This window comes from Apium graveolens, chromosome 4 (genome assembly GCF_009905375.1).
Source record: "Apium graveolens cultivar Ventura chromosome 4, ASM990537v1, whole genome shotgun sequence".
In the NCBI taxonomy this organism is placed as follows: Eukaryota; Viridiplantae; Streptophyta; class Magnoliopsida; order Apiales; family Apiaceae; genus Apium; species Apium graveolens.
The window spans coordinates 39,583,664-39,727,842 of NC_133650.1; the positions used below are offsets into that span (position 1 = coordinate 39,583,664).

The window sequence follows — 144,179 nt, forward strand, 5'->3', positions numbered from 1 at the left end:
TTCGAATTTATTTTATTAAAAATATGAATTTTTGTTCGGATGATTGTTTGTATGATTTGATGATTGCATGTTGTAGAGCTTGTTTTCCTGATGATTTTCATATGTCATATGTCTGATTTGGAGTTCAATAACATGTTCAAATTTGAGTTTGATTTTCGAATTTTAAAATTAGGGTTTATAACCCGTATGAATGTTCTTAATTGAAATTTGGGGGTTTCTTATTCTGTGATAGATTGATGTTGTGTTATAGTGGGTTGTGTTCTCTGTGAAATTTGCAATCTAGTCGTATAAGTTTCATGAACCAACGAGGTCTATAAAGAAGGAAGTTGTGTTTTGAAGTTTTCCGATGTTCGCCGGAAACTGGAAAATTTCACGGCCAAATTCCGGCCAACTCAGGGATGATTAGAATGATTTGTTGGTATGGTTGAGTTCCTGGTAACCTGTAGATGTGATCTGGAGGTGTTGATGGGATGAGGACGCCGGGAACGTGTTCTCCGGCCACCTTTGTGTTTTCCGGCGACTGGGTGTAAAATTGCAGTTTGGTTCCTGGACTTTTGGGGACGATGCAGTTTGGTCCCTGTAGTTTCCAGACTTTGCAAATTTAGGATTCATGTTTATAAAATGTTTAAAAATCATATTTCCTATTTATTTTTATTATAAAACTTCATTTTTAATTTCTGAAAATTCTAAAAATTATTATTTTAATTCTGAAAATTATTTTTAATTCACAAATAAATCTAAATTAATTAGTTAATTAATTTCAGTTAATTTCTAATTGATTAATTGGTCAATTAATTCAAAAATTAATTGATTAATTAATTTAATTAATTATTAATTGATTTTAGTTAATTATTTAATTAGATTTAATTATTTAAAAATGATTTAAAAATTCTGAAAAATAGTTTCGAGCTTTAAAATATTATTTTAAATTATTTCCAAGGCTCGATAATTATTCTAAAATTATTTCGGAGCCAGAATTGGCCAACCGAACCCTGTTTATTAACCCGAAATTGATCCAACGACCCGTTTTAATTCCAAAAAATATTTTAAAAATCATTTTTAATTACCAGAAAGCCTACTTATGACCCGAGACTTCTTTATAAATAATATATCATAGATTACGTGATGTATTATGTGCTATATGTGACTTGTTAATTGACTATCGGACTATATATTCAGTGTTTACTTGATTATTGCATAACTTTCAATCTGTTAATCGATTTGGGTAAAACGAAGGGTAGATAGAAGTATGTGTTGAATAGAATTCCATGAGTAAATTATTGATAGATGTTTATGATATGTGAGCAGAAGAGGCAAGACGTAGGAAAGGGAAACAGATAGTTGAAGAGTAAGACGCTTGTGATTGGAAACGAGTGCAGTGTAATAAGCTAATATCAGGCAAGTGTTCTGAACTTTCTCGAGATATTGTAGTATTTGATAGTCAGATTGATATTGCAAGTGCTTTGAAGCACTGAAACCTAAACTCTGATTCCAGTTATTGTTCTTGAGCCATAAACCTTATTCTTTCTAGACCATTGATTGTTGTATACCCAAACACGAACCTCAAGTATACGATACTATTCCACAAATACATGCAAACAAAATCCAAAACACTGAACTGAATTACGTGTACATTCAATCATTGTATCCTATGCATTAAAAGCCCAAATCTTTGAAACCCTGAAATGTTGATTCCTTTGTTATCCAATTCTTTCATTACCCAACATCCAAGCTTTTAAATTGCCTTATTGATCCTTACAAGGATTGAAACCCTTTCATTGTTAAACATTTATTGTTGCTAATGATTTCGGTTATTGTTTATTATTGTATATTCTGTTATTATGTTAGAATTGGATTGTTTTTATAAAATTATGGACCAGATTCGTGGTCAGACCATATAATGGTCAAGTTAGGCCAATGTGTGCCTTGGATACAGTTGTTAGAGGAATGCTGTGTGCCTTGCTTGGGGTTAGTGCGTGACTGATCAGCAGCCTAACCTTGGTTTTTAAATTAAAAGTATAATATCCAATTCTATATCATAACCCATTGTTCACTTGATATCATAATCATGTTCACTTGATGATCATTATTCTCAGTTTTATCATTGTGACTTGCTGAGCTAGTTAGCTCATTTGTGCGATGTTGTTTATATTCTTTCCAGTTAAAAAGGAACCAGTTGGTAAAGAGGATCCCCAGGCCAGCGCGACAGCTAGGGGTTCAGGTTGAGAAAGCTGAGCTAGTAGGCTTCTTTTGGGATAATTTAAGTTTGTAAAAGTTTGTAATAATGTTTAATACTCAGTTTGAGTTTGAAATAGTTGGGATTTGAACGGTTTGTAATATATTAGTGTGTTTGGCTTGTGTGCATACTTTAACCTGTTGCGGTCCATGGTGGTTGGTAAGTAGGGTCACTGCATATATTATTATTATCTTATTATTGTTATAAGCAGGTTATAATTAAGGTGTGTGTGTGGACCCCAAACTTCTGACCCGGGTTTGGAGGGCGCCACAAAACACACACACCCACTTTGCATGCAAGCATAAACACACACATGCACAAGAATTGAAGCTCATATATGGAACAAGGATGAAGATTCATGGAGGATTTTAAAGAAATAAAGAGAGAGAGAGAGAGAGAGAGAGAATATACCGAGAGAAAAAAGAGAGAGAGACTTCGAGAGAGATAGAGAGTAAAGAGATGAGAGAAAGCAAATGAGAGAGAGAAGAATCGGGTGAAGGAAAGAAAAAGAATGGGGGGAGTGGGTTTATATAATAAAAGGACAGGGGTACTCTAGTAATTTACAAATCATTCTTTCCTTTTATTCTCCTTTCTCTTTTATTCTAAACTCAAAAATAAATTTAAATAATGAATAACTCTCTCAGAAAAGATGGGAATGCAAAGAATAATAATTTTAGAACATAGATATCAAATTTAACTTTTCAGCCATATTTTCAAAATCATTTTTGAGCGAATGGTTGATTTATTACGGATTTTACAAGATTGCGCTCAAAATAGAATTATAACTCGATAAAATCATTTTAAAATACATCGATCATCAAATAAATCTCGATAGCGTGAAATCAGTGGGTCCCAGACCCAAACAATTATCGGTTTTCATATCTATCATTTTTGTAAAATCTCTAGGAATATTTTGAAGATAACCAAGCAAATTTCATACCTTGAACATAATCGGATAATTTTATAAAAACATTTAAAGGTTCAATAAATCTTATTTTAAATCAAATAAATCCCTTAAAATCATTTAAAAATCAACAAAGCACATAATCATGCATATTTTCAAGCAATGTCACATATTCACATATCACGACTCATATCATAACACATTCGATCATAAAAACTTTCCCCTCTTTAATTAATAACCTTTTTTTTCATGTAACGGGTCATGTCCTATTTGACGGCCCGACAATGAGCGTTTCAATTACGCTTCACAATCAATCATTTATACCAACTGACACGTCACTGGAATATAATATTCACTTAAATATTTCCATTTCACATAGCAACACATAGTTCACATTTAAATACTTTTAATCTCTTTTAAAATGGGCCTCGTTCTACCTGACGGCCCGACAACACTGCTTATCCCCTAAGCTGACTCATCAAACTGGAATGCGTCATTTTACGTTCCCGGTTACTAATATATAATAAGGAAAATTAACCAAAAATATCATTTATCCCTTTATTTAATCACATAATTTATAATTACACCACAAAATTATACTTTATTCACTTAATCACGTCACGAATTTCCCAGTCGCTACAGTAGTAATGACGAATAGCGGGATGTTTAAGTTCTAATGAAATGATATGCATGCCAAAAAAAAAATCACAAAGTCTTATAGGACTGCGTTTGATCTAGATCATGATCATACTTGTTTATTTGTTAAGATTTAATCACTTGGTTATATTTAGAATTTTGGTATTTTCGTAATGACAAAAGAATGCTAATTTTTTAAATTGGAGAAAAAATTAGATTTCATTGCAAGTTATGAATAAGGCTAGGCGTCAAATGGCTAGTAGTCGGCTCATATTTTTATGAGTAGTCTAGGGTTGAATGAGATGGAGTGAAACCCACTCATTCAGAAATTGTTGAAAAAAAGAGAAAAAAGTATGCGTTTATAAATAATGGATCAAGAGGGAGCTCTTTAAAACTCGAGTTATTAAGTTCTAGGGGACTTTGTGCCTAGTGACCTAAGGCTTTTATAGTCTGGGATCCGCTAACCTAACGCTCGCTACATGGGTATTATTGTATAAGTCTTTTGGGACCTCATTCATTGCACAGTCAAATAAGCATCTTTCTTATGTGTTCAATAATAGCATGAATCCTTGTATAACTCTAGTAGAAAGGAGGTGTTATGAGTCATTATGTGCTGATAGTCTATTCTGTTTATAAACTCGTGATTATTTTGATGATTAGATAAGTTATGGTTATTGATCTAGTATCAAGATTATATTTGTTAAGCATCCCACACACGCACGCTTCTGGTTTGTGATTTGGTTTGTGGGATTTATTCGAACTCTGTTAAAAGTTATTGCATTCTTAGAGGCTTTGGATTATTCATTTGGTTATGGTTATTCTGAGGGGATCGATTGCATTATCATTTAGTTGCATTCACGTAGTTGCATTCATGCATTAGTTTTATTTTGTAGTTCTTGAGTCTGTTTATGCTTGAGGACAATCATCAATTCAAATTTGGGGGTATGATAAGTGGATTTTATATCTACTTGAAACACTTCATTACAGGCTTAAGTTGGTGTTTTGGACTCAAGTTATTAGTATGTTTGATGTGTTTTTGTGTTTTTGCATTACAGGCATTAGTTGGATGAAGAAAGGGGCTTTTCAATGAAATATACTAAAAATAGGTCAGATTATGAAGTCAAGAACATTCTAATGTTGTATAGAATCTCGTTATCTTCGCGTGGATAGTTAAATCGCCTAATTCTGACGAGCAGAACTCAAGATACGACCAAAAGAAGAATTGTCAGAAAATCACCAGAAAGCAGGCGCGCCCGCGCCAGAACCGGCGCGCCCGTGCCCAAGAAATCAGTAAACCAGCGCGCTCGCACGGATTTTGGCGCGCCCGCGCGGCCCTTTTTGCCTCAGAATCCTGATTTTAGTAGAAATTGATGATTTTAAGAGTCCAGGTCCACTTGGGGCCTATATAAACAAATAAAAAGACGTTTTTAACAACAAGGAGTCAAGAGAGAGAAATACGAAGACCTAGAGAGTAAAAGACAGCTATGGAGAAGAAGAATTTTGTATTCTTCAATATAGTTGATACTTTGGATGCTTTTTTCGATTTGTCTTTAAATCCTAGTACTCTTATATTGTTTATTATCATGTTTTTATTGGAACCCATGGTGACGATGAGTTCGATTATGAACTAATCGTTATCATGGGGTTCTAACGGATTTATCTATGGATTTTAATAGTTAATTTTTTTACATTCCTTTGTGTGTGGTGATTTATGATTTCCTAGTTTGGTTGTGCTTATTCATCATTGATGCGTAGCAAACATCTAAGATCGTTTGTTAATCTCTATTGAAGCGACATTGAATATAGAGTTTTAGAACTTGCCATGCTAGCATAGGTTTATGTATGAATTAACATACATAATTCGTGGGTAATTTAACCATCTTATACACCCTATGTAATCACGATAGATAACTTGCTCTTAAACCATTATGTTTTCAATCTTTATAGACTTATAGGAACTAAGCATAATTGGTGTCTATTCAACTTTAATCTTAATTGTGGATGTTTGATAGTAGGGTAAATGTATAACGAAAGTTGGCATATACTAATTTCGTGTTATCTGATTAGTTGTCATCACCATCACATGCTAGGGTTAAAGAACATAACTTTGAATGAAGTATTTAATGAAGTTAGAATCCCATATTTATTCTCCTATAAGTAAATCACTTTTATTCTCTTAGTTAATGCATGTTAGTATACTTTCTTATTTAGTTAATCAACTTAATTTGTTACTTGTCTTAACATTGAACGATTACCAAACATTGTTGCATAAGTGCATAATCTGAACTTAACCTAAAACAGTCCCTGTGGTAAAGAAATTGACTTATGTCTTATACTACTTGTGATCGCGTATGCTTGCGTATTTTTTCGCGTTTGAATTACAACGAACAATTATTCAGTCCATCACGTTTCCAGAAGACTCGGGGTTAATTTCCGTGAATTTGAAGCCCGACTGTGTTGTTTTCAGTTGCCGGAAAGCAAGGCGGTCGCCGTTAATGGCGACCGGCCGGCGAACGGAGAAGATAGGGGGGACAAAATACAGTTTCACCCCCTGTATTTTGCAAACCTTATAAATTTCGGATTCCTGTTTCCAAAATTCTCAAAAATCATATTTCTTTTTTATTTTATTTTTAGAAAATTGTTTTTAATATTTAGAAATTCCAAAAATCACTATTTTAATTTCGAAAATAATTTTTAATTCAATAATAAATCTGAATTATTTTTTTAATTAATTTTAGTTAATAATTAATTATTTTATTGGTCAAATAATTTAAATATTAATTGATTAATTGATTTACTTAGTTATTAATTGATTTTAATTGATTATTTAATTAGATTTAATTATTTCTTTTGCCTTAAAAATTCCGGAAAGTAGTTTCGAGCTTTAAAATATTTTTCTAAATTATATTAAGATTCGATGATTACTATTAAATGATTTTAAAGTCAAATTTTAGTATTCGAACCTTATTATTTAATTATAAAATACTTGTTTTAATTCCGGAAAATGTCAAAAAATTCTTATTAAATACCAGAAAAATCATTTAACCCCGAATCTTCTTTAAAAAATTATATTAGTCGAATACCTTGCGTGCTATGTGTTATCTGATTGACGTGTTATATGTCTATGTGTTTATTTTAAGTGCTTTGAATCATTCAACCTTTAAGCCTGATCACATCATTTGATCTTTGAGCTATAAGCCTTATGTTTTGTAAACCATCGATTGTAAATTTCCCAGATATTAAGCACTGAATACGATACTACCCTAAATATATATATATATATATTTCATACACCAAACACTGAAACAGAATTGCCTTAATGTACAGAGACTTATACATTCTACAACTGTAACGACTGGGAAATTACGCTTGTATTATATCATAATAAAGATAAAATTATGTGTTTTATTATGCCATTAAGTGTATTTAGTCATAAAACCCTAGCTGTGATATGCTATGTGTGTTCTGTAATGTCAAGGTATTTTCCGTGTATTTATCGGGTATTTTTTTTCGTGTTAAAAGCTTTCGTATCAAAAGTTATGCGACCCGAACTTTATTTTAACAACTGATATTTCAAATAAAATAATTCGCCTTATTTTGCCTAGTATGGCTTGTACCATAGCGTTATTCTGAACATCCACTTATTTTATAAGTTTTCTCGTTTCGCGAAAAATGACTTTTTTGGGCGCCTTTGGTTGTCAAGAAACCCACAAAAATCATATTTTTATTTTTATTAAATTATGGGACTTTTAAATATTCCATTTCTTTGCATTCTTTAATTTTGAGGGTTTATGTTCGAATTAGGGGATTTTGATTCTAGGGTTATTTGATTGATTTGATAATTGATATAGATTTGTTTGAATGTTTACAGTCAATTTATGCTAGTTAATTCATCAAACGATTCCTGGATAGTGAAATTCGATTATTAGGGTTTATGCTTTAATTTTGATTTAATCGTTTATGAGTTTGAAAGATTTTTGGTTCATAAGATGTTAGGGCTTTGATTGTAGAGTTTATAAGCTTTGTTTTGGACTATTGATCTTCGAGTTTTATGTACAGATGAAGTAGATCGGTTTTTGGCCGGTGTTTGTTTAGTTTGGTCGGAGAATCAGATTCAGGGATGTTTTTGGTAAAACGATGGGGATTGATCGTGAGGGATGTGATGAATGAAAACCCCATAAAAATGACATCAAATAGTGCTATTTTGGCCCCAAATGGGAATCACCGGAGTCCGGTGAAGTCATCGGATTTTGGGTTTCATCCTAGATTCTGGTGTTCTTCACCGACCCGGATTGTGACCCGTTAATCTGTTCCTGAAACCCGGTTTTTATTCGTTTTGTCAGAAGTTCATTTTCTGACAAATGTTTCTGAGTTTTTATTTTTATTAATTATAAAAAATCAGTTTATTTATTTTATAAATTGATTAACTAAGTAATTTAATTAATTGATTTATTTTATAAATAAACCTGAAATATTTTCTAAAAATCAGAGTTTATTAGTTCTTCAATTACTTATTATTTATTTATTTATTAATTATTAAATATTTAAAAATGATTAATTATTTTGATAATTAATCAATTTATTTTCAATAAATCATAATAAATTCATTTTAATTCCAAAAATTATGAAAAAAATTATTTTTAATTCTAATTTTTCCTAAATAATTATTTAAAAATATTATTGAGGTTAAATTATTTTAAATAATTAATTATATTGAATAATAAATTGATTTACCTTTATTTATTGAATAATAATTGAACCATTTATCCTAATTCAACGAAATGAAAGCCTTTTAACTCGGAAAAATGATCTATTTTCGTTAAAAATAGTTTTAAATCCTAATTTCTTTTGGAACCGAGTCAGCTTTTGCTATTTATTTACTTATAAGACCCTATTACTTATAGAGACGAGTCCAATAAATTCTGAAAATTAGGAAACGAGCCAGAAGTTATACGATAATGTGAATAGTGATCCGATTTCAGTTCTAAAAATTATTTTTAAACTTAAAATGACTATGTGAATTATGTGATATGCCAATTATGTGGTTAATCAAGTCCAACTTGTTAGTACTTGATATATTAGACAGTTGTAAGCGTACGGGTAAACAATAAGGGCTACATGAAGTCGGTTTGAGACGCGATTGAGATACGTGTCGACTAAATAAGTATTTTTTCTTTGATAAAGACGAAGCCAACAAGGCGGACCAAGCCAGTATTAGAGAGCGGTGATATAATTGCAGTACATCACGTAACAGGCAAGTTGTTCCCTATTTTAAGTTCAGAATAGTCAATCGTTTTCTTCTATTTAGATTCTCAACTCGATAAGCACTGATAAGTCCTGTTTACATACACTAATACACAATTATTGTTCCTTTGTTTATATTTCATTTTAACTCCTGATTTACTAAATACTCTATTCATATTTCAATAGATTATATACATATATCCTGATATACTCTGATGTTGGGATACATCAAAGCATACTGATTATTCCGGTTGCTCATCTGTGGACTGGATGGTGATGATTAGGATCAAGTATATACTTGATCCTATGGACCGAGAATTAACCGGATCCTTGTTATGGGCCGTAGAGCCTGGGTACCCGACTGGGTCTATACATAGAGGTATAGATCTGTACTGACTGATCAGCAGCATATAGGTGTGAACTTGTGTCAAGTCTAGTTTGTTGATACTCGCCGATAGTGGCCTTCATTCTCTCTTGCAGAAATACATAGTTACAGATCCAATCAGGTTACCGGTTTATTTAGCTTTATTATAATGCTGTTTATATATTGTGGACTTGTTGAGCAAATTTTGGCTCACCCCCTTTGTCATTATTCACCTTGTTTGTTTTCAGTCATGAAAGAGAATGAAACCTATCCGGACCCGCGTGGTAAAGAAGCCTGTCAAACGGCAGGACCCTCTAATACCAAGAGTGTTACTCCCAATTCAGGAAGAGAGCTTTGAGCTACCAGATTAGGTGTAGTGTAGATAATTGTGGTGTGAGTTTGAATAAAATGAACTTAGTTTAAAACTTGTTTAGATAATGGTTTGTAACAAAGAGTGTTCTCTGAGATTTTATATTTGAAATTGTAATAAAGATAGTGTGTGGTTCTTGTTTTCATACCTTAACCTGAAAAGATCCTGGATAGTTGAAAAGGGGTTAGATATATGTTTGTATAATTATTATACAGGTTTGTATTATATTGGAGATTAGAAAGTAACCCCCGGATCTAAACCCCGAATTTGGAGGGCGTTACAACAACACCTCGTAACATCAAATAACTAAATCCTATATAACTATTGAACTATTGTTCATTTATTACATGATTCTTCTACGGGCTTGAAGCCATTCTTCATATATAACTTGGTATAACCTTGTGATACTTATGCATTGCATTACGCTTTTATACAAATGTTTTATTACTGTTGATTATGATCTTGTTTTATCGAATTATATTATTTAGCTTATTGAATTGTTACAGAATTGGATAGTTTTCTAAATAGAGACCCTATTCGTGGTAAGAACATATTCGTGGTCAAATTAGGCCAATGTGCACCTTGGATCCAGTTTATAGAGCATAGTCGTGTGCCTTGCTCGAGGTTAGTGCGTGACTGATCAGCAGCCTAACCTTGGTTTTAAAATTTAAAATGAATATCCAATTCTAATGACTATTTAAATAGAAACTTGATTCCTCTGAATCATCTCAATTGATCATTGTTTAACCTCAATTATTGTTATTATGACTTGGTGAGCTAGTTAGCTCACTCTTGTGAATCTTTTTATGTATTCTACAGTTAAAGAGGAAATGGATGATAGCGTGGTTTCCCAGTCCAGTGTGCGAGCTAGGATTTCAGGTTGAGTTGAAGCAAGCTAGCAGGAGCTTTATATTATAGTTGAGTTATGCAAATTGTGTTAGTCGCTAAACACGCTAATAATATACGCAAGTATACGAGTTCGCAAGTAGTATTAGATATAAATTAGATTCGATCCCACAGAGACTGTATTGGTTAACTATCTAAATTACGCACCTAAGCAACAATGTATGGTTATTATTCAATGCTAAGACTATAACAAATTGAGAATGTTTATAACTAAGAATTATGCTAACTATTATAACTACGAGAATAAGCTTGACTGAGTTAATATATATGACAGACATGGAATTCTAACTTCATTAAATACTTCATTCAATAGCCTTATTATTCTCAACCTTAGCATGCAATGGTGATGACACTAATCAAACAACACGAAACTGATAAACGCCAACTTTCGTTGCACGAGTACTATTCTACCAGACATCCACAAAAGAGATAGAAGCTGAATAGGCATCAATTATATTGAGACCCTATATTTCTATAGAATTTGACAACATAAAGGTTTAAGCACAAGTTATCTATCTTGATTACATAGGGCAAGTAAGATGGTTAAAATTACCTACGAATCATGCATAAGAATATATGAACCTGTGCTAGCATGGCAAGTTCTAAATCCTTAAATTCACTTTCGCTTCATTAAGAATTAACACGCTATCTTATAAGTTCGCGACGCTCACAAGACGAATGCGCACAACCAATACTAGGATATCAATCAATCACCACACACCAAGATATTGAACAAATTAACTAAAGAAATCCATAAATAAATCCGCTAGAACCCCACGATAACGATTAGCCCATAATCGAACTCATCACCAACGTGGGTTCTAATGAAAACATGATATAGCAAACGTAGTCTTTATACGAATAAATAAACCAAAGAACAATCACGAATATAGGTTCAAAAAAACAAGAAACAAGCATCCAAATTACAACTCAAAATAAAGATTCAAAAGAATAAACTAGATCGTCTTCGCCTTTGTCGAATTGTGCCAAAAGGTCTATTGTCGTCTTCTCCCTCCTTGATGTCTTGATACCACTGAATATATCCTAAAAAATGACCTAAATTATGTTTATATAGCAGTCCATACATCCCAGAATTCCAGCAATTTGAATTATAAAAGAATCAGGATTTTAATATCCCGACCCAGCGCGGCCGCGCGCTTCACCAACGTGGGCCCACTGCCTTTCTATACTCCCGGCGTGACCGCGCGCAACACCAGCGCGGGCGTGCCTGTCTTCTGCCAAAACTTTATTTTTTCTTCTTCTTTATTCCTTGCAGCTTCGAGCCAGTCTTTCAAGCTTTTATTCCAACACATCCTAAACACCATATTAGCATCAAAACAATGCTAATTCACCTAATTCACGAAGTGAAGCCTGAAATGCAAAAACACTTGAAAACACGTTAATACACAAATAACTTGAGTACAAATACACCAACTCAAAGCTTATTAGAGCATAAATAAGTGTCATAAATGCAACTTAACACACCCCCAAACTTGAATCGATGCTTGTCCTCAAACATAAACAGAGTCAAATAACAAGAAATAAAAATTAATGCATGAATGCAACTAATATGAATGCAACGATCCCCAAAGAATAACTAAACCACTAAACTAGCAACACCTCAGCAAATGCAACTATTCGTATAAAGATCCATCAAATCCCATAAATCAATCTATACACCAGAGACGTGCGTGTGTGCAAATGCTTACATATATACTATTACAACTAGATCGACAATCATAACTCACTACTTATCAAAACATTCACAAATTTATAAATAGAATAAAAGTTAGACTCAAAATAACTTATAACACTTCAATTCTTATATCGTAGTTAACATGGATTCACGCTTTTATTCACAACAAAACAACACAAATATGCTTATTTGATCGTGCAATGAGTGAGGTCAACAAAAGACTTATGCAATAGTACCCTTGTAGCGAGTGTTAGGTTAGCGGATCCCAGATTATAGAAGCCTTAGGTCACTAGGCATAAAGTCCCCTAAAAACTTAATAACTCGAGTACTAAAGCGCCCACTCGTGATCAATTATACATAACACTTATTCTTTTTTTTCTCAATTTCTGAATGAGTGTGTTTCGCTCCATCTCATTCAACCCTAGACTACTCATAAAAATATGAGCCGGCTACTAGCCATTTGACACCTAGCCACACAACTAGCAATGAAATCCAATTTTCCAATTTCTAAATATCCATGTATTTTATTATTAAGAGAATACCCTAAATTCTAAATATAAACAAGCGATTAAACCTCGATAAACCAATAAATCATGACTATGATCTAGCATTGTAGCAACCTATAAGACTTAGTAAAATACAAATGTCTATAGCATGCAAATCAATCCAATAAGACTCAACATTACTCAATACGACATCACAACATTAATATCAATATCACCAGTTAATCGTAAAATTATCTAAGGGAATCATAATATAATGCAAATGCATGAAACTACATGAACAAACTATCATAAAAACTACTAAAAATAAAATAAAAAAAACTACATGGCAAAATATATGCAACTATATGAAATAAAACTATCATGAACATGCAAACTATATGAGACTCACACAAACATATTCCTTCAACTACTACCCCGAAACTTAAAATATTCACTGTCCTCAGTGAAGGTAATAGTAAGGAATTAGGCATACCTACTCTGAATAAGAATCCTCACCCTCAAAGGGTGGAGTGTCAGGTGTGTCCGGAGGTGGATACACGGAATCCTCACCAAAAATTGGCCACTGAATGTCAATTCCGGTGGCTCTAAAATGACTGTGGATGTCGTGTATCGCATCCATCCTCCTCGCAAGATGCCTGTACTACATCAAACTCAAACCAGCTCCCATCTCTGCTCCTGCTGCCTCTCCCTACTGCTGCTGCTGCGATGGTCCGGCCTCTTCTCCATACTGAGCTCTCCAAGCTGCTCGGCTTGCCTGCTGCGTACCACCGGCATACATCTGATAGAGGGGCACACCTCCTGGTAGATGATCAAACGTGTAACCAAGCCCCTTAGGATCGGGCTTTCCTCCTCCCCACTCTTGCATGCTGTGCAATGTAGAACTATCGATAGGAGCACAGGGAATCTGAAGCTACTTATGTACGGGCCAGTGAACACCAACTTTCACGCATAACTTCGTCATAATGGACGTATACAGAATCGCCCCAGAAGTACCTCCTCTCAAAAACCTCAGGATACCCTGATATATCACCATCCCCAAATCAATGTAATCACCCTGCAGAATACCCCAAAAAAGACGAGCACGCTTCACCGTAATCTCATACACATGCGAAGATGTCATGATGTTAGCACAAATAAACGAGTTCCAAGCCCGTGCATACCTGTTCATGCATGAAGCAGGGAACGTGAAGTAATAAGTAGTGCCCCTCTTGAACTTCCAATAAGTCTCAGGTACACAGAGAGTAGCAACGATGAGATCCAAATCGAAGTCCTCAGGAGTCTTATCGTTCCAAGTGTCCTGGCCCACCTTCCTCACAGGCTACTCAATCACTTTCCTGATAGCCTCAGCACTGTGCTCAACAGTCCTCCCCCTCACCACCGTAAAACCATTCTTCTCCGCCTTGGTGTTGGCGTAGAACTCCCGCACAAGAGAGAAGCCTCGTGTACTCCTCATCAGCCTCAGGAGTAGAGAACCTGGGCCTCACACCACTCGCAGTAGAATAATCTGTAACGCTGCTTCCAACTTGAGTTCTTTGTCTTTTGGGTGCCATCGGATTGAAAAAGAGATAATAAAATCTTAAGTGTTTAAAGAGGATATGTTTTTGAGAGTTTGTGAGTTGGTGGAGAAGATGTATGTGTATGTATATATGGAAGGGTGTGAATTTGATAAGGAATAGAAGTGGGAATTGATTATGGGAATCGTGGGAATAATGGAATTGATTAGGAGAGGGAATTATGGGATGTGGAAGAGTAAAAATCGGGTTAGAATTGATTTTAGAAATAAAATCCCGATTTTCTCTAATAAAATTACTGTTTTTTTTCTGAATAGGGACTCGGCGCGGCCACGCGTTGGGACAACACAGGCGCTCTCACATTCTACAAAACTGGCGCGGCCGCGTGCTAGGACAGTGCAGGCGCACTCATATTCTTGAAAATTGGCGCGGGCGCGCTTGGCTACTGGAAAAATGGCGCGGGCGCGCGCTTGGACAGCGCGGGCGCGCCTAGCTTCTGTACTTGGCCAAGAATTTTTTCTTTTTTCTGATTTTTTTATGTTTTTCTCTTTTCTTCTTGCTTCATCTACCTACTAATGTACAACATACTTGGGTTGCCTCCCAAGAAGCGCTTCTTTTACGTCGCTAGCTCGACGTAAAATCTCGAGATCAAGTGGACAATAAAACGGCACTAACCACCTCGCAGTTTTCCGTATCACCATAATAATGCTTCAACTGTTGACCATTTACCTTGAATGCTTGGCCCGGATCATTCTCAAAAATTTCCACTGCTCCATGTGGAAACATAGTTTTGATTATGAAGGGCCCTGACCATCTTGACTTCAACTTCCCAAGAAAAAGACGTAGACGGGAGTTGAATAAAAGAACTTGTTGCACTGGCATAAATTTCTTGAGCACTAGACCCCGATCGTGCCACCTCTTGACTTTTTCCTTATAAATTTTGTTGTTCTCATAAGCTTGAAGTCGAAATTCATCAAGTTCGTTCAATTGAAGCATCCTTTTCTTTCCAGCTGCATCCAAGTCCAGATTCAATTTCTTCAAATTCCAATAAGCTTTATGCTCGAGCTCCACCGGCAAATGACACCCCTTACCATAAACCAACTGAAACGGCGACATTCCCAATGGAGTCTTATATGTTGTTCTATATGCCCAAACAACTTCATCAAGTTTTAAAGACCAATCCTTCCTTGATGGACATACCACTTTCTCTAAAATACGCTTTATCTCTCTGTTGGATACCTCAGCTGGACCATTTATCTGAGGATGATAAGCCGTAGCAATGCGATGATTCACATTATACCTCTTCATCATGGCAGTAAACTTGCGGTTGCAAAAATACGACCACTCATAACTGATTATGACTCTTCGAGTCCCAAACCTTGTGAGTATCTGCTTGTGAAGAAAATTAAGCACGACTTTCGCATCGTTCGTTGGCAATGCCTTAACTTCAACCCATTTTGACACGTAATCAACCGCCAACAAGATATACTGATTATTGCAGATGAGACAAATGGCCCCATGAAGTCAATTCCCTAAAATCCGAAGACCTCAACCTCGAGAAGCACAGTAAGAGGCATCTCATCCTTTTTAGACATATTACCCACACGTTGACATCGATCACATTTCAAAACGAACTGATGCGTATCTTTAAATAATGCTGGCCAAAAGAAACCTGCTTGAAGAATACGAGCTGTTGTCTTTTCTCCACCATAATGTCCTCCATAAGCCGCTGAGTGGCAATCTCGCAAGATCCCCCCATTTCGCTGTAAGGAATACATCTCCTGATGATTTGGTCAGCTCCCTGACAAAAAAGAAATGGCTCATTCCACATATACCACTTCACTTCATGTAGAAAGTTCTTCTTTTGAGCATAAGATAAGTCGGAAGGCATGATGTTACTCACAAGGTAGTTCATAATGTCTGCAAACCACGTCTCTTCTTCTTGCACTCCAAATAGCTACTCGTCGGGAAAAGACTCATTTATCAATGTCTTATCCAATGAAGTAGCATTAGGATTCTCTAAACGCGAGAGATGATCAGCAACTTGATTTTCAGTTCCTTTTCTCTCCTTGATCTTTAATTCAAATTCCTGGAGCAAAAGAACCCATCTAATCAATCTAGGCTTCGAGTCCTTCTTTGAGACGAGATATCGAATGGCGGCGTGATCAGTGAAAACTGTCACCTTAGTCCCAAGTAGATAAGATCGAAATTTCTCAAAACCATAGATAATAGCCAAAAGTTCTTTCTCCGTAATAGTGTAATTCAATTGAGCACCATTTAGAGTCTTACTTGCGTAGTAGACTACATGAAATATGTTGTTCTTCCTCTGCCCGAAACTGCTCCAACTGCATAATCACTTATATCGCACATTATCTCAAAAGGTTCATTCCAATCATGTGTAGTTATGACCGGTGCTGAGATTAGACTCTTCTTCAATATCTCAAAAGCCGCGAAGCACTCGTCATCAAACTTGAAAGGGATAACTTTCTCTAACAGACTGCACAAAGGCTTTGAAATTTTCGAGAAGTCTTTGATGAAACGCCTGTAGAAACCCGCGTGACCAAGAAAACTGTGAATTCCCTTGACAGAAATAGGTGGGGGAAGATTCTGAATGACCCCACCTTGGCCTTATCCACCTCAAGACCCTTATTAGAAACCTTGTGCCCGAGAATTATGCCTTGACGCACCATAAAGTGACATTTCTCCTAATTGAGAACCAAATTGGTCTCAACGCACCTCTTGAGAATGTGTCCAAGATTTTGCAAGCATTCATCAAAAGAATCGCCAAAGACTGAGAAGTCTTCCATGAACACTTCCACATTCTGGCCAATCATGTCAGAAAAGATGGCCATCAAAAATCGTTGAAATATGGTAGGTGCACCACGCAGACCAAAAGAAACTCGTCTAAAGGCGAATGGACCGAATGGACAAGTGCAGGTAGTTTTCTCTTGATCTTCTGGAGCGATACAAATCTGATTATAACCCGAATAACCATCCAGAAGATAATGGTACTCATGACCAACCAACCTATCAAGCATCTGATCAATGAAGGGCAGGGGAAAGTGATCCTTCCTAGTGGCCTTGTTTAGCTTCCTGTAGTCCATACAGACTCTCCACCCCAAGACTGTCCGTGTAGGAATAAGCTCATTCTTCTCATTTGCTACCACAGTAATCCCACATTTCTTTGGTACACATTGAACCGGGCTTACCCATAAACTGTCAGAGATAGGATAAATGATCCCTGCATCTAGCCACTTTAGAATTTCCTTCTTTACAACTTCCTTCATGATTGGATTAAGTCTTCTTTGCTGCTCGACTATAGGCTTGCTACCTTCTTCTAGCAGAATTTTATGCATGCAGTAAGAAAGGCTGATTCCCTTGATATCTGCAATAGTCCATCCAATTGCCGATTTGAACTCTCTCATAATTTTCAAAACCTTTTCCTCATCGCTACGTGAAAGGTTAGATGCAATAATAACAGGCAGAGTAGATGCATCACCTAAAAAAGCATACCTCAAATGTTCAGGTAAAGGCTTAAGCTCAAGAGTAGGAGCTTCCTCAATAGAAGGCTTCAGGCGTTTAGGAGCTTTGTTCAATTCTTCCATTCTAAGAGATTTAAAAGGCATATCTATCTTCCTCTTCCAGGGAGACGCATTCAAATATTGTAATTGCTCATCTCCTTCGTCATCTTCACTGTCTGAATTTCCCAACAAGGCTTTTTCTAAGGCATCAGACCTTAGCATTTGATCAAATTCCGATGTGACCACTGAATCAACCAACTCAACTTTTAAGCACTCCTCATTATAAACAGGAAATTTCATAGCATTGAACACATTGAAAGTCACATCCTGATCCAACACTCGCATTATAAGCTCACCCTTCTGCACATCAATCAAGGTTCATCCAGTTGTCAAGAAAGGCCTTCCCAAGATTATGGGAATCTTCTTATCCTCCTCGAAATCAAGAATGATAAAATCAGCAGGGAAGATGAGTTTATCCACCTTGACCAAGACATCCTCCACAATACCTCTCGGATATGTAATAGAATGGTCGGCCAACTGCACGGTCATGTAAGTTTGTTTAGGATCAGGTAAGTCCAATTGCTTGAAGATTGACAAAGGCATCAGATCGATGCTAGCTCCCAAGTCACATAAGCATCTGTCAAAAGACATCTTTCCAATAGTACATGGAATAGTGAAGCTTCATGGATCTTTAAGCTTTGGAGGTAACTTCTGCTGCAGCACAGTACTGCATTCCTCCGTGAGAGCGACAGTCTCTAAATCAGCTAGCTTCACCTTTCGAGATAGAATACCTTTCATAAATTTTGCATAACTAGGCATCTGCTCGAGAGCCTTCGTGAAAGGTATGTTGATATGAAGTTTCTTGAACACCTCCAGAAACTTCTTGAATTGCTTGTCCAGCTTTTTCTTCTGCAGCCTCTTAGGAAAAGGCAGTGGAGGATAGATATGTTTCTCCCCTGTATTACCCTCAGGCAGAGTGTGCTCAACAGTAGTCTTTCTTGGTTCCATTTTTTCATCCTGCTGCTTTTCTTCTTCCTTAACCCCAACTTCTTCAGTCAACTCTTGAGTTTGATCGGGATTTCCAACCTTCCCAGACTTCAAAATGATTGCCTTTACCTGCTTCTTAGCTTCCTTCTTTCCTGGCACTTCAGTATCACTAGGCAATGTACCAGGTTGACGATTTAGCAAGGCATTGGAAATTTTCCCAATTTAATTTTCCAAGGTCTTGATAGAAATAGCTTGACTCTTGCACATGAGCTTCAAATCCTCTAATTCAGATTTTTCACTAGCTTGTTGCAGCTGGAGTTGTTGTTTTGGTGCATACTACGGTTGCTGAAAACCAGGGGGGTTGTATGTCTTAGCTGGATACTGCTGATAAGGCTGTTGAACCGTATTTTGAGCGTTGCTCCAACTGAAATTAGGATGATTGCGGTTGTTAGGATGATAGGTGGCTGGCACAGGTTGCTGCGATCGCTGGAAGTTGCTCACGAACTGAGCTAATTCATCAGAAATTATGCACAGATTAGTCTTATGGGCACCAGCACAAAGCTCACAGACACTAGTGATTTGATTAACTCCATAATTAGCCATAGTTTTCACCTTCATTGTCAAAGCCCCAAGCTATAGCTGCATCCAACTCCAGAATTCCTGCTACTTTTCCCTGAGTCAGTCTCTGGGAAGGATTCTGGTACTCATTAGCATCCATCAGTTCAATAAGTTCATAAGCTTCATCGTAGCTTTTAGCCCACAAGGCTCTTCCTGATGCTGCATCGAGCATGGGCCTAGAAGTAGGACCCAATCCATTGTAAAAACAGTTGATAATCATCCAATTAGGCATGCCATGGTGTGGGCACTTCCTTAGCATCTCCTTATATCGATCTCAAGCCTCACACAGAGATTCTCCAGTTTGCTGCGTGAACTGGGTAAGAGCATTCCTGATTGCTGCAGTCTTTTCCATGGGAAAAAATTTAGTGAGAAACTTTTGAGCAAGATCTTCCCAAGTTGTGATAGACCCTACCGGTAGAGAGTGTAACCAGCACTTAGCTTTTTCCCTCAAAGAGAATGGGAAGAGTCGTAGCTTGATAGCATCTTCAGTCACACCATTGAACTTGAAAGTGTCGTAGATATCGATGAAATCCCTGATGTGCATGTTGGGGTCTTCGGTAGGAGAACCCCCAAATTGAACTAAATTCTGTATCATCTGGATCGTGCTTGACTTGATCTCAAAAGTGTTAGCCGCGATGGTTGGTCTAATGATGCTAGACTGAATGTCATTAATCTTAGGCGCAGAATAGTCCATCAAAGCCTTCAGATTTTCTGCTTGATCACCCATAGCTACCATAATTGGCTCTTCAATTTTCTCTTCTTCTTCTACCTTCTTTTCTTCCTCAAAAACTTCCCTACAAATTACCACAAGTTCTTCCTCGGCTTTATCCAGTGTTCTCTTACGAGTACACGAACGTGTATGCATACACCCTCGCTAGATCACCTGAAATAAAACAAGGAAACAAATAAATAACAGTGTCCGAGTCAATGAAATTTAACGACAATGTTAGTAATTAACACTGCAGTCCCCGGCAGCGGCGCCAAAAACTTGTTAGTCGCTCAACACACGTTAATAATACACGCAAGTATACGAGTTCGCAAGTAGTATAAGATTTAAATCAGATTCGATCCCACATAGACTATATTGGTTAACTATCTAAATTATGCACCTAAGCAACAATGTATGGTTATTATTCAATGCTAAGACTATAACAAATTGAGAATGTTTATAACTAAGAATTATGCTAACTACTATAACTACGAGAATAAGCTTGACTGAGTTAATATATATGACAGACATGGAATTTTAACTTCATTCAATATCCTTATTATTCTCAACCTTAGCATGCAATGGTGATGACACTAATCAGATAACATAAAACTGATAAACGCCAGCTTTCGTTGCACAAGTATCATTTTACCAGACATCCACAAAAGAGATAGAAGCAGAATAGGCACCAATTATATTGAGACCCTATATGTCTATAGAATTTGACAACATAAAGGTTTAAGCACAAGTTATCTATCTTGATTACATAGGGCAAGTAAGATGGTTAAAATTACCTATGAATCATGCATAACAATACATGAACCTATGCTAGCATGGCAAGTTCTAAATCATTAAATTCACTTTCACTTCATTAAGAATTAACACGCTATCTTATAAGTTCGCGATGCTCACAAGACGAATACGCACAACCAATAATAGGATATCAATCAATCACCACACACCAAGATATTCAACAAATTAACTAAAGAAATCCATAAATAAATCCGCTAGAACCCCATGATAACGATTAGCCCATAATCGAACTCATGGCCAATGTGGGTTCCAATGAAAACATGATATAGCAAATGTAGTCTTTATACGAATAAATAAACCAAAGAACAATCAAGAATATAGGTTCAGCAAAACAAGAAACGAGAATCCAAATTACAACTCAAAATAAAGATTCAAAAGAATAAACTAGATCGTCTTCGCCTTTGTCGAATTGTGCCAAAAGGTCTATTGCCGTCTTCTCCCTCCTTGATGTCTTGATATCACTGAATATATCCTGAAAAATGACCTAAGTTATGTTTATATAGCAGTCCATGCATCCAAGAAGTCCAGCAATTTGAATTATAAAAGAATTAGGATTTAAATATCCCGACCCCGCGCGGCCGCGCGCTTCACCAGCACGGGCGCGCTGCCTTTCTGTACTCCCGGTGCGACAGCGCGTAACACCAGCGCGGGCGCGCCTGCCTTCTGCCAAAACTTCATTTTTTCTTCTTCTTTATTCCTTGCAGATTCGAGCCAGTCTTTCAAGCTTTTATTCCAACACTTCTGAAACACCATATTAGCATCAAGATAATGCTAATTCACCTGATTCACGAAGTGAAGCCTGAAATGCAAAAACACTTGAAAACACATTAAAACATAAATAACTTGAGTACAAGTACAACAACTCAAAGCTTACTAGAGCATAAATAAGTGTCATAAATGCCACTTAACAGATTGTAAGAATAATTTCATTATCAGCTATAAGTTAAACTAGTTGGGATTTCATACGAAGTAATAAAAGTTAAGGTTGTGGCTTGTTTTCATACGTTAACCTGTTGCGATCTGTGGTTGTGTAAAGAAGGGTCATTGCTTGTAATATTTTACATACAGGTTTATATTGTATGTGAGTTGTGAAGCTTAAACTTCTGACCCGGGTTTGGAGGGCGTCACAGGTTTGCTATCAGAGCTACATGTTATAAGTCATGAAACAAGCCTAGATTGTCGGGATTGGGTAGAGGGTTAGGATTAAGAATAAGAAATAGAAAGATAGGATCGTGAGGTTGAGTGCGACTGTACAGTAGGTTTTCGGTACGATTCGTGTTGCGATTCGAGATTCTTATATTGAAATGTGATTTCCAGATAACGGCAATGGTAAATCCTATTTTCCCTGTATCACCTGATCATTCGGAGCCTTCTCTTCGAGGACCGTCATCTTTATCCATATTTAATCCACACCCTGTTCTTCCACCAATATTAACTGTATTACCTCCTGTTGTAACAGCTGCACCTCTTCATGTTATTCTACCACCAATGATGTGAGATCACCTATTCGAAGACCCCCACATGCCGATTCTGGTTCTACCGGGCATTCAGCTGTGAGTACATCTTTTTAGTTTACCCTACACCATGTTCTATACCATCAATTTAAGACGTGTCTTATAGAGCAACAACACCTACGAGGATGGATTTGAGAGCTACAGTATATGGTGAGTATATGAGATATTAAAAAAGGTGAGAATAAACCTAGAAAGGGGATTCGGGTGTTCCGGAGGATAGCTGCTACCAGGTTATATGGAGCCACTAGTGAGTGTGTCACCTATGATTATCTTGCGGAGTGGGCTATATGAGTTCTAAAGGAGTTTGAGAAGATTAGAGATCCAGAGTTTTTTTGGAGTGAGATGATGGTGTTATGACGAATGTGATATGTATAGTAGCGATGTGATGTGATATTAGTAGACTTTGTTCTATAGAATAGACTTGTTGACTATTGGATAGACCTGTTGTACTTAACAATAGCAAAAATGATGATGAGAGTATTACCACTATGGAAGCTTTGAAGTGAAGTTACGAATAAGATAATATGCAACGGTAATTGAAGTTTTCGCCGAATAATGAAGGCGGAATGGACCCAATAAAGGGATAGAGGATAAATTAAAGTGGATGGACCCTTATGTGATTGCTTCATTAACTTGATACTTTGTTATATTGAAGTGGGACAACAACCAACTCATATAGTAAGGACAACCAGATGTGCGATTTTCAAAATTTTAAATGAGTTTTCGAAAAAGATTTTCTTAACAATTTTTTTAAAAAAGTTCTTGAAACAAAATGAGTTTTAAAAATTGGTTATCAAGTTACTACTTGGGTTTCTTATTTGTTATAATACCCAGATTAATTAAAAAATATATGTGTTCTAGAAATTAGTATGGTTAAATCAGAGGGCCAAATGGACCCGCCATTACGTAGAAGTTTCGATTGTTTCTAACAGAAGAGTGCAAGTCTTGTTTGTAAAGGTTAACAACAGAATCAACGTACGGAGAAAATATTCATCCAATTTCTAAGACTATTAGAGTTTAAAGAATTAGTTGATTTAAAAGAAGCCTGAGTGCCCACGAAGTGTTGGTGCAGTGGTTGAGCTCTTGTACCCCCTTGCGGGAGGTCAGGAGTTCGATCCCTGGCGTGTGTGTGTGTTACCAATTAGAAAAAAAGAAGAAGCCTGAGCATGATCTAAGAATGTTGAGAAAATCTCCAGACTTTTCTAAGGGAAGAACATTATCAGCAAATGAGTCGATATGTTGAAGGATTATTGGTTATTCTAAGTCGCATATGTGAAATTTGAAGTTACGATTGTAAATACCGTATGAATGCAATTATGATCGAATTGTTAAAATATTACACGTGCAGGTATGACGCTAAAAACACAAGACTTAATAAGTAAGAATCTATTATAGTGCTTAATTTATAAAGGCATTTCAGCAGACTTTCTGAAGTTATTATATGACTCAAATGAGATTTATTGATCGAACAATGTAACACCCCCAAATCCGGGGTTGGGGATCCGTGTTGTCACGAGTTCCATTTCCCTTAATAACACTCAATCTTAATAAACAACCAACTACTGCGTATTGTGACCCCACAATATACGCACACACACACACCACAAGTTATAGTCTCATAGATGAATACCAAAAATAACACAAGTCATTTTATTCGACAATTATAAACCATTACACCTTAAAAGGGTTTCTGAATAATTTACATTTTCTTTGCCATTATTACAATTCATAAATATACATAAGTCTGGTACATCAATAGTTGAAAACCTAGCCTATTGGTAGTTCCTACCTCAGCTACAACATCATCAACGCCTACAGGAAACTGCAGAACGTTTCCTATCCGCTTGCGAATTGGAAGCTTGGTCATGTTCATCTTGTCTATCTGTTGTTGTGTGATGAAAGAAAAAAAGCAAGGGTGAGTAACAAGCCCACCGAAATAATATGTATAATAATTAACAATATATGAGCATTCTCATAGTACTCATGAAAGTCTTGGTCAAGAAGAAATGAACCAAGTTTGATATCATAACGCGACCAAGTCACAAAATAATCAGTATATATGTATATATACTTTTCAAAATCTTTGAAATCCTCTTCGATGCATAATATAAACAGAGTTCTAGTTTATAACTGTATAAAAATATTGTTGCAAGGTGATCTCATATATCTAACCTTGTCCCAACGTTTTTCTGAAAATCTTTGTCATGCATAAGATAATCATTAACTAGATATAAGTTGAAAAGATGAAGTTACAAGATACTCCAATATACTTATATCTTTTCCGAATACTGCTTGAACTACCACCGTTCAAGGTATAATCAATTTCAAAAGTTCATCATATATCGATGAAGTTGCACGGTAAGACTTGAATAGATTCAATCTTTGAAATATCATTTGAAAGAAATAAAATTACGAGATACTTCATTAACTTCATTAAGTCCCGATATATATATATATACACCTATATATATATCTCTCATACACTCCTTGAAAACCTCTGTTATAAAAATTATAAACAGAGTTTTAATATCCAATGAATTTGGAAAGAAGAAAGCTTTGGCATAAACCCGATATCTTGTTGATCAGGCAAATATACCAATTAAGTAACCTTTTCTACTATAGATGGATGAATTCCTCGCCGGTCATCACCTTGTCCGCATTAGGACCTCGCGCTAGACCGTTACCCGACCACTCAAGCGTGGATGGACTGTCACCCAGCCTCTTACACCTTCATAGACTGTACCCTGGCCTGTCGCTTATACCGACTCAATTAGATGGACTTACTTCCCGAATGTTGGGCAAGTAATCAAATTATTTTCTCAAAACAACAACCTCGTTGCGAATATAAAATGCACCACAGAGTCGGATCCCTCAGATTTTTGAGCGATTATTCAAGTCCCCTTCGAAAGGAAGATCTTAAATTTGAAAACGAGTTTGGGATCCCCTCTAGCCTTTAAAATCATTTTGAAGACTCGAAATTATTTTTGAATGCGTTTGGAATAAGGAATATTTTGATAGAATAAATCAATTCCAAGATAATCAAAGAATATTTGAATATTATGCTATAAATAATATTCAAATAACGAATAGCTTTTATCAAAGCAATTGAAGTAAAAGTTTTGAAAATAACTTTCTGAAAATATTTAAGGTAAGAATGATTGAAGATATCAATCATTTCTCAAATACTTGACGAATAATGAAATATTATTTTTAAGAAAATAAAGAATATTATTTAATAAAATAACAGAGTCAATAGCCTTCGAATGAATATTCAAACTAATATTCACTTATAAATTAAAACTATCGAATAAACATTATTCGATTAATAGTTTTGAAAACTATATATATATAATATACTTGGGAACATCGTCTCCCAGTTTAGAAAAATGTTAACCTTTGGGTCCTCTATACTAAGGGTATACACAAATAGTGTCTATCTCTAGCATAGGTATTATGCAGCTTATAACAATTGAATCAACAATGAGATATCAAGATTACGAAACAGTCATGCATATATATATATATCATATCAACATACTCCAATATATCGCAAGATTTGCTAATAACAATTATACACTTATCTCAAGATAATGTAACAATTTATTTACATCACAACAACAGTATAACGGGTAGAAAACTTGCCTGAGTGTTCCGGGGATAGAGTTAAGCTTAGAGTGGGTCCTGTAACCTACGAACAACAACATAAGCCGTAACTAAACCATGGTCTCTTAATAAACTAGAATTTATCCAATTAGACCCTAACGCTCGCTTTTGCACTTAACGATTTACATTAGTCGCTGAAGTACCCTCGGCTCCACCATTTTTATAAAATTAACCATTAAATGTTTTAAGGCAAATCTTTCATGAGTACTTTACCAACTTCCTAATACACCTTACATAATTGTTTCATGTTTCGATTAATCATTTAAGGGTCTCAATTATGGTCTCAAAGTTACTCGAGGTTTCGGGGTTCGCTCGCGAAACGCCGTTACTTAAAACAGTCATTTCTCATCGCTCGTAACTCAGATTTAGACGAATGACATATCAAAAATAATCTCGTAACATGAACTATCTAAACATGGCAAAGGTCAGAAGCTTACAGTGAGTTCATGGGTCCTAAAGTTAAGCACAGAAATAGTTAAGGAAAATCGGGCATTATGACGTCTAGAACTTAGCGATTTCCAATATTTTTACCACTCCAAATCAATCCCTTCCAACTACAATCCATCCACAACTTCAAAATTCAAACCTAGGCTACTGATCTTAGCCAAAACAAGCTTAATATCCTCAATCCAATTCAATATTATACCATCTCCATGATCAACTAATCTACTTAACAATCAAAGATCAATTCAATCTTAATCATTGAAACAACTAATCATCCATCAAAACCATCCCAAAATTCAAGCAAACAAACTTAGTACTTAAAGGTCCAGAAATTTTATACCTTTATTTGTGAGGGGAAAGTTTCTAGGAAGATTTAAAACCTTGATTAATCCTTATACAAGCTTGGATCTCACAAACAATCAAGAAAACACAAAGTTAGGTTTTGAAGTTTCTAAAAGTCTGATTGAAAGAACTGTACAAATGAGGGTCGTACCTTGCTTATTTTGGATGAGACTTGTGAACAAGAGTTGTAGGCCATCTCAATACCTTTGCAAAGAGCTATAGAATATAATATTTGAGTGAGTGTTGAAGGAGATATGGCAGTTTGAAGTTGCTGGTATTGTTTTGGCCGAGAGCAATATTGAAGAATTGAGAAATGAAAATGCTTCTTGTTTGTCTTTGATAAATTATGTGGTGGGTGTAAGCTTTGGTTAACTTTGTGTGGCTACAATTTAACCTAAGCAAAATATCTACTAATCTTGCTTACATCACCCTCCTTATGTCATCAATTTGCCACATGTCTTTATCTTGTGGTTTGATGATGTCATAATCCCTTGAATTATTGTACAAGCTTGATTCTTGGTTGCTTATTTGTTTTACGGTTCTCTTAACTCTCGTTCCGGTTAATAATTTGGGGGATCATATCCGAGATCTTATTACTTGGGATTCCCTAAACCTTCTTTAATATTTTATACTCCTTTAATGATCCTCTCTTATAATTCTTGAATCTAAATCCTTTTAATCATGTTACCTTATACTTAATTCTTTCGGTATCTAGTGGATTTTCGGGAAAAATCAAAGTGTCCGGATTCGAATTCTAACAACCTTTACATAAACTCATTTACTTATTGAATACTAATACGATCTCAGAATTTCCATAACAGTACTCCTATATAGTGTGGTCTGATAATTTCCCTTAATCTGCATAGTCAGCAAAAGTTACTATTCATCAGGGTTTCAAAAATTTCCAAAAATTGGGATTATTACAGTCTCCCCTCCTTAAAAGGATTCCGTCCCGGAATCAGATAGAAAACAATTGGGGATGCTTTTCTAGCATCACGCTTTGTAACTCTCAAGTCAATTTTCCCACATTATGGTTCTTCCATAAAACCATGACTAGCATGATAACCTTGTTCCCAAGCACGTGCTCCTTTCAATCCATAAACTTACTGGTTGCTCCATATAGGTCAAGTCTGGTTGCATGTCCATGCGCTCGTATTCTCCTATATGTCCGACATTCGGATTATGCTTCCTTAATATTGATACGTGGAACACGTTATAAATTTGCTATAGGCTCGGGGTAGGGCTAGTTTATTTGATAACTTCCCAATACGTCTTAATATATCCAAGCATCCAATAAATCGTGGACTTAGCTTTCCTTTCTTTCCAACCTCAACAATTCTTTCCAAGGGGATACCTTTAATAGCACTAGGTCCCCTAATCCATACTCTTTGTCCTTTCGAGTCAAATCAACATACTTCTTCTGTCCATCCCGTGGTTGCTACCAGCCGTCCTCTAATTAGATCCACTATGTCTTTGGTCCTTTGGACCACTTCGGGTCCGAGCATCTTGCGCTCTCCAACTTCATTCTGATACAAGGGAGATCGACATCTTTTTCTGTACAGAGCCTCGTACGGTGATATTCTGATACTGTCATATCATACATCTTCGTAAGAAAACTCAATCCGTGCTAAGTGATCATTCCAAATTTCTTTCAAGTCTATCGCACAAACTCTCATTATATCATCTAGATCTACAGCTTTCGCTTCTCAATACTCATTCATTTCTTGTTCGTAAGCATTACTATCTTTCGTTCATAATACTATTTAGTCTATAATTTTACTCGCTAAAATTTTATAACCTTTTAATAAACGCGTCAACCTGAGTATCACGAACGCGTTAGAATCGGAATACCACCGCACTGATACTACTTCATTTCTAGCTGCTTCCATCTTTGAAAGCTTGATTCATCGTATGGAAGTAAAAGAATTTATTGAGAGATCATTATGATCATGAGCACTTGTTACATCGCATAGTTAGTACAAAAGGTTGCCAGCCTTTAGTACTTGACCTGCAATTAAACAACATGTGGTATCCTACTAGGCTTCTATGACACAAATAGATAGTCATTCGGCAATACCTCCCCTTCTGGAAGGGTTGTTCTTCTCAGTTTACACGAAATGAAAAGGAGAGAAAAGAACAATTTAAGAGAATTATATCAAAATATATGATCATAAAATATGTGGCTTGGAATCCTATGAACTATAGAGGTTTATCACTGGAGAAGAAAAAAAACACATATACATGTATATATATCAATTTCAAGTATTATCGCATCGCAATTCACGTGCCTGAATATTTACTATTCAGTCCATCGTTCTATGAACCCATGCTCTTGCTCGAGCTTATAAACAATCACCTTTAAAACTCCCTCGATATTGAAAATCGAATATTGGATTTCATTCTAGACATCGTCGTTACTAGAATTCTATGATTGCACCACAACCTTCCACGTATAGTAATACGACTCTTTGTCGATAAGAAGGAATAAATATTTAATAGGTAGATAATCGACCTAGTTTTTCTATCAAAGATAACTTATACGTCAACACGACCCGATTAGTGGTACTCAATCTCAACATCCATACAATACAACTCTCCCGGTTGTTATCATCTCATTATTCGAAGAATCATTGCTGCATTACTATAGTCCACCGCGGACCTACGGTAGTCATTCGTTTTTCTTGGAATCTTAATAGCTAACCATACGGAGTCCAGACCCATCGTATCAAATTCTTCTAAGGAGGTAAGATAATCACCATTCATGATTCATGAAGCACACTCCCGATCCTGACGTACATACATGACATGAAGCAGATAAATTTGCAGAAGAGCTTCAATCAAAGCTACGATAGCAGGTTAATACCATTATTAACCATATGTCTTTATTAGGAGACATGAAGCTCAAAGGTTCATTTAGTCCTTTCATAACATGGTCCTGACTTATCTCAAGATAGGACCTTCGAAGATAGATAGCCCGCTCACGACAAATACATGAATTAAATCTTTACCAAACTACTATTATGGTCGAGTATCGCACAATCATCAGAAGGAATGTCAATCTTTCACACCATGATACAACCTTCATGGCCTTAACCATCATCACTGTATTCCTCTGGCACGAGCGCCTATAATTGTTCTCTTATACTTAGAGTGTCGGCCACCTCATTGGACTTTCATGATAGTAATAGTTCCTTATTATCAATATCTTTAGAATGATTTTCAACTAAATTTTCTACCTCATTTCCAGTCACTGCTTGTGTGAAAATGCTCTTCCTTAAGCTTTGGTGAGAAAAAAAAAATATCACCATTTTTCCATAAGTTATTGCCTCGGTCTTTAGATGTGAACATTGTCACGACTGACTCTCGATCATACTTAGGACGTCTCTTATCTTGGGTCCTTCTTGTTTTCACCAATCTCGACTCTCATTGGGTCAATCTATACTTTCTTATGGTTCAACACGTACCCCACCTGGCATTATTATAATTACGTCATATTTCCTTTATCAAAATTTCTATTCTTGAGAACTTTGAATATTACCTTTCTCCTTATAAGACCTCTAAGGTTATCCTTGAATCGTTCCTCCTGTATTCCCTAGATACAGGGCATATCAAAATACCATTTACTAATACTAGAACCATTGTCTATATACTTCTAAAAATCTCTCCACTTATCCTTAAAGGTTGTTGTTACCTTAATCCTTTCCAATTCATACTGTCAAAACTCATACTGTCCTTATTAATGGTGAAATGCTAACCTTTATGCATTCCCCTAGGATTCATCTCAAGTTATCGAGGTTCTATCCTTAATTCCACTTTTAAAAAGGTACTTGCATCCTTCCATGGATAAATTAAGTCATATATCCTTGATATATTATCTTATTCAATCATTCCCACCTCGATAGTTTATACCAAGTTTCACAATAGCATCTTTATTCAAGCTAAGGTCAATCCATACGGTCTCCAAAAGATAACAATGGTTATCCGCTTTTCTTTCCTGATTTGGTAATGATAACAGGTATGTTCTGGAAGATATTGGTCGTGTTCAATGTGAACTTTTTAGTTCTAACTATTCATTTATCTCCATTATTTTTCTCAACTTTCATCTCAATGTTGGGATATCTTTTATACCTGACATCTCCCTCTCTGGGTATCAAGTCACAGGTCTTACATCTTGATTGCAACCTCCCTGACTATCACATTCAGGGTTTGCCCTAAATCTTATTCCTAGAACTACAGCTTTCATCTAAGATCCCGTCCTTAAGCTCTTGAACGTTTGGAACCAAAATTCTGTAAGAATACCTCATTATTGCTTTATCATCTTTCTCGGTATTAATCTCTTCTCCAGTCATTGGCTCTACGCCTTCATTCATCACTTTTCTTGGCACAATATGATATTTTCCAATAATTCAGGCTGCATTGCAATCTCAAACAGCTTTTCTGTACTGGCTCCGGTTACCTTCACTTCTATTTCTATTTTCTCAAAATCTCTTATCAACTCTTCTGAATACTTTATCATCTTGAGTCTCTCCTTTCTACTAAGGGCATAATCCACCACATTGATTTTTCTGGATGATAAACAATCTCATAATCGTAATCCTTGATTAGCTCTAACCACCTCCCCTGGTGCATGTTGAGCTCTTTCTGCGTGAAAATATACTTGAGCTCTTATGGTTTGTGTAAACCTCGCACTTCTCTCCATACAAGTATTGCTTCCAATCTTTACGGCAAAACTATTGCCGTGAGCTCAAGATCCTGGGGGGAATATCGAATTTTATATTTCCTTAATTGTCTTGACACGTACATGATTACCCTTACCGTGTTTCATAAGTACGCACCCTAATCCCTTGTGCGAAGCATCACTATAAATCATAAAATCTCCTTTTTCCCTCCGACAACACCAACACAGGGGCCGTCACCAATCTTTTCTTCAGTTCTTGGAAGCTGTTCTCACATTCCTCTGTCCATTCGAACTTCTCAGTCTTACGAGTAAGCCGCATTGAACGGGCTGTGATCTTTGCAAAATTTTGAACGACCTACGGTAGTAACCGGCAATTCCTATCTCTTGTAGTCGCCCTGACTACGGTCATCAATTTCTAAGCGATCAAATTTTTACTCTTGTCAGGATCCTCCTCGGGATCCCCCGCAGCAAAAATCTCTTATGTGACAACTGTTAGTCCCTATGACAAGAATTACATAAGGGGGTTGAATGGAATTCTTGAAACTTTTTCTTGAAATAAAATGTTGTAACTCAAATATAAATATAAGTGTATTGATTAGCATAATGCGGAATAAAAACTTAAGTGAATAAAAACACAAGTAATTAAAAACAAGAGTCTTTAAAAAATTTCTGGTGGATTTGAATGATTCCACCAGAGATATATATTATATATCGAGAGAACCTTGTGTGCAGAAATGCTCACAGCTGCTTACAACAATTGAACTTCTAAGACTACAGAGAAATGCTAAAAATCCTGCTTACAAATGTTTCTCTGCTTTCTTGCTTAGATCGATTGTTTCTTAGTTGCTACTACTTGGTTTATATATCACCAAGATTACAAAGTAATAAGAGAAGATAATAAAACAAAAACTATCTAGTCTATTACAATGCTACTTCATTACTCTATTCCAGCATCTTTCAATATCTTCATAATAGTATGGAAATGGCAATGCTTCTTTGTTCTCGAAAACCCAGTTGAATAGGCTACCACATTCCATTTGCATCCACTCGACGCATGTGACTGTGTTATCACTGTCAACAGATATTTGAATTCTTTATCTGCCGGGTTCATGATCATCCGTCGGGTTATTGATCATCCGTCGGGTTTTCTATTTGATCATTCGTCGACTTCATTGTAGGTTATCCGTCGGGTAGCAAACTGGCACTTGACTCAAGACATCATCTATGTACAATTAATCATCCTATTCTACATATCTAGTTAAAGTCAACATGACTTGAATACTACTTACAGAATCTATACAATGGTGAATGCAGAAATGTGCTACAGACTTATTGTTACATAAGCTACTCACTCGATGGATAATAAGTCATCATCCATCGGGACTATAATGAGTCATCCGTCGGGACTATAAATCTTATCCGTCGAGTGCTACATTATTTCACTAAGTAAAATCTACTAAGGTGTTTTGTTCATGAAATCATCAAGTACACAACATATACACAACAATCTCCCCCAATTTATGTCTACTGGAATTGTAGCCATAAATTATGAGTTACTTGATGATAACAAAACACCCTAAAAATATAACTTTAAGAAAAAGTAGATATTACTGAAAAGTGCTTCAAATAACAAAAGTGTACAAAGTTTTGCTCACAGTCATTTTCAAGATGCTCCTCTATCCTGAGCAGATTTGTCTAGTTTCTTGAAGGTCTGGATATCTTTCCAAGCTTTCTGTTGTTTTTCTCAATCTGATTTTGGAGCTACCTGTGGAATTCCAATTCATCAGATTCTTTTAGATTTAACTTTCCTTGCATTTCCAAAAGAGTCTCATTGCTAGAGATACTCAATTGGTCTTCCAATCTGAAGAATCTTCTCACACCTTTGTCATCTGTGAACTCCATCATCCAGTAGGGCCTTAGATGCACTCTTCTCCTTGTGTAAGGGATGATTAGAGTCTTTGGGAGTGCATCTTTAGCTCTAACACTCCTTAGTTCTTCAATCTTCTTCAATACCAATCTTCTTGCAGTAATGTTGAACCCAGAGTTCTTCTTGAAGGATGAATAAACTTTAATCAGTACAGCTTGGCTTTCTTGAAGGATCCTGTGAAGAGGCCACTGAATCTCCTTTCCTACTTTGTACTTGAACACTAACCTTTCAGGTAGGTTTCTTTATGCATCAATTCCTCTCACTTCATCTAGTTCATCCAGATACAGGTTTAGATCAGAAAATTCTTTGATGTCACACAAGTACAGATAGTCTCCCTTACTGACTTTAGATTGAGCTTTGACTTGAGACTTAGATTTGAGAGGTGATAGCTTCACTTTCTTGACTGCTCTTGAATTTGTTCTTTTTGGCTTGCTAAGGATTGGTAGATTGAAATCAGGAATTGGTATGTTCTCCCATTCTATTGGCTCATCCTTGGGCACAATAGGTTCACCATGAATATTCCTGTAGGGATCCACCACCCTGATATCTTCAAATACCACAGAGGGCTTTGATGTTTGAGTTGTAGATGGTGTGGATTCCTTAGGAAATTGATCTTCCAATTCCTTGTCAACAATATCCAGTTTCCTTTTAGTTCTTTTAGCCAATTCCTTCTTTCTTGGAGATTTCTTCTGTTGTTCAACTTGCTTCTTTGATTCAATATCTTCAGATGGTTGAGAAGGAATTTGTTATGATGAATTTACAGCATGTAGCTTGGCCAAGATAGCAATCTGCTTTTTCTTTTGTTTAATCTTTTTAGCATCCAGAGCAGCTTACTTCTTTTCCTGCTTCAATCTAGCCTTTTCTTCACTTTTTGCTTGAGCAAATTGAGGATGTCCAGCCACCACACAAATTTCTTTCCCATTTTTGAAAATCTTGGCAATTCTCCTTTTGGAAGCTGAATCAGATGGATCTTTGTATAAAGCAATTGACCTTGACAGAAGCTTCTTCTCATCAGGCTTAGGTGTCTCATACACAGTGTCCAAAGGGTTCTTCAATAATAATTTTGAGTAGTTTACCCTTGGTTTAAGAATTAATTCAGCCTTTGGAGATTTAATGCAGGAAGACTGTCCTCTTTCCAGATAGTTCATGCTCATCTCATTCACACTAATTTGCTTGACTTGAGAGTGATCGATGGCTGACTTAACTGGCTCATTGACAAGTTCAAACTTCTTCTGTATTTCCTCATCAATCTTCTCCCAGTTGACTAAACTTAACTTTTCCTTATCAGCTGCTCTTAAGTTGGTTGCTGCTGCATTGATCAGATCTATACTATCTGTAACTGATGGCTTCGAGATAGTAATTGAAGGCACAATTACTTTACTGATTTGAATTTGAAGCCTCTCCCCCTCACTTGGTCCTTTCTCCCCCTTTTTGTTATCATCAAGTTGAGTAGAGGAGGGGGTTTGAGCAGCCACCAGTTTTTGAAGTAGATCAGTCTTTTGGGCTTGATGGAGATGAATGGCAGTTAAAGATGCTTCCTTGGCTGACATTCTTGTGTCCAAGGCATCTATCTTGGTTGACAGATCAGAATTTTTCCTTAATTGTCTCTTGATGTCAAGCATTGTAGCTTCTTGAAGTTTAGAATCTATCCTGTCTGAAATAGCCTTTTTTATCTCCTCAATATCATTCTTCATAGTATTCACATCTCTAGCATGCTGGAAGCCCTGGATTTGTTGAAGTTGCAGGGAGGCTAGATGTGCCTGAAGGAGCTTCTTGGTGCTAGCATTGGTAGTGGTTTGAAGGGCAGTATTTGTCTGATTGATTAACTGGATCAGGGTTGTCTTGAAGTAATGCTCATCACAGTGCTTTGAGATTACCCATGATGGCATACCTGACCTTGAACTTGAGCCTACTTCTCCCCCTATGTCCATTGCTTCATCTTCACTATCCCGACTCCCATCTCCAAAGAAATCAGCTGAACCACCAGTCTCATAGTCCACATCACCAGCTGTAGAAGGCAAGGCTGTGATGGCATCCTTAGCTCTCAGTATAGACTGTGTTGTATGCACCAAATTCAGCATCCTTTCTGCATTGTCATTGCCCTGTTCAGCTAGAAGTTGATAAGCTGTAATAGGATGAGGAAATGCCTCTGCATCAAGGGAAGTGGAATCTATAACAGCTTTAGGATGCTGAGATAGTCCTTCCCTGTCTGCATCCTGGACATTCATTGACTCACTAGCAATGACATCCATCCTTATTGCTCCAGTACCTGCATTTCTCTCATTTTCTCTCTTTTATTACATCAGGGTCTCACCCTGGCTCCCCACCCTCACACCCTCACCTTCACCTACTAAGGTGGGACTCCTCTCACTCTCTTTTTCCAATCCTGAAGAAATGGATTACAGATTTTCACTCATTTCCTCTCCTTTTTCCTGGGAGCAACCCAGACTCTCACTCAAAACACTATTCTCTCTCAATCCTAAGAGTGACTGTACAACCACTAAATCTTCTGCACTTCAAATAATTGAAGTTTGAAGCTGTGCAGAGATAATCAACGGATGAGTAATATCCATCGAGTGAGTGGTGTTGCTATCCGACGGATAACTACTGTTAGGCTTATCCGTCGGGATATAGTCACTACTCGACGGATGAGCAATATCCGTCGAGAGAGTAGAAATGAATGAGCTGGGAATAGAAACTATGGTTGACTCTATGCTGATTAAAGATATTTTAGACACAGATGACACAACAGTTCCTGAAAGAATTGGCAAGTGAGCCAACAAATCATCTAAAAGATGATGCTCACTTGCACTAGATTTTGGCTTCCCCAACTGAGTTAAAGAAGGGGAATCAGGAATTGATGTGTTTATCATATCCAGATCCAGAGAATTTGTTGGTGAGTTTGGTGTTTGAGGTGCTTCTATTACTAGAGATTTTGGCTGTGACTCCACATTTATTGGAGCCACATCAAACTGAATTTGTGAAGGTGCAGTGACTGTGTCTTTAGCACCAGTTTGCACAGTGTGTGTACCCTGTGCATCCCCAAAGGTTTTTGATTTCTTCTTTCTGGTATAAGTTTGAGGTGAGCTTGTGTCCCTAACCCTCTTGGCATGTGCTCTTGGTTGAGAGCTTTGTTCAATAGGTACATCCTTTTGGGAGGATGCAGCTAGAAATGAGCTTTTGTCCTTTTTAAGCACTGCAGTTTGTTAGGAAACTGCAGTGTGGCTAGGCTGGGATTCACTCAACTCTCCAACCTTATTCTTGGGGTTTCTTTTATGTTCACCTCTTCCCTCACCTAACTTACCCTCCTTCGCACTCCCCTCTTTGGCTTTAGTGGACTTTTCAACTGGCATCTTTTAGGAGATACCAGAGGGGGCTTTCTTTGATTTGGATTTTGAAATAATTGTAGGTTTGGCAGCTTTGGTAGGCAACTGTTTGGTCATTGACATAGTTGCCATAGCCACACTTGAACTCAAAGAAATTGTGGAGGTTGGAATAGTTGTAGGGATAGGTGAACTTACCTCACTTACCTGAGGTGCTTGCATTACAGGAAAATAGAACATTGGCACATCCTTGTGATGATTGGCCCTGTTCAAATCTGCAATGAGCCTTCTCTCTTGAACCCAACAATCTAGTTTGTTGTTAGGGTTCTGAAGCACAATCTCTTCACAGAGGTGGTTAGCTAATAACATAAGAAAGCTAGCATAATACACATTCTTACCTCTTTTATTTAACTCTCCTAATTTAAAACCTAATTCAAATAAGACAAGGTCACTGAAATTATAGAATTTATCTGTAACTAGCATGTAGAGCATGTTAAGCATGGAATTATTCACTGAATCAAAATTACTGATCCTTCCTGAGAAAACCTTTGTAACTACATCACACAAGAAACTCCACTCTTTCCTAAGACCCATTCTCCTAATATCACTCAGTTTAGAAGTAGGAAGTGCATAGTGCATGGAATTAAGCATATTGATTACATCAGTGTCAGTGTGTGGTGAAGTCACATTGTTATCAGGAATTTTAAAACATGCTTTTATCACATCACTATTGATACATAATTATTTACCTTTAATGGTTAGAGTGATGGTCTTATCTGTAGAGTTATAGGTAGCAGTGGTCCACATCTCTTCAACAACTTCACAGAAGATTGTGGGTGATTTCAGCATGGTATAGTTGAGCTTGCAACTCTTCACAAAGTCCATTATCTTGTGATAATCTCCATATTGCTGAATACCCTTGTTCACTAGTGCGGTGAAATTGTTCTTCTCATAAATGAATCCAGTTTGAGACATAATCTTTACAACAGGTGCCATTGTTAGAGAATAAGAGCTTGAAGAGAAAGAGAGTAAGTGCTTTGAGAGAGAATGAAATTAGAGCAGTTGAATTGAGAATGATAAAAGAAAAGTAATTGCAATGAAATAAGCTTTTATACTATCTCAAAAATAACTGATAAAAATAATAAAGTAAAATAAAGTAACCAATAGAAATTGCCTAAAATAGCCGTTTAAAAATAAACTGTAAAAATTCCACCCATTATCGGTCGTGTTATGCTTACAAACTGTAAGTATACTCGATGGATAATGTACAGGGAATTAACGGCTGAGATTAAGACAATTTGATGGATGAGGATAAACTGTTATCCGTCGAGACATAAAATATTCCAGAAACATAATTGATTATTGTTAGCAAATAATATATCGACGGTTGATCAAACTCGATGGATAAAGATCATCCGTCGAGATGTAAATTTTGAATTAGCCAAAATTTCATCCAAGACTGAAAAATCAATTAAGTTTCTGGCTGCATTTCAACTTGAAAATTAACTCAGATAGATTTAAGAGTAATTAAGCATACCTAACTCACTTACCAACCTTGAAAAGGTGGATTCATCCAGTGGCTTGGTAAAGATATCTGCAAGCTGCTTCTCACTTGGAACAAAATGTAGTTCCACAGTACCATTCATTACATGTTCCCTTATGAAATGGTACTTGATATCTATGTGCTTTGTCCTTGAATGTTGTACTGGATTTTCAGTGATGGCAATTGCACTTGTGTTATCACAGAAAATAGGAATCCTTTCAACTTGCAAACCATAGTCTAGCAATTGATTTTTCATCCATAATATCTGTGCACAGCAACTACCAGCAGCAATATATTCAGCTTCAGCTGTGGAAGTAGAAACTGAATTTTGCTTTTTACTGAACCAGGACACAAGCTTGTTTCCTAGAAATTGACAGGTTCTTGTTGTACTTTTTCTATCAATTCTACAACCTGCATAATCTGTATCTGAATAACCACTTAGATCAAAACCAGAATCTCTAAGGTACCAAATGCCAAGATTTGGTGTTCCCTTGAGATATCTGAAAATTCTCTTAATAGCTATTAAGTGAGATTCTCTAGGATCAGCCTGAAATTTAGCACATAAATATGTAGCAAACATTATATCTGGCCTACTAGCTGTTAAGTACAGAAGTGAACCAACCATGCCCCTATAACTTGAAATATCCACAGAATTTTCAGTAGTGTTTAATTCAAGCTTAGTTGCAGTGGCCATGGGAGTTTTTGCAAATGTGCAATCCATTAGATCAAACTTCTTTAAAAGATCAAAAATATATTTAGTTTGACTAACGAATATTCCATCACTAGCTTGCTTAACTTGTAAGCCAAGAAAGTAAGTTAGTTCTCCCATCATACTCATTTCATACTTACTTTACATCAATTTGGCAAACTTTTTGCAAAGTTTCTCATCTGTAGAACCAAAAATAATAAAGTTTTATCTACAGTACCTCTTGTGAAGTGATTTTCCAAAAGGAACTTTAATAAAGTGTCATACCAGGCTCTAGGTGCTTGCTTCAGTCCATAAAGTGCTTTCAAAAGATAATAGCCATGTTCTGGAAAATTTGGATCTTCAAAACCAGGAGGTTGACTGACATAGACTTCTTCCTCCAAATCTCCATTCAGAAAGGCACTTTTGACATCCATTTGACATCCATTTGATAGACCTTGAAATTGGCATGGGCTGCATAGGCTAAGAAGATTCTGATGGCTTCAAGTCTTGCAACAGGAGCAAATATTTCATCAAAATCAATTCCTTCTAGCTGACAATAGCCCTTATCAACCAATCTAGCTTTGTTCCTGACTACTATGCCATTTTCATCCATCTTGTTTCTGAATACCCATTTGGTATCTATTGGATTCTTTCCTTTAGGCTTGGGCACCAGCTTCCATACATTATTCCTTTTAAATTGGTTTAGCTCCTCCTGCATAGCTAAAATCCAATCAGGATCCAACAAAGCTTCTTCTACCTTCTTTGGTTCTTCCTTGGAAAGAAAGCTACTGTATAGACATTCTTCCTGAGTTGCTCTTCATATTTGAACTCTAGAAGAAACATCACCAATGATATGCTCAAAGGGGTGATCTTTTGTCCATTTCTTTTGTTGAGGTAGATTAGCTCTAGATGAAGAAACCTCATTGTTATCTTGATGTGTGATTAAGTTTTGATTGTTAGAAACTCCCCCTGAGTTTACGGATCTTTGATTTGAGAAAGGGGAACTTTCTATAGGTGATATATCTTGACTTCCTGCTCCTTTTGATAACCCGACGGATGGTGAATTTTGAGTACCGACGGATGAAGCTGGTTGTCTCCTGACAGATAACGCAGATTGCCTCCCGACGGATGAAGCATTATGCAACTCGACAGATATTGAGTTTTGTGCTTCATTGGTAGTAGATTTATCTGCATTATCCTTAGACACCATTTCTTGATCACTTTCATCATCACTGTCATCACTAACCATCTCCACATTGTCGAATTTGAAGCTCTCATGGTAATCTTCATCTTTCAGTCCTTCAATCTTTTTATCATCAAACACAACATGTATTGATTCCACAACAATGTTGGTTCTTAGATTGTAGACTCTATATGCTTTACCAACAGCATACCCAACAAAAATTCCTTCATCTGCTTTAACATCAAACTTCCCATTTTGATCAGTTTGATTTCTCAGAATATAGCACTTGCAGCCAAAGGCATGAAGAAAATTTAGAGTTGGCTTCTTGTTCTTGAACAATTGATAGGGAGTCATGCATCTAGCTTGATTAACCAGAGAAATATTCTGAGTGTAGCATGCGGTATTTACAGCTTCAGCCCAGAAATATGTTGGCAGTTTAGATTCTTCAAGCATTGTCCGTGCAGCTTCAATAAGTGATCTGTTCTTCCTTTCCACTACTCCATTCTGTTGTGGAGTCCTTGCTGTTGAAAACTCATGCATAATCCCATTTTCCTCACAAAATGCTCTCATGACAGAATTCTTGAACTCAGTTCCATTGTCACTCCTGATTCTTCTAACCTTGAAATCAGGATGATTATTGACTTTCCTTATGTGATTAATGGTGATTTCACTAGCCTCATCTTTAGACTTTAGGAAATATGTCCAAGAGAACTTTGAGAAATCATCTACAATTACTAGGCAAAATCTTTTCCTTGAGATGGACAATACATTGACTGGTCCAAACAAATCCATGTGAAGCAGTTGCAAAGGCTCTTCAATTGTTGAATCAAGTTTCTTCCTGAATGATGTTTTAATCTGCTTCCCCTTTTGGCAGGCATCACACAGTCCATCCTTAGAAAACTCCACTAGATGAATGCCTCTAACCAGTTCTTTCTTCACTAGCTCATTCATGGTCGTGAAGTTTAAATGGGATAGCTTCTTGTGCCATAGCCAACTTTCATCCTGACTTGCTTTACTGAGAAGACAAGTTACAGATTCTGCATTTGATGAGTTGAAATCAGCTAAGTACACATTTCCTTTTCTCACACCAGTGATAACCACTTTGTTGCTTCTTTTATTAGTCACAACACAGGCTTCTAAATTGAAGGTTATTGAGTTGCCTTTATCACAAAGCTGGCTGATACTCAACAAGTTGTGTTTGAGACCATCCACTAAGGCAACCTCCTCAATGATGACATTGTCCTTTGAAGTCAAGCCATATCCCACAGTATAACCCTTGCTGTCATCTCCAAAAGTAATATTTGGGCCAGCTCTCTCCTAAAACTCTGTGAGCAGGGTAGAATCACCAGTCATGTGTCTTGAACAACCACTATCCAAGTACCAAAGATTCTTTCTTTTTCCCTGCACACATCAAAATCAAATCAAGTTGATTTTGGTACCCAAGTTTCCTTGGGTCCTGCCTTGTTAGCTTTCTTTTTCTGTTTCTTAGGCTTTATCTCATTTGACTTAGGAATTTCAGATTCATCCTTAGTCATTTGAGTTGGGCCTTTGAAACCATTCATTGCAACAGAATTATCATGCATATTATGACTAACAGGAAATGGCATGCTATGTGTAAACATGTTATTCCAGTAAGGCATGCTAAATGGCATTTGTGGCATACTATATGCAGCATAATAAGGATTAGGTGCAAATGGCATATTAGCAAACTGTGCATTCATGTTCTGTGTAGACATAGCATTAACAGGCATGGGAGGCATGGAATTATGTTAGGAAATTAAGGTTACACAGACAAATGATTTACACTACCACACTTGACACAGATTTTTCTAGGAGCATATTTATCAGGTGTGTAGTAATTGTGTTTGTTAATCCCTACTTTACCATTCCTATTGTTTTTCTTTGTAGTCTCTGTTTTTACCTCAATCTTTTCAAGTCTGTCACTTAACTGTTTGATAGTCATGTGACCAACATTAGCCTTTTTCCCTTTCTTAACCTGACTTGATTCTCCTGAAACAAAGTTCTTGGAAACAGACTCATACTTCTCATTCAGCTTAACAAGTTTGGCTAAACTGATAGGCTTGCTTACAGCTGACGGATGAGGATTTTCATCATTCGACGGATAACACTTTTTGTTATCCGACGGATGATCTTCATCATCCGTCGAGTCTACATCTGTAAGCACTCCATCTACCAAATTTGGTTCCAGTTTCTCTTTGTTCTTTTTCCAGGCTGCATCACGGAAAGACTCAATTCCTTGAACTTAGGTGATTTGAGCATGGACATCCCTGGATGTTTTCCATGCCTTAATCACCTCTTGTTCACACTCGAGCTGCTTCTTCAAAATTTCTTCTTTCTTCAAAGACTCATTTAATTCCTCCTTGGCAATCTTACACTCAATTCTTAACTTCTCAAAATCAATAAACTGAGACTCAAGCACATTATTCCTCTCACTTAAAAACAAATTGTTTTCTTTGATTTTAGCATTTTCTTTAGTAAGAGACTTAAGTGTAACACGCAAATGATATAACTCTGTAGACATGTCATTTATGGCATCATTATACTCAGCTTTAGATAAATGTGCAAGGTTTGTAGTAATTACTTGATTACTTGAAGAACATCTTTCTGTTTCATCAGACTTGGCCATTAGGGCTAGATTGACATAGCTGACATCCTCATCTTCATCCAGACCATCTGATGCCCAGTCATTTTCTTGTGTTATGAAAGCCCTTTCTTTTTGTTTGAGCAGCTCAAAGTATTTTTGCTTATAATCCACTGGCTCAAACCTTGTCTTACTGGAATCTGACTTCCTACACTCACTGGCAAAATGCCCTGCCAAGCACATTTGAAACATTTGAATTTTGATTTATCCACCATGTTTCTATTTGGCTTGGCTACTCCAAAGTTCTTCTTAAACTTGAGCTTGGAAAATCTCCTGGAAAGAAATGCTAGGTGTTCATCAATGTCTTCCATATCATCTTGGCTCAAAGAATCTTCACTTTCTACTGCAAGCCCCTTGCCCTTGTTATCACAGACCTTTGAAGTTGATTCAACAGCTTCCATCTTCACTTCCTTCTCCTTTTCCAACTCAGCAACTACTGCAATGGATCCTCCTTTCTTCTTTCCTCTCTCCATCCTTTCATCCTGCTCTATTTCAAGCTCATAGGTTTTCAGAATGCCATACAGTCTCTCCAAAGTAAACTCCTTATAATCTTGTGAGTTTCTTAATGAGACTGCCATTGGTTTCCATTCCTTTGGAAGAGATCTAAGGAATTTCAGATTGGAGTCTTTTGTCTGATAGACCCTTCCATGCAACTTTAGAGAATTTAGTAGTTTCTGAAACCTACTAAAAATGTCAGTGAGAGACTCACTTTCTTCATTGTGAAAATGCTCATATTGCTGAATCAAGAGCTGCATCTTGTTTTCTCTAACTTGCTCAGTGCCATCACAGATTATTTGTATTGTATCCCAAACATTCTTGGAAGTTTTGCAGTTGATAATGTTGTCAAACATATCTCCATCAACTCCATTAAATAGGATGTTCATGGCCTTTTTATCCTTCCTGACTTGTTCAATGTCAGGATCAGACCATTCATGCCTTGGCTTGGGGACTGATGGCTCGTTTCCTGTTGTAGCTCTCATTGGAACATGAGGGCCTCTTTCTATGCAGTCAACATAGGCCTCATCTTGAGAAAGAAAATGAAGATGCATCTTTACCTTCCAATAATGGTAATTATCTTTATCCAGAAAAGGGATCTTGACTCCAACATCCTTCTTGTTCATCTTGTTGTATTGTTTTGATCTTTAAACTCTTTGTAAGTTAAGAGCTTGCTCTGATACCAATTGTTAATCCCTTAACAATATGACAAGAATTACAGAAGGGGGGTTGAATGGAATTCTTTAAAATTTTTCTTGAAATAAAATGTTCTAACTCAAATATAAATATAAGTGTATTGATTAGCACAATGCGGAATAAAAACTTTAGTGAATCAATACACAAGTAATTAAAAACAAGAGTCTTTAAAAACTTTCTGGTGGATTTGAATGATTCCACCAGAGATATATATTATATATCGAGAGAACCCTGTGTGCAGAAATGCTCACAACTGCTTACAACAATTGAACTTCTAAGACTACAGAGAAATGCTAAGAATCCTGCTTACAAATGTTTCTCTGCTTTCTTGCTTAGATCGATTGTTTCTTAGTTGCTACTACTTGGTTTATATATCACCAAGATTACAAAGTAATAAGACAAGATACTAAAACAAAAACTATCTAGTCTATTACAATGCTACTTCATTACTCTATTCCATCATCTTTGAATATCTTCATAATAGCATGGAAATGTCAATGCTTCTTTGTTCTCGAAAACCCAGTTGAATAGGCTACCACATTCTATTTGCATCCACTCGACGCATGTGACTGTGTTGTCACTGTCAACAGATATTTGAATTCTTTATCCGTCGGGTTCATGATCATCCGTCGAGTTATTGATCATCCATCAGGTTGTCTATTTGATCATCCGTCGACTTCATTGTAGGTTATCCGTCGGGTAGCAAACTGGCACTTGACTTCATTTCATTTATGCAGAATTACAAGACATCATCTATGTACAATTAATCATCCTATTCTGCATATCTAGTTAAGTCAACATGACTTGAATACTACTTACAGAATCTATACAATGGTGAATGCAGAAATGTGCTACAGACTTATTGTTACATAAGCTACTCACTCGATGGATAATAAGTCATCATCCAGGGTCGGGGATCCGGGTTGTCACGAGTTCCATTTCCCTTAATAACACTCAATCTTAATAAACAACCAATTACTGCGTACTGTGACCCCACAATACACACACAAACACACCACAAGTTATAGTCTCATAGATGAATACCAAAAATAACACAAGTCATTTTATTCCACAATTATAAACCATTACACCTTAAAAGGGTTTCTGAATAAATATACATTTTCTTTTCCATTATTACAATTCATAAATATACATAAGTCTGGTACATCAACAGTTTAAAACCTAGCCTATTGGTAGTTCCTACCTCAGCTACAGCAGCATCAACGCCTACAGGAAAATGCGAAATGTTTCCTATCCGCTTGCGAATTGGGAGCTTGGTCATGTTCATCTTGTCTATCTGTTGTTGTGTGATGAAAGAAGAAAGCAATGCATTTACCGTGTTATTTTCAGCAGTTCTAAACATGCTTAACAACTCAGTGAATGTTCTGTTTATCTCATTCATTTTGTTCTTAACAAACTAAGAATAGAAGTTGTTCAAAGATTGTTTGATCAAATCAAGCTGAGTCTCTAGACTATTTTTAAAACCCAAAATATCAAGGTACATATACCTATCATTTTTAGAACATGTGGTCCAACCGGATATCATTCTCCCATTAATGCAAAAATATGGTGCCTTATTATTGTCAAATCTTTCTCACGAGCCTATCCTTCAAACATCCTTTGAAGGTGCTCAATCATATCATAAGCATCATTATGTTCTTGTTGCTTCCAAAGCCCAGCACTCATAATTATAAGCATGAGACATGAAACATCAGTTGCATAATCAATTTACTTCTGATAAGCATTTTGTTCAACACATGTTTCATTCTCAGCTAGAAGAAATAAGGAAGGGGTTTGAGTGACATCCTTGAACCTGAGGACAATCCACAAGTTCCCATGTCAATTGAGGAAATTATTTCATGTCAGCTTGTCCTTCTCAAGGACTATTACATAGAGAAGTTATTTGTCTTATTTGTCATTTGATATCTACAATATTAAAGTGCATAAAATGACATAGTCTACAGATGATCATTAAATTATGTTCAAGTGATTATTCATTATATATTCACAATATATATCTCTCACTATTTTTATCAAATCAATAGCCCTAACTATTAATTCGGAAAAAATATCTTCTATATCATTTCTAGTGAGCCAAGATCCATATTTCACCATGCGTTAGGTCAGCTTTGGCTTTTCTCCTAAAACATGATTATTTAGGTAGACAACATTTGTCAATTATATCAATTATATAACTCTTGGATAGCTTGGTGGAACAACATTTGTTCATATTTATCTAATAAATCTCTCCAAACTCTATGCTTCTAAGTTCACAATCCTATTGTAATAACTTAGTTAAGTCAAACCCAATAGTCAAAAAGTAACAATATACTTTAACACATCTCCGACGATAGATAGGAGTACATTGCTTTGGCGAACCCGCTCCTGGTCGATCTAGGGGTTAACACATTGGACTCATTGGAAGGCATCTGATCAACTTAATATTAACTTTATGGTTTTGTTAAATTTTAAAATAATCATGATCCCATCATAAAGAGATTCCCAATTTTTCCTTGAATAAAATACTTTAAATCAATATTCGTCAATGGTTTGATTTCCAGGTAGAGAGGGAGTCACAACGGTCTCGCTTAAAACCCACAACCTTACAAGTTCAAAGAACTCGCTTTTGACAAAATTGCCTCATGTCAGAAATAAAGAAAATTTGTATTTTATTCTGTGTTTCATAAACACAAGAATCTCATAATCGTTTGTTCATTTTAAAATCTTGAATCGTTACAGATTTTATCTTTTTTAGCAAGCATGGCATGGGTGTCGTATCTAATACATACATCATTAATCTAATTAAGTATACATCTTTATAAACTACTCTACTCATACATTCATCATATGCGCATATATATGTAAAGTGCAATAAATAAACTTGGTTGGTTATGGCTTCATCCTATGTGATCTTTATCAAGCTAATGACAAAGATCTAGGTCAATCTAAGGTGGAAAATAAATACAGGCTAACTATTACATGTCTTCTTTCTTGTATTGTTTCCTTGGATGGCCTCCGTGTGGGATTACCCTTGATCTTCAAATCTTCATATCTTCATGTACATTACAAGAATGAAATATGAAAACTAATCTAATAAACTTACAAGAACTCGAGTTACATTCGAGATTTAATAATTACAAGATTAAACGACATACAAGCCGTATTTGAAAAACCAAAACCATTAACCTAAGGTCATAAGCCATAACCATCCACCATGCTCAATTAACACAAAATAACATGTTAAAACACATAATCTGATCTTAACATATCATACCTATCATGATCTAATCATAAAAACCAAATACTGAAAAATCAGAAAATTTGAAACTAAATCTGATTTACATTAAATCGTAGATTACACGGCCTAAACGACGTCAAACGCATTACAGATCGGTCGCTGATAGAAAAAGCTATCAGTTACGTTCAGACGCTCAATTCCATATGAAATAGCGTATTCGTTCGCCAAAATCGGACACCAGACCCAGATTTTAGCAAATCTGCTGCATCCGATTCAGAATTGTATCAAATACGACTCATATAATAAGAACAAACACAAAACATGTGTATATCAGTATATATACAGATTATATAATCATCATATGATTATACAACTCTCATGAATATCATATATTCAAAATATATACATATATACGCATATATTGTTGGGTATAATTCCAACTACACAGCAACAATGGGCAGTTATATATATACAATAACAAGAACAAGGCAAATAACCAAATAACCAACCAACGAAACAAAATATGAAGGTAATAACAAACTATAAAGACTGTAATTGACAAAGAAAGTAAAGAAAACTTATCTCTTATTGCTTTCCAAATTCTGATAAGAAAAAGAACACAACAGCTGAGTTGTCAAACCCTTCAAGGGGACTTGACTGTTCTTGAAGAGATTATTGCCCCCCACTTAAGCTGTGATGGAATGCAGCAATATCGCTTCCAGGATAAAACAACAACAAATCAATCTGGCCACAGAACCAACAATGATCAACGACAACCCGCACCTCAGTTTGCCCATAAAACCTATGCAACTCATATATGTTTGCGAGGTACGCACTGAGACTTGTGTCATATTTATCTCAAGTGTACATCTCAATATATAGGCATCTCAAGTTACTCTTCTTCTATTTTACTCGATGTGGTACACCAAGTAATAAAACAGAACAAGTAAATAAAATGGGTTGTCCTTATTATTTATATTATATCCTGATTAATTAATATTAATATTACAAAATATATTCAGAGTATATTAAAATAATCCTTACTCAATATATTTTATATTAATAATTAAATAATCAATATAAATAATTAAACTTGTAATAGAAAAGAAACATATAAGAGTTCCCACTAGCACTAGGCCACACAAGCATGCCACTTATGTTAGTAGTTGTAAACAACACTAACACAAGATGCTATATAAACTCAATATCTTTCTTTTACAATATCAATGTGGGAAAAAATCCCCATAACCCATTTCAAACAAGCAACTTTGTCGCAATATATTCATGGATTCCACTAAGAAAATGTCTTAGATCCAAATATGAAAGTTTAAGTCCTCATGTCAAGGAATAACATCCAAGTGTTAGCTTCCGGAAATCATATCAAAAACATATATAAATTATGCCTCAAACTTTCCATTTTCTAACAATCCCCCATAAATCCATAATCAAATTGCATACCAAATTTTATACATGACATGTTTTCAGAGTCGGTACCCTTCCGGGTTTGAACCCTCCTAAGTCTTCTACTTCGATGGCTACCGGATACAGATGGAATGTTTCACCTTGAATCTTTATCCGTTGGGTATAACCACACTCCATAGACGATGACAAGTCAAAGGCTATGGTGCCAATCTACGACTTTGAGACATTAATGGTCATGTCTCGATCCTGTTCGTCGAATGTTTCGAGGAATAACCCTTTTCTCTAATTGTGACCACACAATTACATTCACTTAGCCGGGCATCTCCATAGATATACTGCTATCATCTCGTCAAATGACTTGACCCCATTTAGAGTTCAAATAACTCTTGCTAACTAGCAGTTCAAGTACCTCTTCAGATTTATAGGGGATATACTCAGATATATAAGTTTCTAAATATATATGGTAGAGGTACTACCAATTCATCCTTACAACTTGTTATTACCACATTGAATACACTTCGAGGGATCTCCTCTCAGGTGTATTGGGTTCCCGCTGTTGATGAATTATGATGGGTTACCAGTCCCATCCCCAACCTCGACTTAATGACTATAGCATGCTCAAGCCCTTTAGTCAACGGATCAGCTATATTATCCCGAGTTCCTATGAACTCTATAGCAATAATCCTATCAGATGCAAGACCACTTATAGACTTTAGTCTAACTTGGATGTGTCTCTTTGTTGTAGCATTATACTTTACACTTCTGACTTTGTCGATAGTTGTACGACTATCACAATGAACAGAAATGGCAGGAAGTGGCTTGCTTACTACAGGTAACATACTCGTGAGTCCATGTAACCATTCAGCCTCCATCCCCGTGGCATCAAGTGCACACAACTCAGCCTCAAAAGTAGACCGAGTAATCAAAGTCTGTCTAGATGACTTCCAAGACACTGCTCCACCCGCAAGGGTAAACACATATCCAGTCACTCCATTGGAACCAGATTTTTTAGCTATCCAACTTGCATCACTGTACCCCTCGAGTACCCCCGGAAATCTACGGTAATGCAAGCCAAGGGAAATAGTTCCCTTCAGATATCTAAGAACTCTATCCAGTGCCTCTCAATGAGTCTTGTTTGGAAAGCTTGTATATCTAGCCAACTTAGACACATAATAAGAAATATATGGCCTAGTCACATTAGCAAGATATTACAAACTCTGAATAATCTGAGAATACCTTAACTGAGAAACAGGAAATCCTGAACTATTCTTGACTAAGGCAACTTTTGAATCATATGGTGTACTAGCGATTCTACAATTTGAATAACCGTACTTCTCAAGTATAGATTTATCTATATAATGAGACTGTGACAAAGTTATTCCATCAGTTGACTGAGTCAACTTGATCCCAAGAATCATACTAGCCTCACCCATATCCTTCATCTCAAAGTGCCTCTTCAAGAAACTCTTTATCTCGTTAATAATCTCAGTATTGGTTCCAAACAACAAGATGTCATCTACATACAAGCACACGATCACACAATCATTACCTCTAACCTTATAGTAGACACACTTGTCACTTTAATTAATTAAAAACTCGAAGTCTAAAACAGTTTTATTAAACTTTTTATGCCAGTCTATAGGTGCTTGTTTAAGGCCATAGATGGACTTGAATAGTCTACATACTTTCCTCTCATTACCAGAAGCAACAAATCCCTCAGGTTGATCCATATAAATCTCTTCTTCAAGGTCACCATGAAGAAAAGCTATCTTTATATCCATTTGATGGATTATAAGACCATGTAGGGAAGCCAATGTAATAAGCATTCTGATTGTTGTCATTTGGGAAACTGGAGAATATATATCAAAATAATCAATGCCTTCCCTTTGCCTAAAGCCCTTAACAACTAGCCTAGCCTTGTACTTATCTATTGAGCCATCAGGGTTTAGCTTCCTCTTGAAGATCCATTTACATCCAATAGTAGAACACCCAGGAGGGAGATCAACTAACTCACATATTCCGTTTGAAACAATTGAGTCAATTTCACTCTTTACAGCACCTTTCCAATGCCTTGACTCCGAAGAATCCTTGGCTTGACGGAAATTAAAGTCTCATCCTCGATATTGTAAGTGATAAAGTCACTTCCAAAGTCCTTGACTCCCTTTGCACGCTTACTCCTTCTAGGTTCCTCTACTTCATTAGGAGTGGAGCTATTACCAGGATCCACCCCCACATTTGTCATCTTTTCCACATGATCAGGAATAGAAGTCGATGTGTGAGTGAGATCATCCTTAGAACTACCCAAAGGTATACCAGTCTTCATAGGGAATACTTCCTCAAAGAAAGTTGCATCACGAAACTCAACTATCATATTCGCCACAATACCATCTATGTAAGATTTTAATACTAAAAATCTCATAGCAGTTTTGGTTTCAAGATAGCCCAAAAAGATACAATCAGCAGTTTTCGGACCCAGTTTCTTTTTCTTGTGTTCAGGGACAAGCACCTTAGCAAGGCACCCCCACACACGAAGATAACTCAAACTTGTCATACACTTTCTCCATAATTCATATGGTGTCTTGTCCATATGTTTCAGAGAGACTCTATTTAGAATATTGGAAGCCGTATTCAGAGCATCTCCCAACATGTACTTGGGCAACCGAGAATTAATTAGCATACTGTTAATCATGTCTTTAAAAGTCCTGTTCTTTTGTTCTGCCACCCCATTAGACTCATGTGTGTATGGTGGAGTAACCTCATGAACTATACCATTTCTTGCGCAAAATTCATTAAACGAGATACTCGTATACTCACCACCTCTATCAGACCTCAAACGTTTAAGTACTTTGCCAATTTGTGTTTCAGCTTCATTTTTATACATAATGAATTTATCTAGTGCTTCATCCTTATGTTTAAGAAAATAAACATAACAATATCTACTACAATCATCTATAAAGGTAATGAAATATCTATAGTGATCCTTACTCAACACACCACCAAATTCACATATGTCTGAGTGCACTAAATCTAACAAGTCTGAATCCCTAACAACATTATGAAAGGGTTTCCTTGTTTGTTTAGCAGTTACACACACTTGACACTTAGATTTCTTATCAATGGAGTACTTTGGAATCAACTCTAAATTCAACATATTCTTTAGAGCTCCAAAATTTAAATGACCAAGTCGTAAGTGCCACAAATCAGATGATTCTACACAATTAACAGAAGGTGCAACACTATCATTAATAAAACCACCCAAAACGGGTTCAACATTTATTTAAAAAAACCATCAGACAAGTAACCCTTGCCAAAGAATGTACCAGTATGAATAATAACTACTTTATTACACTTTAAAGAAAGTTCAAAGCCGTTTTTAACTAAATAACTTCCATTTATAATATTTCTACGAATAGAGGGAACATGATGCACTCTAGTGAGAGATAAAATACGCTCAGAAGCAAACTTTAGGTCCACGTTTCCTATTCCAAGTACTTGTGCAACAATAGCATTCCCCGTCATCACTGTAACTCCATGACTCTGTTGATAAGATACAAACAAGCTAATATCAGCAAAAATATGTACATTAGCTCCAGTATCAATCAACCACTCATGTGACAGATCAGTGGAAATTAGTACAGGGTTGTAAGTAACATACCCGTCATCGGTTCCAGAGGCAACAACCTCACCAATGACAATGTTAACTACTGGCCCACTCCTGGTTCCAAGTCCAAGCACAGTATTTGCTTGAGCTACCACTCCAGCTTTCTTAGCTTTCTTACTTGGACAGTCCTTGCTCCAATGACCAACCTGTCCACAAGACCAACATGGTTTGTTCGCCTTTGGTTTCTTAGGCTTGTTCTTGTCAGGTTTAGTGTTACCCTTCTTAGTGACTACCTTTCTTTTTTGTCCTACAGTCACTACATTCACCTTCGAGCTCCCATGTTCCACAGGCAACACATATCCCTGTTTGGACTTGTGCTGCTCCTGTACAGAGATGTCCAACATCAACTTAGTCCATGTGATCTCTCCTTTCTGTCTTTTCAGGGAGAGAGCAAACTCTTCCCATGACTTAGGGAGCTTTTCAATCACAGACATCACTCGAAACTTCTCAGGAAAGACCATATCGGACTCACCCAAAGCATGAACCAACATCTCAAACTCATGAATATGTTCGAGCATGGATCTCCCATCCACCAACTTGAAATCAAGAAACCTAGCCACAAAATACTTCTCAAGACCTTAAGAATCAGTATTATGGGTTTGGTCCAACTTATCCCATAAGACTTTAGCAATACAGGCATCTGATGAATAAACATCGAACAAGGTGTTCTCCAAGGCTGCCAAAATGGCTGCCCTGGCCACCCTATCCTTCTCAGCCAATAAAGCATAAACCTTAACAGATTCAGCTTTCTCTTGATCCAACCCAGGAGGATCATACTGTACCACTAACCATAGACCCTTAATCGTTAACCAGAATTTCAATTTTTTTCTCTGCCAATGAGAAAAAGAAGCTCCACCACTAAATTTATTAGGCATACCCGATAAATCAATTGGCCAGGGAAACGATACGTGGTCCGGTCAATGGTAGTAGTACCACCAGAACCAGAACCAGTCTCAACAGTTTTAGGAACATCACAAGTTTCGTTAACCATCTTGCTAATTAACTATATATAACTATAATCTCTTCAAGATTGTTGGGTATAATTCTAACTACACAGCAACAATGGGCAGTTATATATATACAATAAAAAGAACAAGGCAAATAACCAAATAACCAACTAACGAAACAAAACACGAACGCAATAACAAACTATAAAGACTGTAATTGACAAAGAAAGTAAAGAAAACTTATCTCTTATCGCTTTTGAAATTCTGATAAGAAGAAGAACATAACAGCTGAGTCGCCAAACCCTTTAAGAGGACTTGACTGTTCTTGAAGAGATTATTGCCCCCCACTTAAGCTGTGATGGAATGCAACAATATTGCTTCCAGGATAAAACAACAACAAATTAATGTGGCCACAGAACCAACAATGATCAATGGCGACTCGCACCTCAGTTTGCCCATAAAACCTACGCAACTCATATATGTTTGGGAGGTAGGCACCGAGACTTGTGTCATATTTATCTCAAGTGTACCTCTCAATATATAGGCATCTCAAGTTACTCTTCTTCTATTTTACTCGATGTGGTACACCAAGTAATAAAACAGAAAAAAGTAAAAAAAATGGGTTTTCCTTATTATTTATATTATATCCTGATTAATTAACATTAATATTACAAAATATATTCAGAGTATGATTAAAATAATCCGTACTCAATATATTTTATATTAATAATTAAATAATCAATATAAATAATTATACTTGTAATAGAAAAGAAAAATATAAGAGTTCCCACTAGCACTAGGCCACATAAGCATTCCACCTATGCTAGTAGTTGTAAAAAACACTAACACAAGATGCTATATAAACTCAATATCTTTCTTTTACAATATCAATGTGGGACAAAATCCCCATAACTCATTTCAAACAAGCAACTTTGTCGCAATATATTCATGGATTCCACTAAGAAAATGTCTTAGATCCAAATATGAAAGTTTAAGTCCTCATGTCAAGGAACAACCTCCAAGTGTTAGCTTCCAGAAATCATATCAAGAACATATATAAAATATGCCTCAAACTTTCCATTTTCTAACAATCCCTCACAAATCCATAATCAAATTGCATACCAGATTTTATCACCACGCATCCCGCTCTCGCGATCTACGCTCTATCGGTATCCACACGACTGCTTGAACTCAAGGATTGAATGTGTACTAGCACAAACTCATTTTTTTCTTTCTCTCTCCATCTTCTCCCTTGGTGGCTAGGGTTTTATAAAAGTCTTGCTTGCAAAATCAGCCACACAAGAGATATTATATAGAGAGTAGAAAAACGAATTATAACTTTTAACTAATTAGGAGTTATTATTAATTCAAAATTCCTATTTGTATTATAATTAAGTCTCACTTAATTATTTAACAAATAAATTTCATAATTAATATTAGTAAATTTGAATATCAATATTTATCTAATTAATTAAGTCATACTTAATTAATATTATATATAATTCGAATTACTTTAAAATAATTTAAATCCAATTTAAATTAAATAATTCTTCAAGCAGTCTTAGTGTGTGACCCTATAGGTTATTATTACGTTGGCAACGAATTTTAAATCTAATTTAAAATTGTAAACAATAAACGGCATCTAGTAATACATTATTGCTACCCAAGTAATAAAAATTGAATCGGTGATCGATTAAACCTTTTGTGAATAATGTACAACGTAATATAATCCTTTTAACTAAATATTATAGATTAAACTAGAGGCATGTAATGTATCATCCTCATCATAGTTTAATCCAAGTTTCCTTGATCAATGAGTAGACTATCATATCAAATCAACATTTGAGCGTGGCCACGCATTTCATATATAGTCTAGCTCACACAAGAGGCCAATAATATCACTCCTAAAATAGGAGGGTTAAATCCCATCTAGATCATTCATATTTCTTATACGATTCATAATATACCCAATGTCCACTTTTATCATTACCCGGTCAAGGATAACTTTTAGTGGAATCAATGTATATTAATTCTCGTATAGAAATATAATAACTTCAGGTCTAAGGACCATTACATCATTATCACTGTGAGAATTACTTATGACACAACAGACATGTAGAATCTCACATTGGGTATGTCTAGCACCATGTACATATACATCTTCCTGTATTTTTTACTTTAGTATCACTATACCTATGATCAATGAGATATGATCATCAGTCAACAAACACACCAGTCTTAATACATTATTATTGTCCCTTAATAATAATACTCGACTAGGGACCTTTAGGAATATTGATACTATTCTCATAATCTCATTTCTAAGTCACGTACTTAGAGATATAAAATTGCATATCATATTCCAAGGACATTTATTAATCTAACATTTATATCGCAGTAAATTAAGAATTAATAAATTATAAAGAGAATGATCGATAGAACATAAACATTAATAATCCTAATGTCTTAAACTAAAACATCATAGTGTTGTCTCTAGGGCACAAACACTAACAGTTTGATGTGGTTTTCTCAGGGTTTTCATTCCAAATCATCTTAGCAATCTAACTCTGGCCATAACATCTCAGAATAACCCTCAGAGCTCCAACTCCGATCAAATCAACTCCATCTCCGGTGAAAGAACGATTGTCTTCATTTGTACATGAAACGTCACGTTCTATAGTGCAAATCAAAGCTTGAACACTGTATAATCAAAGCCCTAACATCTAAGGAACCAAATATTCATAAAAATTAAAAACATATAAAACAAAAACTGACATAAACCCTAACAATCAAACTTTACTATCTAGGAATCGTTCGTTCAATTAAATACCATGAATCAATCAGAAATCATCATATAAAGCTATATCAATCATCAAATCATCCTAATAACCCTAGAATCAAAAAGACCCATTCGAACATAAACCCTAGAAATCGAAAATCAAAATATACGATTTAAAACATGAAATTGATGGTTGAAACAGAAAGAACAGATCAAAACCTTTGATTTGAGTACATGAATCAATCGATTTAGTGCAGAAATCAGCTTGAAATCACGGTTTGATTCTTTAACCCGATTGCAAAGATCCTACCAGAATTTCAGAGAATTATCTGATTTTTCTGATTTTTAATTATTAATTATAATTAATTAAATAAAAATTAGGTAATTTATAGTAGTAATATTAATACTCCTAATTAAAATTAATTGGCCCCTAATTTTATAATTTTTGAGTATTAAATTTTAATTTTTAAATATTTTATAGATACAATATATATGTCAAAAATTCTCAAAAATTGTGAATAATTAAAAAATGCAAAGAAATGGTATATTTGAAAGTCCTATAATTTTATAAAAATAAAAATGTGATTCTTGTGGGGTTTTTAACACCCAATGGGGCCCGGAAAAGTCATTTTTTGCGAAATGAGAAAATTTATAAAATATCTAGATATTTAGAATAACGCGATGGTACAAGCTGTCCTAGGGAAAACAAGACCAATTATTTTATTTGAATTATCATCTATTAAAACATAGTTCGGGTCGTATAACCTTTGGTACAAAGGCTTTAAATACGAAATAAAATATCCAAAAAATACCCTGAAAATATCTGGACAATACAGTATACATATAGCACGTAGCAGTTATGATTTTATAGCTAAGTACACATAAATGACATAATGAAACACATAATTTATCTTTATTATGATATAATACAAGCGTAATTTCCCAATCATTACAATACCTATAAATTTAATTAATCATTTTTGTAGGTTTGTCTTTCCGCAAAACATGATAAATGGTACCTTGATAGTGGGTGTTCAAGACATATGACCGGAAATAAGTCACTCTTGAACAACATTATAATGGTCACCGCGGGGAGCGTGACATTTGGAGATAATAGCAAAGGAAATATTGTCGGTATTAGAGATATCAGAAAAGGTAAAGTTAAAATTTCCGACATTCAAATAATCACCTGATTAAAGTACAATCTTCTCTTCATTAGTCAACTATGTGACAATGAATAAAAGGTAATTTTCTACACTACTCATTTTTCTATTCTAGATAAATCCGGAAAATTGTTCCTCACTTGCCCTCGAAATAAAAATGTCTATACATATGACATGAGCAAGCAAGTGAATGTATGCCCTAATCACTATAAATGATGATCCATGGATATGGCATCGAAGATTAGGGAATTCCAACATGAAGTTGATAAAGAATATATCAACTAAAGACCATGTATGAGGTATACCAAAGTTAAATTATAATAAAGATCATACTTGTGAAGCTTGCAAAATTGGTAAACAAATTCGAGCCTCTCATAAAGCAAAATTTATGGTATCTAACTCAAGACCTCTCGAGCTATTACATATGGATCTTATTGGTCTGATTCCTATTCAAAGTCTCGGAGGTTGTTTATATACGGTTGTAAGACATTCCTCTCTGCTTTAACTGTATCAGGTTCACGATTTACGTGGATGGAATTTCTCAAAGCTAAAAGTGATGCTTTTGAATCCTTTTCTTCTTTGTGTAAAAGGATTCAAAATCAACAAAATAAAACCATGGTCTATATAAGGACTGATCATGGTAAAGAATTTGAGAATTCAAATTTTACCAACTTTCCTGATGAATATGGCATCACACATAATTTTTCCGCTTCATATACTCCAAAATCAAACGGAGTGGTTGAAAGGAAAAATAGAACACTCCCGGAAATGGCTAGCACAATCCTAAATGAATATCGTCGACCTAAATATTTTTGGGCTGAAGCTATGTGAACGGCTTGCCATATTCTTAATCGGGTTTTGCTACGATCGATAAATCAAAAGACTCCTTACGAGCTCTATTTTGGCAAAACTCCAAAGTTAAGCTATTTTCAAGTATTCGGAAGTAAATGATTCATATTAAATTTAAAAGATTACCTTACAAAGTTTGATCCTAGATCTGATGAAGGTATATTTCATGGATACTCGAATAATAGTAAAGCTTATTAAGTGTTTAATCTAAAGTCGCTTGTGGTGGAAGAACGAATGAGTGTTGCATTTGATGAAATTAAACCACCCGCGAAATATAAAGATCTTGTCGACCAAGAAAATGTTGAACAAGATAATATTGAAACTATTATTCGACAATTCAAAAAGATGGATCTCGGGACTCCCATTCATAAAATCCATTAAAAATATATTAAAAAGAAGATGAACTTCCCTAAGCAATTCCTACTATAAAAAGTCATCCATTAGATAATATTTTTCGAAACTTTAGGAAGGGAGTTCAAATGCGGTCACAAGTTTAAAAGGTTGTGAATCATCTTAGTTCTCTATCTCAAATAGATTCTAAGACCGCGAAAGAGGCTTTATTAGACAAGGATTGGATCACCTCTATGCAAGAGGAATTACTCTAATTTTCTCATAATAAAATATGAGAACTTGTCCCTAAGCCTCGTGATACTTCTATAATTGGTGCAGAATGGGTATTTCACAAACAATTAGATAAAAATAGAACCGTAGTTCGAAATAAAGTGAGATTAATGGCACAAGGTTATACCCAAATGGAAGGTATAGACTTTGATGAAATATATGCACCGGTAGCAAGAAATGAATCAATTTGAATGCTATTGTTCTATGCATGTCATAAAAAATTCAAAGTTTACCAAATTGATGTGAAATCTGCATTCTTAAATAGGATCTTGGAAGAAGAAGTATATGTAAAACAACCTCCCAGTTTTGAAGATATAACTCATCCAGATTATGTCTATAAATTATATAAAGCTCTATATGGTTTGAAACAAGCTCCAACAGCTTAGTATGAAAGGTTGAGCAAGTTCCTTTTAGAAAATCAATTTAAGATGGGAATAACCGATAAAACCTTATTTACGAGGCAAGAAAAAGATGATATTGCTCGTAAATATATACGTAGATGATATCATATTTGGCTCAATAAATGATGCACTATGTAAAAAATTCTATGATAATATGAGTAAAGAATTTGAGATGAGTATATGGTAGAATTAAACTTCTTTTTAAGATTGCAAATAAGGCAATCTGATAAAGGGATCCATATCTCTCAATCAAAGTATTGTAAAGAGATGTTGAAAAAATTTAAAATGGATAATGCCAAACCCATGTCTACTCCTATGTATACATCCGACAAATTAACGGAAGATTCGAAAGGAATTCCCGTTGACACAAAGAAATATCGGGAAATGATCGGTAATTTGCTCTATCTCACTGCAAGTCATCCCGATATTCAATATAGTGTTTGTAAGTGTGCTAGATTTCAAGTAGAACCAAAAGAATCTCATTTATCCGCAGTAAAAAGGATATCGAGATATCTTAAAGGAACCACTGCCGTTGGTCTTTGGTATCCTAAAGGAATATCATTTGACTTAGTATATTTTTCTGATTCAGACTATTCCGGGCATTTAGTCAACAGAAAAAGTACTAGTGGTACTTGGTTTCTCAATGGATGCCTAGTTTCTTGGTTTTCAAATAAATAAAATTACGTATCCATCTCGACAACAAAACCTGAATATATAGCGGCCACAAAGTGTTGTGCTAAAATATTATGGAAGAGCAAACACTAGCAGATTATAATATAAAGTTTGATGTGATCTTAATCTTATGTGATAATACGAATGCTATTGATCTTAGCAAAAATCCCGTATTACATTCAAGATCTAAATATATAGATGTGAAACATCATTTCCTACGTGATCATGTCAATAAAGGTGATATAAAAATGACTCATATTGATACTGAGTTTAACCTCGCTGACATATTCACGAAACCTTTGAATTCCGAAAGACTCACTAAACTTCGCTTGGATTTAGGTATGTTGGAATCAATAAAATAGATAGTCTATATAAAGAATCACATGTTTTACTCTATATATATGTGTGTGTGATAATTTTTGAGCCATCTCACGAAAAAAATATTTTTCCGATCAAGTTATTAAGAATATTTTAAATTCAGATTTAACAATAAAGAAATTTATTGGTTAGATTTAAAGAGAACTTAAATATCTTAGATTAACTGGGAAAATAAAATTATTCAAGTGAATCTTCTTATTCATTAAGATTTATAAAGGGATTATAATTTATTCTCATAGATAATATTATTATTGTATACATAGATGTTTTGAAAAATATTCTTACAAAAATAGTAAATATATATATACTTGGATTTTTTTGAAAAATATTTTTACAAAAACATTATATATATACAATTATTTTCTGGATTAATATTTATTTATTTTCAAATCCAACCCAAACAAAAAAATATCTTGGCCCAAATCAAATTTACTCAAACCCATATATATATATATATATATATATTATAAAACTATAAAAATATATTTTCAAAAAAAGGCCAGCTATTTAATCAAAGTCCAACCCAAATTCATTTTATCAAACCCATTTTATACAAACCTTCAATCCTGGCTGTTAATCCTCAACCCTAGCAAATCCTGGTTGTCCATTCAATAAAATATATATACAAACATTGTTTGTATAGTGCAGTTCACTCGTCTCTCTAGAAACCCTATGCCCAAACTCTCTCTTTCTGTCTCTCTCTCTCATCACATCAATTCTCTCCTCTATCAAACCCTAAATATTGATTTTCGATCAAATCTCTTCCTTTTTCGATGTGATTAGATAGATTTCTACACTATCTATGTTCTTAATTCTTGATTATCATCAGTTATTCTTCAGAATGATGAAATCTATTGGTTGGGTTTGTAAAAGGATAACGAATTTGATGATAAAAATCAATGATTTGTGTATAAATTGTTGAGAATCGTCAACTCAAACATTCTATTGATCAGTTCCTATATATATACGTTTTCAATTTTGATTGATCTATTCTATGAAACCCTAACATGTTTTGTTGAGATTATTTACAGGAGAAGGCTGGGGAAATGGTTCGAATAATAAAACGAAGAAGCTGTAAAATAAAAATATGTTGCATGTGGCTTGAATTTACAACTCAGAAGTTGACTCAGTCCGCGACTGAGTCAACCAGGTGAGTCCTATAAGCTAGGCCAGGCTACAGGCACAGGTAAGTAATTTATAATAAATAGATTAAGTCGAGTTACATTATGAAAAGTTTTGTGCTCAAACTTGAAAATATGTGAGTTTGTGACCAGTTTTATCTGAAATGGCTTATCTATGTCAATATGTGTTTTGTCTATCAAAGTGTGGAATGTTAATTTAATTAGTATGTTCGAATCATTTTACCTAAGTGGTTAATATATTAAGAAATGATTACATGGTTAAATTATGTGTAACATTGTGTGCTAAATTGAATGTAAATATGAGAAGTCAGTTCTTTTAATTTGGTTAAGGGTTTTGATCTTGGTCAAGAGAGTATTCTAGATTACAACAAAGTAACAGTTATTTACATATTGAAAATTATGTGCTCTATGTGTGTTGAGTTCTAGAATGAAAAGTGATATCTTTATTACAACTTTATGAATTACTTATAATGTGATGTTTAAATTGAATTACCCGAGTTGTATATCTGTGTAGTTAAAATAACTCAAAGGTTTGAATAAATCTGTATATGCTTGAGAATTTCATTTCACCTTGTTGTAGTATCTTAAAAAGGGATCAAACTTTGATAATCTTAATCATATTTATATATAATGATATGTTCGTACAAAACAAGTTAACATCTTACAGATTGATCAATATGGTGTGTTTATGTTAGTCCTGCATCTATTACTAATCAAATACTTGATAACAACAGGCATGTAAATTAAAAGTTAATAATCTGACCAAAAAGATATTGTATATAGGATAGCTTATCAACATACTTATAGTTACTATATCGCTAGCTAAAATGAAAACTTATCTGATAGCAACTATCAAAAGTAATGTGATTGAATAATGATATTAAATGGAAGCAGTTCTTTTTTAACTAAAATGATTTTGTGAGTATCAAACCTCGACAAAAGTATGTCTAAGTTTAAAAAATTATAAACTGCTTTGATGAAGTGATTGAGTTATCATATACAAAATGAGATTAAAATTAAAGTATTGTGGACCATATTTTATTTGATTGATTTAATTTTACACAAATCTGTGAAACACTTCTTGAGACTAGTTGTTGTATTATATGGCTTGAATATGTGAGTGACATAGTGTGTATCAAGAAAAGTATTATGCAATCTATATTATATGATTATAGTATAAGGCCCGATGAGAATATACTATGTTTACTTAGTGAACTATTATGAAAATATGAATACACATCCCTCACAGTAAGACCTGGCAGGGGAGTCTTGAGCATCGTTGTATCTGGATCATTGCTGTAATTACTGGCCACTTAGAAATTTTAGGTTAAAATATGCATTCCATTTGCATCAAATGTATCATACATGATATATATGTTCTATGAATATGTTAAATTCCATTAGTTCATATGCATTGAATGAAGTTTGGAACAAAAATTCTATACGTTTATTGCATATCATTTGGTATTGATGTGTGTAAGTGATAAATGTGTCATATATGCTCCTTGTTGCACTTGTAATTATATACATTTATATGCATGGTATCTTGAAAAATAAATACAGCATACTAAATGAGACATTTGATTTTCAATTACATTATTACAAAATGACAAATTTAGAACTCCAAAACATTAATTTTATCAAATTCTGCATATCACAAAGTTGAAATAGCAGTGCACTATGTTTAAGGTCTGAACATTCTTAAATTCTTGTACTCATCATATAGGATTTAAGTAATAGAGTCAGCTATGTTTGTCAACTTTATATCTCACATTATCCAAAACTTGTACTTTAACAGTACCATACATCATTCTTTAATCATGTGTGTCACTGTTTGCTCATCTCAGTTGCATTACATCACCCTCTCTACTGCATTTAGCTATATATAAATACAACATTTGTTTGAAACTATGCACCCTTACCTCTGCACATCAAAACTTTACAAACTGCATTTAATGAAAAATAGTGTTCATGAACAGTAAAAAGTAATTTATAGAAAATTATTTTCATAACTGTTACATATTTTTGTGTTATATATACACACATACACTTGCATTTGCATTCAAACACGAACACTTGATTTGCATTTCTTTCTTCAGTTCATCAATTATGAACCCACATGCTAGGCCATTCTACCCTAAGCCAAGATCAACCATCATCAATCCATATATGTTGGAAGATATGAAAAAAAAAACAATTTCATCACCATAAATTCTCTTCTTTCAAAACTGTAAACCTTTCAAACCCTAGAAACACCACCAAAAGCCTTTTCCACCAAGAAATCATATAAAGTAATTTCAAAACCATACCATCCATTTCTATCAAAGAAGTAATTTTTAAATTCCTCATGCTCCAAACCCTAGACCTGCCAAACCCTTTCAAGCCAGAGTTTATACAAGAAAAACCAATCTAATATAAGAACCAAACATAAAATCAAACACTGACAATTCTAAGCCTCCACCACCAGACCTTATAAACCCCTCAAACTCCAAGAAATTCCTTGACTTAGTCAAGAATGTTCATCCTGGGATTTGTGTAAACCTAACTGGTAAAGTGGAGAGGGTTATTAGGCATGCTAAGTGGGAGGGACTGGTATTTCATGCATGCCAAATCAAAGTATATACTTTTATTTTATAATGTTAAACTGTTTTATCTTTTTTACAACAAAAAAACAACTTTATCATTTCTTATGTCATTCTCCTCAATATGATAAATGCTAACCTGGTAGGATACATGCCATATGAAATCTTCATCACTTGTTTCTTTCTTATGTGCAATATTCATCATCCTGATAAGTTTTCTAATCAAGGTGATTCACACATCACAAATGAGCACATTAGGACACAAGTTCCTCTCATGCACTGTGAACCAGAAGAGGATGAACCTATTATGATACCTCCTGTAATTAAAAAAAAAAGATGTCTTCATCTCTAATTATGAGTCTGTAAGAGTCATGATTAATGAACTTAAAAATAACTTAAAAGGGTTAAGAGTGAAAACAGTGAGATTAAGGAAAAGGTAACCTATCTAGAGGGTGTGACTGTGTCTTGTAAGAATAGAATTACATATCTTCATAATTTAGTTGCATCTACCCTAGGAGAACACTGTTTGAATGACCAAGAGATTTTGAATGCATACCAAGTTCCAATTTCTGATGACTTAGCTATGGTTCATGAGTTAGAGGACATAGGTATGGATGCAAGGGGACCATTTATTGAAACTCTTCCTGATTTAGTTCATGTGTGTGATGCTGATGGTAATGTTATTGGATAATCTGTATTGATGGTACTTGCTGATATTGTTGGGTGTCTCTATGCTTTACTGTATTCTATGTTCTGAACTACTTTTGTTGTTGATGTATGAAATTTTTTTCTGTTGTAATCTTAAGAATTCTATAATGCTGTTTAAATTTGGTCTGTAACTTTAACTTTCAGTTTGACTTTGATTGGATTTGATGAAGTGTATGCACTCTTGTTGGTTGTAAACTTAAAATAGGTGCATGATTTTATTCTATTTAATCAGTGAATCACACTGATTAATGAGAACACTTTTGGCTAATGTCATGATCTATTTCTGCAAGGTGTTATGTGATCTTAAATTCTCTTATGCTTTCAGTTCCCTACCTGCCTTGATAAACCTGCAGGCTTAATAAAATATGAAGAATTTTATCTCATCTGACCAGTCTATGCATGGACATTTAGATACTTATAATATGATTCTCAACCTGTCACTGTTGATTTTTATTGGCTTATAAATTATGCAGGCACAAGTTTAAAGTTAAAATAATTATTGTTAGAAGTATTCTGACATGTTATCTAGGTTGCTATGAAATTTTGATTCTGACAAAACTAAACACAAGATATAAAATAGCTTGATATACATCACTATAATTAAAGTTAGATAAAAATGGAAATATAGATATACAGGGTCCTTGTATTGTTTAAATTCATTTTACAGGTATAAAATGGTAAGTTCAAAAGAATCTACCAGCACAAGCCAAATTATCATGTTTCTACAAATCTGTAAGTTATGGTCTGCATTAAGGTGTAATAGGTATAATCTCTCAAGACTCTTTGATTAGTTTCTTGTAGCAGGCTTGGTCAAAAAGTTGCATAATTTAGATAGTTTTTCTTGGTTTCGAATGTGTTAGATTGACTAGTAGATTGTATTAGAATGTCCAATCTGTATAATTTCTTTCATAAATATGATATTTGGTATGATAGAAGTCCAGAAGTGCATGATCATTGAACTAGAATTTATTAGGCCTTCTATATGTATAGCTTGATCACACATTGAATAGCTTGTATTAGTACTAAACTATGTATATTCTGAAGGATCTGTGAAAACTATGCATGAGTCTGAGTTGGTACGTACAAGATATTATACTGAACACGATATCTACAAATGTGCAATTATGTTTATCCTGTCAAGTCTATGTAATATCTAATAAGGGAACACCATTTAATATTATTAAACATCTTGTCATGAAAATCTAAGAAATATATGTATTTCATAAAAAATGACTTGAACTTTGATACTTAAAATCACAGAGTGAACTACTTCAAATTTTGAACTACTTTCTTGTAATATTTATCCTAAACATGGTTTTGAACTGAAAATCTATGTATTCGACCTTATAAAAACATGGTAAAAAATTAAAAGGATTATTCAATCAAATTGTGTAATATGGCCTCTCAAAGTTAATTTCTGGCAAATCATCTTCTTGCAACTCAACTAGAAATTCAGCTGAACTGATATCCATGCTACAATACCTTTTAATTACTATTTTGATTATATGCTTTAAATTAATTCTGCTAACAATAAACATTATCATGATTTACTGTCTTGTAATATATAACTTCTAGCCATGTTGTAAAATAAAAGGGGAAGAAGAGATTTGAAACTAAGTTTTTATCTAAATTACTTGAATTTAGTTGCATGCTCAATCCAATATAATATATTTGCCATGATAAAATAGATGTTGCTTATTTGCTATCTTCCAAACAAAAGGGAAAGAATATTTCGACCCCTATTATTTCAAAATCTTAGATTTTTCTAGATAAACATTGTGCTGCTAGATTTATGATAAATCTAACAAAGTTTTTGCAGGAATTATCCTAAGAGAGGAATCAACCATCAGTCCCAAATGTCTGTGCAAAAATAATTGATCAAAATTAGAGTTAAATAGTCAAACTAGCAAAATTATTTTTAAGTATATTTATATTATAAATATAAATATAAAAGAGATATTCCATTATTTTGAAACACCAAAATTATATCTTTATGGAATATATATCTAAGGAAATATGATCAAAGAAGAAATATCAAGACATGATATTTTTAAGATCTCTGTTGCAACATCAATAAGGCAACAAGCTCGAAAAAAATATATCAGAAATATTTCTTAGAAGTCACGTGCTATATCAAATATATTTTACACTTCGCTCTAAAATATATTTTTACATCCATCAAAAGAGTATTTATTTAAATTATATTAATATTCATGATTAGAATATTAATATCCATTTTAATGACCCATTCCATGTATACTTGACGTAATTTTCTCTTGTTTCGTAAAATCAACATTTCTTGGAGAAAATTATTCAAAAATACTCAAAAATATTTCCTACCATCCAAATATATTTTATATATTAAGAAATATATCTTAAGTATATATTGTAATATGGGATATAGCGTGTAATTATTTTTATCAATAAATAATTATTATGTGAATTTTGGTAAATTATCTGATGATTGGTATTGATATTTAGATGTATATATGTGATAGAATGTGAGTATTTTAATTTTAATATCTCCAGAATAAAATATAGATAATTGTGATATTTTTCTGGTAATTTTTGGATTGCTATATGATTTTATAAATAATTTAAAGATGTAATAGTTATTTTCTGAGTAATTATAAAACTATTTTATAAAATCGGGAATCGTCAGACTTCAACCGTTTTTGCGTTTTTACAACCCGAAACTCTTCGGAAAACTCCTTCCTAACCTAATCTGATTATTCTGAATATTTTCCGTGTTATGACTTTTTCGATCCAGAGTACAGTTTGACCCGTACGAGTCCCGGCGCAAAATTTTTGATACGATAATCATTTTGATAGACCAATAAAACCCGTATTCTCGAAAGACGGGATATTATTACATTATCAACATATAAAGTGTTTATAAGAAGTCCGGTTTTGATAATTATCCAAAACTGGTATCAAATCGAATCGTTTTTATAGTTATTTAGTGGCTAAGTAACCTATTTTTGGATCCAATACGATCTAACAAGGTATTAATATTTCTTAAATATAAATAGCATTTTTCTTATTTCATTTTATTCGGATAATCATAAACAAACAGTTAAAACCGATAATTTACAGAGAAAAACATGAAACCCGTCGTGTTCTTGAGAATCGAACTTAAAAACGAAAATTTTATTGAATTTGGAATCAAGTGTGCCATATACCGAATCGAAGTTCTCGAAAAGCTCTTTCAGAATCAAGCATCAGTTTCAGTGTAGAAATCAAGGTCTTGTTCCTATTTATTTATTTTAATTCGAATTAATTAATGATTAAAATATGAATTTTTTATTTTGATGTTGTTTGTGTGATTTGATGACTAAATCCTGTAGATAATTTTGTCCTGATCATTTTGGTATATAATATGATGAATTTGGAGTTCAATAACATGTAGAAAAGTGGGTTTAATTCTGGAATACTGAAATTAGGGTTTATATGGGTTTGAATGTTTTCAATTGGTTTTAGGCATTTTTTCGTTAGGGGTTATTGATGATACCACTGAATAGATCATTGAAAGAGGAGTCTATTGGTATATATATGATGAACAAACGATAACCGAAAGGGCTTGATCGGAAAATGGGTTGAAACGACGGCAAGATTTTTAGACGGATTTTTCGTTCAAATTGCTAGTTGTTTGGTCGTTTTGGTTTTGCAGATGAGTTCCTGATGTTAAGAAGAATAAATGATGTTATTTTGGGCCTATTCAACAGTATTTTCAGGCCGCCAGAAAAGCTCCATGGCGGAGGCCATGGAATTCCGGCCGGCGAGTGAAAAAGAAGACGGAGGGTGGTAAATTACCACTTGACCCCTATAGTTGTATGGATTTTCAGAATAGTCACTGCAATTTTAAAAATTTACAAAATTTATATTTCTGTTTCTAAAAATTTCAAAAATTGTATTTTCTTTTTATATTATTTTCAGACAATTATTTTTATTTATTTAAAATTCCAAAATTCATTATTTAATATTTTGAAAATTATTTTTAATTCCAAAATAAATCAAAATTATTTAATTAATTAATTTTAGTTAATAAATAATTACTTAATTAGTCAATTAATTTAAATATGAATTGATTAATTGATTTATTTAGTTATTAATTAATTTTAATTGATTATTTAATTAGATTTAATTATTTCTTTTGATTTAAAAACTCCGAAAAATAGTTTCGAGCTTTAAAATATTATTTTAAATTATTTTCAAGGCTCGATAATTATTAATAAATTATTTTGAAGTCAGATTCGGATTTTCGAACCCTGTTATTTAATTATAAAATGATTTAGAGACCCATTTTAATTTTGAAAATTGTTCAAAAATCCGTATTAAATACCTGGAAAATCATGTTAACCCGGAATCTTCTTTAAAAAATTATTTTAATCAAATATCTTACGTACTATGAGCTATACGTGATAAGATTGATGTATAATATGCCTGTATGTGTATTATTTGACGCCTTTTGGGTGAAACGAAGGGTAGATAGAATCTTGTAACAAATTAAATGAGATGATAATGAGTATTGATAAATACATGTGATGTCTAACAGAAGAAGCAAGACGTAGAAAGGGGAAGCCAGTGGTCAGTGAGTGAGAATCAATAGACGAATACAAGTAAACTGAAAATGAACTGAAATAAGGAAAGTATTTTCGAACTCTCTTCATATATGTTGCAAGTATCCCTGAACTTTCTTGTAGTATAATTACAAGTATTCTCAAACATTCTTGTTATATATTGCAAGTACTTACGAACTTTCTTCATATATAATGTTAAGTATCCCAAATAGTTCTTGTTCTATATTGCAAGTGCTTTAAAATACTTAACCCTAAACCCTGATTCTTGTTATTGATCTTGAGCCATAAGCCTTATTTTTTGTAAACTATTGATTGTTAATTTCCCAAATACGAACCACACATATATGATACTACTCCACAAATACATATATACCATATACAGATCCCTGATATGGAATTTCTTATCATACGAACCTTCATACCTTGTACAACAGAAGACCAATCCGTGTAACCACTAAACCTTTGGTCTTCTACTTTCTGATTCTTTCCCTGGGTGAAAGCCAATCTTCCTATTTACCTTGTTATACCTTCATGGTATTATGAATCACCCTATGCACCGAGATAAATGTGGTTTATGATTCAACCTATTGATTTACATTGTTTATCATGTAATTATTATAAAATGGATTGTTTTTAAATATGGACCAGATTCGTGGTCGGACCAGATTCGTGGTCATGATAGGCCAAAATGTTCCTTGGATCCAGTATAGAGAGCAAAATGTGTGTGATTGATCAACATCCTAACCTTGGTTTTTTTAAAATGAAAGTGAATATCCAATTCTAATTATTGCTTATTATTAGGCCTCAATGATACTATAGAAAGGGGTTGAATACAGTATCTACAATCAATTCGATTATAAACACAAGTATGTAACAGAAAACAAGTTTATTCAATATATCAAACTCTATTATAGTAGGTTCAATCTACTCTCTCAGTGATGTATGATATCACTAAAAGCTGCTAGGGTTACGATGAATAATATTCTCGTGAATGATAACACATATAGTGTAAACCCTAATATGTGTTTATATACTACACAGTTACAAGATATCTCCTAATTGATATGATATGTTCAGTTTCCTAAAATACATCAATCAGAGATTATCTACTGTAGTCCTTTAGCTGTACAACTCTCCAAGCATATCTTCTTTTGTTTAATCCAGATCCTCTCCTGTAAATCAACCGCTGTTCATCCCTGAAGTGTATCCGTACTTAAGTTCTGATGTAAGTCCCTATGGCTTAAGTTCCGATAACTTCTTGTCTTCATTAAGTTCTGATTTTTAGTTAAGTTCTGTTAGTAAGTTCTAAAATTAACAAATCAGATTAGACATGATATCACAAATATATCTAACAATCTCCCCCAACTTGTAAATTATAAAAATATACAAGTTTATAGATTTGATGATGTCAAAAACATTTAAGTACAAATGCAATGAGAGTTTATATGTACAACTAAATACAACTTACAGTCCATGCAGCTTTTACCAAATTCACTGAATCGGCCTGAATCCATAATGATTCCTTACAAAGTCTGATACCAGCTTGGTCTCTGCATTTATTTTAACTTCAAGTAACTTAGCTTTGACTTGCTGCAGTTCTTCATCTTCAGTATCACCAATCTGATATATGGCAGCTCTGAGTGCAGAAATTGAATTTCTTTCAAGTCCATCTCCCAGTATGATTACCCTTGGATGTGTAAAATCTTCATTATAGCATAAGCATCTTCCTTTCAGAATTACTTCTGCCTTAGCAGAATTCTTCCTCATAGGAATTTTTCTTCCATCATCCTCAGTCATCATTGGAGTATACTCTGTCATTCTTGCACCAGAAATTCTGAGTAAATCTTTTATTGTCTTCAGAATATATTCAACCATTTCCTGGTATCATCAGAATTTACCTCCAGTAGATAATGAATATATTGGAGCTCTTTGACAGATTCTTCAGCATATCAGAGTCAGATAATCTATAAGTTCTGCCATCAATCAGAAATAAGATCAATTTCGCTTTTCTCTCATAACCATCATGAGTATCCATCACTACTTGAGCAGAAAGCACTTTGTCAAGGTTCTTCTATGTGATCTCTTTATATGGCTTATTAGTCAATGTGAATGGATCTCTAATATCAACTTCTATCCCAGTCTGGAATTTCTCTCTGTCAGAACCTAATCCAGAATTGTCTCTAGCTTGCTTGGCTTTTACCCCAAATGCTGCAAGTTGATTCAACATCTGATTTGTCTTAGGCTGAACTGGAATAGATTTGTTCCATAGCAGCTTCTTCTTATCTTCTAATGTTAAGATGTCTATGTCAACTTGAGCAGTGTCAGAGGTTGATATCTTGATGAATTGGTCAGGATTTGCAGTTTCATCTGTAGCTTGCTTTTACAAAATATCTTCAGGATTTATTAAGTTCTGAACTTCTTCACTCTGAACAACTTGAGCTATGTCAGAGGTTGTCTTAGATTCTTCTGTCATCCTCTTTCTCTTCAGAGGTTCAACTGTTTCATCTTCAGTAGCAGCATCATCAAAGACTTGAACCATCTTGCACACAGGATCCATCAGAATTTGAGGAATCTTCATCTTCTGTTTCTTGATTGTCTTCCCAACTTTTCCTTTTCCCTTGTCTTTGGGATCAGTAGTAGTTTGAGATCTAGTCCTTGATCTAGGAATCTCTGTGGCAGATCTTTCTCTCATCATAATCCCCTTTTCTTTTAGCCTTGGTGGCCTTTTAGCATCATAAGCTTTTGACTTGGGTTTGCTCTTCTCAATAGCAAATTTAGCTTCTTCTTCTCTTAATTCCTCTAAATTTACTCCTAGATTATCCTTAAGGAATAGTATCTTGGCCAATTCTTCATCAACAGATTGAATTTTGGGATCTTTGTAGAAGAATGTTGCTTTCTTTCCTTTGCATTTCAAAGTCTGCAAAAATTTCTGTGACTTTTGGCTTGCAACTTGGACTATCACATCAGAAGTAGTTGTCAAAACTTGATCATCAGTATTTGAAGTATCAGCATTTATGATCAACAAAGGAACATCCTGATCTGTTGGCTTCTTTCCTTCCTTATTCCTCCCTTGCATAGCAGATCTATCAGAGTTCTTGCTACCAGACATTCTCTGATGAGAACTTGTCTGTTGAGTGGGAATTCTGCTCAGCTGCTTTCCTTGACTTTAACCTCTACTCTTTTCAGAGTTTCCCTGGTCATCTCCATGATCATCCTTTTTCTTCAGTATTTGGCTTGGTGAGCATTTGGACTTAACTACCTTCTCCCCCTTTTTGGCATCATCTGTCAGGAGTAGAGAAAGAAGGAGTTCCACTGAAGATTGGATCTCATTTAACTGAGTCTGTTGAGCAGCTTGATTTTGTAATACCTCATCCAGTTGGGCCTGCTACTTGGCTTGAACAAGCTCAATAACATCCACTTTTTCTTGAATTGGTCTGATAAACCTCTTCTTGTCTAGATCTTGCATCATGGCTAGCTTATCAGCTATTTCCTGAAGTTTATCAACCTTTGCATGAGTTTTGGAGTGTTGATTTTGTAGAGTTCTTGTACTGAGAGCAGGGACCTTTAGTTGATGCTTGAAGTCAGAACTTGTTAGCAACTCATCAGCTTTTGAAACATGTTCTGCCAGAATATGTGGGCTGGGAATAAAATCAGTATCATTCCATTTATGCATCCACTCAGCCCCTCTAAAGGTTTCCTCCCATGGAACTAGAGCAACCTCTTCCTCAAACTAGAATAATGCCTCCTTTCTTGTAGGAACTGGAGTGTTTACTGGAGCTGACTCTCCAGAAATTGCTAGAATCTCCTCATCTTCAGATAACACCAAGGTGTGTGTGGCTGTAGGAGACTCTGAAGCAGTTGCAGCTTTGTTTAAATTCTGATCTTCAGTTCCAAGATCAAGAATTGGTGTTGTTGGTGTCTCAGCCTGTAAAATTGGAGAAGTAACAGGAGTTGGCTATTTTGTAGTTGGAGCTTCCAATTATAGAACAGTAGGTATATTCAAATTATGAATATCTATTTCAGGACTTGTCTCTTGTTCTTCAACATCATCTGTAGCTTTGATTGGAGAGTGAGGTGGAGAAATCAAAGATTCTTGTACAGGTTCTGATCTGTGGACTTCAGGAATTTCAGATTCTTGAATCAGAACTTCTTCAGCTGCTGGCAGGGCTTCAATCACAATAGGTTCTGATGAGATCAGAGATTCTCGATCCCCTTCCTCAGCATCTTCAGCATCCTCAGATTGAGTTTGTGAAATATGCACACCTGCTCTCACCTTCCTCAATTTTGATTTTCTAAATAGAGGGGTGACATGATCTGTATTAGAATGTGAAGACCTCTTTCTTTTCTGAATGCCAGAAGCTTCAGATGCTTTCTCCTTCTGAAGAGTTGACTCTTCAGTTTCTTCTGTGACAGGTTCTGATGCAGGAACCTGGACATGTTCTTCCTCATCTGATTCATCTCTCAGAATCAGCCTTCTCTTTCTTCTTGGTAGAGATTGAGGAACAGATTTAGCTTTTGAGGTTTTGGGTCTGGAGGATGTGACAGATTTTACAACTGGCACCTTTTGAGAAGTACTAGAGGTTTATTTGGTTTTGGATTTCGGTCTGGACTGTGAAGTGCTGACAACAGGTGCTGATGTTGGTGGTTGTGAGGTAGACTATGATTGTTGAGTAGTGGATGGTTGTGATGGTGCTACATCAGGGAATATGGTTGTGTAAGTGCCTGGGATAGTATTGACTAAGAACTGTTTGACATATTGGGGTATATGGAGAGGTCTTAGTACTTCCTTCTTGTTATCAGCAGATAACAAGTCAGTAAATGCCCTTTTATGTAACTTAAAAGGTTCTATTAGGTCACTGAACACTTGTGGCTTATCAGGACAACAATAAATATAAATTAATTGACAGAACCTAGCAAAATATACTACATTTGCAACTTCCTTGATTCTGTCACCAATATATCCTAACACAGCAGATGCATAATCAAAATGAGTCTGATTAAGAAGCGCATACCCTATTTGTTGACTCGTGATTGGAATGACATCGAAATTGGAGCATTTGCTAGCAAAAGTCTTTGTGATGCAATCAAAGAAAAAGCTCCATTCCCTCTTGATGTAAGGCCTCTTCACCTATCCTAGCTTGGACAAGCTTTTCTCATATCCCAAGCTTGCCATCATGTTCTGAAGAACAGATTCTCCAGGTGCTGAGTTGTAAGTGCAGTTTTCAGGCAGATGAAGAGCCTGTGTAATAACCCCAATTTTTGGAAATTTTTGAAACCCTTATGAATAGTGATTTTGCAGATTATGTTGAATGAGAAAACTTTTCATGCCACACTATGTAGGGGTTCTTTTATGGATATTCTGAGATTTTATTGGTACTCTATGTGATATATAAGTGTATGTAAAGATCGTCAGAATCCAAATCCGAACACTTTGATTTTTCCCGGAAATCCACTAGATACGGAAAGAATTGAGTATAAGGTAACAGCATAAAAAGGATTTAAATAAAAGGATTAGAAGAGAGGATCATAAAAGGATTAGAATGTATTGAGAAAGGTTAAGGAAACCCAAGTAATAAGATCCCGGGTATGATCCCTCAAACGATAAATAAAAATGAAAGTTAAGTGAACCGTATAACAGATCAGTGGTCATTAGGCAAACAATTAGGAAGTTAATCAAGGAGGTTAGGGATGATGAGGTCATCCAACCAATAAGGAGAGGACAAGTAAGGGATGATGACACAATAAGGTGTGGATGAATGATAACCACACAAAGTTCAAGGTTATAAAGGTAATTAACCAAAATCTAAACAAAAACAACCAACCAAAAAACAAATCAAAGCAAAAAAACACAAAAATCTCTCTTTCTTCCAAGCTTGCTCCCGGCTTTTCTTCTTTTTCAAAGAAGAAATTTCCAAAATTCAAGATCCAAGGCTTGTTAATTAGTGAGGTAATTATCTAAGGTTCCTTGTACATAGATATGGATGTCCTATAAGTTTAAGCTTCTAATTCCTTCACAATCTCTTCCAATAAATCAAATAGAAAGATGGTGAATAGTAACCTTCAAGAAATAACTTTGGTTTTCTTGATTTTTTATGAAAGTTCAAGGTAGCTTAAACATAGATCAAGGCTTCCATGGGCATTCCAAGGATCTTTCATTGATTAAAAGCTTCAAGGAAGGTATAACTCTTCATTATCTTAGCATTTAGTTGTTTGGTATAAATGTTTATGATGATGGAATGAGAGATTAAGTGTAGTAGTTGTTTTGTCATGTTGAGATCTTAGTTGTTACGTGCTTTTGTTGATTTTGGAGTTAAAGAGTAGCACTAGTTGTTCTTGATGATTCATGGTATGATTTGGGCTTGGTTTAAAGGGTTTAAAGTGGTTGATGAGTGATATTGTCATATGGTTGTATGGGGATTGATTGGTGATGATTTGGTGTTTGAATATGTAGAAATTAGTTTGTTTTGGAACGGTTTAAATTTGGGAAATCGCGTAAATATAGCCGTCGTAATGTCCGATTTACTTTAGACTGCTGTTGTTCATAACATTAGGACCCGAGAACTCCCTGCTAGGTTTTGACCATTGCCATGTTTAGATAGTTCATGTTACGAGCTTCGTTTTGATATGTGGTTCGTTTGATTCCGATGTACGGTTTAGGAGAAACGGCCGTTTTAAGTAACGACGTTTCGCGAACGAAACATTACCCCTCGCCTTATTTTGAAACATATGTTAAAGACCAAAAAGAGCTAATTGGAGTATGAAACATTTATGTAGAGTGTGTTAGGCAGTTAGTAAGACACTCGCGAAAGAATCGTCTTAAAACTCGTAATGGTTAAATTATTAAAAATGGTGGAGTCGAGGATACTCGAGCGACTTAAGTAAATCGTTAAGCGCGAAAGCGAACGTTAGGACTCTAAATGGTTAAAGTCTAGTTTCTTAAGCGACCGGGGTTTAATTCCGACTTATGTTGTTGTTCATAGGTTATCGGACCCACTCTAAGCTTAAGCCTATCCGGGAGCACTCAGGCAAGTTTTCTACCCGTATAACTGTTGTTGTGATGTATATGTGTATATGCATGATCTTGCGATATATTGTAGCATGTGATATGGTATATATGCATGCCTGTTTCATATTCTTGATTTATATATCTGTTGGTTCAATGCTTATAGTTTCACAATACCTATGCTAGAGATAAGCAGTATTTGAGTTTACCCTTAGTATAGGGGATCAAAAGGTGAACATATTTCTAAACCGGGAGTCGATGTTCCCGAGTATATTATATATATATATATATTTATATATATATGGATATAGTTTTCAAAACTATTGATCGAATAAGGTTTATTCGATAACACCTTATTCGATAACTTTATATTATTTAATGAATATTACTTGAATATTCATTCGAGGAATTATGACTCACTTTATATTATTTAATGAATATTACTTGAATATTCATTCGAGGAATTATGACTCACTTTATATTATTAATGAATATTACTTGAATATTCATTCGAGAAATTATGACTCACTTTATATTATTAATGAATATTACTTGAATATTCATTCGAGGAATTATGACTCACTTTATATTATTAATGAATATTATTTGAATATTCATTCGAGGAATTATGACTCACTTTATATTATTAATGAATATTACTTGAATATTCATTCGAGGAATTATGACTCACTTTATATTATTTAATGAATATTACTTGAATATTCATTCGAGGACATATGACTCCGCTTATTTTATTTATAGAATATTATGTTGAATATTCATTCGAGGACTTATGACTCCGATTAATTGCTAATTAATATTCTTTATTTTATTAAAGAATAATGTGTGGGTAATCAAACTTACTTTTGATTATTCAAATAAAGATATTACTCTCGTATAAGTATATCTTTGGTTATTTAATAGTCATTTCAAGTATAAGTTTTACAACATCTACTTCAATTATTTTTATAAAGATTATTCTTTATGGGAATATTATTTAAATAATAATATTCAGATATTTTCTAATATATTGGGACTGATTTACTTTATTAAATGAGCATTACTCCAAACACTCTTTAAAGTGTTTTCGAGTCTTCAAAATGATTTTTAAAAGTTAGAATGGATCCCAAAACTCATTTTAATATTTAAGATCCTCCTTTCGAAGGGGATTTAAATACTCGCTCAAAACCTGAGGGATCCGGCTCTGTGGTGTGTTTTATATTCGCAACAAGGTTGCTATCTTGATAAAAGAATTTTGATTACTTACCCAATACTCGGGAAGTAAAATTCTTGGAACAAGTTAATCCATTAACAGGCATCGCCTGGGAAATATCGGTGAGTTTTCCTTTCCAACTAGATACAACTTCTTGGTGGAGCCGTATCAACAAGTTTCTACTTGGGGAAAGGGGGGACGAGCTTTACGTTTCAGAGTCATGGATTTCATCTGAACTAGGAGTGGCGTAAGTGGTCGAGTGGCGCCGGCCCAGCCTTATTATATTGGCCCAAATGGCCTGGAAGTTCCGCAAGACGGTACATTCCTTAGGAGTCCAGTGTTTGGTTGACAAGTAAATCCGACAGGTTCTCCTCTACATGTAGAAAATGGTGGGGTTGCACTACTACGACTGATCATCGTAAGTGGTCTTCCTGGCGCGGCAAACTCCCGTAATGAGTTCATCATCCAATTGGATATTTCTGCAACACTACCCAGAGCACTTCGATAGAAAGGCTACGGTTGGGCGATTATTGAGTGTTGGCAGGGTCAAGTTTTCAAAATGATGTTTGCATCAAATGAAGTATCTCGTAACTTCATTTTATTTTGATGATATTTTAAAGATTGATTCTATACAAGTTTTGTCTCGTAGCTTAATCTATGGGATGAACTATTTATACATTGAACGGTGGTAGTTCAAGTAGTATTCGGAAAAGATATAAGTATATTGGAGTATCTTGTAACTTCATCTTTTCAACTTATATCTAGTAAATGATTATCTTATGCATGACAAAGATTTTCAGAAAAATGTTGAGACAAGGTTAGATATATGAGATCACCTTGCAACGATATTTTTTATACAGTTATAAACTGGAACTCTGTGTATATTATACATGGAAGAGGATTTCAAAGATTTTGAAAAGTATATATGTATATATATACTGAATATTTTGCGACTTGGTCGCGTTAAGATATCAGCTTGGTTCATTTCTTGTTGACCAAGACTTTCATGAGTACTATGAGAATGCTCATATATTGTTAGTCATTATACATATTATTTTGGTGGGCTTGCTGCTCACCTTTGCTTTCTTCTTTCATCACACAACAACAGATAGAAAAGATGAACAGGACCAAGCTCCCGATTCGCAAGCGATTAGGAAACGTTCCGCAGTTTCCTATAGGCGTTGATGTCGCTGTAGCTAAGGTAGGAACTACCAATAGGCTAGGCTTTCAACTTTTGATGTACCAGACTTATGTATCTTTATCAATTATAATAATGGCAAAGAAATGTAAATTTATTCAGAAACCCTTTTAAGGTGTATTGGTATATAATTGTGGAATAAAACGACTTGTGATTATTTTGTTGGATATTCATCTCTGAGACTATAACTTGTGGTGTGTGTGTTTATTGTGGGGTCACAGTACAGAGTAGTTGATTATTTATTAAGATTGGGTGTTATTAAGGGAAATGGAACTCATGACAACCCGGATCCCCGAGCCCGGATTTGGGGGTGTTACAGAAATGGTATCAGAGCTAAGCGTTATAAACCTCAGAGATGATGTGACGTAAAGATAATAAGTTCACTAAGATAATAAGAACTCTTGCCAAGTTCATAGTCGGGCTACCTAACGTAGTACTGACAGTTAAAACCCTTACGGGAACCCTTATAAATATCGTGATAGTAACATAGTTCGTTCTCGTATAGGGCAGCGGGGTACCGAACCCTGAGGTTCAGGAGCATCAGCATGAGGATGTTTTATTACAAGTTGGAGATCAAATTGTGAATCCGATGGAGTACCCTAATGAGGGACCGGATGAGATTCATATTGAGAATGTTGCGGTTGAGGATGTTATTCCGGAAAGGATTGTGGCTGATGAGGATCTCATGGAGGATCCTGATGAGAATGAAGAGAGGACCGTTGAGGAATTGATTACCGTAGTCAGGGCGACTGCCAGAGCAAGAATGGCCGCGAGGGTGGCACTAGAGGATGAAGAGTTACCAAGGGCACAAAGGTTAATGAGGGCAGAAAGACTGGGGCCTTCCACGACCCCAATTATACCAGTATCAGACCCTCTTCCAGAGGTTCCTGTAGACATCCATGAGGTTCCACCAATTCCTGTTCCCTCCCCTGTACAGAGCCCAGAACCTACTGAGGAAATGCCACCTTTATCTCCTGCACCATTGTCACCTGATACCGTGCTTGGTTATCCGTTTGGATCTCCTGGGTCTGCGCCACCTGCACCCCATGGACTGCTAGATGCTACCACTCAGGCTTCTCTTATCGCCAACTATCACATGACCTTGGGTGGCCTGTCCGAGGCCCGTAATGTTAGGAGTGATATGTTGGATCGACTTACTGCACCAGGGATTGAGGGCGGGGTACTTCCGGCAGGATTAGCTCATAGCATGGAAAGGATTGAGGCTACCACCCGTGTTACAGCTAGAGGCCATCTTGAGGGTCAGATTGATCCAGCTCTACTTGCAACTATCTTAGACCTCATCACCTCTGTGATGGAGCAGGTTAGGGATGTCATGCGTGCCCACATTTCTTGATCCATGGTAGTGTGCAGAGCCAGAGCAATCAGATCACATGATGTAATTCTCTTTAATGTGTTTAGTTGTTGTACCCTCGAACAAATGGTTATGTATATATTCGTTAATTTCAGTTCGGATCAGTTTGTTTGTGATAAGATCACATTGTTCATTGCTCTATTAACACATAAGAGAGTGTCATGAAGTTTATCGAACTTGAGAATTCATAATTTGCAATCGTGCAAGGACTGAACGAGGGAAAGACTTAAGCAAAGTAAGACAAATATCCAGAGATTCTCAAAAAAAAAAATTCAAGTAATATGCCCCCACAAGGAATAAGATTAGGGGCAAACCTTGAATGCGATAATCAGGGAGGTCGCAATTAAGATATAAGGAACCCAGAATATAATTAAGTGGAAAATGAGGATTTTAAATTTAAAGATGACCCCAATTATGGGGAGTAGGAAGAAATATTTAGACTGAGAAAACAGAAGTCGAGCGAGATAGGGAGACCCGAGACGTTACTCCTATACGGAAATTCATGGACCTGTCTAAACAGAACTTATACTTTATTCCCAACCACCACCTGGAGGGAAACAATGTAGTGGGAAATTCTTTCAGGACCTTTAAGTCGCTAAGCTCTCAGAGTTCCAAGGAACGAGCTGACCCAGCCGAGGCAAGAGCCTGGATAAAGGAAATAGAGGAATCATTTGAGATTCTGAATGATTGACGAATCACAAAAGACTGTTTTTGTCACTTACCCTCCTACGAGAGAGACCACCCGCTGGTGAAAGGCCAAGGAAGGCACGGAGCAAGAGATTATAATAAACTGATTTAAGTTCAGTCAATTGTTTTCAGGAAAGTACTTCCCAAGGTTATGGAGATAGTGTAAAAGCTTTGGAGCCAGAACAAAGACAGACGAGTATGATGAATTATGAATCTAAGTTGTAAAAGTTGTCAAGATTCGTTCTGATGACAAGAATCCCAGAACGATGTGATGCTTGAAGTCAATGATTAGTGGGTTCATGAAATAATGATAAGAGAAAGGAAAATAAAAAGAAACTAAAGGGGAAAGGAGTATAAAGACAATAGAGTTTGAGGAATGATAAGGAAGTTGGGTATGAGGAAACCCTAAAGACTCGTAGCAATAAAAATAGAAAAGTATGCATTCGTCAGGATGAGGGTGATTCACCATGAGTTAAAAAATTGATGGTTGAGGGCATAAGAGATACATATATTTTATCCCCTATGAGTTGGGAGGATTCGAGGAAACCTTGAGATAGTTCGAAGGATAAACAATAAGACACGGATAGACTAAGGAGACAAGAAAGTAAGAAAGTAGGAAAATTGGATGAAGGAAGTGACCTTCAAGAATGTGAAGTGTAAGACCGGTGGCTTGATACCCAGAAAGGGAGACGCCAGGTATGAAAGATATCCCAACATTGAGATGACTGTTGAGATAAACAACAAAAGTAAATAAGGAATTATTAAGAAGAGGTTCACGTTGAACACGACCAATATCTTCCAGAACATCCTTGTTATCGTTACCAAATTAGGCAAGAAAAGCGGATAACCGTTGTTATCTTTTGGAGGCCATATCGATTGACCTTATTTTGAATACAGATGTTATTGTGAAAATTAGGCATATACTATCGAGGTGGGAATGATTGAATACGACACCCTTATCAGGGATATATGACTTGATTTATCCATGGAAGGATGCATGTACCTTTTTAAAGGTGGAATTAAGGATATAACATCGGTAACTTAAAACGAATCCTAGGGGAATACCTAAAGGTTGGCATTTCACCCTTAATAGGGATAGTATGAGTTTTGACAGTATGAATTGGAAAGGATTAAGGTAATAACAACCTTTAAGAATCAGTGGAGAAATTTTTTTCAGAAGTATATAGACAATGATTCTGGTATTAATAAATAGTATCTTGATATGCCCTGTATCTAGGGAATACAGGAGGAACGATTCAAGGATAACCTTAGAGGTTTTACAAGGAGAAAGGTAATATTCGAAATTCTCAAGAATAGAAATGTTGATAAAGGAAATATGACGTAATTATAATGATGCCAAGTGGAGCACATATTAAACCACGAGAAAGTATGGATCGAACCAGTAATGGTCGAAATTGTTCAGGGCAATTAGGACTTAAGATAAAAGATGTTCTAAGTATGATTAAAAGTCAGTCGTGACAGTGATTAACCTCTAAAGACTGAGGCAATAACTTATGGAAAAATGGTGATAATTTTTTTTTATTTTACTCATCAGACTTTAAGGAAAACATCTTCACATAAGCTGTGATTGAAATGAGGTGGAATATTATTTAGAGGTGGTTAAAATGACATTGACTGTAAGGAAATTTTACTATCAGGAAAGGCCAAAGAGGTGGCCGACACTTTAAAGATAAGAGGATAATTATAGGCGCTTGTGCCAAAAGAATACAGTGATGATGGTTAAAGCTATGAAGGTTGTATTATGGTTTGGAAGATTGACATTCCTTCTGATGACTGTGCAATACCCAACCGTAATAGTAGTTGGTAAAGGTTTAATTCGTGTAATCGCCATGATCGGGCTATCTATCTCAGAAGATACTATCTTGAGATAAGCCAGGACCATGTTTCAAAAAGGACTAGACGAACCCTTGAGTTAAGTCTTCTATTTAAGGCATACGATTAAGAATGGTATTAACCTGCTATCGTTGCTTTGATTGAAACTCTTCTGCAATTTTATCTGCTTCATGTCATGTATGTATGTTAGGATCAAGAGTGTTCTTCATGAATCATGAATGGTGATTATGTTACCTCCTTAGAAGAATTCTATACGACATGTATGGACTCCGTATGGTTAGATATTAAGATTTCATGGAAAGTGAATGATGACAGTAGGTTAGTGGTGGACCATAGTAATGCATCAATGATTCTGCGAGTAATGAGCTGATTACAACCGTAAGAGTTGTATTGGAACGGATGTTGAGATTGAGTACCACTAATCGGGTCATGGTAGTGTATAAGTTATCATTGATAGACTAATTAAGTAGAGTATCTACCTATTGAATATTTATTCCCTCTTATGAAAAGAGAGTCGTATTACTATATGAGGAAGGTTGCGGTGCAAGCATAGAATTCTAGTAACGGTGATGTCTAGAACGAGATCCCAGATTTGATTTTCGATGTCGAGGGAGTTTCAAAGGTGATTGTGTATAAGCTCGAGCAAGAACATGGGTCCATAGAATGATGGATGGAATAGTAAATATTTAAGCATGTGAAATGCGATGCTATTATACTTGATGTGGATTTATATACATATATGTTTTGTTCTCCTATGTTAAACCTCTATAGTTCAGAGGTAGATTCCAAGCCAGATATTTTGTGGCAGTATATTTTTTTATATATATACAATTCTCTTCAATTCGTTCTTTTCTCTCCTTTTCATTTCATGTAAGCTGAGAAGAACAACCCTTCCAGAAAGGGAGGTATTGCCGAATGACTATCTATCTATGTGATAGAAGCCTAGTAGGATACCACAGGTTGTTTAATTGCTTGTCAAGTACTAAAGGCTGGCCACCTTCTGTACTAACTATGCAATAGAACAAGTGTTCATGATCATAGTGATCTCTCAACAAATTCCTTTACTTCTATATGATTGATCAAACTTTGGGAAAATAGAAACAGCTGAAAAAGGAATAGTAAAGTTATGGTGGTATTCGGAATGGAAAAACGTTCGTGATACTAAGGTTGACGTGGTTATTAAAAGGTTATAGAATGCTAACGAGCAAAAGTATAACCAGTATAATATTAGGAACGGAAGGTAGTAGCGATTACGAACTGGAAAAGAGTGGGTATTGAGAAGCAAAACCTATAGCGCAAAAAGCTATAATAAGAGTCTGTGCGATAGACTTGGAAGAATTTGGAATGATCACTTAACACGGATTGAGTTTTCTTACGAAAATAGATCATATGTCAGTATTGAGATATCGCCTTATGAGATCCTTGAGGGAAGACAATGTCGATCTCCCTTATGTTAGGATGAAGTTGTAGAGCGCAAGATGCTCGGACCCGCAGTAGTCCAAAGGACCAGGGATATAATAGATCTAATCAGAGGACGGCTAGTAGTAACCCAAGATAGACATAAGAGGTATGCTGATTTGACTCGAAAGGACAAAGAGTATGAAATAGGGGACCTAGTGATGTTATAGGTATCCCTTGGAAAGGATTGATGAGGGTTGGAAAGAAAGGAAAGTTTAAGTCCACGAATTGTTGGACCCTTGGATATACTAAAACATATTGGGAAGTTAGCATACGAGCTAGCCCTACCCCCGAACATGTAGCAAGTTCTTAACGTGTTCCACGTATCAATGTTAAGGAAGTGTAATTCGGATGCCTGGTAAATAGGGGCATATGAGCGCATAGACATGCAACCCGACGTAACCTATATGGAGCAACCAGGAAGGGTTATAGAGTGAAAAGGAACAAGTGCTTAGGAGAAAGGCTATCAAACTAGTCAGAGTTTGATGGTAGAACCACAATATGGGAAATTTTACTCGAGAGTTAGAAAGTGCAATGCTAAGAGAGTATCCCTATTCATTTCCTATCTGATTCCGGGACGGAATCCTTTTAAGGAGGGGAGACTGTAATAACCCCAATTTTTGGAAATTTTTGAAACCCTTATGAATAGTGATTTTGCAGATTATGCTGAATGAGAAAACTTTTCATGCCACACTATGTAGGGGTTTCTTTATGGATATTCTGAGATTTTATTGGTACTCTATGTGATATATAAGTGTATGTAAAGATCGTCAGAATCCAAATCCGAACACTTTGATTTTTCCCGGAAATCCACTAGATACGGAAATAATTGAGTATAAGGTAACACGATAAAAAGGATTTAAATAAAAGGATTTAAATAAAAGGATTTAAATAAAAGGATTAGTAATAAGATCCCGGGTATGATCCCTCAAACGATAAACAAAAACGAAAGTTAAGCGAACCGTATAACAGATCAGCGGTCATTAGGCAAATAATTAGGAAGTTAATCAAGGAGGTTAGGGATGATGAGGTCATCCAACCAATAAGGAGAGGACAAGTAAGGGATGATGACACAATAAGGTGATGTAAGCATGATATAGGAGGGAAGGAGGTGTGGATGAATGATAACCACACAAAGTTCAAGGTTATTAAGGTAATTAACCAAAATCTAAACAAAAACAACCAACCAAAAAATAAATCAAAGCAAAAAAACACAAAAATCTCTCTTTCTTCGAAGCTTGCTCTCGGCTTTTCTTCTTTTTCAAAGAAGAAATTTCCAAAATTCAAGATCCAAGGCTTGTTAATTAGTGAGGTAATTATCTAAGGTTCCTTGTACATAGATATGGATGTCCTATAAGTTTAAGCTTCTAATTCCTTCACAATCTCTTCCAATAAATCAAGGAAGAAGATGGTGAATAGTAACCTTCAAGAAATAACTTTGGTTTTCTTGATTTTTTATGAAAGTTCAAGGTAGCTTAAACATAGATCAAGGCTTCCATGGGCATTTTAAGGATCTTTCATTGATTAAAAGCTTCAAGGAAGGTATAACTCTTCATTATCTTAGCATTTAGTTGTTTGGTATAAATGTTTATGATGATGGAATGAGAGATTAAGTGTAGTAGTTGTTTTGTCATGTTGAGATCTTAGTTGTTAAGTGCTTTTGTTGATTTTGGAGTTAAAGAGTAGCACTAGTTGTTCTTGATGATTCATGGTATGATTTGGGCTTGGTTTAAAGGGTTTAAAGTGGTTGATGAGTGATATTGTCATATGGTTGTATGGGGATTGATTGGTGATGGTTTGGTGTTTGAATATGTAGAAATTAGTTTGTTTTGGAACGGTTTAAATTTGGGAAATCGCGTAAATATAGCCGTCGTAATGTCCGATTTACTTTAGACTGCTGTTGTTCATAACATTAGGACCCGTGAACTCCCTGCTAGATTTTGACCATTTCCATGTTTAGATAGTTCATGTTACGAGCTTCGTTTTGATATGTGGTTCATTTGATTCCGATGTACGGTTTAGGAAAAACGGCCGTTTTAAGTAACGACGTTTCGCGAACGAAACATTACCCCTCGCCTTACTTTGAAACATATGTTAAAGACCAAAAAGAGCTAATTGGAGTATGAAACATTTATGTAGAGTGTGTTAGGAAGTTAGTAAGACACTCGCGAAAGAATCACCTTAAAACTCGTAATGGTTAAATTATTAAAAATGGTGGAGTCGAGGATACTCGAGCGACTTAAGTAAATGGTTAAGCGCGAAAGCGAACGTTAGGACTCTAAATGGTTAAAGTCTAGTTTCTTAAGCGACCGGGGTTTAATTCCGACTTATGTTGTTGTTCATAGGTTATCGGACCCACTCTAAGCTTAAGCCTATCCGGGAGCACTCAGGCAAGTTTTCTACCCGTATAACTGTTGTTGTGATGTATATGTGTATATGCATGATCTTGCGATATATTGTAGCATGTGATATGGTATATATGCATGCCTGTTTCATATTCTTGATTTTTATATCTGTTGGTTCAATGCTTATAGTTTCATAATACCTATGCTAGAGATAAGGGGTATTTGAGTTTACCCTTAGTATAGGGGATCAAAAGGTGAACATATTTCTAAACTGGGAGTCGATGTTCCCGAGTATATTATATATATATTTATATATATATATGGATATAGTTTTCAAAACTATTGATCGAATAAGGTTTATTCGATAAATTTATATTATTTAATGAATATTACTTGAATATTCATTCGAGAAATTATGACTCACTTTATATTATTAATGAATATTACTTGAATATTCATTCGAAGAATTATGATCACTTTATATTATTAATGAATATTACTTGAATATTCATTCGAGGAATTATGACTCACTTTATATTATTAATGAATATAACTTGAATATTCATTCGAGGAATTATGACTCACTTTATATTATTAATGAATATTACTTGAATATTCATTCGAGGAATTATGACTCACTTTATATTATTTAATGAATATTACTTAAATATTCATTTGAGGACATATGACTCCGCTTATTTTATTTGTAGAATATTATGTTGAATATTCATTCGAGGACTTATGACTCCGATTAATTGCTAATTAATATTCTTTATTTTATTAAAGAATAATGTGTCGGTAATCAAACTTACTTTTGATTATTCAAATAAAGATATTACTCTCGTATAAGTATATCTTTGGTTATTTAATAGTCATTTCGAGTATAAGTTTTACAACATCTACTTCAATTATTTTTATAAAGATTATTCTTTATGGGAATATTATTTAAATAATAATATTCAGATATTTTCTAATATATTGGGACTGATTTACTCTATTAAATCAGCTTTACTCCAAACACTCTTTAAAGTGTTTTCGAGTCTTTAAAATGATTTTTAAAAGTTAGAACGGATCCCAAAACTCATTTTTATATTTAAGATCCTCCTTTCGAAGGGGATTTAAATACTCGCTCAAAACCTGAGGGATCCGGCTCTGTGGTATGTTTTATATTCGCAACAAGGTTGCTGTCTTGATAAAAGAATTTTGATTACTTACCCAATACTCGGGAAGTAAAATTCTTGGAACAAGTTAATCCATTAACAGGCATCGCCTAAGAAATATCGGTGAGTTTTCCTTTCCAACTAGATATGACTTCTTGGTTGAGCCGTATCAACAAGTTTCTACTTGGGGAAAGGGGGACGAGCTTTACGTTTCAGAGTCATGGATTTCATCTGAACTAGGAGTGGCGTAAGTGGTCGAGTGGCGCCGGCCCAGCCTTATTATATTGGCCCAAATGGCCTGGAAGTTCCGCAAGACGGTACATTCCTTAGGAGTCCAGTGTTCGGTTGACAAGTAAATCCGACAGGTTCTCCTCTACATGTAGAAAATGGTGGGGTTGCACTACTACGACTGATCATCGTAAGTGGTCTTCCTGGCGCGGCAAACTCCCGTAATGAGTTCATCATCCAATTGGATATTTCTGCAACACTACCCAGAGCACTTCGATAGAAAGGCTACGGTTGGGCGATTGTTGAGTGTTGGCAGGGTCAAGTTTTCAAAATGATGTTTGCATCAAATGAAGTATCTCGTAACTTCATTTTATTTTGATGATATTTTAAAGATTGATTCTATACAAGTTTTGTCTCGTAGCTTAATCTATGGGATGAACTATTTATACATTGAACGGTGGTAGTTCAAGTAGTATTCAGAAAAGATATAAGTATATTGTAGTATCTTGTAACTTCATCTTTTCAACTTATATCTAGTAAATGATTATCTTATGCATGACAAAGATTTTCAGAAAAACGTTGAGACAAGGTTAGATATATGAGATCACCTTGCAACGATATTTTTTATACAGTTATAAACTGGAACTCTGTGTATATTATACATGGCAGAGGATTTCAAAGATTTTGAAAAGTATATATGTATATATATACTGAATATTTTGTGACTTGGTCGCGTTAAGATATCAGCTTGGTTCATTTCTTCTTGACCAAGACTTTCATGAGTACTATGAGAATGCTCATATATTGTTAATCATTATACATATTATTTTGGTGGGCTTGCTGCTCACCCTTGCTTTCTTCTTTCATCACACAACAACAGATAGAAAAGATGAACAGGACCAAGCTCCCGATTCGCAAGCGATTAGGAAACGTTCCGCAGTTTCCTATAGGCGTTGATATCGCTGTAGCTGAGGTAGGAACTACCAATAGGCTAGGCTTTCAACTTTTGATGTACCAGACTTATGTATCTTTATCAATTGTAATAATGGCAAAGAAATGTAAATTTATTCAGAAACCCTTTTAAGGTGTATTGGTATATAATTGTGGAATAAAACGACTTGTGATTATTTTGTTGGATATTCATCTCTGAGACTATAACTTGTGGTGTGTGTGTTCATTGTGGGGTCACAGTATAGAGTAGTTGATTATTTATTAAGATTGGGTGTTATTAAGGGAAATGGAACTCGTGACAACCCGGATCCCCGACCCCGGATTTGGGGGTGTTACAGCCTGCCTCACTTAGTAACAGTTACCATATACTCATCTTTTCCTGATGAGAAGATGATGCTTGGAGATCCAGTTTCACCTCCATTATCATAGATTCGAGACTTCCAGAACTCCAGCACTTGTTTACCAGAGATTGCTCGAGGTTGGGTCAGAGCATACCCAATCTCACTGTGAGCCAAGAAATCCTGAACAAAGTGAAGTTCTCAAGGAGCTTCATCCTTGTTCAAGATAGCAGAGTAGTTGTTTGGGACAAACTTAGCTCCATTAAAAATAACATCCTTTGGTGTCATTTCTATTGAAAAATCAAATGAAAATTTTGTGTTTGCAAAGTGTTTGATAAAATGCATGTAAGAGAACATCAGAAAATAAGAGAGTAAGAAAATAAGAGAGAGAGAGAGAGAGAGAGAGAGAGAGAGAGAGAGAATATAGTAAAAGAGTGGGTAAAAGATTGTATAATCTTTTATCTCTGATATTTATACTCTGCACATGAAATTGTCTCTTTTCGTGAATTAGAACCGGCAGCTTTACACTTGGCAGCGTGTAATCAATTAAAACATAAATAGTGGTCACGGTAAACATGCAATAATTATTGCACACCTGAACATACCAAAATCAACACGGAACCCACTAATAAATGATTATGACTGTTTTTATCTCACCTAATTATTTGTCTAAGAAATATAACCATTACAGTAAATACCAAAAATAAGTCAATTAAATAAATAATGCCATGCAAGCATCAGGATTTGCATCAGAACTTGACTATTATCAGAATTTAACGGTCATCAGAACATGGCTTCTGTACTCAAAAAGTGAATGATTGTTTCTGTGTTTCTTCACAAAAATACTGAATGGTTTCTTCAGAGTTTAATCATCAGAACATAATCAGAAATTTTCCTCAGAATTTATGCAAATAATGCTTAATTGTTTATCAGAAACAACTTAATCTCCACAGTAATTTTCATCATTCATATGGAGTGATAGTGTGTGTATGTGCAAATGATCAGATAAAGATTAAAGTCTGATAAACTTCAGTATATCTTAGAAATAAGGCATAACTAAGAAAAATGCTTAAAATCTGTCTTGAATTGTGAAGTCTATTGTAGAATAAAGTTATGCAAGAATCCACTTCAACTGTTTGTGCTTATTTTATGCATCTTTTGAAATTCTTTTGACAAGGGCTTCTCAGTGTAAATGATTTACATCTGCCATCAGAATTAATACCGTTATCAGAATATTTCTCCAGTAATCAGAGAATGTGAAAAGTCACCAAGAAAAATTAATTTGCTATTCTAATGCATATAACTTAATACCAGTAATGCACTTGGATCTTCCCTTTCACATAAATTACTCTAGATCTCAAAGGAGTACCTGATTTCAATTTTTTCTTTTCTTTTATTTTCTTCAGATAAGTGAGGCTTATCAAGCATGTAGTTCATCCTTAAGATTTACTGACATCAGAATTTGACAGATAAGAAGCAATAATCTAGTTTGTGACTTAGTAATAAGATACAAGAAGTAAATTTGACTAAGATCAAAATCAGAATTTGCTTGTGTTATTGATTTCCACATAAATAACTAATTCAAACATGGGATACATAGTTTGTTAAAGACTACTAAGTCAGCATCTAACAAGATAATCCTCATTGGATTGAATAGTCATAGAACATTCAAAACACTTTCAGAGTTTGTAGAATCACATCAGATAATAAGTAGTGTTTAATATGTTCAAATTTAAGCACAGATTATATTGAGATAGGAAAATTTGTAAAAACTGATCATAAAGTCTGATGTATGGGAACAAAAACTTAACAGATTTTGAAAAAGAACCTGAAACCATTCCAAGTTCATTTACCAGTCGTGTAAAAGTAGCTTCACCTAGTGGTTTTGTAAAGATACAAAATATAATTCCACTGTACCTTCCATCACATGTTCCCTTATGAAATGGTACCTAATGCTGATGTGTTTTGTCATTGAGTGTTGAACTGGATTTCCTGTCATAGCAATAGCACTTTGCTTATCACAGTAAATAGGTATTTTAGAAAATTCTAACCCATAGTCCAGTAACTGATTCTTCATCCAAAGAATCTATGCACAACAGCTTCCTGCAGTAATATATTTTGCTTCTGCAGTTGATGTGGAAATTGATTTATGTTTCTTGCTAAACCAAGAAACCAATCTGCCTCCAAGAAATTGGGAGCTTCCACTAGTGTTTTTCCTGTCTATTTTGCATCCTGCAAAATCTGCATCTGAGTAACCTATTAGCTTAAAATATGATTCCCTAAGATATCACAATCCTAGATCAGCTGTACCCTTTAGATACTTGAAAATTCTTTTCACGGCTATTAGATGAGGTTCTCTTGGATCAGCCCGAAATCTTGCACATAGACAGGTAGCATACATGATATCTGGTCTACTTGTAGTTAAATAGAGTAAAGAGCCAATCATACCTCTGTAGTTAGTAATATCTACTGATGCTCCAATATCTTTATCTAACTTAGTGGTAGTGGCCATGGGAGTTGATGCAGTAGAACTGTCTTGCATTCTGAATTTCTTGAGTAAATTTCTGGTGTACTTGGATTGACTGATAAAAGTACTTTCATCAATTTCTTTGACTTGAAGTCCCAGAAAATAACTCAACTCTCCCATCATACTCATTTGATATCTTGACTGCATTAACTTGGAAAATCTTTCACAAAGTTTTGTATTTGTAGAGCCAAAGATGATATCATCAACAAATATCTGTACCAAAAGTAAGTCCTTTCCATGGTTGAGATAAAATAAAGTCTTTTCAATTGTGCCTCTGTGAAATCAACTTTCCAGAAGAAATTGAGCTAAAGTATCATACCATGCTCTTGGAGCTTGCTTAAGGCCATAAAGTGCTTTGTCAAGCCTGTAGACATGATTTGGAAATTTTGGATCTACAAAGCCTGGAGGTTGTTCAACATATACCTCTTCTTCCAATTCTCCATTGAGAAAAGCACTTTTCATATCCATTTGAAAGACTTTAAACTTCTTGTGAGCAGCATAAGCCAAAAAGATTCTTATGGCTTCCAATCTAGCAACTGGAGCAAATGTTTCATCATAGTCAATACCCTCCTGTTGAGAGTAACCTTTAGCAACCAGCCTTGCTTTGTTTCTTGTAATTATGCCATCACTGTTAGTTTTATTTCAGAACACCCATTTTGTACCAAAAATTGATCTGTCCTTTGGTCTTGGTATTAGGGTCCAGACTTTATTTCTTTCAAATTCATTTAACTCTTCCTGCATTGCTTGCACCCAATCAGCATCTTGAAGAGCTTCTTCCACTTTCTTTGGTTCAGTCTGAGATAGAAAGGAATGATAGAGACATTCATTTGTTGTTGTTGTTCTAGTTCTAACACCTGCTTCAGGATCTCCAATTATTAAGTCAGGTGTGTGTGATTTAGTCCACTTCCTTGCAGATAGAAGTTGATCTCTAGAAATGAATCCTCCCCCATGATCCATGCTGTCTCCATTAGCATTTTTTGATACTCCCCCTGAAGTTATGCTCTCTGAGATTCCAGAATTTGAGTTGGATACTTCAGGAATTGAAGAATTAGAGTTTCCAGAATTGTCAAAATTTGGCTCATCAGAATTTGATGAATCAGAACTTGAAGAGCCAGTGACTGGTTCTGATGTTTCTTAGAGTCTTGAGATGTGGTATGATCATCAGCTTGCTCCCCCTGAACAGGTACATTTTCCTTTGGAGCAGTTACCACAGTTTCAATGACATCAGAATTTAACCCATCAGAACTTATAGGATCAGGATTTAGGTCAACAGAATTTACAGAATCAGAATTTACATCTTCATTTTCAAATCTCAGCTGATCAGGATCATTGAAATCTTCAAGTCTATTAATCTTTTTATCATCAAAAGATACATTGATAGATTCCATGACAACCCTTGTTCTTAAATTGTAGACTCTGAAGGCTTTTGTGGAAAGTGGATATCCAACAAATATTCCTTCATCAGCTTTTAGATCAAATTTTGACAGTTGTTCAGGATGAGTCTTAAGAACAAAATACTTGCATCCAAATACATGAAAGTATTTTAGATTTGACTTCTTTTTCTTCACCATCTCATATGGTGTTTTTCCATGCTTGTTTATGAGTGTAGCATTCTAGGTAAAATAAGTAGTCTGCACAGTTTCAGCCCAAAAATAGGTTGGTAGCTTTGCTTCATCAAGCATAGTTCGTGCAGCTTCAAGAAGAGTCCTGTTCTTTCTTTCTACAACTCCATTCTGTTGCGGAGTTCCAGGTGCAGAAAATTCCTGCTTTATTCCTTGCTCTTTGCAAAACTCTTCCCTGATTGAATTCTTGAACTCAGTGCCATTATCACTTCTTATTATTTTAACAGAATCTTTGACTAATTTATCCAGCTGTCAGACATGATCAGTTAGAGTAGATGCAGTTTCATTCTTCTTGTACAAGAAATACACCCAAGTGTATCTTGTGAACTCATCCACTATAACCATAACATATTTCTTCTTTACAATAGACATGACATTGACTGGACCAAATATATCAACATGCAGTAAGTGATAAGGCTCAAGAATTGAGGATTCAGTTTTGCTCTTGAATGAAGATTTTCTTTGTTTTGCCTTTTGACATGAGTCACAAACACCATCAGGAGCAAATATTGATTTTGGTAGTCCTCTCACAAGATCTTTCTTTACTAGCTCATTTATGTTGTTGAAATTTAAATGAGAGAGTCTCTTGTGCCAATTCCAGCTTTCTTCAATTGATGCTCTGCTTAACAGGCAGATTGCAGAACCATCAGAATTTATTGAAAGTCTGGCTTCATATATGTTACCATGTCTGTAACCTTTCAGAACCACTTTGACTATAGAATTACTTACAACTTCACAGTGTTTTTCAAAGAAATCCACATGATAACCTCTGTCACAGATTTGACTCACACTTAGCAGATTGTGTTTAATTCCTGAGATAAGAGCTACTGTTTCAATTATGACATTCCCAAGATTGATATTGCCATATCCTAGAGTCTTTCCCATGTTGTCATCTCCATAAGAAACTCCTGGGCCAGCTTTCTCCACAAAGTCCGATAGTAGGGCTTTATTTCAGTCATATGTCCCGAAAATCCATTGTCCAGAACCAGGATGCTTTTCATGTTGCCCTGCAATCACAAAGACCACTATTGATTAGTTTTAAGGACCCATACTTGCTTGGATCCTTTGGCCTTGTTAAGTTTGTTAGCATTTGCAGCAGATTTAATCTCAGAGTTTATGCTAACATGCTTTTTATCAGACTTTATATCAGACTTTGCATCAGAATTTATACTAGAAGGAATTACACTAATTTTCTTTAAAGAAGGTTTTATTTCATAATAATCATAGTACAAACTATGATATTCCTTACAAGTATAAATAGAATGCCTTAAACTACCACAATAAAAAAAAAAGGATTTTGTGGTTTAAACCTAATAGACTGACTCTTAACTCCTGATCTAGGAGGTAAAGAGTTTATATCTTTATTTTTCCTTCATAAAGAAGCAAGATGGTTAGAGTTTCTACAATTATAGCATTTCTTTCTAGGAGCATTAGGAACATGCATATAATTATTAATTTTATTCACACCTTCCTTTCCATTCCTATTTTTCCTAGCTTCCTTTACCTTGTTCACATTTTTAATCTCTTTCAGCTTATACTTGAGCTGCTTCTTTGTCATTAAGCCAATGTTTACCAAAGATGGTTTATCCTGTTTTAATTTGTTAGAAGTTGACTTTTCTTTGACTTCTATTTTAGAGTCTTTCATCTCCTCAAAATCAGACATAATAGTTTTTGCAACAAATTTAACAGGATTTACCTTTGGCTTTTCATTCTGTTTGATAACAATTGGCTTATTTGGAAAAGTCCCTTTCTCATTTTTACCATCTTTATAACCTAACCCCTCTTTCCAGTTTCCACTACTTAGAATATTTTGAGTTGTTCTGCCTGAGTTAGTCCAAGTCCCGATGATTTCTCTTTCTTTTTCTAATTCAGTTTTTAGATTATCATTCTGTTTAAGCAATTCATTCTTAACATACACAGCGTTATCTCTCTCTGTCTGAATAGTGTGCATCTTGACTAACTCTTCTTCAAGATAGCTATTTCTATTTTTGTACTTTAGATTTTCAGATTTTAATCTTTCATTCTCTAAAGTCTGATCTCTATAGCTAATATAAATATTTTTCAGAAATAATCTCAACTCAATAATATCTTCTATATCAAAAGCAAGAGTTGATAGAGGTACCTTTAGTTCAGTAGCATCAGAACTGCTATCAGCATTTTCCATGAAGGCATATTTCACCTCTTCTTCAGATTCTGAAGTGTCTGCCCAGTTTTTATTCTTTGTGATAAGTGCCTGACCTTTATCACCTTTTCCTTTCTTGCAATCAGGAGAGATGTGGCCTCTTTCACCACAATTGTAGCATTTGACATTTGAGTTGTCTCCTCTGTCAGACTTTCCTCCTTTGCCTTCAGTCTTTCTGAACCCTTTCTTGTCAGAATTTCCACCTTTCCTGGAAAACTTCTTACCCTTTCTGAATTTCTTGTAGTGATACCCTTCACCATAAGAGCACACAGTTGCATCATCTCTACATCAACATCCACTTCAAATAAATTTTCAGGTTCTGAATCATCATCATCAGAATCTGATGACTCTGAATCAGACTGTATGATGAGAGCCTTTCCTTTTGCCTTCCTAGAGATAATTGGCTTTTCTTCAGTCTTTAAAGCAACTGTCTTAGACTTCCCTCCATGTCTCTTCTTTCTTTGCTCCATCTCAAGTTCATGATTCTTGAGCATCCCATAGATTTCATCAAGAGACATATCAGCAAGTTCATAGTTGTCTCTTATTGTAGTAGCTTTCAAATCCCACTTTTCAGTAAGAGCTAGTAGGAATTTCATATTTGAATCTTCTTGATCATATTCCTTATCCACCAGTGACAGATCATTCAACAGCTTTGTAAATTTGTCATATGTATCAGTTAGTAACTCATCAGATTTTGAGTCAAAGTGTTCATACTCCTGTGTGAGTATTGTCTTTCTGTTCTTTTTGATGGCATTGGTTCCTTGACATCTCACTTCCAATGCATCCCAGATTTCTTTTGTAGTCTTGCATCCAATCACCCTGTTTGACATGACATTGTCAAGTGCACTATGAAGCAAGTGTCTTACTTTTGCATCCTTGCCTAGTGAAGAGATGTCTTCAATGGTGAGTTCTCTCTTTTCTTTGGGAATCATCTTCTGTGGCTCATTTCTAACTGCAACAGAAAGCTCTGTGGGCTTGTGTGGACCATCATAAATTCTGTCTAAATATTCTAGATCTGTAGCTTCCAGAAACATGGCCATCTTCACACTCCATACAGGGTACTCAGACACCCTGAGCATAAGAACCCTGATGGTTTCATATCTACTGGTGTTTTGAATTGTTGAACCTTTGCAGGTTCTTGAGGTTCTTGTGTTTTTGATTGATCAGACATGATTGATTGTTTTTTTGGATCTTAACTGTTTGTAAGCTTAACAGATTGGCTCTGATACCACTTATTAGGCCTCAATGATACTATAGAAGGGGGTTGTGAAAGGAATATGTCCTAAGTCCAATCATGTATTAGGATTTAGGAATAACTTTTTATGTAATTTGTTTTGATTTCATTGATATTAATAAAAGACTTGTTTTGTTTTTATTACGGGCTCTATCTATTTAAGTGTTTAAATAAGATATACCATAGTTTAGAGTAAAGCTTTTTATGGATTATGATGAGATCATAATAGTGAGACCTAAAAGATGATAACTCTAAACTTAAATAGTTCCTGATCATAGGATTACTAACTGGTAATTAATAATCCGTAAAGATCGGTACATACTATGCTTGCTTCATTATGAAGGATATCTGTTCTCATAGACATTTGTGTGGTGACACTATAGCTAGTATATAGGTGCTTATTATAGAATAATTTCACTGAACATGATCCCGCACAGCTGAACAACTGATGGAGTTCACTCACGTGTCAGCAGTTGTTCACATAGTGATAGTTGTACAAGTATCCTTAGACTTGAGGTCATCATAGTCATCTTGTGTACACTGAACTATGCTTTGGTTTAGTTCTTAGTCTCCAGGGACAATTATTAGGGCTGGTCAGCATAAAGGATCTACCCCTTCCAGTGAAGGAAGAGAATGTTCAAGGCTGATCCACTTATGCTAGTTCAGGAATCTCTGGCCAGAGTGAATGAAATTAGAAAGGAGTTTCTAATTTGCATAGAACTAATCATAGTAAATGGTAAGCAAGTGATTAAATTAGATAGGCTTGACACGAGATCCATGCCTTGTATTTAATCAGGACATGTAGGGTAGAAGGAGTTTATTGTACGGTAACTATTCACTGAATAGGTTCTTGGTATTCTAAGCAGTGAATTCGTATTATCCGGATAGTCGCGATATGCTGAGAAGTATCCCTCACGATGTAGAATAAATATGATTAATTAATTAATCATATTTAATAAATTAGAGAATTTATATAAATAATGATAAAATAGTTTTATTATTATTTATTTCTACTACCGGCTTAATATTAAACCTACAGGGTCACACCATAAAAAGAGAATGATTTAATGGTGGAGGAATTAATTAATAATGGCTGATAATTATTTATTTATGAAATAAATAATTAATTGGCAAATTTAATAATTGATTAAATGAGATTTAATTGATTATAAATTAATTAAGAAAAGTTCTTAATATTATTAATTAAGAATTTAATTTTTTGAAATTAAATCAAGAGAGAGAATTATTTCTAAAGTGTTTAGAAAAAGGATTAATAATTAAAAAGTGTTTTAATTATTAATGAGTATAATAAATGGGTTAATAATAATATTTTATGGGAAAATTTCAGCTGAAAATTTTGCCTAAAAATATACTATTATAAACCCTATTTTTATTCTAACCCAAAAATTTTAGAAAAACCTAATTCTCTCCACCTCCTCCTCCTCCTCCTTAACGTCGTTTTCTTGGTGGATACCGGTGGAGTGCTTCACGTTTGAGGAGCAGCTGCTAAGGATCTCCGATCGTTGCTTTTGGATCGCTATTAAAGGTTAGTAATCGATTCATATGTTTTAATCACGATTTATATGCTTTTATTTGGATTTTATATGTGTAAAAGTGTTTTACCATGCCTCCGCTGCGATAAAATCCAACATTGGTATCAGAGCTTAGGTTGTATGCATATAGATCTGTGGTAAAATTTTCAGAATTTTATGTGCTTGTATGAATTAATTATGATTTTTACAAGTTATATTATGGATTAACTTTGTTTGATGAGAAATCGTTTCTCAGAATAATTTTGAATGTTGATCTGGGTTCTACAAGTGTTGTAGATCGTCTGGGTATTTTTTTCATAATTTTATGATGTATAGATTTTTTATTATGAATTTTTGAAGTTGTTGCAATTAAATTCGTAATTAAATAATCATATATATATATAACTTGTAAGTATATATATTATGCATCTGTTGCTTGTCTGCTGTTGTCTGTTGAAAGCAAAGCAAAGGTACAGAGTTGACAGGGACGGCGGCACGGAAATCTGTGCGAGAAAAGACGGCGGTTGTTCTAACAGGCGGAGAAACGCAGAAGAAAGGGTTTCACGCATTCCGGGAATGCGTTACACCCTGTGGCGCATTCACGGAATGCGTTACACCTTTTAATGGCTTAAAAGGGTTGTAACGCATCACCGGAATGCGTTACAGGGCTTGTAACGCGTTCCTGTAAGGCGTTACAGCCCGTCTGTCCACATTAAATTTGATTTTTTGGGAGTTTCGTAACTCCGTTTTGGGTGTGCAATATATCGTTGGATTCGTTTTTACGAGATGGATCTAATGGAGTGATCAAATTTTAGTTTATATAAAAGTTTGAACTGTTTATATTTCCGAAAGTGTTTTAAAGTTGTTTTTAACTGTTTTAACTGCTTTTAAATGCTTCATGTGATACATAGAGATGTATAATGCTTAGACCAATATGCTAGATGATGTAACATGCCTACCTTGATGTTTATTCATGTTGATATATGTGATATATGCTTAGTTTATCATGCGATGATAGATTTAGGTGAACTTAAATGAACATAAGGCGTTTGTTAGACAACCTAGTATAGTGAAATTGTTTCATAACCTTAATAATAATATTATGAATACAATCATGATATTCTTGTGTTTATGAAACACGTAATTGAATATGAGTTTTCGATATGAGAGAAAGGATGATTCTGTCAATAACAGATTTCTATCTGTAAGAAAGGGTTATTAAGTGACGCCTCTTGACAATGCTCCACCCGATCTGGAATCATCTGATTATTGATTATTGATTTGAAATATTTAATTTAAAAGGAAGAATCTCTTTATAATATGATTATGATTGTAACGTAATATAATCCCTCTAAAATTAAATAATATCAAGTAGTAATTGGCCAATGACACAACGGGCTTGTGTCGGTCATAGCCTTCCAACATGATAGAAAAGTAGTTCTCATTTTTGAATCATTGTCGGTTCGTGCTACAACCAAGGGCTTTGATTTCGAAATAAGAAATACTTATCTATTACATAGAGATGTGTACATTGAATAAGAATCTAAAGGTCGGTACGTGCCACAGCCGTGGACCTTTGGGGACTGATTCAATTGTACGGAATGTTGGGTTAGACTTGACTTAGAATATTGAGTTTGTCGTGCCACAACCGTGACTCAATTATTCAAGAGGCTAAAGTTTGATTAGGGAATAACATAAGATGTAATTGACAAGAGTTGTCTGCCTATTGAACATTACATGGCGGTTCGTGCTACAGCCGGGGTTGTGTAATGGAATGTAGGATCCCTATTCCCATTAGCATTATGAATGCTTAATTTTTCATGTAGGGGGTTGAATAAATTAGGTAAACTAGTGGGAGCCACTTATGAATAAAGACCCGATTCATATAGTGTTTTAAAATGAAATCGAATATTTGCTAAGTGTTGTTATGTGTTTATCATTTACAGATTTACAATATACATTATGTCTTCTACACTATCACTCAGGAGCATACTGGATGCTCACAAATTGACTGGTCCTAATTATGCTGACTGGCTTCGAAACTTGAGAATTGTTCTCAGGATTGAGAAGCTGGAATACGTGATTGACTCACCTAAGCCTACTGAACCTGCTAGTGATGCACATAATGATGAACATGTTGTGTATCATAAGTGGGTAGATGATGCAAATGTTGCTCAATGCATCATGCTAGCTTCCATGAACATTGAGCTACAGAAGTAACATGAGCATATTGATGCTCACACTATCCTCATGCATCTACAAGAGTTGTATGATGTGGCAGGGAGGACAGCTCGATATGGGATATCGATGGAGCTGTTCGGTTGTAGGATGTCTGAGGGATCATCTGTGAATGACCATGTACTTAAGATGATCAATTTGATTGAACGTCTTGGACAACTTGGTTTTGCCATGGATGGGGAGCTGAGCCAAGAATTGGTCTTGCAATCGCTTCCGAGTTCGTTCTCGCAGTTTGTTGTGAACTTTCACATGAATAAGTTGGATGTTAGCCTGCCTGAACTCCACAACATGTTGAAGACTGCGGAATCGAATTTTTTCCCTAAGAAGAGTTCTATTCTTCTAATTGGTGAAGGTTCCAATCCTAAGAAAAGGAAGAGGAACCCTTCCAAGAAGAAGAAAGTAGGTGAGAAAATGCCGGTTCCACCAAAAGCTGAAGACCCCAAGAGCAAAATTGTTTGCTTTCACTGTAACAAGGTGGGGCACTGGAAGAGGAACTGCAAGGTTTACCTTGCAGAATTGAAAAAGAAGAAGGGTAGTGAGACTACCGCTTCTGATTCAGGTATGTTCATGATAGAAGTGAATATGTCATTAAATCAAATTTCTATTTCGGTATTAGATACCGCCTGTGGTTCTCATATCTACAATTTGTTGCAGGGACTAAGGAGAAGTAGGACTCTTGAGGAAGAGGAGGTGATTCTAGTGATGGGAAATGGAGCAAGAGTTGCTGCTAAAGATGTAGAATCATTTCATTTACATATGCCTACGGGCAAGACTATTGTTTTAAATAATTGTTATTTTGTTCCCTCGATTGTGAGGAATATTATTTCTATTCCCATGTTAGACTTGGCTGGATTTTCATTTATTATTGAGAATAATGAATGTTATATTCTTAGAGATAATATTCTTTATGGACGTGGTACTTTAAATAATGGTCTGTATAAATGTGACATAATTTACTTCAGATTGAACAAACTAATAAAAGAAAAGGGATGATGAAAATCTCACTTCATTGTGGCATTGCAGTCTCCATTTAGTAGACATGGAGAGAGGGCTGCAAATTTGCTAGGAATGGTACACACAGATGTATGTGGACCAATGTCTACACAAGCCATAGGTGGATTTTTCGTACTTCATTACTTTCATAGATGATAGATCTAGATTCGGATATGTGTTTGATGAAACACAAGTCTGAAGCCTTTGAAAAGTTCAAAGAGTATAAGTATGAAGTGGAGAAACAAACCAAACATAGTATTATAATTCTTCGATTAGATCGAGGCGGTGAATACTTGAATGGAGAGTTTCTGGATTATCTCAAAGTAAATGGTATAGTCTCCCAGTGGACGCCTCCAGATTGGTATCTGAAAGGAGAAATCGAACTTTGTTAGACATAGTTCGGTCCATGATGAGCTATGCAAATCTTCAAGTATTCCTATGGGGTTACGCATTGGAAACCTCAGCATATTTACTGAATAAGGTGCCTTCCAAATCTGTTCCTCAAACTCCGTATGAGATATGGAAAGAAAGGAAACCGAGTCTTAAACACGTTAAGATTTGGGGATGTCCAACTTATGTCAAGAAAGTTGAACCAGATAAGCTGGAATATCGATCCGTAAAATGTAGTTTTGTGGGATATCCTAAAGAGACTTTAAGGTATTACTTTTACACCGATCATCGGGTGTTTGTCTCCAGACATGCTACCTTCTTGGAAAAGGAGTTTATCCTTGAAGGAAATAGTAGGAGCAAAATTGAACTTGATGAAGTTCAAGAAGCACAAACTACTACGGATCAAGTAGAAACACCTGTTCTGACTGAACAACCTTCTATGGAACAGCCCATTCGTAGGTCAGGGAGAGTGTCTCGCCAACCTGAGAGGTAATATGGCCTTGTCATTGAGAATGACAATGAGTTGTCGATCATTAATGATGATGACCCTGTGACCTATAATGAGGCTATGAGTAGTGTTAACTCAGAGAAATGGCATAGTGCCTTGAAATCCGGAATGAAATCTATGTATACGGGATACAAAAGAATGATTAGAGAAGATGGCCAGGTGGAGACCTTTAAGGCCAGGCTTTTGGGAAAAGGATTCAAACAAAGGCAATGGATTGACTTTGATGAAACCTTTTACCTGCAGCCCTGTTAAAATCAGTTCGGATTTTGCTTGTGATTGCTGCTTACTACGACTATGAGATCTGGCAATTAGCCAGATGGTTTTCTTTCCAAGAGAAATGAAAACCTAGTGTGTAAGCTGCTGCGAACCATATATGGTTTAAAGCAAGCTTCTCGTAGATGGAACATCCGTTTTGATGAGACAATCAAAGAGTTTTGATTTTATGAAAAACGTAGATGAACCATGTGTCTACAAAAGGGTTAGTAGGAGCGCGATAACATTTCTTGTGTTGTATTGAAATAGAGTTGACACACATAACAACATAGCAGACCCACTCACAAAGCTACTTTATGAAAGTCACTTTGATCGTCATAAAGACAAGATGGGTATTAGATACCAGAGTGATTGGCTTTAGTACAAGTGGGAGATTGAAAGGAATATGTCCTAAGTCCAATCATGTATTAGGATTTAGGAATAACTTTTTATGTAATCTGTTTTGATTTCATTGATATTAATAAAAGACTTGTTTTGTTTTTATTACGGGCTTTATCTATTTAAGTGTTTAAATAAGATATACCATAGTTTAGAGTAAAGCTTTTTATGGATTATGATGAGATCATAATAGTGAGACCTAAAAGATGATAACTCTAAACTTAAATAGTTCCTGATCATAGGATTACTAACTGGTAATTAATAATCCGCAAAGATCGGTACATACTATGCTTGCTTCATTATGAAGGATGTCTGTTCTCACAGACATTTGTGTGGTGACACTATAGCTAGTATGTAGGTGCTGATTATAGAATAAGTTCACTGAACATGACTCGCACAGCTGAACAACTGATGGAGTTCACTCACGTGTCAGCAGTTGTTCATATAGTGATAGTTGTACAAGTATCCTTAGACTTGAGGTCATCATAGTCATCTTGTGTACACTGAACTATGCTTTGGTTTAGTTCTTAGTCTCCAGGGATAATTATTAGAGCTCTACCGGGTATAGGAATTTGTACACGAAGATAGTGTATGATCATTAAAGGATCTACCCCTTCTAGTGAAGAAAGAGAATGTTCAAGGCTGATCCACTTATGCTAGTTCAGGAATCTCTGGCCAGAGTGAATGAAATTAGAAAGGAGTTTCTAATTTGCATAGAACTAAGCATAGTAAATGGTAAGCAAGTGATTAAATTAGATAGGCTTGACACGAGATCCACGCCTTGTATTTAATCAGGACATTGTAGGGTAGAAGGAGTTTATTGTACGGTAACTATTCACTGAATAGGTTCTTGGTATTCTAAGCAGTGAATTCGTATTATCCGGATAGTCGCGATATGCTGAGAAGTATCCCTCATGATGTAGAATAAATATGATTAATTAATTAATCATATTTAATAAATTAGAGAATTTATATAAATAATGATAAAATAGTTTTATTATTATTTATTTCTACTACCGGCTTAATATTGAACCTACAGGGTCACACCATAAAAAGAGAATGATTTAATGGTGGAGGAATTAATTAATAATGGCTAATAATTATTTATTTATGAAATAAATAATTAATTGGCAAATTTAATAATTGATTAAATGAGATTTAATTGATTATAAATTAATTAAGAAAAGTTCTTAATATTATTAATTAAGAATTTAATTTTTGGAAATTAAATCAAGAGAGAGAATTATTTCTAAAGTGTTTAGAAAAAGGATTAATAATTAAAAGGGGTTTTAATTATTAATGAGAATAATAAATGCGTTAATAATAATAATATTTTATGGGAAAATTTCAGCTGAAAATTTTGCCTATAAATATACTATTATAAACCCTATTTTTATTCTAACCCAAAAATTTTAGAAAAACCTAATTCTCTCCACCTCCTCCTCTTCCTTAACGTCGTTTTCTTGGTGGATATCGGTAGAGTGCTTCACGTTTGAGGAGCAGCTGCTAAGGATCTCCGATCGTTGCTTTTGGATCGCTATTAAAGGTTAGTAATCGATTCATATGTTTTAATCACGATTTATATGCTTTTATTTGGATTTTATATGTGTAAAAGTGTTTTACCATGCCTCCGCTGCGATATAAATCCAACAGGTTGAATATAGTATCTACAATCAATTCGATTATAAACACAAGTATGTAACAGAAAACAAGTTTATTCAATATATCAAAATCTGTTATGGTAGGTTTAATCTACTCTCCCAGTGATGTATGATATTACTAAAAGCTGCTAGAATTACAATGAATAATATTCTCGTGAATGATAACACATATAGTGTAAACCCTAATCTGTGTTTATATACTACACAGCTACAAGATATCTCCTAATTGATATGATATGTTATGTTTCCTAAAATACATCAATCAGAGATTATCTACTGTAGTCCTTTAGCTCTACAACTCTCCAAGCATATCTTCTTTTGTTTAATCTAGATCTTCTCCTATATATCAGCCGATTTTCATCCCTGAAGTGTATCCGCACTTAAGTTCTGATGTAAGTCCTGATGGCTTAAGTTGTAATATCCGGGATATATCGTGTAATTATTTTTGCTATTATATAATTATTATGTGTGTTCAGTATCTATTCTGTGAGCTAATTGTTAAGTGTTATCTGTACTTGAATATTCAAAAATAATATTAATTGAGTATTTTAATTTTTATATGTCCAAAATAAAATATAGATAATTGTCATATCTTCCTAATTATTTTTATGTTGGTTTATGGATTTATAAGAATCATATAAAAATTTTAAAATCTTTTTCCCGGTAATTAAAATCTATTTTATAAAAACGGGAACCAACCGACGTCAACCGTTTTTACATTTTTGGAACCCGAAACTCTTTCGAGAACTCCTTCCTAACCTAATTGTAATATTCCGAGCATTTTCCATGGTTCGACTTTTTCGATCCGGCGTACGGTTTGTCCTGCGCGGGTCCCGGCGTAACATTTTCGATACAATATTCATTTCGGTAAATCAATAAAACCCGTATTTTCGATAAACGAGAGCTTTTTATTAAACTATCACAATTATCACTTCGTAATACGTGTAACCAGGCGCTGAGACCAAGACCGCAGTACAAATTGTACTGATTTGGATAATTATCCCGAAAACCGATACCGTTTGGATCAGTTTTTACAAATAAACGTACCGTTTTATATCCGGAATGATCCAACGGGATCCTAATTTTCCGTAATTATAAATAGCCTTTTACCGTATTTTATTTCGTATCAAAATCATTTGCAGACAGATAATTATATAATTTTCAGAGAAAAACCCTAATTTCCTAGAACTGTTCTAAGAATCAAACAAGCATTTGGAGGTGTTATTGAATTCGGTTTGGAAAGCTCGAGTAACCAATCTGAAGGTCTTGAAGAGCTCTACCAGATTCTGTAATCCATACACCTGCAGAAATCAAGGTTATTTTTCTAAAAATTTATTTATTTTCGAATTTATTTTATTAAAAATATGAATTTTTTTCGGATGATTGTTTGTATAATTTGATGATTGCATGTTGTAGAGCTTGTTTTCCTGATGATTTTCATATGTCATACGTCTGATTTGGAGTTCAATAACATGTTCAAATTTGAGTTTGATTTTCGAATTTTAAAATTAGGGTTTATAACCCGTATGAATGTTCTTAATTGAAATTTGGGGGTTTCTTATTCTGTGATAGATTGATGTTGTGTTATAGTGGGTTGTGTTCTCTGTGAAATTTGCAATCTAGTCGTATAAGTTTCATGAACCAACGAGGTCTGTAAAGAAGGGAGTTGTGTTTTGAAGTTTTCCGATGTTCGCTGGAAACTGGAAAATTTCACGGCCAAATTCCGGCCAACTCAGGGATGATTAGAATGATTTGTTGGTATGGTTGAGTTCCTGGTAACCTGTAGATGTGATCTGGAGGTGTTGATGGGGTGAGGACGCCGGGAACGTGTTCTCCGGCCACCTCTGTGTTTTCCGGCGACTGGGTGTAAAATTGCAGTTTGGTCCCTGGACTTTTGGGGATGATGCAGTTTGGTCCCTGTAGTTTCCAGACTTTGCAAATTTAGGATTCCTGTTTATAAAATGTTTAAAAATCATATTTCCTATTTATTTTTATTATAAAAATTCGTTTTTAATTTCTGAAAATTCTAAAAATTATTATTTTAATTCTGAAAATTATTTTTAATTCACAAATAAATCTAAATTAATTAGTTAATTAATTTCAGTTAATTTCTAATTGATTAATTGGTCAATTAATTCGAAAATTAATTGATTAATTAATTTAATTAATTATTAATTGATTTTAATTAATTATTTAATTAGATTTAATTATTTAAAAATTATTTAAAAATTCTGAAAAATAGTTTCGAGCTTTAAAATATTATTCTAAATTATTTCCTAGGCTCGATAATTATTCTAAAATTATTTCGGAGCCAGAATTGGCCAACCGAACCCTGTTTATTAACCCGAAATTGATCCAACGACCCGTTTTAATTCCGAAAAATGTTTTAAAAATTATTTTTAAATACCAGAAAGCCTACTTATGACCCGAGACTTCTTTATAAATAATATATCATTGATTATGTGATGTATTATGTGCTATATGTGACTTGTTAATTGACTATCGGTCTATATATTCGGTGTTTACTTGATTATTGCATAACTTTCAATCCGTTAATCGGATTTGGGTAAAACGAAGGGTAGATAGAAGTATGTGTTGAATAGAATTCCATGAGTAAATTATTGATAGATGTTTATGATATGTGAGCAGAAGAGGCAAGACGTAGGAAAGGGAAACAGATAGTTGAAGAGTAAGACGATTGTGATTGGAAACGAGTGCAGTGTAGTAAGCTAATATCAGGCAAGTGTTCTGAACTTTCTCGAGATATTGTAGTATTTGATAGTCAGATTGATATTGCAAGTGCTTTGAAGCACTGAAACCTAAACTCTGATTTCAGTTATTGTTCTTGAGCCATAAACCTTATTCTTTCTAGACCATTGATTGTTGTATACCCAAACACGAACCTCAAGTATACGATACTATTCCACAAATACATGCAAACAAAATCCCAAACACTGAACTGAATTACGTGTACATTCAATCATTTTATCCTATGCATTGAAAGCCCAAATCTTTGAAACCCTGAAATGTTGATTCCTTTGTTATCCAATTCTTTCATTACCCAGCATCCAAGCTTTTAAATCGCCTTATTGATCCTTACAAGGATTGAAACCCTTTCATTGTTAAACATTTATTGTTGCTAATGATTTCGGTTATTGTTTATTATTGCATATGCTGTTATTATGTTAGAATTGGATTGTTTTTATAAAATTATGGACCAGATTCGTGGTCAGACCATATAATGGTCAAGTTAGGCCGATGTGTGCCTTGGATCCAGTAGTTAGAGCAATGCTGTGTGCCTTGCTCGGGGTTAGTGCGTGACTGATCAGCAGCCTAACCTTGGTTTTTAAATTAAAAGTATAATATCCAATTCTAAATCATAACCCATTGTTCACTTGATATCATAATCATGTTCACTTGATGATCATTATTCTCAGTTTTGTCATTGTGACTTGCTGAGCTAGTTAGCTCATTTGTGCGATGTTGTTTATATTCTTTCCAGTTAAAAAGGAACCAGTTGGTAAAGAGGATCCCCAGTCCAGCGCGAGAGCTAGGGGTTCAGGTTGAGAAAGCTGAGCTAGTAGGCTTCTTTTGGGATAATTTAAGTTTGTAAAAGTTTGTAATAATGTTTAATACTCAGTTTGAGTTTGAAATAGTTGGGATTTGAACGGTTTGTAATATATTAGTGTGTTTGGCTTGTGTGCATACTTTAACCTATTGCGGTCCGTGGTGGTTGGTAAGTAGGGTCACTACATATATTATTATTATCTTATTATTGTTATAAGCAGGTTATAATTAAGGTGTGTGTGTGGACCCCAAACTTCTGACCCGGGTTTGGAGGGCGCCACATAAGTTATGATAACTTCCTGTCTTCAGTAAGTTCTGATTTCCAGTTAAGTTCTGATAGTAAGTTCTGAAACTAAACAAATCAGATTAGGCATGACATCACAAATATATCTAACAATTATCAGGAAAACTTGATATCTTTATGTCATTTCAATTGATCATTGCTTAATCTCAGTATTGTGATTATGACTTGCTGAGCTAGTTAGCTCACTCTTGCAAATCTTTTTTTATTCTATTCTAGTTAAAAAGGAAACTGGTGGTAGCGAGGATCACCAGACAAGTGTGCGAGCTAGGTTTCCAGGTTGAAATGAAATAAGCTAGCAGAAGATGTTTGTTTTAGTTGAGTTGAAAGTTTGTAAGACTGTTTTACTTCAGTTGTAAGATAAATAAATTTGGATTTGGTAGGTTGTAATATAAATAAGGTTGTGACTTATGGGAATACTTTAAACTGTTGCGATCTGTGGATTATGGTAAGTAGGATCACTGCATATATTATTTTCATAAATAGGTTTATATATGGTGTGTGTGTGTGTGTGTTATGGACCCAAAAATTACAACTCAGGTTTGGAGGGCGCCACATGTTTGGTATCAGAGCTACAGTTTAAAAGTCACTGTCACAAGCCTAGATTGTCGAGAATGGGTAGAGGGTTAAGATTAGGATTAAGAAATAGAAAAAAAGAGCATCGAGAGGTTGAGTGTGACTAAATAGTAGGTTCTGGTATGATTCGTGTTGAGATTCGAGATTTTCATCTAGCAGCGATGGCGGATTCCTTTATCCCGATATCATCCGATCATTCGGAGCCTTCAGTTCGAAGACCGTCATCTGATCCACGCCCTGCTCTTCCACCAGTATCGGCTATAATACCAATCGTGATGATCGCACCACTGCAATCCATTCCACCTCCTGCTGTGAGACAACCTATTCGAGGACCCCACCTGCTAATTCTGATTCTATCGAACATTTAGTTGCGGGTGCATCATTTCAGTTTACTCCACACCCTGTTCCATACCATAAGTATGAGGCTCTTTTTTTGGAACGAGAGGCTCTGTTGGCTCAGATTCAGGAGCTACAACATATTATAAGGACTATAGATGTTGACAGGAGTGTGAGGGAGCTTCGGAATGAGATTCAGGTGACTCGGAGAATACTTGAGGCTAGACTTCATAGAGCTACTTGTGAGTAGCGGCCCCAGATGCTATTATAGGATGGGCCAGAGAGGTACTGGAGGATCTTACAAGGCTTGGTGGACCAGAGTTTCCCTGAAGCTAGATGACAAAAATGATGTGATAGCTGATATATGTATAATAGTATGTAGTGTGTATCATCAGACTTTTAGTGGGTATATAAATAAACTAGACTTACTAACTAGTGGATATGCCTATTGTACCTTTACTTTTGCTGAACGTTTTCATGTTGTACTACCAAACTTCGACATATATATAGCAGTACCTTTCCTTTTCCAGCATTATCATTTATCTTACTATACCTATTTTATCTTATTGTACCAGTTATAAACTCTTGTGATAACATGTACCTCATTCCCTAATTGTTTACATTTTGTAAAGAAGCATGCAATTTACTTAGTTAACGATTGAAAATGTTTTTAAAAAGAGATATTTTTGTTTTATAAAAACTTTTCATAAAAGGATTTAATTTAAAGGCTAAGTAAGTTATTTGATTCTTTACAGAAAATGCCTCCCAGAAGAAATAACCATTCCACCAACCAGAATGAAAAAACCAACAACAACACCCAAGACAATAATAACCAGAATGCAAATTCCAGTCCCATAGACCCAACTGTAGCCCATATTCTTCAGATCTTGGCTCAACAAACAGTTCACCTGACTCAACAACAACAGAGGAATGCCAATCCTCAGGTAACCTATAATATCTTTTAGGCGGTGAATCCACCAGAATTTAAAGGTTAAATAGATCCTATTGAGGCCAGAGTTTGGTTGAAGGAAATTGAGAAGGCCTTTGCTTTAGTTAAGGTGAGAGAGGAATGAAAAATGGAGTTTGTGAGCTACTACCTGAAGAATGAAGCCACCTGCTGGTGGGAAACTGTCAAGACATTGGAAGGTATAGATGATGTTGCGTAGGATAGATTCAAGGAGTTGTTTTTAGAGAAGTATTTCCCTCAGTTTGTTCAGGATCAAATGGAATTGATGTTTATGGAGTTAAAGCAGGGAAATATGTCAGTAGCATATTACGAAAGTAAGTTTGAGAAATTGTCCAGGTTTGTACCATCATATGTGGACACTCATAGGATGAAAGCTAAGAGATTTCATCAAGGTCTTAAGCCATGGATCTGAGGGAAGGTGGCTATATTTGAATTGGATATCTATGCGGGAGTTGTGCAGAAGGCTATGATTGCGGAAACAGAGAATAAAATGTCACAGAAAGAGAAGGAGAGTATAAAGAGGAAGTTTGATGGAAGTGAAGGACGGTCCCAAGCATGGAAGTTTCCAATTTTTAATCAGAGGAAAGGAAAGTTTTAGCCAGAAGAAATCTTAATTTCAGTAGACAGAATACAAGCGACGGAAGACAAGGTAACCATCCAGCTACTGAGAACCAGCCTACCCAGCAGAGGCCAACCGTACCAGAATTCCAGGTATTCAGAAAAAAACATGGTGGAGTTTGTAACAAGTTGAATGTGGTCTACTATAGATGTAACCAGAGGGGCACTATTCAAGGGAGTGCCGTAATCAGCCAGCTAGAGAGCCAACCAACAAAGATCAACCTATTAGGAATCAGGCAGGCAAAGTTCCAGCAATTGGGTTTACATGTTTCAAGTGTGGAAAGCCAGGACATATAGCAAGGGATTGCAAGGCACCAGTTCCAGTTAATAATACCCTGAGAATCATGTAAGCTACTCGAACAGTGAATGAACCTCCCAGAGCTAGAGTTTATGACATGTCTGTGAAGGATGCTATAATGAACACTGATGTTGTGGTAGGTACGCTTACTGTGAATTCTTTATGTGCTGAAGTGCTAGTAGATTCGTGAGCAACTCGATCATTTATTTCTCAAGATTTTGTTGATAAGTTGAATTGCTAAGTGAGATAATGACGGTAGAATTAGCAAATCAAGAGCGTGTATTTGCTAATCAAGTGTGTACGGACTGTGAGATTGAGATTTCTGGTAATAAGTTTGGTGCTGACTTGATAACATTTAAGTTTGGAGAGTTTGACGTTATTTTAGGAATGGACTAGCTATCTAAGCATGATGCTCATACAGACTGTCTTAATAAGAAGGTAACCTTGAAGATGCCAGATGAGGAAGTGGTAACGTTTAAAGGTCAGAGGCAAGCAAAGAAGTTCTTCACGGTAATTCAAGCTAAGAAGTTACTACGACAAGGATGTGAGAATTTCATTGCTTATATGATAGATAGAAGTCAGGAGCCAGCAAAAATGGAAGGCATTCCAGTAGTAAATGAATTTCCAGACGTGTTCCCAGACGAGTTACCTAGACTTCCTCCAGATAGGGAAATTGAGTTTGTGATCGACTTAGCACCTGGAACGGAACCAGTATCTAAGACCCCGTATCGAATGGCGCCCTTTGAAATGAAAGAGTTGGCAAAACAATTGCAAGAGCTGTTAGAAAAAGGAATGATTATACCTAGTTTATCCCCATAGGGTGCACCTGTACTGTTTGTTAAAAAGAAGGACGGAAGCATGAGGTTATGCATCGACTATTGAGAACTCAGTAAGCTTACTATCAAGAACAAAATTCCATTATCTCGAATCAACAATTTGTTTGATCAGATGAAAGGAGCTAAGTATTTCTCTAAGATTGATTTAAGATATGGATATCACCAACTAAAGATTAAACCTGTAGATATACCAAAGACAGCTTTCGGAACAAGGTATGGTCATTATGAATTCTTAGTGATGTCTTTTTGATTGACCAATGCCCCAACATCATTTATGCACTTGATGAACAGAATTTTCAAGGAATATTTGGACAAGTTTGTAATTGTATTTATCGATGATATTTTGATCTACTCGAAGTCAAAGAAAGACCATGCAGAGCATCTAAGGATATCTTTAGAAATTTTGAGAAAGGAGAAGTTGTATGCCAAGTTTTCAAAATGTGAATTTTGGTTACAAGAAGTTCAATTCTTAGGGTACATAGTAAGTAATGAAGGGATCAAAGTGGACCCCGCCAATATTGAAGCTGTTATAAATTGGGAAAGGCAAAAAACACCAACAAAAGTGAGAAGTTTCCTGGGATTAGCAGGATATTATCGAAGATTTGTTCAAGATTTCTCGAAAATTATGACACCTTTGATGAAGCTTCCCAGCAAAAATGAAAAGTTTATATGGAACGAGAAGTGTGAAGGAAGTTTCCAGTAATTGAAGAAAAGATTGATCACGCCACCTGTTTTGTCACTTCCAAATGATCAAGGAAATACGTAATCTATATTGATGTTTCTCATAAGGGATTAAGTTGTGTATTGGTGCAGCATGATAAAGTTATTGCATATGCGTCAAGACAACTGAAACCTCATGAGCAGAAGTATCCTACTCATGACTTGGAACTAGCAGCAATAGTATTCACCTTGAAGATTTGGATACATTATCTATATGGAGAAAGATGCGAGATTTATTCGGACCATAAGAGTTTAAAGTACATATTCACGCAAAAAGAACTTAATATGAGATAGAGAAGATGGTTAGAGTTGATTAAGGACTATGATTGCATGATTAACTATCATCCAGGAAAAGCAAATGTAGTAGCAGATGTGTTAAACAGAAAAGAAAGATTGAACGTGTTAACATAAGAGCTATACAAAGAATTTCAGAAGTTGGAATTGGAAGTCAGAATTTGTAAGCCTAATGAAGCAAGGATGTATAGTATGACTTTTCAGCCAGAATTTCTAGAGAAGATAAAAAATGTCAAGAGGAAATAATGGATCAAGATATTAATCGTTTGGTAGGAGAAGAGTTATGCACTCAAAAGGATGATCAAGGTATTCTCAGATTTTCTTCCAGAATTTGGATTCCACCAGTGACAGAATTGAAGAAAGAAATTCTACAGGAAGCTCATGAATCAAAGTATTCCATCCATCCGGGAAGTACCAAGATGTACATAGATTTAAAGAAGAATTATTGGTGGTTAGACATGAAAAAGGAAAATTGTTGAATATGTAAGCAAATGCTATACTTGCCAAAGAGTTAAGGCGGAGCACTAGATGCCAAGTGGATTATTACAACCGTTAGAAATTCCAGAATGGAAGTGGGAGCATATTGCTATGGATTTTATAGTCGGTTTACCAAAGACGAAAGTAAACCACGATGCCATTCGGGTTATAGTGGACAGACTAACCAAATCAGCTCGTTTCTTGCCTATGAATGAAAGATTTTCACTGGACAAATTGGTTCACATGTATTTGAAAAAAATAGTAGTACGTCATGGAGTGCCTGTGTCGATTGTATCAGATCGAGATCCATGATTCAATTCAAGATTTTGGAGAAGTTTTCAAGAATGTTTGGGAACTAAATTGAATATGTGTACAACTTATCATCCATAGATTGACGGCCAAAGCGAGAGAACGATTCAAACTATTGAAGACATGTTACGTGTTTGGGCCATTGATTTCAAAGGAAATTGGGATAACCATTTGCCCTTAGTGGAGTTTGTTACAATAACAGTTATCATTCCAGTATCGGAATGCCTCCCTACGAAGCTCTTTATGGACGCAAATGTAGATCACCAGTATATTGGGATGAAGTCGGAGAACGTAAGATACTTGGACCTGAGTTGGTGCAACACACAAAAGAAGTTATCGAGGTTATTCAGAAAAGGTTAATTACAACACAAGATCGTCAAAAAAAATATGCAGATCAATCCAGAAAGGATATAGAATTCAAAGAAGGAGATCTAGTGTTACTGAAAGTGTCACCGTGGAAAGGTTTTTCAAGATTCGGAAAGAAGGAAAGTTGAGTCCTAGATACGTTGGACCTTTTGAAATTTTAAAACGTGTCGAGAAGGTAGCTTACGAATTAGCGTTATCTCCGCACATGGAGCACACTCATAATGTATTTTATATATCAATGTTTAAGAAGTACAATCCAGAATCTAGGCATGTAATTAAGTACGAGCCAATAAAACTTCAGGCAGATTTATCGTATATAGAGAATCCAATAGAGATTCTAGAAAAGAAAGAGAAGGTGTTAAGGAATAAAGTTATAAATTTAGTAAGAGTATTGTGGAGAAATCCAAAGGTTAAAGAGTCAACCTGGGAGTTAGAAAGTGATATGCGAGAAAACTACCCTCATTTGTTTACTTAGGAGATTCTGAGGACAGAATCCTTTTAAGGGGGGAAGGATGTAATATCCGGGATATAGCTTGTAATTATTGTTATCAATAAATAATTATTATGTGATTATTATGTGAATTTTGGTGAATTATCTGATGATTGGTATTGATATTTAGATGTATATATGTGATATAATATGAGTATTTTAATTTAATATGTCCATAATAAAATATAGATAATCGTGATATTTTTCTGGTAATTTTTGGATTGATATATGATTTTATAAATAATTTAAAGATGTAATAATTATTTTCTGAGTAATTATAAAACTATTTTATAAAATCGGGAATCATCAGACTTCAACCGTTTTTGCATTTTTACAACCCGAAACTCTTCTGAAAACTTCTTCCGAACCTAATCTGATTATTCTGAATATTTTCTGTGTTATGACTTTTTCGATCCGGAGTACGGTTTCACCAGTACAAGTCCCGGCGTAATATTTTCGATACGATAATCATTTTGATAGACCAATAAAACCCGTATTCTCGAGAGACATGATATTATTATATTATCTTCGTATAAAGTGTTTTATAAGAAGCCCGGTTTTGATAATTATCCAAAACTGGTATCAAATCGGATCATTTTTATAATTACTTAGCGGCTAAGTAACCTATTTTCGGATCCAATACGATCTAACGGGTATTAATATTACATAAATAAATATAGTCTTTTTTTTATTTCATTTTATTCGGATAATCATAAACAAGTAGTTAAAACCGATAATTTACAGAGAAAAACCCGAAAACCCGTCGCGTTCTTGAGAATCGAACTTAAAAACGAAAGCGTTATTGAACTCGGAATCAAGCGTGTCATATACCGAATCGAAGCTCTCGAAAAGCTCTTTCAGAATCAAGCATCAGTTTCCGTGCAGAAATCAAGGTCATGTTCCTATTTATTTATTTTAATTTGAATTAATTAATGATTAAAATACTAATTTTTGATTTTGATGTTATTTGTGTGATTTGATGGTTGAATCCTGTAGATAATTTTGTCCTGATCATTTTGGTATAATAAATGATGAATTTGAAGTTCAATAAAATGTAGAAAAGTGGGTTTAATTCTCAAAATACTGAAATTAGGGTTTATATGGGTTTGAATGTTTTCAATTGATGTTAGGCGTTTCTTCGTTAAGGGTTATTGATCAAAATTAATGATACCATTGAATAGACCGTTGAAAGATGAGTCTATTGATATATATATATATATATGATGAACAAACGATATCCGGAAGGGTTTGATCGGAAAATGGGCTGAAACGGCGGTGAGATTTTTAGACGGATTTTCTGTTTAAGTCGCTAGTTGTTTGGTCATTTTGGTTCTGTAGATGAGTTCCTGATGTTAAGAAGAATAAACGCTGTTATTTTGGGCCTATTCTAGAGTATTTTCAGGCCGCCGGAAATGATACATGGTGGCGGCCATGAAGTTCTGGCCGGAGAGTGAGGACGAAGACGGGGTGGTAAATTACCACTTGACCTCCTCTAGTTGTGTGGATTTTCAGAATAGTCACTGCAGTTTTAAATCTTTACAAAATTTAAATATTTGTTTCTAAAAATTTCAAAAATTTTATTTTCTTTTTATTTTATTTTTATATTATTGTTTTTATTTATTTAAAATTCCAAAATTCATTATTTAATATTCTGAAAATTATCTTTAATTCCAGAATAAATCTAAATTATTTAATTAATTAATTTTAGTTGATAATAAATTATTTAATTAGTCAATTAATAAAAATATTAATTTCTTAATTTATTTAATTAGTTATTAATTAATTTTAATTGATTATTTAATTAGATTTAATTATTTCTTTTGATTTAAAAACTCCAAAAAATAGTTTCGAGCTTTAAAATATTATTTTAAATTATTTTCAAGGCTCGATAATTATTATTAAATTAGTTTGAAGTCAGATTCGGGTGTTCAAACCCTATTATTTAATTATAAAATGATTCGGAGACCCATTTTAATTCCGAAAATTGTTCAAAAATTCGTATTAAATACCTGAAAAATCATTTTAACCCTGAATCTTCTTTGAAAAATTGTTTTGATCGACTATCTTATGTTCTATGTGCTATACGTGATCAAACTGATGTATAATATGCCTGTATGTGTATCATTTGATGGTTTTTATTGTAATTTTCAATCTGTACGTCGGATTTGGGTGAAACAAAAGGTAGATAGAAGCTTGTGACGAATAAAATGAGATGAAAATGAGTATTGATAAATACATGTGATGTCTAACGGAAGAAGAGAGTCGTAGAAATGGGAAATAAGTGGTGAGTGAGTGAGAATAAATAGATGAATACTAGTAAAAAGAAAGCGAACTGAAATAAGGCAAGTATTTTCGAACTCTCTTCATATATGTTGCAAGTATCCCTGAGCTTTCTTGTAGTATAAATGCAAGTATTCTCAAATCTTCTTGTTATATATTGCAAGTACTTCCGAACTTTCTTCATATATAATTATAAGTATCCCAAATAGTTCTTGTTCTATATTGCAAGTGCTTTGAAATACTTAACCCTAAATCCTGATTCTTGTTATTGATCTTGAGCCGTAAGACTTATTCTTTATAAATCATTGATTGTTAAATTCTCAGATACGAACCACACATATACGATTCTACTCCACAAATACATATATACCATATACAGATCCATGATATGGAATTACTTATCATACGAACCCTCATACCTTGTACAACAGAAGACCAATTTTTGTAACCACTAAATCTTCGGTCTTCTACTTTCTGATTCTTCCCCTGGCTGAAAGCCAATCTTCCTGTTTACCTTGTTATACCTTCATGGTATTATGAATCACCCTTTGCTCTGAGATAAATGTGGTTTATAATTCAACTTATTGATTTACATTGTTTATCATGTTATTATTATAGAATTTGATTGTTTTTAAATATGGATCATTCGTGGCCAGACCAGATTCATGATTATGATAGGCCAATGTGTGCATTGGATCTAGTATAGAGAGCAAAGCTGTGAGCCTTGCTCGGGGTTAGTGCATGACTGATTAGCAGCCTAACCTTGTTTTTTTAAAAATGAAAGTGAATATCCAATTTTAATTATTGCTTATCAGGAAAACTTGATTTCTTTATGTCATTTCAATTGATCATTGCTTAATCTCGGTATTATCATTATGACCTACTGAGCTAGTTAGCTCACTCTTGCAAATATGTTTATGTTCTTTTCCAGTTAAAAAGGAAACTGGTGGTAGTGAGGATCACCAGACAAGTGTGCGAGCTAGATTTCCAGGTTGAAATAAAATAAGCTAGCAGAAGATGTTTGTTTTATTTGAGTTAGAAGTTTGTAAGACTATTTTACTTCAATTTTAGGATAAATAAATTGGAATTTGGTATATTGTAATATAAATAAAGTTGTGGCTTGTGGGCATACTTTAAACTGTTGCGATCCGTGGATTATGGTAAGTAGGGTCACTGCATAAATTATTTTCATAAACAGGTTTATATATGGTGTGTGTATTATGGACCCCAAACTTCTGACCCGGGTTTGGAGGGCGCCACATATATTCAAGTCAAAACTTTGGTCAAAAGATCCATCTCTTTCATTTCAAGACCAATGGTACTCTTACTCGGAAGAAAAGGCTGACAAAATCATTTTAAATTTAGATAAAATACTTACACATACTATAATGATTTGAATTTTTGTATGGATTATTTAAATGGTATTTTCTACGCATGATAAAAATTTTGTAATATTTCAAGAATTTTTGTCCGAGCACAAATTTCGAGGCAATAGGTCCCACAGTTGACCATGTTTGACTTAGTTACCATAGACAAAATTTGACCAAAACTTGCAGGACATAATTTTATATTATTGAGGTAATTATCATATTTTTTATAGTATTTATTTAAGAGTTTTTAAGGTGTTCATATTTAATAGTGTTTAATGCTTAATTAAGTGATTAAACAATGATTAAAGAAAAAGGAAAATATATTATTATTAAAATAAATCAGCTGAGTTTTGAGCTCTATAAACTTGTTTGTCTCATATTGAAAGTGGCCAAGAAACACAACTAACACAGCTTACCTTCCATGTCATCAATCCATGCCACTTCTAACATCCACCATCCATTCTCCTTAAATCTTCACCATTCAAACTACCTAAGTTCTCCTATAAATAAACTCCCACCCCCAACTCATTTTCACCAAGCTAAGAGCCAGAAAGTTACGGGGATTTTCAAGAAGTATACTCTCTTCATCTCTCTCAAATTTCTAAACAATACTTCTTCTCAAAAACTTTATCTCTTTTAGATATATTATCATATATAAAAGGTTTTTGATATACAAGCTTAGCTTCACCCAACCAAGCTTGTTCTCATCAAGTGAGATCATCTACTACCACTCTCTGGCCTCCCGAAGTGCTTCCCAAAGTTCAATCTAAGTTCCAAAATCTGACCGAACCTCTGGTGAATTTTTACGATGAACTTTTCCGCCCGTTTTCCAAAAGTGGTAATTTTCATGACATTCTTTTATTCGAGCTTTGTACTTAATTTCTCTACTTCATCTCAAGCTCTAATAAACATCTCCTATAAAAAAAGTTCTCAAAATAAAAGAGAACAAAGATTCAAACTCGGAATTCGAATAAGTACTTGATCTTTAAAAAGATAAATCACAAGTACTTAAAGCTCTATAATTCCTCGCGAGTGAGATTTCATAAATTTCTATAACTCTTCACGAGTGAGATTTCATATTTGACAAACAACTCACAAGTCTACACAAGGGTTATACATCAACTTTGAATAAATAGCGGGGAGTTATTGTCTAAGATAAGTTGTGTAGGTATTACATTTATTTTGAGGTGGTAACCCAGGTGTTACGCATCAAGACAAATATTTGTAAGGGTGTAAATGCTTCTACTCCTACTAAAGGAGTGAGTTTATTTTAAGGGAAAATCTCGAGTCCGAGAGAGGAGCTCGGGGACTAGCCGTAGGGGTGAGCGAATCTATTAGAGGTTGCTCCATCGTGAACCATGATAAAATCACCGTGTGGTATTTTCTTTCCTTGCACTTTATTTTCCACACATATAAACTGCATTACTACTTGGTAAAGTTTTAAAAAGGGATAAATTATTTTAAAATGCCATAATAATTTTATATTGGTAATTAAGCTATTCAATCCCCTACTAGCTTAATATAGCCCTCTTAAGGGACCTAACAGTTTATTATACATCATCGTGTGGAATTTCTTCTTCTATTTATCACCTATAAATTTCACCCTTACGTTATTCGCGGTTCGTAAATTTACCTTTTTGTTCATCGATCGATTTGTGCATTATGACCAGCTAACCAGTCCATACCTAATATAATATCAAATTCTCCCAACTTGAAAGGTATCAAGTTGCATAAAGAAAATGTCACGATATCTCGATGTCACAATTTCGACAAACTTGAGCAACAGGAACATGATCCTCATTAGCTAACTTTATAATTTAACATTTCACCCAACCATTGGACTTCACAACATAACTCATTAACAAATTCTTCCAAAATAAAAGATCTTGTAGCTCCAGAATCGATTAATACTTTTGCATTTACGGAGTTCACAGAAAGCATACCTGCAACCACACTCAGATTTCGTTCTGCATTCTTCATTGTCGTATTAAACGTCCTTGTCTTTAGTTGATTCTGTTGTGGTGGTGGCGGGGTTACCATAATTTCTGGAACATTTGCTGCTGCAACCGGTCCTTTACAATCCCTGGCAATATGCCATTTCCTTCCATATTGGAAACATATGATATATGCCTTCCTTCCGTGATTACCTGGTCCTCTATTTACTTTCCTTCCATAATTTTTGGAACATGTGATTTGTAAATGATTACCTGGTCCTCTATTTCCCTGATCTGGTCTTCTAAAATTCATATTTGTCTTAACATGAAAACCCGGCTTCTTATTGAACTGATTCTGAAAATTACCTTGTCTTCTTTCCTTCCGTGACATCCCACTTTCACCTTCAATAATTATAGCCTTTTGAAAAACTGTTGTATATGTTGTTAACTTAAAAATTGCCACTCTGTTTCGAATCCATGACTTTAATCCTAGTTGGAACCTTTTCGCTCGCTTCTCCTCCGTATCTACCTGTTCTGGTACAAACCTGGATAACATAGTAAACTTCACTTCATATTCTGCCATTGATAAATTCCCTTGCTTCAATTCCAAAAACTTTAGCTCCATCTGATTTTTTATATAGCGCGGGAAATACTTTTCCAAAAACAATTCAGTAAACCTTTCCCATGTCACAATCTCAGTTCCTTCGAAAGCTTTTTTTGTCTCCCACCAATAATTGGCTTCACCTTTTACAAAATAACTAGCGAACTCCATCTTCTGGTATGCCCTAACCTTTACTAACGCAAAAGCTTTCTCGATCTCTTTTAGCCACGTCCTAGCCTTAGTTGGATCTGCAGTACCCTCAAACTCTGGTGGTTTTACTGCCTGGAATTGCTTGAAAGTAATAGAAGGTAAGACTTGTTTTGGTAGTTATTGTGGGTTTTGTGGTTGTTGTTGTTGGTGCAACAGTTGTTGTTATTAAAATTATTGTTATTGTTGAATCTGTTGTTATATCATAGCCATTTCTTGTTGCATAAGTTTGAACATCCGGGTCATGGATGGATTGGTTTGTTCTTCATAATCATTATTTGCATTCCCTGACCTAATCTTTCATTTGGATGCCATATTTTGGTGATAAGACAAGAAATTTATTTAATAATCTGCTAAATAATTTATAATCAAAAAAATATAGAAAACAATTTAAACTTTTTACTGGAACAAGAATTTAAATAATTCAAACTTCTCCTTTTTTTAGTCTTGTCCCTCATAGCACCATTACCAAATAACTTGCTTGTCCTTTCACGAGTCAAAGATAATTTAGAAATATGAAAAAGAACTATATGGTATATAAGAAAATGTAAATAATGCAGAAACTGAATAATAAAACTGAAATTTAAACAAAAAAAGGTCTACAAAACGGTTTGTTTTATATATAATCGGCACACCAACAACATGTGTCAGTGCTTGATACAAGATACTATAAACTACTAGCTGACAAGTCTAACAAACCACAAGCGTGAGATATACACATATAATCCCACTACTACAATCTATGCGCCTCTATAAACATATCATACATATCCAATATCCAGTATCTCTCAAAGTAGCTATTTGATCAACGGCCCGGCTGAGCTCTCTGCCCTACCTCCTGACGGAGTGCAACAAGTATTGCCTCAACAACTCTGAATGCACGTCGATAATTTGCACAAGAGTACTACCCCTCATGATACATCGTCTCTAACTCGTGAGAAGCCACCCTATCTATCTGTCTAATCCTCTCCCGCTGAAAATGATTTGGCTCTAATGCTGCTATAGGTCCTACCTCTCTGCGGTGAATCATCCCCAAGATCTCCCTACACTGAGCCCTCTAAAAGTCATGGCCCTGACTCGGACTAGCATACGGTCTGTAAGGAACAGTGCGAGGCTCTCCAATGTGTCCAACAAATCCTCTAGAGGTAGCTCCAAAGGCCTCAGCTATACCCTGTTGTGCAAAGTCTGACCTGGGTCCAATGGTGTATCCTGCTCTACCTGTTGCTCAACATCCTACTCTCCTACTACCCTTACCACTGGCACCTAAAATACTGCTAGACCTGGTTCAAACACTACCAATGGTTCTGGTGCAACTACCTGTACTGGTATGGGTGCAACTACTGGTGGATGGGCTATAGGGCATGGTACATGTGCTATATGGACTGGAACAATAGGTACCTGGTCTCGTTGATGTTGCTCGGAAGAAGTCTTCACCTGGTAAAATAATCATGACATAAAAGAATGTTAACCTTCTATTTCTAAAATCCAACAAAATCTTAACTTTTTTCCTAAAATAACCCAATTTAAGTCATTACAACTCTATCCCTATCTTATGCGATCTTCTTGTCCTATCTTAATCTTATTGTTCTTGTTTCAGGGACCAAAATCTATAGCATTGATGCCAAACTGTAACACCCTCCAAATCTAGGGTCTAGATCTGGAGGTTACTTGCTAAACATAAACATAAATTAACCTGTATAATATATATATATATATATATATGAATAAACATGCATTTAACCCCTTCTACTACTCAGGATCTTTTAAGGTTATAGTATGAAACAAGAACACAAACTCAACTTTTATTACATTCCGAATTGAAATTCCCACACAACTTTGATAAGAAACTTATTACACTCCACAAGTTTATTCAAATTTTATAACTAATTCAGCTTAAAACACACACATGTACTACACAAATTATACCTGAGTTGGTAACTCAAAGCTCTCTTCCTGGATTGGTGTTAGCACCTTTGGTGCCAGAGGGTCTGTGATGCCCTCAATCTCGTAGTTAGGAAATGAGGACTCACACACCTCTAATCTAGTAATTAAATAAGCATAAACCCCGATTAACTACTAACAGGATCAATAGGATAAAGTATGAGACAAGATTACAACTACCAATCATAAAATATAACTTACAAACCCAAAATATTATTAAATAAACAATATAGATTCCGGCTGGGAACCGACAGATAACCCATTGTATATTTAAACATTTCCTTCTAGGCGCGAGCTCACTCTTAATTACCACTACATGCTCTGGAAACCGGAAGCCCTCAACACGGTAGGGACCACCAGGTACGCTCTTACGAGCAGTGCCCCTAAGCCTGGACATCTTCTTGCTTAACTGCCACGGTTAGATTAAAACAAAACAAATGAGTATAAAACTCAGCAAGTAACTATATAGAAGTTCTACAATATCAATTCACAATATGCTTTACCAAACTCAGGGCATTCTACTTTATTTGATCTAGGTGGCAGATATCCAGCTTTTGGGTTAAGGAAAGGTTTTGAAGGATAATGTGGGGCTTTCAAGGAATAAGGCTCAAAGCAGGACGAAAGCCGACATTCATCACAAATCATTAAAGGATCAGAATAGATCTTTCAAAAGAGGAAAGCAACAGTATTTCAATATATGGAATCAATCATATGATCAACATATTCAAGAATCAGGGTTCTCAAGCTTTAAGCTTCACAATAACATAATCAACTCTTTTCAAAGCAATATAAACCATTTTCATTTTCAAGAATCAATTTACTGACCAAAAGTTTCAGTTCCCTTTTTAAATAATCATTTAGAACCCTTGATTGGATCACTTTATCTTTCCATTTTATTATATACTCCATTCCGGTCTTTAAGGTACCAATCGGCATAATTTCAGCCTTAAGTTGGACTAGCCCCGCTAGCCTCTTACCATGACTGGACTAGTCCCACTAGCCTCTTACGTCCCAATCCAATCCATCAGGAATTCATTTGGAAATCCTTGAGTTGGAAAAACAAATAGGTTTTCTAAAATTCATTTTATCATTACAGAGAATTTGAAATCATTCGGACTCTTTCAAGTCAAAACTCATTCTCAATTCAGATTTTAAGGAAAACAAAGTTCAGGGAGTGTTTCAAAGATAAACAAGGAACAATTCATGAGGACTCTGTATCAAGGATAACAAGGCACTTAAGTTAGAAGGATCAACATATGTTTAGGGATCAATAGGGTGATCGGGAAAACAAGGTATCATTAAACAGGGTTAACAAAGATAATCAGAGGGTTCAATATAATCCATGGCTTAATAGATAACTTGAACAGAAAGGACAGATTATCAAAGGGTTGAATCATTAAGCTTATCAATAACAGTTTATCAAGAACCAAGGCAGGGTATCTCAAATCAATATCAAGGTTTCATAATTAAACAGTTCAATACTCTACATGGTATGAACAACATTCTCTTTATATCCATTTACACAAGTAATCAGAGTTACTTGCCTGAATTTGCTTTCCTGAAGGTTGAACTACTGCCACCCAGTATATCCTTTCCTTTCCTAGCCTGAATGCCCTCACGCTCTGAATCTACAATCAAAACCAAAACCTTAATCAGTCTCTCAACTCTCGTTCCCGGAACGATCACTCCATTATACTCTTGACTCAAATGTACGAGTATAGCTTATACACATAAGCACATAGCACATCATATACTATATTATTAACCTTTTCACCTTTATATATATATTCGACAATCGACTTATAAACATCCAAATCTCGACTCGAAATCAAATCGTACTTTATATTGGTACACATAGCTCCTTATACTTGAAATTCTTATACAATTAAACAAATGACAAAACTTATAATGACAACCATAGTTATCACAGATCAATCATTCCCCTTTCTCTTATACTTTAATTCGAACCAACATAGCAAATTAGGAAAAAATCTCACATACAATCCTTAACTAATCTCCATGATCGATTCAAGCACTTAAATTAGAATTTGACCTTTTAAGTACTATAAACCATTCGGTCTTTCTAAAAACACCTTCTAAATTCAAGCAAAATTTCACATAACATATAATCAATCAAACCTTCACTTAATCCAACTTAATATTTCCAATTAAAACAACCATATCATTCGAATTTTCAAGAACAACGACATGCATTTCAATTTTTGATCTCATACATAGCATGCAAGCATATTTCCATAGTTTTAATCCTAAATCCTAATGAATCCAAGCAAGAACAACACACCAATTTACTTCTTCTTTCTTATCAATAAAATTCGAACCAAGGAAACTTACAATCTCATATTTATGTTCGAATTTCTCATCCCTAATACCATTAAACACTCTATTTAACTTATCATTTTGAAACAACCATCAAGCAATCTCTTTTTTTTATCAACTAAAATCAATTCATTCTTGATAAATCAAAGCCCTATGCGGCTTTCACTTCACATACACCCATGCATGGTCTATTTTTGCTTTAAATTCATCCAATCATTCAAATCAAATCATAATTTATAAACTTAAACTTCAACAACTCATTCCTACCAAGTATTTATCAACTTAACTAAAAAAAATATCAAAACCCTTTTTGAATTTCAAACCAACCAAGCATTCAAACACAAAATAGTCGATTAAATACTAGGGCTCAATGTTTAACATCATTGCTCGCCACCGGTTCACCAGAGTTCATCACCGGTGGAGGTGGCATCTCGGTAGTGCCCCCATTCGGGGGTTTCCAACCATCAACCACCAATTTTCTCAAGTAATACACACATGCAAACACATATCTATATTCTAAATCATTTAAGAACAAAAACCCTTTTGTTTCCATGAAAACCGAATTTAAAACCACCAAATCCAACTTTGGTTTTTCTCAAAAACTTGAAGATAGTGACATGCATGTATGTATATAGGTAGATATCACAAAGTCTTACACAATCATGGTTCTTTAACTGAAAAAGAGCAAAAAACAAGTGAGAGATCGAAGGGAGAGTGTACCGAGAGAGAGAGAAATCTCGAGAGGATTGAAGAAAATGAGAGAAAAGAAAGAGAAGAGAGAAGCTCGGGTGAAAAAGAAAGAAAAGAGAGGGTGGGTGTGATTATATACTACCAAGGGAGGGGTAGTATGGTAATTGGGTTATCTTGTTTCTGATTTGCTTTTTATTCATGAAAGAAAACAATTTTGATCTGCAAATATCTCTCTCGAAAAAGATGAATTTGATACGAATGATAATTTTAAAACGTAAATCTCGAAATTAGCTTTTTAACCATTACTCATAATGTATTTTTGAGCGGCGGACGGTTGATTTTATATAAATTTCGCAAGTTCACTTTAATAATAACATTTTCCACATAAAATCAATTTAAAATACAAGGACCACCAAATAAATCCACTCATCATTTTAAAAAATTCTCTAGGAACACTATGAAGATAACAGAACAAATCCCATGTTTTTATCTTACTCGGATGATTTTATAAAAATGCGCGAAGATTAAATAAATCCTTACATAATTCTCTTAATTCCATAAAAACATCACAGAGCACATAGTAATGCACACAGTCAATCAATCACACATATACAATCACATAACGACTCAGGTCTGATCATAGAATTTATCCCTCTTTAATCTTTTATCCTTTTTACGTGTACCGGGTCACGTTCAGCGTGACGGCTTGACGCTCAGCGTTTCGATTATGCTTCTCATTATCATTATCAATCGACCCGTCACTTAGGAAGAATTACTTTATTTAAACATTCATTTCATTCAATCACGCATAATTCACATTTTATATTTCTTAACTCCTTATTAGGACGGGTTCCGTTCTACCTGACGGCCCGACACCACAGCTTAACTTCTAAGCTAACTCTTTAAATTGGAACGTTTTTATCTACACTCCTATATTCTAATATACAGAAAAGACAATTAATCAGCATTTAGTCACATAATTATAATCACATCACATAACACATACTTTATTGACTTAATTACGTCACAAAATTCTCAGTCGTCACAATCTACCCTCCTTAAAAGGATTCTGTCCCCAGAATCTAATCTAAGCAAATAGATGGGGATACTTTTCTTTCATTTCGCTTTCTAATTCCCAAGTCGATTCTTCGACTAATGGATTCCTCCATAACACTCTAACTAGAGGTACAACTTTATTTCTAAGCGTCCTTTCTTTTTGATCCAAAATTCAAACTGGCTGTTCCACATAGGACAAATCTGGTTGGATTTCCACTGGCTCCAACTCGATCACATGGCTCGCATCAGCATTAAACTTCTTCAGAAGAGATACATGAAATACATTGTGCAGATGTTGCATTTGCAGAGGTAGCGCCAATTCATATGCCACTTTCCCAACTCGATGCAATACTTCAAATCGTCCAATGTACCTAGGACTCAACTTTCCTTTCTTTCCGAATCGGGTTAAACCTTTCCAAGGTGATATCTTTAACAAGACTTTGTCTCCAGATTCAAATTGCACATCTTTACATTTTTGATTTGCGTACTTTGCCTGTCGATGTTGAGCTGCAATTAATCTCTTTTGAATCATTTCGACCTTTTCCTTCGTTTGTTGAACTAGCTCTGGGCCAATTAATTTGCGCTCACCAACTTTATCCCAATAAGTAGGGGACCTACACTTTCTTCCATACAACACTTCATAAGGCGGCATGCCAATACTAGTGTGATAACTGTTGTTGTATGAAAACTCAATTAAGGGCAAATGATCGTCCCAATTTCCTTTGAAATCTATTGCACAGGTTCGCAATATATCTTCAATCGTCTGAATTGTCCGTTCACTTTGTCCGTCTGTCTGTAGATGATATGCCGTACTCATTTTCAACTTAGTTCCCAAATGATCATGGAATTGTCGCCAAAATCTTGAATTAAACCTTCGGTCTCTCTCCGATACGATAGATACAGGAACTCCATGGTGCATCACAATCTCATCCAAATACAATTTGACCAACTTTTCCAACGAAAACCTTTCATTTATCGGCAAGAAATGTGCTGACTTCGTCAACCGATCGATTACCACCCAAATCGCATCATGATTTGACTTGGTTTTAGGTAGTCCTACCACGAAATCCATCGCTATATGCTCCCATTTCTATTCGGGTATGTCCAGTGGCTGAAGCAATCCACTTGGCCTTTGATGTTCCGCTTTGACTCTTTGGCACGTGTAACATTTACTTATCCATTCCGCAATTTCCTTTTTCATGTTTGGCCACCAATAACTTTCTTTCAAATCCTGGTACATCTTCGTACTTCCAGGGTGAATTGAAAATCTCGAGTTATGCGCTTCTTGCAAAATCTCGTGCTTTAGTTCCACGATATTAGGTATCCAAATACGTGAGTTAACACGGTATATCCCTTTTCCATCCTTTTAAGCTTTAATTTCTTCTCCCGTCAACTTATCCTTTTCACGATTCATCACTTGCTCTTGACAGCATCGAATCTTTTCCAAAATCTCGGGTTGAAATAACATTGCATATATAGCTTCACCTCCACATTCTGGATTCTGCACCTCTATTTCCATCTTTTCAAAGTCCTTGATCAATACTTCTGATGACGTTAACATATTCAACCTTTCTTTTCGACTTAAAGCATCAGCTACCACATTTGCCTTTCCAGGATGATAGTTTATCGCATAATCATAATCTTTGATCAATTCCAACAACCTTCTTTGTCGCATATTTTATTCTTTCTGAGTAAAGATATACTTTAAACTTTTATGATCCGTATAAATCTCGCACTTTTCCCCGTACAAATAATGCCTCTAAATCTTAAGGGCAAACACAATTGCTGCCAATTCCAAATCATGCGTTAGATACTTTTGCTCGTGCGGCTTGAGTTGCCTTGATGCGTATGCTATTACCTTCCCTTGTTGCATTAATACGCATCCAAGTCCTTTATATTAAGCATCACTGAATATCACAAATTCCCCTTTGTCATCTGGTAATACCAACACTGGGGCGGTTACCAACCTCTTCTTTAACTCTTGAAAACTTTCCTCGCACTTTTCTGTCCAAATAAACTTCTCGTTCTTTCTCGTCAACTTTGTCAACGAAACGGCAATCTTAGAGAAATCTTGCATAAATCTCCTGTAATATCTGGCTAATCCCAGAAAACTTCTGACTTCTGTAGGAGTCTTGGGTCTTTCCCAATTCGTTACAGCTTCTATCTTGGCTGGGTCTACTTTGATTCCTTCTTTATTAACTACATGACCAAGAAATTGCACTTCCTTTAGCCAAAATTCACACTTTGAAAACTTAGCATACAGCTTCTCTTTTCGCAGAATTTCCAAGGAAATCCTCAAATGCTCCTTATGATCTTCTTCCGTCTTGGAGTAAATCAGTATATCGTCGATAAATACAATAACGTACTTATTCAAATACTGCTTGAACACTCTGTTCATAAGATCCATAAATGCAGCTGGCGCATTCGTCAAGCCAAATGCCATTACCAAAAACTCATAATGTTTGTATCTCGTTCGAAACGCTGTCTTGGGTATATCTTCCACTTTAATCTTTAACTGATGATACCCAGATCTTAAATCAATCTTGGAGAAACACGAAGCTCCTTTTAACTGGTCAAATAAGTCATCGATCCGCGGTAGATGGTACTTATTTTTTATCGTCAACTTATTCAGTTCGCGGTAATCTATGCACAACCTCATACTTCCATCCTTTTTCTTTACAAATAACACCGGTGCGCCCCAAGGGGATACACACGGTCGGATCACTCCTTTGTCCAACAATTCTTGTAACTGAGCTGCCAATTCCTTCATCTCGACCGGTGCCATGCGATAGGGAGCTTTTGACACTGGTTCCGTACCATGAGCCAAATCAATCGTAAACTCGATCTTTCTGTCTGGAGGTAGTCCAGGCAATTCATCGGGAAACACGTCTGGAAAATCTCTTACTACCGGAATATCCTCGATCTTCACAGATTCTTTCTCCACGTCCACGACATGAGCCAAATAAACTTCGCATCCTTGACGTATTAATATTTTTGCCTCAATAGCCGTTAGAAATTTCTTCTCTTGCCTCTTTCCTTTAAATATCACTTCTTCACCATCCTTGGTTTTTAACTTCACCTTTTTACTTTTACATTCTATTTGCGCTTCATGGTTTCACAACCAATCCATTCCTAGTATGACCTCAAATTCTCCTAACTTAAAAGGAATTAAGTCAGCAGAAAAGTGCCGAACTTCTATAGTCACATCACATTCAGGACAAATCTTGCTAGCAATAACTTTCTCTTGATTTGCTACCTCTATAATCAAGTTAGGTTCTAGAGGGTACGCAACACAATTTAACTTATCAAGAATACTTTCAGAGATAAAAGATCTAGTTGCTCCAGAATCCATCAAAACTTTTACTTCTACTGAATTAATAACAAGCATACTTGCTACCACATCCACATCTTGCACCGTATCTTTCATCGTCATGTTAAAGGTCCTAGCTCTGGGTTGAGCTGATGGTGCTGAGAGAGACGACGTCCAGCAATTCTAAGAACATTAGCCTTCTGAACAGGCTCCTTGCAACTCCTGGCCATATGGCCCACTTTACCACACTTGAAACAAGCCAAATCAGGCTTCCTCGCTCCACTTGGGCATTCTGAAGAGTAATGCCCCTTCTGGTTGCACTTAAAACACGATATATCCAGCTTATTACACCTTCTCGGGTGTCTCTTTCCACAATTCCTACATTCTTGAATCTGGGGTCTGTTATCCTTCCCCGGTTGTCCAGTTTTCTGGAAGCGGTTCTTCTGAGCTCCGTTGCCGGGTTTAAACTTCTGGAACTTTTGGTTCTGACCTTCACCACTCTTTCCAAACCTTCCTCTAAACTTTGAGCTTCCTTGCTCTTGCTCAGAGCTTTCAAACTTCCTTTTTCTTCCTTCATTTTCTCTTCTTGCAGCTTCTCGCTCACCTTCCACTATCATTGCTTTTTGAACCAAAGCAGCATAATTCTTGATCTCCAACATTGCTATTTGACTCCTAATCCACGGCTTAAGTCCCTGTTGGAACCTCTTAGCCTTCTTCGCCTCTGTATTTACGTACTCAGGTACGAATCTAGACAATTCCGAAAACTTCACTTCATTTTCTGCTACTGACATATCCTCCTGTCTAAGACCCAGAAATTTCATTTCCAACTGGTCTTACATATAGCTTGGCAAATACTTCTCCATAAACATCTCGGTGAACTTCTCCCAAGATAAGTCTTTGCCTTCCAACAACGCCTTTGAAGACTCCACAAGAAACTTGCCTCATCTTTCAGATAATAGCTTGCATACTGAGCTTTCTTATCGTCCTTAACTTCTGCTAACTCAAAAGCTTTTTCCATTTCTCTCAACCAAGACTGAGCTTTAATCAGGTCTAGGCAAACCTAAGAACTCTAGGGGATGAATAGATTGAAAGTGCTTAAAGTTTCCAACTTTAGGGGCCACATGTTATTGCAAAAGCTGAGCAAGTCTGCTCATCATGGTGGTTTATGGGTTTACTTCTGGGTCTTGGGTGGGAATTTCTTCTTCTTGATGATCTGGTGAGTTAGCCATTTCTTACAAACCTGATTGAGCAATTATTTAGCAATACGATGGCATGGCATATATATATAACAACAGCTTCTATGAAATCTCTTTTGTGGGTTTTAAGTTTTACCCAATTTGCACATGCAATCCTATTACTACATAATTCTCATATCAGTGTTGTTTTATCATGGCACAGAATAGGGTTTTATGAGCTTTAAACATGGTTATACGAAAACATGGTTGTATTAAAACATGATATTGAGAACAGTTTATGAGATATTTAAGGTGCACAATGGAAAAGCAAGACAATGGATTTATTTAAACAAAGGGTACATAAAGATAGTTCTGGCTATCACAGGTTCTGAAATAAGGTACAATAATATAGCAGGGTTAAACAGAGAAAAAACTGGAAAATATCCCCCTATCTTACCCCTAACTTCCAACAACTACTATTACGATACAGATATGAAATACAACAAAATAAATGAAAAAGGGATCCCGACATCTGACCAAGTATCTCAAAGCCTACTAGGCGCTGAAAAACATCAATCTACGGGCTCAACCAACAGTTCCGTCTAGTCATCTAGTATCTCTCTAAACACAACCAACATCCAACGAATGATCTTATGCAGCCTCCGGGCCTTAGCATCAGCATCACTAGTGGATGGTCCCTCATCCAATCTCCTCCTGGCAACCTGCTCCACCAACTGAATCCTAGCTCTCCACTCCTCCATCACTACTGAAGTCCTCTGCCTAGAATCTCGAATCAACCTATCCACCAAACTCCCAACTTAGGAATGCGGGAGCACATAAAGTCTCGATCCTGGGCTAACTTGCCACCAACACTGACAGGTACAGTCTTAGGCATCTCAGACTCTGGCTCAGGAACAGGGGTCTCTGAATCTGGCCTCAAGGGTGAAATCTGTATAGGGATCTCACTACTCTCAGAAGGGTCCTCCTCTGGGTCTGAACTAACATACACAGGCTCCTCTAGAGAGGGTGGAATGGGGTCCACAGGGGTACCAGTCAAACTAATCTCTGAGTCTGAGTCACTACCACTACTAGGATCCTGAGAGAAAACACAAAACAGCAACCAAGAAACAATGTTAGGGTTAAATAAAGCTTCCAGCTAACTCACACCCTAACTCTAGTTTCTACTTCAGCAATAAACACTTTCCTTAGACTATACCTAATAGTCTAACTCAACTCTATATGAGTCGAACGCTCTCGCGATATAGATATATTCCCAAAATACCCCCTTTTTTTAATCCTAATTTGTCTCAGGGACTAGATCCTGTAGCTCTGATACCAACTTGTGACGCCCTCAATCTCGGGGTTAGGAAATGAGGACCCACACACCTCTAATCTAGTAATTAAATAAGCATAAACTCCGATTAACTACTAACAGGATCAACAGGATAAAGTATGAGACAAGATTACAACTACCAATCATAAAATATAACTTACAAACCCAAAATATTATTAAATAAACAATATCAATTCCGGCTGGGAACCGAGAGATAACCCATTGTATCTTTAAACATTTCCTTCTAGGCGCGAGCTCACTCTTAATTACCACTACCTGCTCTGGCAACCGGAAGCCCTCAACACGGTAGGGACCACCAGGTACGCTCTTACGAGCAGTGCGCCTAAGCCTGACCATCTTCTTGCTTAACTGCCATGGTTAGATTAAAACAAAACAAATGAGTATAAAACTCAGCAAGTAACTATATAACAGTTCTATAATATCAATTCACAATATGCTTTACCAAACTCAGGGCATTCAACTTTATTTGATCTAGGTGGCAGATTTCCAGCTTTTGGGTTAAGGAAAGGTTTTGAGGGATAATGTGGGGCTTTCAAGGAACAAGGCTCAAAGCAGGACGAAAGCCGACATTCATCACAAATCATTAAAGGATCAGAATAGATCTTTCGATAGAGGAAAACAACAACATTTCAATATATGGAATCAATCATATGATCAACAAATTCAAGAATCAGGGTTCTCGAGCTTTAAGCTTCACAATAACATAATCAACTCTTTTCAAAGAAATATAAACCATTTTCATTTTCAAGAATCAATTTACTGAATAGAAAGTTTCAGTTCCCTTTTTAAATAATCATTTAGAACCCTTGATTAGATCACTTTATCTTTCCATTTCATTATATACGGGTGATCAGCCCGTACCGACCTCCATTCCGGTCTTTAAGGTACCAATCGGCATAATTTCAGCCTTAAGTTGGACTAGCCCCGCTAGCCTCTTACCATGACTGGACTAGTCCCACTAGCCTCTTACGTCCCAATCCAATCCATCAGGAATTCATTCTGGAAAACCTTGAGTTGGAAAAACAAATAGGTTTTCTAAAATTCATTTTATCATTACCAAGAATTTTGAAATCATTCGGACTCTTTCAAGTCGAAACTCATTCTTAATTCAGATTCTAAGGAAACAAAGTTCAGGGAATGATTCAAAGATATGCAAGGAACAATTCATAAGGATTCTGTATCAAGGATTACAAGGCACTTAAGTTAGAAGGATCAACATCTGTTTAGGGATCAATAGGGTGATCGGGAAAACAAGGTATCATTAAACAGGGTTAACAAGGATAATCAGAGGGTTCAATATAATCCATGGCTTAATAGATAACTTGAACAGAAAGGACAGATTATCAAAAGGTTGAATCATTAAGCTTATCAATAACAGTTTATCAAGAACAAAGGCAGGGTATCAATATCAGGGTTTCATAATTAAACAGTTCAATACTCTACATGGTATGAACAACATTCTCTTTATAACCATTTACACAAGTAATCAGAGTTACTTGCCTGAATTTGCTTTCCTGAAGGTTGAACTACTGCCACCTAGTATATCCTTTCCTTTCCTAGCCTGAATGCCCTCACGCTCCGAATCTACAATCAAAACCAAAACCTTAATCAGTTTCTCAACTCTCGTTCTCGGAACGATCACTCGATTATACTCTTGACTCAAATGTACGAGTATAGCTTATACACATAAGCATATAGCACATCATATACGATATTACTAACCTTTTTACCTTTATATATATATTCGACAATTGACTTATAAACATCCATATCTCGACTCGAAATCAAATCGTACTCTATATTGGTACACATAGCTCCTTATACTTGAAATTTTTATACAAATAAACAAAAGACAAAACTTATAATAACAACCATAGTTATCACAGATCAATCATTCCCCTTTCTCTTATACTTTAATTTGAACCAACATAGCAAATTAGGCAAAAATCTCACATACAATCCTTAACTAATCTCCATGATCGATTCAAGCACTTAAATTAGAATTTGACCTTTTAAGTACTATAAACCATTCGGCCTTTCTATAAACACCTTCCAAATTCAAGCAAATTTTCATACCAAATCCACATAACATATAATCAATCAAACCTTCACTTAATCCAACTTAATATTTCCAATTAAAACAACCATATCATTCGAATTTTCAAGAACAACGACATGCATTTCAATTTTTGATCTCATACATAGCATGCAAGCATCTTTCCATAGTTTTAATCCTAAATCCAAATGAATCCAAGCAAGAACAACACACCAATTTACTTCTTCTTTCTTATCAATAAAATTCGAACCAAGGCAACTTACAATCTCATATTTATGTTCGAATTTCTCATCCCTAATACCTTTAAACACTCTATTTAACTTATCATTTTCAAACAACCATCAAGCAATCTCTTTTTTTTATCAACTAAAATCAATTCATTCTTGATAAATCAAAGCCCTATGCGGCTTTTACTTCACATAAACACATGCATGGTCTATTTTTGCTTTAAATTCATCCAATCATTCAAATCAAATCTTAATTTATAAACTTAAACTTCAACAACTCATTCCTACCAAGTATTTATCAACTTAATAAAAAAAAATATCAAAACCCTTATTGAATTTCAAAACAAACTAAGCATGCAAACACCAAATAGTCGATTAAATACCAGAGCTCAGTGTTTAACATCATTGCTCACCACCGGTTCACCGGAGTTCATCACCGGTGGCGGTGGCATCTCGGTGGTGCCCCCATTCGGGGGTTTCCAACCATCAACCACCAATTTTCTCAAGTAATACACACACATATCATTATTCTAAATTATTTAAGAACAAAAACCCTTTTGTTTCCATGAAAACCGAATTCAAAACAACCAAATCCAACTTTGGTTTTTCTCATAAACTTGAAGATAGGGACATGCATGTATGTATATAGGTAGATATCACAAAGTCTCACACAATCATGGTTCTTTAATCGAAAAAGAGCAAAGAACAAGTGAGAGATCGAAGGGAGAGTGTACCGAGAGAGAGAGAGAGAGAAATCCCGAGAGGATTAAAGAAAATGAGAGAAAAGAAAGAGAAGAGAGAAGCTCGGGTGAAAAAGAAAGAAAAGAGAGGGTGGGTGTGATTATATACTACCAAGGGAGGGGTAGTATGGTAATTGGGTTATCTTGTTTCTGATTTGCTTTTTATTCTTGAAAGAAAACAATTTTGATCTGCAAATATCTCTCTCGGAAAAGATGAATTTGATACGAATGATAATTTTAAAACGTAAATCTCAAAATTAGCTTTTTAACCATTACTCATAATGTATTTTTGAGCGGACGGTTGATTTTATAAGAATTTCGCAAGTTCCTTTAATAATAACATTTTTCACATAAAAATCAATTTAAAATGCAAGGACCACCAAATAAATCCACTCATCATTTTTAAAAAGTCTCTAGGACCACTATGAAGATAACAGAACAAATCTCATATTTTTATCTTACTCGAATGATTTTAGAAAAATGTGCGAAGATTAAATAAATCCTTACATAATTCTCTTAATTCCATAAAAATGTCACAGAGCACATAGTCATGCACACAGTCAATCAATCACACATATACAATCACATAACGACTCAGGTCTGATCATAGAATTTATCCCTCTTTAATCTTTTATCCATTTTACGCGTACTGGGTCACGTTCCGCCTGACGGCCCGACGCTCAGCATTTCGATTACGCTTCTCATTATCATTATCAATCGACACGTCACTTAGGACGAAATACTTTATTTAAACATTCATTTCATTCAATCACACATAATTCACATTTTATATTCATTAACTCCTTATTTGGACGGGTTCCGTTCTACCTGACGACCCGACATCACAGCTTAACTTCTAAGCTGACTCTTTAAATTGGAACGTTTTTATCTACACTCCTATATTCTAATATATAGAAAAGACAATTAATCAGCATTTAGTCACATAATTATAATCACATTACATAACACATACTTTATTGACTTAATTACGTCAAAAAATTCTCAGTCATCACAACACGCAAGATATTCAATTAAAATAATTTTTCAAAAAAGATTCGGGGTCAAAATGATTTTTTAGGTATTTAATACGATTTTTTAAACATTTTTTCAGAATTAAAACGAGACTCTGAATCATTTTATAATTAAATAATAGAGTTCGAACACCCAAATCTGACCTTAAAATAATTTTATAATAATTATTGAGCCTTGAAAATAATTTAAAATAATATTTTAAAGCTCGAAACTATTTTTTGGAATTTTTAAATTAAAAGAAATAATTAAATCTAGTTGAATAATCAATTAAAATTAATTAATAACTAATTAAAGTAATTAATCAATTAATATTTAAATTAATTGACCAATTAAATTATTAATTATTAACTAAAAGTAATTAACTAATTAATTCAGATTTATTTTTGAATTTTTAAATAATTAAAAAGTATTTTTGGAATTAAAAATGAATTTTAAAAATTATATAATGAATTTTTTAATTTATTTTTAAAAAGAAAATCCAATAACACAGATTAAGGAAAAATAGAACCGGAAAATGGATCAAATGGTGGCTGGACTTGGTGGCTGGACGGCGGGGACCTGATGAAGGTCACCGGAATCTGGGTTTGCCCAGAAACCGGCGACAATTCCGGTCGCCTGAATCCGGTAGCTACCAGCTCTTTTTGTTCCGGTTTTTGGGTTGAACTCGATCAGGGTGGTATCAGGAACTCATCTAAACTAACAACAAATACAATCGATGATTCAATCAAAAATCCGGCTAAAGTCCGGTGACCTTGAACATGAACTCCGGCAAACTGCCGTTTTGCTTTATTACCCAACCATAATTGATGGTTCAACCATCAAAATGAAGCTCTGCTTTCATACAATCTACCCATTCATTCAAACTCAACAACAAATTCAAGAACAATTCAGAAATTCGGGTTAAAGTTTGAACAAAAACCCGAAACTCGAACTGCATCAAATCTTAATCAAAACCAACAACTTTATATACCAAATTACTCCTTAGGATCTCAGGAACGATAATCAATCATCAAAACAGTCAAATAATCCTTCTAAATCAAAGTCCGAATTTAATTTTAAATAAATAAATAATTAAAATATAAAATTGAAAAATAAATAACCTTGTTCGAAGATCTTGATATGAATACAATCGTCTCCTCCAGAGCATCGTTTTGACTATTCATACGCCTCCATCGGATTCCAATAACGTCTTCAAATTCTTGTTTGATTGCGAAGAACACGAAGAACACGGTTCATTTCTCTGGATAATTATATTATTAACTGTTTACAAATGAGTTTTTGTACGAAATAAAGTACGGTAAAGGCTATTTATATTTACGGAATATTGGTACCCCGTTGGATCATACCGAATATAAAATATTACGTTTATTTGTAAAAACAGATCCAAAACGGTACCGGTTTCGGGATAATTATCCAAATCTGTAAAATTTGTACTGCGGTCTTGGTCTCAGCACCTGGTTACACGTGTTATGAGGTGACAATTATAATAGTTTAATAAAAAGATCCCGTTTATCAAAAATACGAGTTTTATTGATTTACCGAAATGAATTTTGTATCGAAAATATTGAGTCGGGACCCGCACAGGACAAACCGTACGCCGGATCAAAAACGTTAAAACATAGAAAATGCTCAAAATATTGCAATTAGGTTAGGAAGGAGTTCTCGGAAGAATTTCGGATTGTAAAAACGTAAAAACGGTTGAAGTCGGTTGGTTCCCGATTATACAAAATAGTTTATTAATTTTCGGAAAAATAATTTATTATTAAATCCATAAATCATTTATAAAATCATATAACAACATAATAATTAATAGAAAAATATCACAATTATCTATATTTTATTTTGGACCTATAAAAATTAAAATACTCAAATTATATCATATTTATATATCCAAACACAGATACCACTTCATAGATAATTCACCAAAAATTCATATAATAATCACATAATATCTATTTATTAACAAAAATAATTACACGTCATATCCCGGATATTACATCCTCCCCCCTTAAAAGGATTATGTCCTCAGAATCACTTAAGCAATAACTCAGGGCACTATTTCACGTATATCACTTTCTGAACCTTAGGTTATCCTATCAACCCTTGAGTTTCAACAGTAATCTTACTAACTTTATAACTTTCTTTCTTAACACTTTCTCTTTCTTTTCTATAATCCTTATTGGATTCTCAACATAGGACAATTCTGCCTAAAGTTCTATCGGCCCATATTCTATCGCATGTCTAGAATTCTATATTATACTTTTCTAACCTTGCCACATAGAAACATTATGAATATGCTACCCATGCGGGGTAATGCTAATTCGTATGCTATTTTACCTACACATTTCAAAATTTCAAAAGGTCCAACGTATCTCGGACTCAACTTTTGTTTCTTTTTCAATCTTGGATGATCCCTTTTTCATGGTAACACTGTTAACAATATCAAATTTCCATCTTCAAATTCCGTACTCTTTATAACTTGATTTTCACATTTCGTTTAATAATCTTGCGTGACACTTAACCTTTTCTAAATAATCTCGACAGCTCTCTTTATCTGTTATTGCAACTCTAGTCCAAGTTTTTCACGTTTGCTGACTTCATCTCAATATACTGGTGATCGACATTTGCGTTCATAAAGAGCTTCGTAGGGAGGTATTTCGATACCGGCATGATAACAGTTATTGTAAGCAAATTCCACAAATAGAAAATGCTTGTCTCAATTTCCTTTGAAATCAATGGCACAAACACGTAACATATCTTCAATTGTTTGGATCGTTATCTCGCTCTTGGCCGTTAGTCTGTGGACGATAAGCTGTACTCATATTTGACTTGGTGCCTAACATTCTTAAAATTTTTTGCAAAATCTAGAATTGAATCATGGATTTTGATTTGATACAATAGACGTAGGGACCCCATGACAAACTACTATTTCCTTCAAATACATGTAAACCAACTTATCCAGTGAATATCTTTCATTAATAGGCAAGAAATGAGTTGATTTAGCCAACTTGTTCACCATAACTCAATTAGCATCATGGTTTTCTTTCGTTCTTGGTAATCTGACTATAAAATCCAGAGTAATATATTACTATTTCCATTCTGTATTTCTAATGGTTGCAATAATCCACTAGGCCTCTGATACTTCGCCTTAATTCTTTGATATTCCTAACACCTCCTAATCTATTTTACAATTTCCTTTTCATATCTGGCTATCAATATTCTTCTCTAAATTTCTGTATACCTTGGCATTTCTTGAATAAATTAAATACTTAATATTGTAAGTTTCCTATAGGTTCTCATTCTTTCTTCCGAGTTTTGGAAGAAAACCTGAGAATACCATGATAAATCTTCTAAGTGCATAAATTTCCTCTCATTAAACTGTTAACATCCTGATCCATTATCTCCTCTTGACATTTCTTTATCTTCTCTTAACAATTCTGACTGAAAGGTCATACTATCCATCCTTGCTTCATTTGGATCATATATCTGACTCCCCATTCCAACTTCTGAAATTCCATATGTAATTCTTTCGGTGAAGTCTCTATATTTACTTTCTCCTTTTTGCTTATCTCTTGCCACTACATTTGCTTTTCCTTGTGAATACACACTGAAAGGAATATGTCCTAAGTCCAATCATGTATTAGGATTTAGGAATAACTTTTATGTAATCTGTTTTGATTTCATTGATATTAATAAAAGACTTGTTTTGTTTTTATTACGGGCTCTATCTATTTAAGTGTTTAAATAAGATATACCATAGTTTAGAGTAAAGCTTTTATGGATTATGATGAGATCATAATAGTGAGACCTAAAAGATGATAACTCTAAACTTAAATAGTTCTTGATCATAGGATTACTAACTGGTAATTAATAATTCGCAAAGATCGGTACATACTATGTTTGCTTCATTATGAAGGATGTCTGTTCTCATAGACATTTGTGTGGTGACACTATAACTAGTATATAGGTTCTTATTATAGAATAAGTTCACTGAACATGACTCGCCCAGCTGAACAACTGATGGAGTTCACTCATGTGTCAGCAGTTGTTCACATAATGATAGTTGTACAAGTATCCTTAGACTTGAGGTCATCATAGTCATCTTGTGTACACTGAACTATGATTTGGTTTAGTTCTTAGTCTCCAGGGACAATTATTAGGGCTCTACTGGGTATAGAAATTTATACACGAAGATAATGTATGATCAATAAAGGATCTACCCCTTCCAGTGAAGGAAGCGAATGTTCAAGGCTGATCCACTTATGCTAGTTCAGGAATCTCTGGCCAGAGTAAATGAAATTAGAAAGGAGTTTCTGATTTGCATAGAACTAAGCATAGTAAATGGTAAGAAAGTGATTAAATTAGATAGGCTTGACACGAGATCCATGCCTTGTATTTAATCGGGACATTATAGGGTAGAAGGAGTTTATTGTACGGTAACTATTCACTGAATAGGTTCTTGGTATTCTAAGCAGTGAATTCGTATTATCCGGATAGTCGCGATATGCTGAGAAGTATCCCTCACGATATAGAATAAATATGATTAATTAATTAATCATATTTAATAAATTAGAGAATTTATATAAATAATGATAAAATAGTTTTATTATTATTTATTTCTACCACCGGCTTAATATTGAACCTACAGGGTCACACCATAAAAAGAGAATGATTTAATGGTGGAGGAATTAATTAATAATGGCTAATAATTATTTATTTATGAAATAAATAATTAATTAGAAAATTTAATAATTGATTAAATGATATTTAATTAATTATAAATTAATTAAGAAAAGTTCTTAATATTATTAATTAAAGGATTTAATTTTTGGAAATTAAATCAGGAGAGAGAATTATTTCTAAAGTGTTTAGAAAAAGGATTAATAATTAAAAGGTGTTTTAATTATTAATGAGAATAATAAATGGGATAATAATAATAATATTTATGGGAAAATTTTAGCTGAAAATTTTGCCTATAAATATACTATTATAAACCCTATTTTTATTAAAAAAAAACCCAAACCCCAAAATTTTATAAAACCTAATTCTCTCCACCTCCTCCTCCTCCTTAACGTCGTTTTCTTGGTGGATACCGGTGGAGTGCTTCACGTTTGAGGAGCAGCTGCTAAGGATCTCCGATCGTTGCTCTTGGATCGCATATTAAAGGTTAGTAATCGATCCCTATGTTTTTACCACGATTTATATGCTTTTATTTGGATTTTATATGTGTAAAAGTGTTTTGCCATGCCTCCGCTGTGATTAAAATCCAACAATGGTATCAGAGCATAGGTTGTATGCATATAGATCTGTGGTAAAAATTTCAGAATTTTATGTGCTTGTATGAATTAATTATGATTTTTACAAGATATATCATGGATTAATTTTGTTTGATGAGAAATCGTTTCTCAGAATAATTTTGAATGTTGATCTGGGTTCTACAAGTGTTGTAGATCGTCTGGGTATTTTTTTTCACAATTTTATGATGTATAGATTTTTTATTATGAATTTTTGAAGATCTTGCAATTAAATTTCATAATTAAATATATGTATATATAATATATATATATATATATTTGTTTGTATTGCTGCTGTAAAAGGTTTACAGTAAAGAGTACCTCTGCATCTGTTGAATCTGTGATGCACGGAAGAGAAGACTCAGAAGCAGGTACGGCTGCACGGAGTTCGAGAAAGGAAAAGCAACGGCGGCTATACAGGCGCGTGTAGCGCACGCGCGCGCGGGAGGGTGCTGCGCATTCCGGGAATGCGTTACACCCTATGGCGCATTCATGGAATGCGTTACACCTTTTAATGGCTTAAAAGGGTTGTAACGCATCACCGGAATGCGTTACAGGGCTTGTAACGCGTTCCTGTAATGCGTTACAGCCCGACTGTCCACATTAAATTTGATTTTCTGGGAGTTTCGTAACTCTGTTTTGGGCGTGCTATATACCGTTGGATTCGTTTTTACGAGAAGGATATAATGGAGTGATCAATTTTAGTTTATATAAAAGTTTTGAACTGTTTATATTTATGAAAGTGTTTTAAAGCTGTTTTTAACTGTTTTAACTGCTTTTAAATGCTTCATGTGATACATAGAGATGTATAATACTTAGACTAATATGCTAGATGATGTAACATGTCTACCTTGATGTTTATTCATGTTGATATATGTGATATATGCTTAGTTTATCATGCGATGATAGATTTAGGTGAACTTAAATGAACATAAGGCATTTGTTAGACAACCTAGTATAGTGAAATTGTTTCATAACCTTAATAATAATATTATGAATACAATCATGAGATTCTTGTGTTTATGAAACACGTAATTGAATATGAATTTTCGATATGAGAGAAAGGATGATTCTGTCAACAACAGATTTCTATCTGTAAGAAAGGGTTATTAAGTGACGCCTCTTGACAATCCTCCACCCGATCTGGGAATCATCTGATTATTGATTATTGATTTGAAATATTTAATTTAAAAGGAAGAATCTCTTTATAATATGATTATGATTGTAACGTAATATAATCCCTCTAAAATTAAATAATATCAAGTAGTAATTGGCCAATGACACAACGGGCTTGTGTCAGTCATAGCCTTCCAACATGATAGAAAAGTAGTTCTTATTTTTGAATCATTGTCGGTTCGTGCTACAGCCGAGGGCTTTGATTTCGAAATAAGAAATACTTGTCTATTACATAGAGATGTGTACATTGAATAAGAATCTAAAGGTCGGTACGTGCCACATCCGTGGGCCTTTGGGGACTGATTCAATTGTACGGAATGTTAGGTTAGACTTGACTTAGAATATTGAGTTTGTCGTGCCACAGCCGTGACTCAATTATTCAAGAGGCTAAAGTTTGATTAGGGAATAACATAAGATGTAATTGACAAGAGTTGTCTGCCTATTGAACATTACATGGCGTTTCGTGCCACAGTCGGGGTTGTGTAATGGAATGTAGGATCCCTATTCCCACTAGCATTATGAATGCTTAATTTTTCACGTAGGGGGTTGAATAAATTAGGTAAACTAGTGGGAGCCA

General features: G+C 35.0%; 1 non-coding gene across 1 annotated transcript; it reads left to right on the plus strand.

The window, feature by feature from the left end:
• The first annotated feature begins 19,729 nt into the window (after positions 1-19,729).
• LOC141723066 (small nucleolar RNA R71) lies at positions 19,730-19,836 on the plus strand. Its single transcript, XR_012576059.1, has one exon. It is a non-coding gene; the product is annotated as a small nucleolar RNA R71 (small nucleolar RNA).
• The last annotated feature ends 124,343 nt before the right edge of the window (positions 19,837-144,179 follow it).